A 144179-nucleotide genomic window follows, 5' to 3' on the forward strand; every position below is an offset into this window, starting at 1 on the left:
TGTCTTGAAGTTGCTCTGTAGACCAGGTAGTCCTTGAACTCAGAGGTCCACCTGCCTCTGCCTCGAGTTCATGGATTAAAGGGGTGTACCACCATGTCTGGCAACGTTTCCAGACTTTAAGGGTCTATAGGCCAGACCCTTCGCGACCTTTGTTCTGCATTTCTCCTGTTTCTATTCTCTCTTGGCCTTCAGTCTTTTTCTTATCCTCTGGTTCATCCACAATGGTTACTGTCCATGCAGATCCAGAGTCTTTCTCTTCCTCTTAATTTCAGTTCCCATTTTCATGTCATTCTTTTCATCATCCATGTCACACTGCACTTTCTCCTGGCAATATTTGGGTACCACCACAGTTTAAATTTCTTCAATGACTTTCATTAAAGCATCACCATCAACTCGAAGAATACTTTTAAGTCTGTTGAGCTCCCTTGGCACATTTTTTTTTCTCTTCTCAGCAAGCATATTTATTTCCACTTACTCTGCCACCTTTTACCCATGCTTTGCTTGAGAAACACCACTGCTCACCATGAGTAACACACCAACAAGAAGCACAGACACTTCCCTCCATAAATGTGTTACTTTTATACTATGGAATATTACACACCTATTTTTAAAAATGACATCATGAAATTTGCAGAAAAAGAGATGGAATTAGAGAAAAACACCCTGAATGAGGTAACACAGACCCAGAAAAACTAGCACGGTATACAATCAATTTTAAATGGATATTAGCTCTTAAGTTACTGATAATCATGCTGCAGTCCACCAACCCAGAGAGGCTAATTAGCAAAGAGGACTCTTCCAGGGACAAAGGTATGTCACTGACAAGGGGGAATTAGGATACGTTTGAGGGGAGACTATGGCAGGTAAGGATGGGAACAGGAGTGATCAAGATCTCAAGGAGGAATGGCGGGAAAGTATGAGAGAGACAACTGGAAATGGATGACATTTGGAGCTGATGTAGACATCTAGTGAAATTGAAATTCCCTGGAATCTACAAAGGTGACCCTAAAGACCATTCTTATCAATGGAGGATATAGAGCCTGGACCAGCCATATTCCATAACCAGGCTACTTACAGTGGTAGGATTGTAACATGACCCAGCTATAGTCCTTAGACCTACTGTCCCGACCCGCAGGACAGTCAACAGTGTTCCTGGAGCTACCTAGGAAGGGGGTGAGGTGGGGGGCAAGAAACACAAAGAGGCAGACAGCAAGTCTGAATCCTGATCAAGCTGTCAAACTTTAATTTTCACACAAGGCCTTATAAAGGCAAGCAAGCAGGTTTGGGGAGGGGTGAAGGGGGAAGTCATTGTATTCAGGGAACAATCTCAAGGGGCTGGCATCATATCTCAGGAACAGTTTCTCAGAATTGTCTTTCAGGATGTCAGCGAAGATTTGGCAGTTGCAGTAGGAACTTGGCATCATATTTCTATCATGAGGAGGTGAAGTGGAAAGGAGTTGCTATGGTAACCTAACAACACGTGAGTTTCATTTATTAGAGCCCACTCGGGTGAGCTCTGTATGTACTGACCATCTAGCTTACTCGGCTAATCTTTAAACTAGTACATTTCCTATTAAAGGCAGCCTAGAGAAAGCAAGCTGGAAATGGCTGAGAGGAGGGTGTTTTTGAGGTCTCTGTGAGAATGGCTCCTGGCAACCTACAATGTGTCTGGCCTGAAAGATGTGCTGGGGCAATGGAGAAGAACTTTTGGGAGTGGCCAAATCATGACTGGTTTAACTCGAAGCCCACAACTGGCGACTGGGTAGCCAAGAACCTAGGGTAGGAAAAATAAGTCAATGAAATGATTCCTAGTGCTATTCTGCTATACTCATAGATTGGACCCTAGTTCAATAATCATCAGAGACACTATTCCTAGAAGCTGATAAGAGCCAATGTAAAGACTCAGAGTCATACAGTAGGTAGAGAGAGAGCCCAAATTGGAGTACTCCATTAGATCTCTCAACTTGGAGCTCAAGGAATCTTATGCAAGTTGGGGAGGAAGAATTATAAGAGCCAGAGGAGTCAAGGGCATTAGGATAATACAGCACACAGAATCAACTAAATAGGGATCCTGGGAGTTCGTAGAGACTGAAGCAGCAATCCTGGGGCATTGATCTGTGCTTAGGTCCTCTGCTTTTTATGGTTTTTAGGTTGTGGCTTTGTAGGACTCCTAACAGTGCACAGAGATCTGACTCTTTTGTCTGCTCTTAAGACCCATTTCCTCCTATAGTTCTCCCTTGCCCAGCCTTGGACTGGGAAAAATGGAAGAAGAGGATATGATCTGGCTGTATTGTATTTAAGAATAAATTTTAAAATGTATATATATATGAGTTTTGTATTTTACCTTATTACATATGAATTCAAAAGACCACAATAGTTAAATAAGAAAGGATCTATACTTTATAATGCTCTAAATGTGGCCAAGATTAAGGCCTTTTGCCCACACCAAAAGTGCATTTGAGGAGCTTGGAACAGGAGATAAGTCACTGAGTTGCTGTTGACTATTCTACTGTGATTTTTTTACTTTCCCTCCTTTATTAATTTATGGAAACTTCATACATTGATTATTCACCCATGAACTTTTCTACTCCCTCTTCCTTTGTGTGCCTAATTTGAGGAGATGTTCTGGTGATTTGGCTGGTATGATGTATCTGCCTCTTCTGCAAAGTTTCCTGAGTGTTAGATGAGTGTTAGATAGGAGATGTTGTATTGTTGATATATCAAAACTGATGTTTTATGGCTGGAAAAAAGCTTTCAGGAAATTTGGGGATTTAGAGATTCTCCAGAACTCTGTACATTATATAAATGCAACACTAACATTTGCTTTTGATTTTTCTAATAGAAATGAGCACATTAGAAACACAAAACACAGACAGGCAGTGCTGTCACAGGCCTTTAATCTCAGCACTTGGGAGGCAGAGGCAGGCAGATTTTTGAGTTCCAGGCCAGCCTGATCTACAATGTAAGTTCCAGGGCCAGGGCTATACAGAGAAACCCTGTCTGGAAAACCTCCCTCCAAAAAAATTCCACACATAACACCTCATCCTCTTTGAGCTTAATGTCTCTATATTTTGAGATCTTATTGAACTGCACTATTGTTGATTATTGTTCTCAAATAACTGGTGCTGGCCAAGTAGTCAACATGTGGCATTTCTTATGTCTACTGTGTTCTTAATTAGCCTAGTATTTTCTAAAATAATATTTGCAAGAAGATTCCTAAAGAGACACCCTAATTTCTCAGGTCTCTGTATAGTCCTTGGAGTAAAATTCTGGTCAGAGCCTTGGTATCACACAAGTCAAACCATATGTGGACAAAGAAATGGTCAATGCAGTAAATTATCCATATGTTGGGATATTAAGAAGTGTAATATTAAGCCTTTAGGAACAACATGAGAAAGACAGGGGGAACCATACTGGCTAACCAAATGGAAGGCAAAAATTTGAGAATTCATTTCTGAAAGTCTAGGACGATGAAAGAAAGTGTCCTTGGATGGACATTACAGTCTACTTCTCTCAGTGTTCTCAAGTGCATAGGACACTCTAGCAAACCACCAATGAGAGGTTTCCAGAAAAGGATTGCAGCTTTTGAATGTCAGAAAACAATTGTGTGTTCTCAGACTGGAAGATTATTTGATATTTAAAGCTGTTTCATGTTGGGGACCATTAATTAACGTTTTTCAAGTGTGTCCCCAAAATAAAACAGCTATAAAATAATGAAAGTGAAAGAAGAGGGGGAAACTTGTTTTTTTTCTAGAAAAAATAATCCCTTCTCTCTGAATGATGAAAGCATGGTTTTATCAATCACAGATGGTAAACATTTATATTTGTTTAGATCAAATAGGGATTCAAGCTTTTATTGATCAACAAAACAGCCTACAGTACATCTCTGTGCCTCTGCTTGACATCATTAAGTTAGAATCACATAGATATACAATATTTTAATAGTCTTGGAATCCTACTTTGTATCCTGAGCACACTTAAAATTTCTAATTCTATAGTAGATCCTAGATTCTAATTAATAATTCTTACAAATATGTAAAAAAGGAAAAGCAGTACACACTGTGAAACTAAGTATTCTGGGAGGAACATATGGACCACAGATAAGAAGAAAGCAGTCACCCATCTTTTACATGTAATGTCATTGTAATATTTGTTTAAGTTAGGGTTTGACTGCTGTCAACAGACCCCATGACCAAGGCAAATCTTAAAAAGGACAATATTTAATTGGGGCTGGCTTACAGGTTCAGAGCTTCAATCTCTAATCATCAAATTGGGACCATGTCAACATCTAGGCAGTCATAATACAGGGAGAGATGAGGATTCTACATCTTCATCTGAAGGCTGCTAGTAGAAGACTGGCTTCCATAAAGCTAGGATGATGGTCTTAAAGCCCACACACTCAGTGACACCCATACTCCAACATGGTCACACCTTCTAATAGTGCCACTCCCTGGGCCAAGCATATACAAATCATCACAATATTTAATCACAATAAAGAGAGGACACATTATCATAGAAAACCACTAGCATACTAGATACAGATCCCTATGACCATGTGTAGACAGTACAGTAGCAAGGCCTGACAGTATAATGGAATGTTACAGGGAAGTAGCTCTATGAGGGAATTCTTAGCTACATCCAGGAAACTCACACATCCACCCTCAAAATCAATGAACACTCCAACCTGGCCATCTGGTTTCTATATATAGTGGTGAAATGTTGGGCAGGTCTTGAGGAGACTATAATGATCACTGTCCTTCAAAAACACAGGAAGAAATGCACCTTCAGATCCAATCTCAAAGTGTCTCAACCAGACATTGTCACAGACCCCTACAACCCATTGCTCATGGTCCTTCAAATCCAGCTCCCAGTAATGTTTTCTAGTGATGAAGCTCTCTGATCCCCAGGAAGCACGATAGGATCCTGGTACAGCCAGAAATGGATTTTCATTGCGAGGTCTAGAGGTTGACTTCTGAAATCAAAAACATGTCTTGGCTGGCAGTTGAACAGGCCTAAATTTTGAAAAAAAAGTTTTCACTGTGTTAAGAGACAACATTTTCATTAAAACAAATATTTACATTTGTCAGTTGAGAGAGAGAGGGACCCCTAGAGATTTTCTGGGTTTTAAAAATAGATAGTCTAAGACTGGAAGGGTAGGTATAATCCAGATAAATAAAAGTCAAGAGTTACCCCAAAGAAACAGAATGAGCACATAAGGAAAACTTTTTTTTAAAAATCTGGAGAAGCTGCAGAGGTGGAAGCCACAGCACAGTTCTTTCAGGGGCTTTAGTTACACCAGGCAAACAAGCTGTGTGCAATGCAACGAGGATCCCCTGAAGGCTGTACCCCTGAGTCTCCATGAAAAGTTATTCCTAAGTCATAAGTCATGGTTGCTTTCATCTTATTGTTTGGATTTTCATCCCACTATGCAGATTTGTACCAAAGATAAATCCAAGCATGCATTAGAAGTTATTCCCTAGTAGCAATTTTCTGCATTTAACTAAACCCTGGTTGCTCTCATATTCTTTCCCTGTGATGTTACAATCCATATTTTGATCTCCCAGTGTGATTCAGACTGCCCCATGTCTTTTCAACTTGTTGTTGTTGTTATTATTATTACCATTATTATTATTGGTTTTTTGGATTTTGGATTTTTTCGAGAAAGGGTTTCTCTGTATAGCCCTGGCAGTCCTGGAAATCACTCTATAGACCAGGCTGGCCTTGATCTCAGAAATCTGCCTGCCTCTGCCTCCCAGAGTGCTGGGATTACAGGCATGTGCCACTACCCCCCAGGCTTTGTTTTATTTTTATTGCATGTGATATATGACTTTTTGTGATCATTTCTGTAGTTTTTTGAGATAGGATTTCTTGCAATATACTCTTGACTACCATGGAACTCACTATGTCACTCTATCTGGCCTCAAACACTTTGGCAATCCTCCTGATGCCATGTTTTTAATATTGGGGTTACAAGTGGGTGCCACAATATCTTGCGAAATTTTAATCTATGGAGTATAATACACTTTAAGAATTCAACTGATAGCTGAGCATGGTTTTGCATGTCATTAGTTAATGCATTCCAGAGCCAGAGGCAGGTGGATCTCTGTGAGTCTGAGCCCAGCCTGGTGTATAGAGCTGGTCCCATGATAGCCAGGGATACAAAGAGAAATAATGTCTCCAAAATAAAAAAAGAATAAATTGCTAAAAATTTAATCAAATATACAAATATTTTAATGGCTTAATATATATTAAACTGTCCTGAATTAATCATTCTTTGTGTCTCAACGAACATATGAAACTATATTTTCAACCAGAATCATGTACATCATTAAATTGGTATTCATTAATCTTTGCTTGTAAAATGACTGTCTGCCTAAATATGATGTGGATTAACTAGACATGTATGTTTAGGGAATTAAAATATTCATTGTACAAAGGTTATCTCACAGTTCAAGGGCACCACTGGACATTATATCAGTGCTGATACTCACCTTGGAAGTTGTTGAACTTTGTAGTCAGCCCAGTATTGGGATGGGCACTGAGTTTTGGTTTCATACCCTGTGTCAGCCCCACTAACTCACTCCTGCAAGGAGAAGACATTGATTGGCATGTACTACAGATATCACCCCAGTGATGAGGAAAAATCTTCAGTAGGAGCCAAATATTAAAACCCTTGTCATACAACCTGACAAGTGAAGTTCAATCTCAGGAACCAATGGTGAAGGGAGAGGACAGGCTCCTGAGAGTGCTCCTGTGTCCCACATACATGTGCACTCACATAGGTATTCCTAACAAACCAAATTGATAAAAGGAAACACTTACCTGAACATTTTTTCACACAGAACATTTTCTGGTATTAAAGAAACCCCATGGTCAAGAGACAGGATGGTTTCCTCTTAGATGTTCTTTCTCAAGCCCTTCCTGTTACCAACCTCTTCCCTGTGCTTCCAGGCCCTTTCTTCTACTACCAGGAAAGTACAGCCCATGGGCCTCAATGATTAGGATTTGAAAACAACAAATTTTACCTCAAGCCCATTATATACACTGCTTCATTCATAGGGAAAAAGAAAAGACACTGTCTGGTGAAGGCAAACAGGCTTCATATCCATGAAAACAATCCCAAAGTCATCATCCATAAACAATTAAATATTTTCTATGTAAAGTATATCTGTAAATTGCTAAGAAGGCTTGTCCAGCTTTGAATGATAGTTCATAGCATCCTGGTTTACACTGAGGATTAAACTCACCTTCTGAACAAGTCATCCAAATCCTGCAAACAAAACAAGGGAAGATATCTGAAGAAACAGCCTACAATGTATTTCTATATATACATAAAGATTTATTTTAGAGACTTATTTATTCATTTTATGTATTGAGTATAAGCTTGCTCCTTTCAGACACACCAGAAGAGGGCATCAGATCCCATTACAGACAGTTGTGAGCCACCATGTGGTTGCTGGAAATTGAACTCAGGACTGCTGGAAGAGCAGTCAGTGCTCTTAACTGCTGAGTCATCTCTCTAGACCATAAAGCTTTCCCCCCCCCCCCTTTACTTTCTCTGTTTATAATTTTATTTGTTCCCTTCAACATTCCACATAAAAATTTAAATAAATTCAACAAACACCTACTGGTTTATATTGTTAGTTACTGCAGTCAGCAGTGGAGCAATGGAGACAGAATCAGAATAATATAATAGTTTATTTTGTCTTTAGAAAACTTCCCACTTCCTTATTTGGCAAGAACTGGACAATCTTAGGACCAAGCTTATTAGTACGATACAGATGAGTGATTCCTGGGGAGGTTTCAAAATGTCTGACTCCATTTTTCTGAGGGGAAAAATTAGAATTATTATTATTGGACCAGAGAGGAGTAACAGACTAGACAAAATTTGATTCAACTTGTGATTAAATTCTGATTATGGCAATAAAGACTTTTTTATTTTTTTTTCTTTGCCCAAGAACTTTTCCCTACATATTGCCTGACACCATTCTAGATCTACCATCTACATTCCTACTGAAGACTTCAGCCCAAATTGGTATGTTTTTCAAGGCCAGAGACATTCCTCTTTATTGTTATAGAGAAAGAAATACCATACTGAGGAGTGATCCAAGTCCTTCTGCTCCATAGGCCACTCCTTCACTGCAGGCACTTGAGTAAACAGCTCCTTCATCTGTTGTCTATTCAATAAAATGCACACTACTTCATACCTTCTTTACTAAATATTTTTGTTTGGTATCTGACTTTTACTTTCTTATTATTCAGATTTTACTGCCCCAACCCTTAAATCTTCATGGGAAATATCACTCACTTCTCTTCTTTCGGCTACAAAATGCCTAAAAGTAAAGAATTTATGCTCTCTCCTACTTCAAGGATATCACAGTGGGGAAGAAATCATGGCAGGAGCTCAAGGCAGCTGTTCTCATGACTTCCAAAATCAGGAAGCAAAGAGCAAAGGAAAGCTTGCTCCTCAGCTCCTCTTCCACCTTTTTCTTCATTGGAGCCCTCAACCCATGGGCTGGAGGATCTTACCAACATTTAGTGTGGCTCTTGCCAACTGAATGAATCTAATCAAATAGATTTTCACAAATATATCAGGTCATTTCTATAGCAATCATGCTCCCCTCAAATAGAACACACGGGGAATTCTTTTTTTTAAGATTTATTTTATTTTTTATGTATGTTAGTACACTGTCACTGTCTTCAGACACACCAGAAGAGGGCATTGGATCCCCATTACAGATGGTTGTGGTTCCTGGGAATTGAACTTAGGACTTCTGGAAGAGCAGTCAGTGCTCTTAACTGCTGAGCCATGCCTCCAAGACAGGGGGAATACTTTGCAGACTCTTGTTTATCTCCCCCAAATACAATTCCTGCCTTGAGTTTGTGGGAAGAAATCTTGAGGCATAAATGAAACACTCATGTGTATGTGAGACTTGGTTATCTAACCAACAGGTACACATTTACCATCTCTTAACTTTTACATGTAGAAATAATCTCAGACCCAGCAGTGGTGGTGCATGCCTTTAATCCCAGCACTTGTGAGGCAGGGGTAGAGACATGTGCATTTCAGAGTTCAAGGCCATCCTGGTCAACAGATTGAGTTCCAGGACAGCCAGGGCTACACAGAGAAACCCTGTCTTGAAAAGCCAAATAAGAAAAAAGTAAATAAAAGAAATAAAGATGGAAAGAAAGAAATAAAAGAACAAAGGAAGGAAGGAAACAAAGGCAGAAGAAAGAAAGAAAGAAAGAAAGAAAGAAAGAAAGAAAGAAAGAAAGAAAGAAAGAAAGAAAGAAAGAAACAAAGAAAGAATTTGTTTGATTGAGGAAAATTTTGTCAAAATAATTAAGCTTTGCAGTTAGACACAGATGGAATCAAATGGCTTTAGCTGGTGTTCTGTATATTTCAAACTGCAATACTAATATTATCAAAAATCAGATTAGCAAAAATATTGGTATTTTAATGCTGCCTTCCTTAATTTAGCTAATGGTCTGAAGTTCTCTTTCTTTGTTGGATTTTTGTGTGGTTTTGGTATCAGCATAAGTGTGGTTTTGTAGATGGAGTTGGGTAGTGTTCCTTCTGTTTCTATTTTGTGGAATAGTTTGAAGAGCATTGGTGCTAAGTCTTTTTTGAAGGTCTGATAGAATTCTGCACTGAAACCATCTGGTCTTGTCCTTTTTTTGGTTGGAAAACTTTCTATGACCCCTTCTCTTTTATTAGGGGTTATGGGACTGTTTAGATGACCTATTTGGTCCTGATTTAATTTTGATATGTGGTATCTGTCTAGGAAATTGTCCTTTTCCTCCAGATTCTCCAGTTGTGTTGAGTATAGGCTTTTGTAGTATTGAGTTGGGGTCTCTCAGTGCCTCTTTAATACTTGAATAATACGTTTTATATTTTTTCATTCAAAGCTTGCTATACTTGTTCAAAACACTCTTAATGAGACTTAAACAGAGAACAAAGTCTATTCTGGGTATTTTAGAGACTTCCTTTGTCTTTTGTTTTTGGGGGTCTTTTTTGTTTGTTTGTTTGTTTTTTTGAGACAGGGTTTCTCTGTAGAGTCTTGGCTGCCCTGGAACTTACTTTGTAGACCAGACTGGCTTCAAACTTAGAAATCCTCCTGCCTCTGCCTCCCAAGTGCTAGGATTGAGAAACCTCAACTCAATGTTTGTAGACCCCTAAACAACTAGCCCATCACAGAATAACTTGTTTTTTCTGCTTTCAGCTTGAGAAAGTTAGCCCACCCCGTTCTAGTTCCAACGTTTAAGTATACAATGTGCCAAGGATGTTTGCTCCAGATAATCTCTAACCTTTCCTAGGCATAAACTATTGCCTGACTTCCTCATTCTGTACTTCCCCATTCCATGCATGTTTTGTCCTCCACCCCTTGCCTTTTGAATTGTGTCCCCCATGCTTGTCTTGTGATTTTCACCAATCAATTACCCCTGATTTCAGTTGCACGGGGTTCCACAGTCCTCTACCCAAATGTGGTGTATGGCTGTGGACCCCTGAGCCTTGGAATAAAAGAAATCCTCATGCTATTGCACCAAGACTGTTTCTCAAGAGTGATGTGTGTCACCTTCCCAGGTATGGGGTGCTGGGGCAACACTGCCCAGTGAGACTTCCTTTGTCAATGCAATTAATCTGAGTCTCTTCAACCTATCCTCAGGCAAACTCTTAAAACTGGGGCAAAAAAAGCCCCCCCCCCCAAAACCCAAAACAAAACCAAAATCAATCAGAAAAGCCCTAGGGCAAAAGGCAGGCACATTTTTTTCTTTCCGTAACATCACATGAGTAGCCTCTACCCCTCATTCTACCCCTCATACTGAGATCCTTCTCCCACAGTTCAAAACCCTCAGCACCAATGTCTTCAAATTCCTGTTAGAATGGTTCATTAAACCGAACTTAAAGCACTTCACTGCTTTCCACATCCAAAGTCACCAAATCAACGTTCCTCCAAAAACATGAAAAAGCCTACCACAGTAATACCCTAGTCCCCAGTACCAACTCCTGTATCAGTCAGGATTCTCTAGAGTTCGAGAAATTATGGAATGTCTCTATATATTAAAGAAATTTGTTCTCTACAGTACATCTAACCCAATAATGGGCAGCTGTGACTGGGAAGCCCCACTTCATGAGAAAAAAAATTGTTTGTTTGTTTTTTTTTTTTTACAAGATTTCTCTGTATAGTCCTGGCTGTCCTGGAACTCACTCTGTAGACCAGGCTGGCCTTTAAGTCAGAAATCCACTTGCCTCTGCCTCCCAGAGTGCTGGGATTACAGGCATGGGCAACCACCGCCCAGCTGAAAAATTTATTTTCAATGATAAAAAAGAAATGCCTAGTAAATCAACAGGCTATATTCCCTTGGATATGTCTATGAGGGCCTTTCAGAGAACAAGAGGGAAGAGCCATCCTGTGAGCATCCATCCAATAGATTAGGCACACGGGAATAAAAGAAAACAGTAAGTAAGGGCAGGCATTCTGCTACCCTGCCCTTTGGCTGCTGAGGTGAAGACCTTACTTCTGACACCTAGACAAAGAATCAGCTTGTATCAGGGATAAGCTTTCTAACTGATCACCCAATACAAAGTGGTCAGCCTTTGTGATGGCTGTTCTTGGTAATTATTTGACTACACCTGGAATTAAGAATAACTCAAGTGGCTGGAATTTTTCTTGTGAGGATTTTTTCCCCTCTTGACTGAATCATTTGAGGAGGAAAAAACTACCCAAACCCTGACATTTTGAGCTTTGAAAATCTACCTAAAATCCTAGCCAAAGCTCTGGTAGCCACCTCTATGAAGGACCTGTAAGAAAGGAAGGGAGAGGAAAAATTATGGCATTTTATTTTAACTAAGAAAATATTAAAAAAATAAACATTCCAGGTGTAAAGGAAGCAAAAACCTGACTGAGATGTGGAAGGTTCCTAGTTATTTCACATCTACAACATTAACACACAACTGTCTGGTTAATGTGAACTCAACAGATGGGGAGGTAGGTATCTTTGAAGTCTAATGACACGATACACAGTCAAAAGTAAATAGAGGGAGATTCGTGCATTTTTCCCTCCTTTTAGTAAATGGGGTAGACTTAGAAGAAGTAGCAGTTGAGATTAATATGAACAAAAGAAATTGTAACACATTCCCAAAGAACTGAAAATATATTCATGTTGATATTTGTTAGAATCAGAGATAAATGGCACCACCACCTGTAAAACTATGAAAAGCAAAGTATGAACACATTGCACAATATGTAGTTACAGTAAAACAGTGTTGTAAAATTACTATGTTTCTTAGAAAAATTCTCGCTGTATATTTTAGGCAGGTCTTGAACTAAAAATCTTCCTGCTTCAGCATTCTGATTCCTTGGACTCTGGGTAAAGGTGTGAGGTACCACACCCAGCTAAACAGTGACTCAGGAAATTTCTTGGGAGAGACTTGCTTGTGGAGATTGGCCAATGTGTTAGTTCAACCTTCCATCCATTTAGATAATCCCACTTAGAGAAGCTCACCCATTGGAAGCACTAGCAAAAGCCACCATGGGAGGAAGTGGGAGTGGAAACACAGTCCTAGAGCCCACCAGGTTCATTCTACTTCAGATCAGACACAGAGTGTTTTCAACCTTCATGTCCAGACACTGCTAGACCCCTGTGCTCTGAGGATCTGATCTCAGAACTGAGCTAGTATTGTCTTGCTACCAAGCATTGATGAGCTCAGGGATAATTGCTTGGGTAAGTGCACAATTTACAAGAGAAAATTCCTTCATAGTCCCTATTTTTAGCTAAATACAAACAGGTGTTTGCTTAGAAGTTGTATGTTGTCACTCAGCAAAACTTGACTCAATTTGCATTTGGATTTCTTTCTTGGTATATAATGGTGGTTCAGGTTATAGATAATTTTAAATTTATCATTATGCACATTTGAATTGATCTGATGTATTGTATTGATAGTTTCATGATACCTTTCAATTTTGTATTGAGAGATAGTTTCATTATACTTTTCAATTTTTTTGTGTTGTCTAAATTCTAAAATGTTTCTTTTTCTTTTTTTGTTTTGTTTTGTTTTGTTTTGTTTTGAGTCAGGGTTTTTCTGTGTAGTCCTGTCTGTCCTGGAACTCACTCTGTAGACCAGGTAGGCCTCGAACTCAGGAATCCACCTGCCTCTGCCTCCCAAGTGCTGGGATTACAAGTGTGAGCCACCAAAAATGCCTCTAAAATATTTCAAGAGCATTCTATGCTTAACATGACATAGTTTAAAGACGTAGGAATTTAAATATATATAGAAAAGTATAGAAGTAAAAACTCAATTATCAGCAAAAGAATTTTAATATTTCTTCTCTTGTAAATTATAGGAGGGAAAATTTCACAATATAAATGGGTACTTACGTGTACCATGGTGATGGAATTGGCTATTCCTGCTAGAGTTGGGAATGCTAGATTGGAAGGTTACATGTAGTTAAAGAATAGAAAACTAACCACTCCCTTATTCATAAGAGTACATTCTGGTTAAAATCTGATGCCATTTTTCTTTTGTGTTTAATCTGGGTTATCTCTGTGTTCTTGTTTTGTAGTAAAATGTCTAATGTACAAAAAACAAAACAACAACAATAGCAAAAAAAAATGAAAGGAAAACATGACCATTAATAAATTAAGGAAGGCAGCATTAAAGTCCAAATGTTTTTGCTAATCTAATTGTTGACAATATTAGTATTGGAATTTGTAAAACAAGAACCATCAGCTAAAGCCATTTGATTCCATCTGTGTCCAACTGCAGAAGCTTAATTATTTTGACAAAACTTGCCTCAAACTGAGATTTTCTTTTTCTTTCTTTCTTTCTTTCTTTCTTTCTTTCTTTCTTTCTTTCTTTCTTTCCTTTTCTTTTGTTTTCTTCTCACTTTTCTTTCTTTTCTATTCTTTTTTCTTTTTGGGTTTCTCAAGACACGATTTCTCTGTATATCCTTGGCTGTCCTGGAACTGAATCTGTATACCAGGCTGACCTTGAATTCAAATATCTGCCTGCCTCTGCCTCAAAAGTGCTGCCTGGGAGTTAAAGGATGCACCACCACTGCTGGGATGAGATTATTTCTCCATGTAAATGTGAAAAAAGATGGGAAATACATACCTGTTGGTTAGATAACCAAGTCTCACATAGACATCGGTCCTTCATTTATACCTTAAGATTTCTTCCTGCAAACTCTAGGCTGGAGTTGTGTTTTGGGGAAGTAAACAAATGTCTACAAAGTATTGCCCCTGGGCTAATGGCATGGCTCAGCAGGTGAGAGCACCAACTGCTCTTCCAGAAGTTCTAAGTTCAATTCCCAGCAACCACAACCATCTCTAATGGGGATCCAATGCCCTCTCCTGGTGTGTCTGAAGACAGTGACAGTACACTAACATATAAAAAATAAATAAATCTTAAAAAAAAAGAATTCCCCTTCTGTTCAACTTGAGGGGAGCAGGATTGCTTTAGAAAGAGCTGATAAGCAGGGCTTGGTGGCACATGCCTGTAATCCCAGCACTTGGAACTCAGAGGCATTTCTGAGTTCAAGGCCAGACTGGTCTACAGAGTGAGTTCCAGGTCAGTCAAGGCTACACAGAGAAACCCTGTCTTGGGGGGAAAAAGAAAGAAAGAAATGACCTGATATATTTTTGAAAATGTATTGCATTAGATTAATTCAGTTGGGAAGAACCACACTAAATGTTGGTGAGATCATTCCTCCAGCCCATGGGTTGAGGGCTCCAATGAAGAAAAAGGGGGAAGGGGGAGGTGAGGAGCAAGCTTTCCTTTACTCTTTGCTTCCTGATTTTGGAAGTCAGGAGAGCAGCTGCCTTGAGCTCCTGCAACCATTTCTTCCTCACCATGATATCCTTGAAGTAGAAGACAGCATACTAATTCTTTTAGGCATTTTGTAGTAGAAAGAAGAGAAGTGAGTGATATTTCCCATGAAGATTTAAGGGTTGGGGCAGTGGAATCTGAATAATAAGAAAGTAAAAGTCAGATACCAAACAAAAATATTTAGTAGAGAAGGCATGAAGTAGTGTGTATTTTCTTGGATAGAAAATAAACAAAGGAGCTGTTTACTCACATGCATGCAGTGAAAGGCTAGCTTGTGGAGCAGATGGACTTGGATCACTCCTCCATGTGGTATTTTTTTTTTCTCTATAACATTGGAGAGGAATGACTCTGGCATTTGAAAACTACCAATGTGGGCTGAAGTCTTCAGGATGAATGTAGATGGTAGATCTAGAATGGTGTCACATCAGGCAATATGTAGGGAAAAGTTCTTGGGCCAAGAAAATTAGTCTGTATTTATTGCCATAATCAGAATTTTACCTCAAGTTGAATTATACTTTGTCTAGTCTCTTGCTCCCATCTGGTCCAATAATAATAATTCTACTTTTTCCCCCTCAGAAAAATGGAGTCAGACATTTTGCAAACCCTCCAGGAAACACTCACCTGCTTCATTTGCCAGGGCATCTTTATGGTTCCAGTCTCCTTAAGGTGTGGCCATACCTTCTGCAAGGCCTGTCTCATCCTTGCTTCAGAAGACGTTGGAATCACTGACCTCTGCCCTATATGTAGGCAACCATCTGATGGGACATTCAGAAATAACATCACTATCTGTTACCTGGTATCTGCTATGAGAAAAAAACAGGCTCATGAAGTATTTGCATTCTCGGGATCAAAAGTGCATGATCCACAAGGAAAGAAAGACAACATTCTCTGGTGATAGCAGGGTCGTCTTCTGTCAATTGTCTTCTGACTCCCAGAATCACAGAGGTCAGAGATACTGCATCATTGGACTGCATGTTTGTACGCAAATGGTTAGTGATATTTCTGAAAAAAATGAGAGCTTGAGAGAGGGAGGCTTAGCAGACCATGTGGAGAGGCTTGTCCTGATTCTGAGGAATCCACTGTGCTCCAAATCTTGCCAGATTTTAAACAAAGAATGAATGAGGAATGACGATAAAATATAAACATTCCATGACAGGTGCAGAAGTAAAATACCATTTCTAGTTTCATGATTTATTATGTTCATGTCATTGAAAAGTATAATCATCAAATTTACATCATTAAAAACTGCTTTAAAAACTGACATGAGGCTAAAATCCCAAAAGTACATTGGAATGAGGTGGTTAGAAGCATCTGGGGACCCAGTCAGATGCTAATTATCCAGACAATCATCAATTACAGTCCATCACTTTACTTGAGCACAGGGTGGTTGTGTTTTGTAATTCTATAGTCTGAAATCTAAAGTTCCATAGTTATTAAAATAAAACAGAAACAGCACTGTGATTCTTCTTCTATCCTCTCTAAAGTAATTGTGTTCAGTGCTAGAGTTTGTCATCAAGTAACTCATTATTTATGTAGGGATGATATTTATTTATTTACTTATATGCTTATTTACTTTTATTTATTTATTACAGGTGAAACTTGAAAAGAAAATGGTATCTTTATTGAAGAAGATCCAAGAACAACAAGAGACTAAATGCAGAGAGGAGAACAATCTTTCAGTGGTTGGTGGGTATGAGAGTGATGTGTAAAGTCAAACAGATGCAGATATCTTGCAAAGTTGGTCATTCACAATTTGAAGATCATACATGTGAAGTGATGCTAGGAAATTCTTTTGTTAACCTTAAATTCTTAAAGGCAAAATCCAATTTTGAACACAGAAGGGCCTGGCTATGTGGCAGAAAATTTTGATATTAAATCTTTTTTAAAAAGGGAAAAGTTTGATATTAATAGGCAAATTTCTGAGTGTTTAGCAGAGTATATTAGACTCTATGGCTCCACTTGGAATTTCGGTTACAATGTATGTACAACGTTCCTTTTTTTTTCTTTTTTGGTTTTTGAGACAGGATTTTTCTGTTTAACCCTGGCAGTCCTGGAACTTACTCTGTAAACTAGGCTGCCCTCAAACTCACAAATCTGCCTACTTTTGCCTCTGTTGCTTTTTTGAGTGAATATTGTAACTATCAAAACCTTTTTTCCCCAGATATCTCAGAGTCTCAATTAATAGACGAAAATGGGTGCCAGACGTGGTGGCACAAACCTGTAATCCCAGCACTTGGGAGGCAGAGGCAGGTGGATTTCTGAGTTCGAGGCCAGCCTGGTCTACAGAGTGAGTTTCAGAACATCCAGGACTACATAGAGAAACCCTGTCTCGAAAAACCAAAAAAAAAAAAAAAAAAAAAAAAAAAAGATGAAAATGGTAATAGAAAAAAGGATGGATTTGTTTGCTTCCTCTAATAATAATGAAGAAATGTATAAAATCAAATGATTTACATTTTCTGAAAAGTGGGGAGAGTAAATCAGCGTGTACAGCACCCTGATGGGATCCTGTAGGTGAATTTAAACATAGAAGAACTCAGTGGAGAGGATCAAATACTCTCCAGATGTGATCTAGGATGTCCGTTTTCCTTCAGCACTATGTGGCCCTATGGGGGCGGGGGGAGTGGGAATGGTCAGGACAGAGTATAGCAAACTACATCCACCCCTCGAAGAAGAAGAGAATCAATATATGGAGTGTATGAAAAATCAAAGCAACACTATTTTAGAGGAGTTCAAGAAAAGTGAAGCCATGATGGTCCACAATAGGAGTCAACTAATAGAATTGTATCAGAAGCTGAAGGCGATGTCCCAGAAGCCATATGAGGTGGTGCTGCTGCAGGTAAGCATGGAAGAGGGCTTGAAACAGCTTTATTATCTGAGGCCCACACCTATGACTGTTACATCTGAGATCCCTTTCTATATCCCCTCTACTTATCAGGTTTTAAGAAAAAACTGGAGAGACAATTTTTGCAATAACCTAAAAAGAGCAAGCTTGCTTACATTGTGTCAGTAGATTCCCCATTGAATATCTCATTTTTTGTGTTCATAGCTTACTTCGCTTCTTTGAAACCAAAATAAGTGATTCTTGATACCAAACACTCCATTTTACCTCTACTTGGATGCTAGTTCAGTTTTAAAGTAGTGTACCATAAGTTTGTTCTGTTTGAAAGCTGTGTTTTAGAGATTTCTTTGGGAGGTGGGGGATTTGATATTTGTTCTTCTTTATTGGTGAACAATGGCCTTGGATTCACAGGATTCCTGAGACCTAAACCCAAAATTCTAGAGTTAAAGATATGAGGCACCATGTAGGGCTTAGGCCTCAGTTTTGAATTACCCATAATGAAAGTTTCATATGCTTTGTGTACAAGATCAAAGAAAGTTCTCTTTGCAGACAGTTGTGTGTTACAAAGCAGTGTATAACTCCTACCCATATGCTTGTCAAATAGTCTCACAGCCTGCTTTCATTAAGAATTCATCCCATTTCATTGGCCTTACCCTGGGACATGAAAATACTTTTGCAGGATGAATCAGTGTAGTGATGACTGGAAATTACCTTTATATATAAAACTTTATGGACTGTAGAGATGGTTCAATGGTTAAAAGCACTGACTGCTCTTCCAGCAGTCCTGAGTTCAACTCCCAGCAGCCACATGGTGGCTCACAACCATCTGTAATGGGATCTGATACCCTCTTCTGGTGGCTCTGAAGGGAGTCAGAGTGTACTCATATACATAAATAGAATAAATAAATCTCTAAAAAAACTTTATGTATATATAGATCCACATAGTAGGGTGTTCCTTCAGATATCTAAGCTTCTCTTGTTTTTTTGCAGGATTTGGATGACTTGTTGAGTAGGTGAGTTTAATCCTCAGTGTAAGCCAGGATACCCTGAACTATGGTACAAAGCTGAAAATGCTCTCTTAGCAATGTACAGACACACTTTATATAGAAAATACTTAGTTGTTTATGGATGATGTGTTTGGGATTGTGTTCATGGATATGATGCCTGTTTGGCGTTACCAGACAGTCTTTTCTTTCTCCCTATGACTGAAGCAGTGTATGTAATGGGCTTGAGCTAAAATTTGTCATTTTCAAATCCTAATCATTGAGGCTCATGGGCTGTACTTTCCTGGTAGTAGAAGAAAGGGTCTGGAAGCATGGGAAAGAGGTTGGTAACAGGAAGGGCTTGAGAGAGAGCATCTAAGAGGAAGCCACCCTGTCTCCTGAACATGGGCTTTCTTTAATATAAGAAAATGTTCTGTGTGGGTGCACATGTGTGCAGGACACAGGACCACTCTCAGGAGTCTGTCCTCTCCTTACACCACGGGTTTCTGAGATTGAACTTCAGTTGTCAGGTTATGTGACAAGGGTTTTAATACTTAGCACTGAGTGAATATTTCCCCCTCATCCCTGGGGTGATATCTGTAGCACATGCCTATCAATGTCTTCTCCTTGCAGGAGTGAGTTAGCACAGCTGACACAGGGAATGAAACCAAAACTCAGTGCCCATCCTAATACTGGGCTGACTGCAAGGTTCAACTGCTTCCAAGGTGAGTGTCAGCACTGATATAATGACCAGAGGTGCCCTTCAATAGTGAGATGACCTTTGTACAATGAATATTTTGTTGTTGTTTTTTCGAGACAGGGTTTCTCTTTATAGCCTTGGCTGTCCTGGAACTCACTCTGTAGACCAGGTTGGCCTCGAACTCAGAAATCCGCCTGCCTCTGCCTACCAGAGTGCTGGGATTACAGGTGTGTGCCACCACCGTCCAGCTCCAAAGAATATTTCAATTCCCTAAAAATATATGTCTAGCTAAGCCACATTGTAATCATATTTAGGCAGATGGTTTTTTCACAAACAAAGATTAATGAATACCAATTTAAGGATGTACATGATTCAGGCTGAAAATATAGTATCATTTGTTCCTTGAGACACACAGAATGATTAATTAAGACTGTTTAATATATATAAAGCCATTGAAATATTTGTATGTTTTCTATTAAATATTTTAGCAATTGATTTTTTTTTTATTTTACAGACATTATTTGTCTTTGTATCCCTGGTTATTCTGGGACTAGCTCTGTAAACCATGCTGGGCTGAGACTCACAGAGATCCACCTTCCTCTGGCTCCAGAATGCTTTAATTAAAGACATGTGAAACCATGCTCACCTATCAGTTGAATTTTTAAAGTGTATTATACACCATTGATTAAAAATTCACAAGTTATACTGGCAACAACTTGTAATCCCAGTATTAAAAACATGGCATCAGGAGGATTGCCCAAGAGTTTGAGGCCAGATAGATTGACATAGTGAGTTCCATGCCAATCAAGTGAATATATCAGGAAATCCTATCTCAAAGAATCTACAGAAATGATTACACATGCACACACACACACAAAACCCAAACAGACAAAGTCATATATCACAGGCAATAAAAATAAAACAAGTTGATAAGACATGGGGCAGTCTGAATCACACTTGGAGATCGAAATATGGATTGTAACATCACAGGGAAAGAATATCAGAGCAACCAGGGTTTAATTAAATGCAGACAATTGCTACTAGGGTGCAACTTCTAATGCTTACTTAGATTTATCTTACAAATCTGCATAGTGAGATGAAAATCAAAACCGTAAGATGAAAGCAATCATGACCTAGTACTTAGGAATAACTTTTCATGGAGACTCGGGTACACAGCCTTCAGGGGTCCTTATTGCATTGCATACAGCTTGTTTGCCTTGTGTAACTAAAGCCCCTGACAGAACTGTGCTGTTCTGTGCTGTGGTTTCCACCTCTGCAGCTTCTCCAGATTTTCAAAGCAGTTTTCATTATGTGCTCATTCTGTTTCTTTGGGGACCTTCTTGACTTTGATTTACCTGGGCTATAGCTACCCTTTCAGTGTTAGACTTTCTATTTTTAAAACACAGGAAATCTCTAGGGGCTTCTCTCTCTCACCTGATGAATGTAAATATTTGTTTTAACTAAAATTTCTTTCTTTTTTTGATGTTGGTTCTGTTTTTTGTTTGTTTGTTTGTCTTTCTGGGGTTTTTTGAGACAGGGTTTCTCTCTGTGTGGTCCTGGCTGTCCTTGAACTCACTCTGTAGACCAGGCTGTCCTTGAACTCAGAAATCCACAGCCTCTGCATCCCAAGTGCTAGTAATAAAGGAGTGTGCCATCGCTGCCTGGCTTAACTAAAATTCTGTCTCTTCCTACAGTGAAAATTTTCTTTCAAAATTTAATCATATACAACTGCTACCCAAGCATAGTTTTTGATGTCAGAAGATTCACCTCTAATCCTCGAAGTGAACATCCAGTTCTGGCTGTGCCTGGATCCTGTCATGCTTCCTGGGGAGCAGAGAGCTTTATCAATGGAAAACATCACTGGGAGCTGGATTTGAAGAACTATTTATTGTGATTAAATATTGTGATGGTTTGTATATGCTTGGCCCAGGGAGTGGCACTATTAGAAGGTGTGGCCATGTTGGAATATGTGTGTCACTGTGGTTATGGGCTTTGAGACCCTCATCCTAGCTCACTGGAAGCCAGTCTTCCACTAGCAGCCTTCAGATGAAGATGTAGAATCCTCAGCTCTCCCAGGACAGTGAGGGCTACACAGCAAAAACTCTGTCTCGATAAACCAACAACAACAACAAAAAAGAATCCACAGTTCTGCCTGCACCAGGCCTGCCTAGGTGTTGCCATGCTCCCACTTTGATGATAATGGATTAAACCTCTGAACCTGTAAGCCAGCCCCATTTAAATATTGTCCTTTTTAAGACTTGCCTTGTTCATGAGGTCTGTTGACAGCAGTAAAACCCTAACTAAGACAAATATTACAATGATAATAAATGTAAAAGATTGGTGACTGCTTGCTTTGTATTTGTGGTCCACATGCTCCTCCCAGAACACTTACTTTCACAGTGTTTAGTGCTTTTCATTTGTAAGAATTGCTAATTAGCATCTAGAATCTACTGTAGAATTTGAACTTTTACTTTTTTTTTGTTTTGTTTTATGTTTTTTTGTTCTTTGTTTTTTGTTTTTTGTTTTTTGTTTTTTGTTTTTTTGTTTTTTGTTTTTTTTTTTTTTGAGTTGGTTTTTATTCCAGACAGGGTTTCTCTGGATAGTCCTGGCATTCCTGGAGCTCACTCTGTAGACCAGGCTGGCCTCGAACTCAAAAATCCACCTGCCTCTGCCTCCCAGAGTGCTGGGATTACAGGCATGTGCCACAACCACACAGCTTAGAATTAGCACTTTTAAGTGTGCTCAGTATACAAAGTGGGATTCCAGAACTATTGAAATATTATGTATCTATGTGATTCTAACTTAGTGGTATCAGGCAGTACAGAGATGTACTGTAGGCAGATTTGTTGATGAATAAAAGCTTGAATCCCTATTTGATCTAAACAAATATAATTATTTACCATCTGTGAATGAACCATACTCTCATCATTCAGAGAGAAGGGATTTTTTTTCTATAAAGAAACAAAAGTGCATTTCCGCCTCTTCTTTCATTTCCATTATTTTATAGCTGTTTATGTTGGGGACACACTTGAAAGATGTTCATTGTCCCCAACATAAAACAGCTTTAAATATCGAGTATTCTTCCAGTCTGAGAACACACAATTGTTTTCTGACATTCAAAAGTGATGACTACTTGGCCTGCACCAGGTATCTGAGAAGAGTAATCAACAATCATGCAGTTCAATAAGATCTCAACACATAGAAACATTCAGTTCAAAGGGGATGATGAGGTATTTTGTGTTTCTAATGCATCCATTTCTATTAGAAAAAGAGAAAGAAAATGTTGGGGTTGCATTTAAATCATGTACTGAATTCTTTTTTTTTTTTTTTTGTTTTGTTTTGTTTTATTATTTGAGGCAGGGTTTCTCTGTGTAGCCCTGGCTGTCCTGGAACTCACTCTGTAGACCAGGCTGGCCTTGAACGCAGAAATCCGACTGTCTCTGTGTCCCAAGTGCTGGGATTAAAGGCCTGTGCCACCACCACCTGGCACAGAATTCTTGAGAAACTCTGAATTCCCCAATTTCCTGAAAGATTACATTCCAGTCATAAAACATCACTTTTGATACATCTACAATACAACATCTCATATCTAACACTCAGGAAACTTTGCAGAAGAGGTAGATACATCATAAGTGCCAGAGCACCAGAACATCTGCTTCAAAATAGCTACACCGAGAAAGATGGAGTTGAAGGAGGGTTCATGGGTGATTATACAATATAACAAATTGCCTTAAATTAATAAAAGATCTAAAATACACAGTGGTTAAGAGCACTGCTCTTCCTAAGGTCCTGAGTTCAAATACCAGCAAGCACATGGTGGCTCACAACCATCTGTAATAAGATCTGATGCCCTCTTCTGGTGTGTCTGAAGACAGGGAGTATGTACTTACATATAATAATAAATAAATCTTAAAAAAAAAAAAAAACCAGTAGAACAGTCACAGCAACTCAGTGGCTTATCTCCTTTTCCGAGCTCCTCAAATGCACTTTTGGGTTGGGCAAAAGGCCTTCATCTTGACCACTTTTAATGAAATATAGAATATAGATCCTTTCTTATTTAATTACTGTTGTCATCTTTTGAATTCATATGTAATAAGGTGAAAAACAAAACTCATGTATATATATTTTAAAATTTATTCTTAAATACAATACAGCCTGATCATAGCCTCTCCTTCTTCCATTTTTCCCAGTCCAAGACTGGGCAAGGCAGCTCTGTAGCAGGAAATGGGTCTCAAAAGCAGACAAAAGAGTCAGATCTCTATGCACTGTTAGGAGTCCTACAAAGCCACAAGCTAAAAACCATAACATGCAGAGGACCCAAAGCACAGACCAATGCCCCAGGATTGCTGCTTCAGTCTCTGCTTAGTTGATTCTGTGGGCTGTATTATCCTAGTGTCCTTGACTCCTCTGACTCTTATTATTCTTCCTCCCCTACCCCTTGCCGAGCAGGGGTGGTGCATACCTTTAAGCCCAGCTCTTGGGAGAAAGAGGCAGGCAGATTTCTGAGTTCAAGTCCAGCCTGGTCTACAGAGTGAGTTCAAGGACAGCTGGGGCTACACAGAGAAACACTGTCTCAAAAAATAAAATCTTCCTCCCTCGCAGCCATAGGATTCCTTGAGCTCTGAGGACAAAGACCTAATGGAGTACTCCAATTTGTGTTCCTTCTCCAACTAATATATGGCTATGAGTCTTACACTGACTTTCATCAGCTTCTAGGGAAAGTGTCTCTGATGATTATTGAATTAGGCCCCAATCTATGAGTATAACATAGTACCACTAGAAATTATTTCATTGATTTATTTTTCCTACCCTAGGTCCTTGGCTATCCAGACTCCAGTTCTTGATTATCCAGGTAGTGTCAGGCATAGCTCCCTCTCTTGTTGTGGAGTTTGAATTAGACCACTCACAATTTGACCACTCCCAAAAGTTCTTCTCCATTGCCCCCCACCCCCGGCACATCTTTCAGGTAGGATAGATTGTAGGTCTAAGGACTGTAACTGGGTTCATGTTGCAATCCCACCACTGTAAGTTGCCTGGTTATAGAATATGGCTGGTCCAGGCTCTATATCGTCCATTGCTGAGAATGGTCTTTAGGGTCACCTTTGTACATTTCAGGGATTTTCCATTTCACTAGATTTCTAAATCAGCTTCAAAAGTCAACTATTTCCAGTTGCCTCTCCCATACTCTCTCTCCATTCCTCCTTGAGAACTTGATTCCTTCTGTTCCCATCCCTACCTACCCTAGTCTACCTTCAAATGTATCCTACTTCCTCCTTGTCAATGATATACATTTGGCCCTGGTAGAGCCCTCCTTGTTAATTAGCCTCTCTGAGTTGGTGGACTGCAGCATGATTATCATTTACTTAACAATTAATATCCACTTATAATTGAATGTATACCAGGTTAGTCTTCCTGGGTCTCTGTTACCTCATTCTGGGTGTTTTTCACTAATTCCATCTATTTTCCTGCAAATTTCATGATGCCATTTTAAAAAATAGCTGTGTAATATTCCATAGTATAAAAGTACCAAATTTACAGCTGGAAGTGTCTGTGCTTCCGGTTGGTGTCATAAGCTTGGTGAGCAGTGGTGTTTCTCCAGTAAATCATGGGTAAAATGTTGCGGAGTAAGTTGAAAAGGAAGATCCTTGCTGAGAAAAGAAAGAATAATTCATCAGGGGAGCTCAACAGACTTAAAAGTATTCTCAGAGTTGATGGTGATGCTTTAATGAACCTCATTGAAATAGAAACTATGGTGGTACCCAAACATTGCCAGGAGAAAGTACAATGTGACGTGGATGATGAAAAGGATAACATGAAATGGAAACTGAAATTAAGAGAAACAGAAAGACTCTAGACCAACATGTCCTGTACCCAGGGTAAATGAACCAGAGGGAAAGAAAAAGACTGAAGGCCAAGAGAGAAAAGAAACAGGGGAAAGGCAGAGCAAAGGTTGTGAAGAACATGGCCCTTAAAGAATGGAAAGAGAGCCAGGCATGGTGGTGCACCACTTTAATCGCAGCACTCAAGGCAGAGGCAGGTGGATCTCTGAGTTTGTGGCCAGTCTGGGCTACAGAGCAATTCCAAGATACCCAGAGATCTTTTACACAGAGAAACCCTGACTCAAATAAACAAGCAAACAAACAAAAAACAGAAGCTATTTGTTTTCAGTTTGGACTTAGTTATGTAAATCACAACCAAAATAACTCATTTTTCTTAGAAATGTAAATAAAATATCTTAGGTAATGAAAGAGTGTTATGCTGAGGTTGTGATTGGATACAGCAACCATGATGCTGGGTATCGTGAGCATTAGTGTGGTTATACTTATTTGATTTTACAAATGTCCATTATACTCAGTGCCAAAACATGCTCATATCAACAAAGTTTTGGCAGAAAGCTATTATGCTGTCACATTCAAAAATTGCGTATCAAGGACCTGAGGATGACTCAACCTCTGTTCCTTGTTGGGTGGCTCAAAACTGGCTCCCTGGGATGTGCCATCTTGTGGCCTTCACTGGGACCCATATTTGTATGCACAAGTTAATAACTAAATAACTAAAAAAATAACTAATAACTAAAATAGTCTTAAAAAGGACATCAGTGGATCTTACAAGTAGTACTTATTTGAAGTGTTTATTTTTAATACTTAATAATAAATAATATTTTGCATGGGAATAAAAATACCACATTTAATTTATCCATTCTTAATTTGAGAGAAATTTATTGTTGTTTCCCGTTTGGGGTTATTATGAATAAAGCCACTTTGAACATACCTGAGCAAGTGTTTCTGTGATAGTATAGTGTGCCCTTTGGGTATAGGCCTAATAGAAGTATAGCTGGGACTTGAGAGATCAGTTCCCAGTTTCCTGAGGAACTATATTGATTTCCATAATTCTTGTATAAGTTTTTACAGCTGCAGAGATAGCAGATTGTTCCCCTACTCTCCAGCATAAGCTGTCACTGATGTTATTGATCTTAACCATTGACAGATAAAAGATGGAATCTCAGAGGAGTTTTGATTTTCATTTCCCTGATGACTGAGGATTTTGAACATGTAAGTGTTTCTCAGCCATTTGTAATTCCTCCTTTGAGAATTCTCTGGTTACATGTGTATTCCATTTTATAATTGGACTATTTAGTTTGTTGTAAATAACCCACTTTTTTCCCTATCATTAATTTTACTTGTTTTGTTTGTCTATCAAGCTGTACCATTAATACACATGAATGCAAGAGGACAGGTTGGTTTCTCCTTCACAATGTGGTTCATGGGACTCCACTCAGTCAGGCTTGACAGGAAGGCCCTTTACCAGTTGATGTTTCTTTATTGGAGCAGGTGCAGTTATCCAGTCTGGGCTTCAGTTTGTTTTTAAGATTTTGTTTTTAGGCATGTCTGTGCCCCTGTGCAACGTGTGAGTGCAGGTGCCTATAGAAATCAGAGGTGTTGGTCCCCCCCTTCAAGTTGGAGCCAGAGTACAGATTAGTGTTGAGATTTGAACTCAGGTCCTCAAGAATAATAATACTCTTTCTAAAGCAGAGTCATCTGTCCAGTCCCAGACCTTCAGTTTGTGATAGGCTATTAGGAACACTTTCTCCTCCTGTGCCAAATAGTAAGTAGTAACCTTTTAGTTCAGAAAGTTGACTTCATATTTGAAAGTCTTACACTTAAGTCTTTGATTCCTTTTGGGTTTCTACTACTCAACCTGAGAGGCACGGGTCTGCTTCCTCTAGTAATAACAGAAATAGTCCCAAAGCAGTCTTTCCTTTTGCATTTTTATATTTATGTGTGTGTGCATAAATATATAAAGGTTTTCTCTTTCCTAAGAAAGGGTTTATCTGTGTAGCCCTGGTTGTCCTCAGCTCACAGAGAACTGCCTGCCACCAGCACCCAGCTCAGCTTGTTCCCTTATATTACCCAGGCAGACCTCTTGAGGAGTGATGCCGAGAAGCCATTAATTAAGAAGGATACATTCACCTTCATTCCCAGCAGTCTGGAGTCAGAGGCAGGGCAATCTGTGGTTCAAGGCCAGCCAGGCCTACAAACTTAAGTTCCAGAGAGCTTCATATTGAGACCCTGATTCAAACAAAAGAAAACTATCTAAATATATTTCTCAATCAGAGTGTGCACCTGCATGCCCAAAGAGGCCATCAGATTGTACTATAGATGGCTGTGAGCCTCTTTGTGGTTGCTGGGAATTGATCACATGACTTTTTGCAGAACTGTCAGTGCTATTAACTGCTGAGCCATCTCTGGGATTCTGGGGATGGGGGAATCTCCACTCTCTAAGGGGTGGAGAGTGGTTTTAGGGTGAGGGACTGTGCGAGGCTTGAACCAGGAGTGCCTGGATTAAAGGTGGGTACTGTCAACACCCAGGTTCTTTGAACTGCAGCCATCTCTCGAGCCGCAGACCCACACCCCAGTTTTTTTAAGACTTGAGTCTCTATTGAGCTCTCAGGTAGGTTTCTTAACAAGCTAGATGTCAGGGATGATAACTAGTATAAGCCCTTTATTAACAAAAAGAATTATTCAGTCAGAATCTGTAATTAAAAGGTTTAGTCAAAAATGTCATCCAGTGTGTATTAAAAGGTTTGAGTTATTAAATTTAATGGAAACTAATTTTACTTCCCACTAAAACGATGCCTTGTTTGGACTTGCCTCTTGTTCAGGTCAATAATAAGGATGGCTCAATGGTCAAATGTGCTTACTCATTTCAGGACCCAAGTTCAGGACCCAGCTCCCTCACAGCATCTGAACTTTAGCATGAGATTCAGCACCCCCTTCTGTCCTAAAAGTGCAATTACACACGTAAACATAATACCCCTAATCCCCAACCTATAAAAACTGACCATGTTTCTCTTTCAATGTACAATAAACACATCAAATTATCATCGCAGTTTCTTACTGAAAACCATTGCAATTTGAACCCATCTACTCAGAAACTACAATGTACTTAGCATTCAGCCTTATCTTGCATTCCATTTCTTCCCATCCCATTAATACCAAGATCCCATTGTATCACAAATACATCTGAAACCATACCATGCTTTATTCATGCAGTTCCTTAAGGCTAGCTGTATGTTTCCTAAAGTTCAACTGTTTTGGCCTCCATTTGTTTAATCCTTTAATAGGAAGGATTCTCTGGCTAGCTTGGTGACACCTACCTGTAATCTACAGTTGGGAGGCAGGATTGCCAAAAATTCCTAAGACCAGTTTGGTGTGAAGGAGCTCCAGGTCTAAACAGTGATGCACTCTTCCAAAGTAATCAACCAACATAGAAAACCTTCACTTGTGTTTTCTATTTCTATAAGGTTGCTTTTGATTTTATTCAGCATCCTGTATATATATAGGTTTTTTTGGATTTGGTTTTTTCAAGACAGGTTTTCCCTGTATAGATCTGGCTATCTTAGAACTCACTCTGTAGACCAGGCTGGCCTCAAACTCAGAAATCCACCTGCCTCTGCCTCCCAGAGTGCTGGGATTAAAGGCTTGCACCACCACTGCCCAGCATGAATTTCCTGAGCCTGGTCTACAGAGTGAGTTCCAGGACAGCCAGGGTCACACAGAAAAACTCTGTCTCAAAAAACCCAAAATAAAGAGAAAAAAAAGGGAAATTCATATTTCTTCAAATAAATAAAAAGGAGGCACAACAAATAACATGTGATATAGCAAAACAGAATGTAGGAACAAGGAAAAATAAAAAAAAAACAGTATCAAACAGAATTCTGACATCCTAAAAAATAAGCTACCTGACTAAACATTCAGCTGCACCTAACGTAGAGAATCCACAAAGAACTTTGTATCCACAGGAAAACTCATTTTTCAAATGTAGCAAGTTTTCCCCAATGCTACCAGGAAAACTTAACATATATAGGGGGAAAAAAACAACACAAACTAGATTCCTGCTGCTTAGTGTGAAAAATCATTTTAAGACCTTGACTTTAATAATAAACTAGGTAGAGGGGTGGACTGACATGCTTTTAATCCAAGAGTTGGGGAGGCAGGAGGATCGAGTTCAAGATCAGCCAAGTTCAGAGTTCAGATAGCCAGGGATACTGAGAACTGTCATGAAAAGTGTTACCACAAAGCAACGGCATACCAGAAGAATTTATCCATAACCAGTGACACTACTTTATATAGGTAACAAAAAATTGAAGCCTACCAATTTTATAGTATTCTAAGGGTAGGCATGGTGGCTTTTTCTTTAAACTGAGGCCATCTCTATAGTTGAGTATCAGGACAATTTTGAGATACTGTTGCCAATAAAAAAAATCAAGTTCAACCCTTGTCAATTACCACAAAGGAAAATGGAAGTATGCAGCAGTTAAGAATTTAGAAATTAAAGCCCACTTATTCTTACCGCTTGGGAAGCAGAGACAGGTGGAATAAAGACCAATCAGTCAAAGATCATTAGCTCTGAAAACTCAATAACCATGGAAGTGGAACATGTACCAGGGCACTCTGGTTAATCTTCTGACACATAATGAATTGAAGAAATATTTGCAATTGGATGTTTATTGCAGCACTCCCAAGTATCCACTGTGGGATGCCTAAGGAAATAGCTCACGATCAAGTTTACAGTCACTGAGATGGTGACCTGCTGCTTTAAGTTCATGATTGCATTCACTCTGCTCAGTCTGTACAGCTGTGTCAGCTCACCACAACCTTCACAGAACAGAGCACCCTCAATGGATTGGCAAAACAATCCATTTACATACAGCCCACAAAAAATGTACAAGAATCAACTCTGCAGGCCATACCAGATGCTGTCCTGATCACTAGACAGATTAACAGGGACAGCCAGGGCCATGGAGACCCCATCTTAAACATCCCAGTACTAATACTGTGCATTTTCTTCTTGTCTCTGCCTTTTCTGGATGTTTATCACATCTAGTTTTCATTCTCAAATCTTGTGTCACTGGCCCTAAAAATAAAAAACAAAGAAACACAGGCATTACATAACTGCCAAAATTAAAACAGAACACAACAGACCTTTGTAATGGTCCATCTCAGAAGCCTGATCCATAGTTGTGGTTTTTCAAAAGGAATTCAGGTTCATGATAGGATTATCATAGACTAGACCAACTTCATTAAGTTCAACACAGGGCTGGAAAGATGGCTCAGCGGGGAAGAGAACCAACTGTTCTTCCAAAGGTCCTGAGTTCAAACACCAGCAAGCACATGGTGACTCACAGCCATCCTTACACATATCTGATGATGCCTTCTTCCGGTGCTTCTGAAGACAGCTTCAGTGTGCTTACACATAAAAATAAATAAGTCTTTAAAACAAACCAAAAAAAAAGTTCAGCAGAAAACAAACCAGAGAAGCACTCACATGCACTCCTGCTCTAGGATCTTTACAGGCCACAGACATCCCAATGGGTTGGCATTCCCTGCTGGCAGAAAGAAAGAAGTACAGTGACACACTATTAATATGAACTGCATAGAAAGAGTAAACAAGACCACTTCACTAAAGCACAATGGTCTTCTCTCAGAAGCTGTATTTGTCTTCAGGTCATCAACTTCTGGATATAGTTCATCACTGTTCAGACCAGGTACGTCCCACAACTTTAATTTGTACCCTATGCATTCACTACAGTCATTCCAAATTGAAAAAGCAAGGGTAGTTGGTTGGCTTTAGTTTACCAGCACTATTTCAGAAAACATTTACAGGAAGCTGATGCTAATTCACAATGGTAAAAATGTATGCTGACAAAAATATAAATCTAGGTTTCTTACACACCTTTCAAAAGAGTCAGGTTTTAATCAAGTTACTTTCTGTTACAAATTCTCTTGGATGCTATGGGCTCCCCTCCACCTAAGGAAAAGAAACAAATTCTAAGCAGCACACTCCACTTCCTATTGCTCTAATACTTCAAGTAGAAAACTAAGCTATATTGCCCTTAACTTGGCATCGTTTTGCAGCAGTTTTGACCATATGAGTAATGATGTCGCCATTGTTCAGGTGAGAGGATTTGTGTTTCTCTTGGGTGTCACCAGTACCTTCTGAATAGCACAAGAGGCCTAGCATATTTTTCTGCAAACCCTGCTGTATAAGAACCCACCCACGGTGGGACCAAGGAACCAGAAAGCAAGCAGCCTTCAACCAGGCTGTCCAGTCCCAATCTCCCCAGGACCTAGGCTCCAATCCAGAAATCCCTTTTGCTGCTGCACATTTCCCCTAGGAAGTTTACATGGGTACCCTGCTCCACAGACCCGGAGCCTCTAAATTCACTTTGCATGTCCACATTTTGGTTGGCCCTCCGGGCACTTAAACCACACACCTACAGAAAAGAAGGAATGCTTAGCTTTCTAAGCAGCTCCGATTATACCTTCAGTTGAGGGAAATGGAGGATGCCCCTCCCTCTAGCACCGATTGGACGGAAGAACACATGGGCGTGGCCTTTCCTGGAGCACTGTCTGGAGCTGTTCTCAGTGGTCTTTTCTTCCAGGGCATTCCAGGGCATGGTGAGCACCTGCCAAGTGCCTATCCTGTTCTGTGTGCACTACCACAGGCTCCGCACCACCTGTCTATTCCAAGTCTGGAGACCCACTGAACTTGATGTGGAGTGGGAGTGGCCCCAGAATTCAAAGGAACAACAGCAGTTGGAGGTGAGGTCTCCTCCGACTTCCAGCCTAGTTGGTTGGCACACATGGTTGGCAGCTGGGAGTGGCCTTGACCTCACCCTATCTGTAGCCCAGATGGCAGGGGCACCTCTGAAGGGACCTTGGAGGACAGAACTATGCAGGTGAAACCAAGCAGCCCTGCTCATGTATGCACATGTATGTGGAGGATGAAGGACAGCCTTAAGTGTTGTCCCACGAACACCATTTTTTTTCCTTTGAGAAAGGGTCTTTTATTGATCTGGAGCTCACAAATGAGGCTAGACTGGCTGAGCACAAGGAGATCCTCCAGCTCCCAGCTCTGAAACTATAACCATGTGCCACAACAAACATCTTTTTTTTTTTATGTGGTTCTGGGAGTGAATCGATCTTGGGTACATGGGCTTGCAAAGAAAATGCTTTACTGAGCCATATACACAGTCACATTATTAGGTTTTTTTGTTTTGTCTTGTTTGTTTTTTGGGGTTTTTTTTTTGGTTTGTTGTTATTGTTGTTGTTTTGGGACAGGGTTTCTCTGTGTAGTCCTGACTGTCCTGGAAGTCACTCAATAGACCAGATTGGCCTTGAACTCAGAAATCTGCCTGTCTCTGCCTTCCAAGTGCTAGGATTACAGGCGTGAGCCACCATGCCTGGCTCAGAATTAGGTTTTTAAGGTTACTAGATGAATGTCATTTTCTAAATGATTTTGGTATGTCTTTTTAATCTTTTTTAAAAAAGATTCATTTATTTCATCATAAATAAATAAGTAAATAAATAAACACAATAAAGTACACTGTATCTGTCTTCAGACACACCAGAAGAGGGCACTAGATCGCATTACAAGATGGTTGAGAGCAACTGTGTGGTTGCTGTTAATTGAACTCAGGACCTCTGGAAAAGCAGTCAGTGCTCTTAACTGCTGAGCCATCTCTCTAAACCTGTAGCTTAAATCTTCTGTGTTAACACCCATCACAATAACAAGAGAATTTAGATAAGGAACCGTGGTATGCACTCACTAATAAGTGGATATTAACCTAGAAAACTTGAATACCCAAAATATAATCCACACATCAAATGAGGTACAAGAAGAAAGGAGGAGTGGCCCCTTGTTCTGGAAAGACTCAGTGAAGCAGTATTTGGCAAAACCAGAACGGGGAAGTGGGAAGGGATGGGTGGGAGGACAGGGGAAGAGAAGGGGGCTTACGGGACTTTTGGGGAGTGGGGGGCTAGAAAAGGGGAAATCATTTGAAATGTAAATAAAAAATTATATCGAATAAAAATAATTAAATAAAAAAATAAAAAAAATAAAAACACAAAGGAGGCAAAGAGTTTTCTAGAGCTTCTCCATTTTCATAGGTTTTTTTTCAGTCTATAATAAATAGGACAATAAATTTCTTTCTGATTCAAAAAAAAAATGATCTCATTTCCTATTTCCAGTTAGTAATCAGAGTCAGAATGGTGCTTCAGGAAGGTGACCATATTTTGTGAATAGGCATTACACAGACACCTTAGGCCATGTGTACATTTGTGTGCCTATGACAATATGGCAGGAGCAGAAGGAGGTCCTGAGTTCAAATCCCAGTAACCACATGGTGGCTCACAATCATTAGTAATGAGATCTGATGCCCTCTTTTGGGGTATCTAAAGACAGCTACAGTATATTTGCATATAATAAAAAAATAAATCTTTAACAAAGATGTCTGTTTTTCAGAAAATGCAATATTAAGAACTGTTTCTAAGGGAACAAGCAAACAATTAAATGAACTATATATTGTTATAACTTTTGAAACCACTAGAGCCAAACACTTGTGTGGAAGGAAACAGCAAGCAATTTATGTTATAAGTCAGGGATGTGCAAGCCTCAGCTTACTCCACAACTCCTGCAGACCTTCAAATTCTGTAACACCTGGGTGATTTCACACTATCAGTTCCAGCTGCCGTACCAGGTACAGCCTTAGCTATCTCTGGAACACAACTTCTTTGTACTCTGAGAAAACACTTCCTAGAAGATTTCACCTCAGTGATGCTGGCCTTTTTTTAATCCCCTCTAATTTCGTAGCTCCAGCTAACCAGCATCAATTACCCCAATAGTCCCTTCTATTTCTGACTCTAAAGCCAGGTCTAAGTGACAGAAGCTGCTGAGTTCTGCTGCATGAAGGATATGGGGCATGGCCCCCTTTTTCTATTTCATTATCACTAGCTCTCTGTTTGCCACCTGCTTCACTGCCTAAACTTGTCTGTACTGGAACTTGTTCTGTACATATTTGGGGGGGGGATTTTGTTTTTTTTTGAGACAGGGTTTCTCTGTATAGCTCTGGGTGTCCTGGAACTCACTCTGTAGACCAGGCTGGCCTCGAACTCAGAAATCTGCCTACCTCTGCCTCCCAGAGTGCTGGGATTACAGGCGTGTGTCACCTCCGCCCGGCTTGTTCTGTACATTTATCTCTGAGATCTGCATGGCTCTGTGTCCTTAATGTGGAGATTGAAGGCGTGTATCACCATGCCTGGATCTAAATTTAGCTGGGGGGGGGGATCTTGCTCCAAGATCACCATTCCCTTTATTTAATGTAATAGCCTAGAAATCACGATCAAGCTCCATTTCGCTTCCTAGTGCAACCCCTTTTGTTGTTTTGTTTTTGTTGTTGTCTGTTTCTAGGTTGTTTTTTTTTCTAGACTGAGTTCCTCAGTATATTCCTGGATGTCCTTGTGAATTTGTTGTCTGCAGTGCATCAAACCCAATAATGGGCAGCTGTAAATGGGAAACCTGCTTCATGAGAAAAATTTATTTTCAAGGAAAAAAAAGAAATGCCTAGGAAATCAACAGGCTATTCCCTTGGGTATGTCTATGAGGGCCTTTCAGAGAACAAGAGGGAAGAGCCATCCTGTGAGCATCCATCCAATAGATTAGGCACACAGGAATAAAAGAAAGGAGTGAGTGAGGGCAGGCATTCTGCTTCTCTGCTCTTTGGCTGCTGAGGTGAAGACTTTAGCTCTGACACCTAGACAGAGAATTAGCCTGTATCAGGGATAACCTTTCTAACTGATCACCCAATACAAAGTGATCAGCCCTTGTGATGACTGTTCTTGATAGTAATTTGACTACATCTGGAATTAAGTATAACTCAAGTGGCTAGAATTTTTCTTGTGAGGATTTTTCCCCTCTTGACTAAATCATTTGAGGAGGAAAAAAACTACCCAAACCATGACATTTTGAACTTTGAGAATCTACCTAAAATTCTAGCTGAAGCTCTGGTAACCACGTCTGTGAAGGACCTGTAAGAAAGGAAGAGAGATGAAAAACTATGGAATTTTATTTTAACTAAGAACATATTAAAAAATAAACCATCCAGATGCAAAGCATGCAAAAGCCTGATTGAGATGTGGAAGGTTCCTAGTTATTTCACATCTACAACATTAACACACAACTGTTTGGTTAATGTGAACTCAACAGATTGGGAGCTAGGCATCTTTGAAGTCTACTGTCACTATACGCAGTCAAAGGTAGACAGATGGAGATTCATGCATTTTCCACCTTTTAGAACAGAACGTCGAGTTAGTAAATGGGGTAGACTTGGAAGAGGTAGCAGTTGAGATCAATATGAGCAAAAGAAGTTGTAAAAATCCTCCAAAGAACTAAAAAGATGTTCATGTTGATATTTGTTAGAATGAGAGATTAATGATGTCACCATTGATGAAAATCAAAGTATCAAAGTATAAGCACATTGCATAATATGTAGTTACAGTAAAACAGTGTTGTAAAATTACTAATATTTTTCTTTAGAAAATTTCTCACTGCACATTCTAGGAAAGCCTTTAACTAGAAATCCTCCTGGTTCAGCATTCTAATTCTGTGAACTCTGGGTAAAGGTGTGAGCTACCACACTAAACTATACAGTGATTCAGGAAATCCCTTGGGGGAGATTTGCTTGTGGAGATTGGTCAAGGTGTTAGTTCAATCTTCCAATCCATTTAGATAATCCCACTTAGAGAAGCTCACCCATTGGAAGCATCAGTAAAAGGACCATGGGCGGAAGTGGGAGTGGCCTTTCGAGACTCTAAGCACAGTCCTATGGCCCACCAGATTCATTCTATTTCAGATCAGACCACAGTGTGCTTTCAACCTTCAGGTCCAGACACTGCTAGACCCCTGCGCTCTGAGGATCTGATCTCAGAACTGAGCCAGTATTGTATTGCTACCAAGCATTGCTGAGCACGGGGATAATTGCTTGGGTAAGTGCACAATTTGCAAGAGAAAATTCCTTCATAGTCTCTATTTTTAACTGAATAAAAACAGGTGTTTGCTTAGAAGTTATATTTTGCTATTCAGCAAAACTTGATTCAGTTTGCCTTTGGATTTCTTTCTTGGGATATAATGTGGCTTAAGGTTATAGATAATTTTAAATTTATCATTATGCACATTTTAGTTGATCTGATGTATTATATTGAAAGATAGTTTCATGATACTTTTCAATTTTGTGCTTTGTCTAAATTTTAAATATTTCAAGAGCATTTTATGCTTAACAAATGCCCTGAATAGTTTAAGGACATTGGAATTTAAAGATATCTAGGAAAGTATAGAAATAAAAACTCAATTTTCAGCAAAAGACTTATCTTTGTTCTTCTGTTACAAATTACAGGAGGAGCCGGGCGTTGGTGGTGCAAACTTTTAATCCCAGCACTTGGGAGGCAGAGGCAGGCAGATTTGAGTTCAAGGCAAGCCTGGTCTACAGAGTGAGTTCCTGGATAGCCAGGGCTATACAGAGAAACCCTGTCTCGAAAAAAACCAAATCCAAAAAACCCCCAAAAATAAAATAAAATAAATTACAGGAGGGAAGATCTCACAGTATAAATGGGTACTTAAGTGTACGATCATGGTAGAATTGGCTATTCCTGCTAGTGTTGGGTATGTTAGATTAGAAGGTTACATGTAATTAAAGTAGAGAAAACTAACCACTCTCTTATTCATAAGAGTACATTCTGGTTAAAATCTGGTGCAATTTTTCATTTCTGTATTTCATCTGGGTTATCTTTGTGTTCTTGTTTTGTAGTGAAATGTCTAATGTACAAAAAAAAAAAAAAAACATGCCAAAGGAAAACATAACCATTGACTAAATTAAGGAAGGCAGCATTAAAGTCCCAATGTTTTTGCTAATCCAATTGTTGATAATATTGATAGTGGAATTGGAAATACACCAAACCTCCAGCTAAACCCATTTGATTCCCTGTATGTCCAACTGTAGTAGCTTAATTATTTTGACAAAATTTGTTGCAATCAAACTGAGATTCTTTCTTTCTTTTATTTCTTTCTTCCTTTTCTTTTTCACTTTTCTTTCTTTACTTTTCTTTCTTTTCTTTTATTTTGTTCTTTTTTTTTTTTGAGACAGGATTTCTCTATGTAGATAGCCCTGGGTATCCTGGAACTGAATCTGTAGACAAGGCTGACCTTGAACTCAAATCTGCCTGCCTCTGCCTCCCAAGTGCTGGGATTAAAGGTATGCATCACCACTGCTGGGCCTGAGATTATTTCTATATGTGAAAGTTAAAAGAGATTGGAAATGTGTACCTGTTGGTTAGATAACCAAGCCTCACTTAGAAATGAGGAAGTAAACAAGTATCTACAAAGAATTGCCGTTGGCTGGAGAGATGGCTCAGTAGTTAGGAGCACTGACTGATCTTCCAGAAGTCCTGAGTTCAATTCCCAGCAGCCACAACCATCTTTAATCGGGATCCGAAGCCCTCTTCTGGTGTGTCTGACGACAATGACAGTGTACTAACATATACAAAATATAAATAATCTTAAAAAAGAATTCCCCTTGTGTTCAACCTGAGGGGAGCAGGTTTGCTATAGAAATGACCTGATATATTTTTGAAAATCTATTGGATTAGATTCATTCAATTGGGAAGAACCACACTAAATGTTGGTGAGATCATTCCTCCAGCCCATGGGTTGAGGGCTCCAATGAAGAAAAAGGGGGAAGAGGAGCTGAGGAGCAAGCTTTCCTTTGCTGTTTGCTTCCTGATTTTGGAAGTCATGAGAACAGCTGCCTTGAGCTCCCGCCACCATTTATTCCCCACCTTGATATCCTTGAAGTAGGAGACAGCATAAATTCTTATTTTAGGCATTTTGCAGCAGAAAGAAGTGAGTGATATTTCCCATGAAGAACTAAGGGTTGAGGCAGTAGAATCTAAATAATAAGAAAGTAAGAGTCAGATACCAAACAAAAGTATTTAGTAGAGAAGGCATGAAGTAGTGTGTATTTTCATGGATAGACAACAAATGCAGGAGCTGTTTTACGCACATGCCTGCAGTGAAAGGCCGGCCTATGGAGCAGAAGGACTTGGATTACTCCTCCGTATGGTATTATTTTCTCTACAACATTGGAGAGGAATGTCTCTGGCCTTTAAAAACATACCAATGTGGGCTGAAGCCTTCAGGAGGAATGTAGATGTTAGATCTAGAATGGTGTCACATCAGTCAATATGTAGGGAAAAGTTCTTGGGCAAAAATAATATGTCTGTATTGCCATATTCAGAATTTAATCATAAGTTGAATCACATTTTGTCTAGTCCCTTGCTACTCCTCTCTGATCCAATAATAATAATTCTTCTTTTTTCCCCTCAGAAAAATGGAGTCAGACAATTCACAACCCCCCCAAGAAATACTCACCTGCTTCATTTGCCAGGGCATCTTTATGGATCCAGTCTTCTTAAGGTGTGGCCATACCTTCTGCAAGGCCTGTCTCATCTTTTCTTTGGAAGACGTTGGAATCCCTGACCTCTGCCCTATATGCAGGCAACCATCCCATTGGACATTCATTAATAACAACACTATGAAGATTCTGGTATCCACTGTGAGAGAAAACAGGCTCATGAAGTATTTGATTTCTGAGGAGCACAAGTGCATGACCCACAAGGAGAGAAAGACGACATTCTGTGGTGAGAGCAGGGCCCTCCTCTGCCAATTGTGTTCTGACTCCCAGGATCACAGAGGTCACACACACTGCACTATTGGAGCACGTGCTTGTATGCAAATGGTAAGTAATATTTCTGAAAAAAAAAAGGCTGAGAGCTTGAGAGAAGGAGGCTTAGCAGACCACAGGGAGATGCGTGTCCTGATTCTGAGGAATCCACTGTACTCCAAATCTTGTCACATTTTAAGCAGGGAATGAGGAATGACTATAAAATGTAAACATTCTTTGAGAGGTGCATAAATATAAATATCATTTCTAGGTTCACGATTCATTATATTCACGTCACTGAAAATTATAATCATGGTAAATTTACATCTTTAAAAAGTGAAAATGGCATAAGACTAAAATTCCAAAAGTACATTGGAATGAGCGGCTTAGAACCGGGATCCGGGTTGGATGTTAATTATCCAGACAGTTGTCAATTACAGCCCATCACTTTACTTGAGCTCATGGTGGTTGTATTTTGTAATTCTATGGGCTGAAATCTAAAGTTCCATAGTTAATAAAAATAAAAAGAAACAGCACTGTGATCTTTCTTCTAACCTCTCTAAAGTAATTGTGTTCAGTGCTAGAGTTTGTCTGCCAGGTAACTCATTATTTATGTAAGGATGACATTTATTTATTTATTACAGCTGAAACTTGAAAAGCAAATGGCATCTTTATTGAAGAAGATCCAAGAACAGCAGAAGTTCTAAATGCAGAGAGGAGAACAATCTTTCAGTGGTTGGTGGGTATGAGACTGATGTGTAAAGTGAACCAGAGGCAGATATCTTGCAATTTGAGGATTATACATGGGATGTGATGCTAGGAAATCTTTTTATATTTACCTTAAATTTGTAAAGGCAAAATCCAATTTTGAACACAGAAACACCTAGCCATCTGGTAGAAAAGTTTGACATTAATGGGCGAATTTCTGAGTGTTCAGCAGAGTACACCAGACTCTATGACTCCACTTGGAATTTTGGTTGCTATGTATATGCAAAGTTGCATTTTTTCTTTTCCTTTCTTTTTGTTTTCTTTTTTTGTTTTTTTGAGACAGGCTTTCCCTGTGTAGCTCTGGCAGTCCTGGAACTTAGTCTGTAAACCAGGATGGCCTCAAACTCAGAACTCTGCCTGCCTTTGCCTCCCAAGTGCTGGCATTAAAGGCATGTGCTACCACTGCCTGGCCCAAAGTTGCATTTTTGAGTGAACATATTATTAGTCCAAACCTTTTTTCCAGATATCTCAGAATCTCATTTAACAGAAGAAAATGGTAAGGGAAAAAAGAATGGATTTGTTTGCTTCTTCTAATAATAATGAAGAAATGTATAAAATCAAATGACTTACACTTTCTGAAAAGTGGGGACAGTAAATCAGCATGTGCAGCACCCTGATGGGATCCTGTAGGTGAATTTTAAACATAGAAGAATTCAATGGAAAGGACCAAATACTCTCCAGATGTGATCTAGGATGTCCCTTTTCCTTCAGCACTACGTGGCCCTACGGGGGGAAATGATCAAGAAAGAGTATAGCAGACTGTATCCTCCCGTCCATGAAGAAGTGAATCAATATATAGAGTGTATGAAAAATCAAAGCAATATTATTTTAGAGGAGCTCAGGAAAAGTGAAGCCATGATGGTCCACAAGAGGAGTCAACTAATAGAAATGTATCAGGAGCTGAAGGCCATGTCCCAGAAACCATTTGAGGTGTTGCTGTTGCAGGTAAGCATGGAAGAGTGCTTGAAACAGATTGATTATTTGAGGCCCACACCTATGACTTTTACATCTGAGATCCCTTTCTATATCCCCTGTACTTATTATCAGGTTTTAAGAAAAATCTGGAGAGATAATTTGTGTAATATCCTAAAAAGAGCAAGCTTGTTGACATTGTGTCAGCAGATTCCATATGGAATATCTCATTTATTTGTGTTTGTAGCTTGTGTCTTTGAAACCCCAAATTAAGTGATTCTTGTTACCAAACACACCATTTTACCTCTACTTGGATGCTAGTACAGTTTTAAAGTAGTCTACCATAAGTTTGTTATGTTTGAAAGCTGTGTTTTTGATATTTCTTTGGGAGGTGGGGGATTTGATATATGCTCTTCTTTTGTGGTGTACAATGGCCTCGTATTCACAGGATTCATGAGCCCTAAACCCAAAATTCTAAAACTGCAGATATAAGCCAACATGTAGGGGTTAGGCCACAATTTTGAAGTACCCTTAATGAAAGTATTCTATGCTTTTTGTTCAAGATCAAAGAATGTCCTCTTTGCAGACAGTTGCATCTTACAAAGTAGTATATAATTCCTACCCATATGCTTCCCAAATATTCTCACAGCCTGATTTCATTAAGAATTCATTCCATTGTGCAAGTCCACAATGGACTCTGGGGCATGAAAATACATTTGCAGGGTGAATTGGTGTAGCAATGACTGACAGTTATATAAAGATAATAAAATTTACATATATATTTATATAATGATATAAAACTTAATGTACTGGAGAGTTGACTGAGCAGTTAAGAGCACTTTCTGCTCTTCCAGCAGTCCCGAGTTTAATTCCCAGCAGCCACATGGTGGTTTACAACCATTTGTAATAGGATCCGATGCCCTCTTCTGGTGTGTCTTTAGGGAGCATGAGTGTACTCATATACATAAAATGAATAAATAAATCTCTAAAAAAATCTTTATGTATATATAGATCCACATTCTGGGCTGTTCCTTCAGATATCTAAGCTTCTCTTAATTTGTTTGCAGGATTTGGATGACTTGTTCAGAAGGTGAGTTTAATCCTCAGTGTAAGACAGGATAACCCTGAACTATGTCACAAAGATGAACAAGCTCTCTTAGCAATGTACAAATACACTTTATACAGAAAATACTTAGTTATGGATGATGGGTTTGGGATTGTTTTCATGGATATGAAGCCTGTTTGCCTTCACCAGACAGTGTCTTTTCTTTCTCCCTATGAGTGAAGCAGTGTATGTAATGGGCTTGAGCTAAAATTTGTCATTTTCAAACCCTAATCATTGAGGCCCATGGGCTGTACTTTCCTGGTAGTAGAAGAAAGGGGCTGGAAGCATGGCAAAGAGGTTGATAACAGGAAGGGCTTGAGAGAGAACATCTAAGAGGAAGCCACCCTGTCTCCTGACCATGGGGTTTCTTTAATATAAGAAAATGTTCTGTGTGAAAAATGTTCAGGTAAGTGTTTCCTTTTATTGATTTGATTTGTTAGGAATACCTATGTGAGTGCACATGTGTGCAAGACACAGGAGCACTCTCAGGAGTCTTTCCTCTTCTTACACCATGGGTTTCTGAGATTGAACTTCAGTTGTCAGTTTGTATGACAAAGATTTTAATACATACCTTTGTTTGTATGACAAAGGTTTTCAGCTCTGCCTGAAGATTTCTCCTCATCACTGGGGTGATATCTGTAGCACAGGCTCATCAATGTCTTCTCCTTGCAGGAGTGAGTCAGTGCAGCTGACACAGGGTATGAAACCAAAACTCAGTGCCCAACCCAATACTGGGTTGACTGTAAGGTTCAACTACTTCCAAGGTGAGTGTCAGCACTGATATAATGACCAGAGGTGCCGTTCAGCAGGGAGATAACCTTTGTACAATGAATATTTTAATTCCCTAAAAAGATATGTCTAGTTAAGCCACATTGTAATCATATTTAGGCACACAGTCATTTTACAAAGAAAGATTAATGAATACCAATTTAATGATGTACGTCATTCAGGCTGATAAATATAGTATTTGTCCAATGAGACACACAGAATGATTAATTCAGTACAGTTTAATATATATTAAGCTATCAAAATATTTCTATGTTTTCTATAAAATATTTTAGCAATTGATATTTTTTATTTTGGAGACATTATTTCTCTTTGTTTCCCTGGCTAACCTGGGACTAGCTCTGTAAACTAGGCTGGTCTGGGACTCACAGAGATCCACGTGCCTCTGGCTCCAAAATGCTTTAATTAAAGTCATGTGAAACCATGCTCACCTATCAGTTGAATTTTTTTTAGAGTTTACATATAACATTTATTGCAACATTCACAACGTGTACACAGAAGTTCTCAGAACAAGAAAATATAAAACAGCCCGGGAATCTATCTCATCCTTTAAAAAACATGTTTCTAAAACTAAGTTTAAAAGAATATGGGACTTTCAGGGAGGGGGGAACCAGGAAATGGGAAATCATTTGAAATGTAAATAAAGAATGTATCTAAAAAATGAATATGTTTAAAATACTTCGATAGTAGATTGACAATATAAGAAACATCTGAAAGTGAATTATACTCCATAGATTAAAATTCACAAGATACAGTGGCGACCACTTGTAACCCCAATATGAAAAACATGGCATCAGGAGGATTGCCCAAGAGTTTGAGACTAAATAGATTGACATAGTGAGTTCCATGCCAGTCAATGGTATATAGCAAGAAATCCTATCTCAAAGAAACTACAAAAATGATCATTAAAAAAGAACCCAAACAGACAAAGCCATATATCACAGGCAATAAAAATAAAAAGTAAAATAAGTTGATACAACATGGGGCAGTCTGAATCACACTTGGAGATCAAAATATGGATTGTAACATCACAAGGAAAAATTGTCAGAGGACCATGGTTTAGTTAAATGCAGAAAATTGCTACTAGGGAACAACTTCTAATGCATGCATAGATTTATCTTTGATACAAATCTTCATAGTGGGATTAAAATCAAAACCATAAGATGAAAGCAATCAAGACCTAGTACTTAGGAATAACATTTCATGGAGACTCAGGGGGTGAGCCTTTGGGGAGGGGGGTGGTCCTCATTGCATTGCGCACGGTTGTTTGCCTGGTGTAACTAAAGCCCCTGACAGAACTGTGCTGTTATTTGCTGTGGTTTCCACCTCTGCAGCTTCTAAAGATTTTCAAAAAAGTTTTCATTATGTGCTCATTCTGTTTCTTTGGGAAAACTCTTGACTTTGATTTATCTGGATTATAACTACCCTTCCAGTCTTAGACTTTCTATTTTTAAAACCCAGGAAGTCTCTAAGTATCTGTCTCTCTGTCTCTGTCTGTCTGTCTGTCTGTCTGTCTGTCTGTCTGTCTGTCTCTCTCTCTCTCTCTCTCTCTCTCTCTCTCTCTCCTGACAAATATGAGTATTCGTTTTAACTAAAATGTCTCTTCCCACAGTGAAAATTTTCATTCAAAATTTAATCATATTCAACTGCAACCCAAGCCTACTTTTTGATGTGAGAAGATTCACCTCTAGACCTTACAATGAAAACCCAGTTCTGGCTGTGCCTGGATCCTATCGTGCTTCCTGGGGAGCAGAGAGCTTCACCACTGGAAAACATTACTGGGAGCTGGATTTGAAGGACCATGAGCAATGGGCTGTAGGGGTCTGTAACAATGTCTGGTTGAGAAACTTTGAGATTGGATCTGAAGGTGCATTTCTTCTTGTATGTTTGAAGGACGATGATCAATACAGCCTCCTCACTACTTGCCCAACATTTCATCACCACATAGAGAAACCAACTGGCCAGGTTGGCGTGTTCCTTGATTGTGAGGGTGGATGTGTGAGTTTCCTGGATGTAGCCAAGAGTTCCCTCATATACAGCTACTGTCCTGGAACTTTCCATTGCACTATCAGGCCTTACTACTGTACTGTCTACACATGATCATAGGAAGCTGTATCCAGTATGCTTTTCTATGGCAATGTGTCCTCTCTTTATTGTGATTAAATATTGTGATGGTTTGTATATGCTTAGCCCAGGGAGTGGCACTATTAGAAGGTGTGATCATATTGGAGTATGTGTCTCACTGCGGGTGTGGGCTTTAAGAACCTTATCTCAGCTGCATGAAAGCCAGTCTTCAACTAGCAGCCTTCAGATGAAGACGTAGAATCCTTAGCTCTGCCTGTACCATGCCTGCCTAGATGTTGCCGTGCTCCCATTTTGATGATAATGGACTGAATCTCTGAACCTGTAAGCCAGCCCCAATTAAAAGTTGTCAGTTTTAACATTTGCCTTGGTCATGGTGTTTGTTGACAGCAGTAAAATCCCAACTCAGTCAAATATTACAATGATATTAAATGTAAAACACGGGTGACTGCTTGCTTCTCATCCGTGGTCTATATGTTCCTCCCAGAACACTTATTTTCACAGTGGTTATAGTTTTTTGTCTTTTTGTTTTTACATATTTCTGAGAAATACTAATTAGAATCATGGATCTACTGTAGAACTAGAACTTTTAATTGTGCTCAGGATACAAAGTGGGATTCCAGCACTATTAAAATATTATGTGTCTGTGTTATCCTAATTTAGTTGTGTCTAGCAGAGACACAAAGATATGTTTTAAGCAGATTTGTTGATCAATAAAAGCATGAATCCCTATTTGATCTAAACAAAAATAATTATTTACCATTTGTGATAGAACAAAAACCGAGGCTTTCATTATTCAGAGAGAAGGGATTTTTTTTCCTGGAAAAAATGAAAGTTAGTTTCCCCCTTTTCTTTCAATTCTATTATTTTATAGCTGTTTTATGTTGAGGATACACTTGAAAAAATGTTAGTTAATTGTCCCCAACATAAAACAGCTTTGAATATTCTTCCAGTCTCTAAGAGCACACAAATATTTTCTGATATTCAAGAACTGCAATCCTCTTCTAGAAACCTCTCACTGGTCGTTTTCAAGAGTGTCCTGTGTACCTGAGAACACTGAGAGAAGTAGATTGTAATGTCCATCCAAGGTCACTTTCTTTCACCATCCTAGATTTTCACAAATCAATTCTCAAATTTTTGCCTTCCCTTTGGTTAGCCAGCATGATTCCCTCTGTCTTTCTCATGCTGGTCCTAAAAGAATAATCTAAGTTCCACTTCTTTTTTTTTTTTTTCCTCCAGCAGTGGCAGCTGATGACACTCCTGTCACCTCTGCATCAACCACGCCTTCTCTTCTCTTCAGAGTGTGTTATCTTAGTGAAGAGCAGAGCCACAGGCTCAGGCAAGGCACAGTGCAGAGATATGGTAGGGGTGTTAGGCCAGAGGGTGTGAGTGCACTCTAATTTTTATCTCTTTACAGGAGTGGCAAAGACTCAACTATGATATCTACACCCTGCGGCAGATCCTCTGGGAAGTGAGGAACAGAAGGAGACAAATCTTAGAAGACTTGGGTGAGTCCGAGAGAGCTTGTGAACCAGTGAAACGACTGGTCACATGCTTTTCACTTTTTCTATCATGGTATGGACACTGTCTCAGGCCCACCAGCTGCGGAGTAATGACACGGGGAACTTTTATGAACTCTGAAAGCTCAGCCTTAGCTTAAGCTTGTCCCCAACAGCTCTTTTACATCAATTGGCCCTTTATACTAATGTACGTCTGCACCTTGGCTCCTTACCTCCTGAGTGCCACACTTGCTTTTTCTCCCGACTCAGACTCTTTCCCAGAGTACCTAGCTCTGCCGTGAAATCCCGCCTTTCCGCTCCTGCTTCGCAATAGGCCTTCCAGCTCTTTGTTAAATAAATCGGAAGGTGAAGGAGAAGATGTTTACAAGTTGCTGAGACAGGTGATGCTTCATACACAGTGCACAAGAGATTATCTCAACAATCTTTTTATCAAAAGATTGTCAGCCACTGACTAATTCTTTTTTTTTTAATTTATTGATATATTTATTTACATTTCAAATGATATCCCCTTTTCTGGACCCCCACTCCCCGAAAGTCCCATCAGTCCCCTTCCCTCCCCCTGTTTTCCCACCAAACCCTTCCCACTTCCCTGTTCTGATTTTGCTCTATACTGATTCACTGAGTCTTTTCAGAACAAGGAGCCACTCTTCCTTTCTTCTTGTACCTCATTTGATGTGTGGATTATGTTTTGGGTATTCCAGTTTTCTAGGTTAATATTCACTTATTAGTGAGTGCATACCATGATTCATCTTTTGAGTCTGGGTTACCTCACTTAGTATGATATTCTCCAGCTCCATCCATTTGCCTAGGAATTTCATGAATTCATTGTGTCTAATGGCTGAATAGTACTCCATTGTGTATATATACCACATTTTTTGCATCCACTCTTCTATTGAGGGATACCTGGGTCCTTTCCAACTTCTGGCAATTATAAATAGGGCTGCTATGAACATAGTGGAACATGTATCCTTATTACATGCTGGGGAATCTTTTGTGTATATGCCCAGGAGTGGTATAGCAGGATCTTCTGGAAGTGAGGTGCCCAGTTTTCGGAGGAACTGCCAGACTGATTTCCAGAGTGGTTGTACCAATTTGCAACCCCACCAGCAGCAGAGGAGTGTTCCTCTTTCTCCACATCCTCTCCAACACCTGCTGTCTCCTGAATTTTTAATCTTAGCCATTCTGACTGGTGTAAGGTGAAATCTCAGGGTTGTTTTGATTTGCATTTCCCTAACGAGTAATGAAGTTGAGCATTTTATAAGGTGTTTCTCCGAAGTTCTTCATTTGAGAATTCTTTGTTTAACTCTGTACCCCATTTTATAATAGAGTTGTTTGATTTTCTGGAGTCTAACTTCTTGAGTTCTTTATATATATTGGATATTAACCCTCTATTTGATGTAGGGTTGGTGAAGATCTTTTCCCAATTTGTTGGTTGCCGATTTGTCCTTTTGATGGTGTCCTTTGCCTTACAGAAACTTTGTAATTTTATGAGGTCCCATTTGTCAATTCTTGATCTTAGAGCATATGCTATTGGTGTTCTGTTCAGAAACTTTCTCCCTATACCGATGTTCTCAAGGGTCTTCCCCAGTTTCTTTTCTATTAGCTTCAGAGTGTCTGGTTTTATGTGGAGGTCCATGATCCATTTGGATTTGAGCTTAGTACACGGAGACAAGGATGGATCAATTTGAATTCTTCTGCATGCTGACCTCCATTTGAACCAGCACCATTTGTTGAAAAGGCTATCTTTTTTCCATTGGATGCTTTCAGCCTCTTTGTCGAGGACCAAGTGGCCAGAAGTGTGTGGGTTCATTTCTGGATCTTCAATCCTGTTCCATTGATCCTCCTGCCTGTCACTGTACCAATACCATGCAGTTTTAACACTATTACTCTGTAGTATTGCTTGAGGTCAGGGATACTGATTCCCCCAGGCTTTCTTTTGCTGCTGAGAATAGTTTTAGCTATCCTGGGTTTTTTGTTATTCCAGATGAATTTGATAATTGCTCTTTCTAACTCTGTGAAGAATTGAGTTGGGATTTTGATGGGTATTGCATTGAATCTGTATATTGCTTTTGGCAAAATAGCCATTTTAACTATATTGATCCTGCCAATCCATGAGCATGGGAGGTTTTCCCATTTTTTTGAGGTCTTCTTCCATTTCCTTTTTCAGAGTCTTGAAGTTCTTGTCATACAGATCTTTTACATGTTTGGTAAGAGTCACCTCAAGGTACTTTATACGGTTTGTGGCTATTGTGAAGGGGGTCATTTCCCTAATTTCTTTCTCAGCCTGCTTATCCTTTGAGTATAGGAAGGCCACTGATTTGCTTGAGTTGATTTTATAACCTGCCACTTTGCTGAAGTTGTTTATCAGCTGTAGGAATTCTCTAGTGGAGTTTTTTTGGGTCACTTAGGTAGACTATCATGTCATCTGCAAATAATGATAGTTTGACTTCTTCCTTTCCAATTTGTATCACTTTGACCTTCTTATGTTGTTAAACTGCCCGAGCTATTACTTCAAGTACAATAGTGAAAAGATAAGGAGAAAGGGGCAGCCCTGTCTAGTCCCTGATTTTTGTGGGATTGCTTCAAGTTTCTCTCCATTTAGTTTGATGCTGGCTACCGGTTTGCTGTATATTGCTTTTACTATATTTAGGTATGGGCCTTGAATTCCTGTTCTTTCCAAGACTTTAAGCGTGAAAGGATGCTGAATTTTGTCAAATGCTTTTTCAGCATCCAATGAAATGACCATGTGGTTTTTTTCTTTGAGTTCCTATTGGGTTTCTACTACTCAACCTGAGAGGCAGGGGTCTGCTTCCTCTAGTAATAACAGAAATAGTCCCCAAAGAGTCTTGACTTTTGCATTTTTATATTTATGTGTGTGCACATAAATATATAAAGGTTTTCTCTTTCCTAATAAAGGGTTTATCTGTGTAGCCCTGGTTGTCCTCAGCTCACAGAGAACTGCCTGCCACCAGCATCCAGCTCAGCTTGTTTCCTTATATTACTCAGGAAAAAACCTCCTGAGGAGTGATGCTGAGAAGCCATTAATTAAGAAGGAGACATTCACCTTCATTCCCAGCAGTCTGGAGTCAGAGGCAGGACAATCTGTGGTTCAAGGCCAGCCTGGCCTACAAACTTAAGTTCCAGGACAGCCAGAGAGAGCTTCATATTGAGACCCTGATTCAAACAAAAGAAAACTAACTAAATATATTTCTCAATCAGAGTGTGCACCTGCATGCCAGAAGAGGCCATCAGATTGCATTATAGATGGCTGTGAGCCTCTTTGTGGTTACTGGGAATTGATCACATGACTTTTTGCAGAACTGTCAATGCTATTAACTGCTGAGCCATCTCTGGGATTCTGGGGATGGGGCAATCTCCACTCTCTAAGAGGCAGAGAGTGGTGTTAGGGTGAGGGACTGTACGAGGCTGGAACCAGGAGTGCCTGGATTAAAGGTGTGCACTGTCAATGCCCAGGTTCTTTGAACTGCAGCCATGTCTCCAGCCCCAGACCCCACCCCAGTTTTTTTAAGACTTGAGTCTCTATTGAGCTCTCAGGTAAGTTCCTTAACAAGCTAGAGGTCAGGGATGATAACTAGTATAAGCCGTTTATTAACAAAAAGAATTATTCAGTCAGAATCTGTAATTAAAAGGTTTAGTCAAAAATGTCATCCAGTGTGTATTAATAGGTTTGAGTTAGTAAATTTACTCGAAACTAATTTTACTTCCCACTAATCCGATGCCTTGTGTGAACTTGTCTCTTGTTCAGGTCAATAATAAGGATGGCTCAGTGGTCAAACGTGCTTACTGATTTCAGGACCCAAGTACAGTACCCAACTCCCTCACATCAGCTGAACTCTAGCATGAGATTCAGCACCCCCTTCTGGCCTAAAAGGGCAATTGCACCATTTGTTGAAAAGGCTATCTTTTTTCCATTGGATGTTTTCAGCCTCTTTGTCGAGGATCAAGTGGCCATAGGTGTGTGGGTTCATTTCTGGATCTTCAATCCTGTTCCATTGATCCTCCTGCCTGTCACTGTACCAATACCATGCAGTTTTTAACACTATTGCTCTGTAGTATTGCTTGAGGTCAGGGATACTGATTCCCCCAGATTTTCTTTTGTTGCTGAGAATAGTTTTAGCTATCCTGGGTTTTTTGTTGTTCCAGATGAATTTGATAATTGCTCTTTCTAACTCTGTGAAGAATTGAGTTGGGATTTTGATGGGTATTGCATTGAATCTGTATATTGCTTTTGGTCAGCATGCAGAAGAATGGGAATTGATCCATCCTTGTCTCCTTGTACTAAGCTCAACTCCAAATGGATCAAGGAACTCCACATAAAGCCAGACACTCTGAAGCTAATAGAAAAGAAACTGGGGAAGACCCTTGAGGACATCGGTACAGGGAGAAAGTTTCTGAACAGAACACCAATAGCGTATGCTCTAAGAGCAAGAATTGACAAATGGGACCTCATAAGGTTACAGAGTTTCTGTAAAGCAAAGGACACCATCAAGAGGACAGATTGGCAACCAACAAATTGGGAAAAGATCTTCACCAATCCTACATCAGATAGAGGGCTAATATCCAATATATATAAAGAACTCAAGAAGTTAGACTCCAGAAAACCAAACAACCCTATTAAAAAAATGGGGTACAGAGTTAAACAAAGAATTCTCACCTGAAGAACTTCGGATGGCGGAGAAGCATCTTAAAAAATGCTCAACTTCATTAGTCATTAGGGAAATGCAAATCAAAACAACCCTAAGATTTCATTTTACACCAGTCAGAATGGCTAAGATTAAAAATTCAGGAGACAGCAGGTGTTGGAGAGGGTGTGGAGAAAGAGGAACACTCCTCCACTGCTGGTGGGGTTGCAAATTGGTACAACCACTCTGGAAAGCAGTCTGGCGCTTCCTCCGAAAACTGGGCACCTCACTTCCAGAAGATCCTGCTATACCACTCCTGGGCATATATCCAGAGGATTCCCCACCATGTAATAAGGATACATGCTCTACTATGTTCATAGCAGCCCTATTTATAATTGCCAGATGCTGGAAAGAACCCAGGTATCCCTCAACAGAAGAGTGGATGCAAAAAATGTGGTATATCTACACAATGGAGTACTATTCAGCCATTAGAAACAATGAATTCATGAAATTCTTAGGCAAATGGATGGAGCTAGAGAACATCATACTAAGTGAGATAACCCAGGCTCAAAAGGTGAATCATGGTATGCACTCACTAATAAGTGGTTATTAACCTAGAAAACTGGAATACTCAAAACATTATCCACACATCAAATGAGATACAAGAAGAAAGGAGGAGTGGCCCCTCGTTCTGGAAAGACTCAGTGAAACAGTATTCGGCAAAACCAGAACAGGGAAGTGGGAAGGGGTGGGAGGGAGGACAGGGAAAGAGAAGGGGGCTTACGGGACTTTCGGGGAGTTGGGGGGCTAGAAAAGGGCATATCATGTGAAATGTAAATAAAAAATATATCGAATAAAAAAAAGAAAAAAAAAGGGCAATTGCACACATAAACATAACACCCCTAATCCCCAACCTATAAAAACTGACCATGTCTCTCTTTCAATGCACAATAAACACATCAAATTATCATCACAGTTTCTCACTGACAACCATTGCGATTTGAGCCCATCTACTCAGAAACTACAATGTACTTAGCATTCAGCCTTATCTTGCATTCCATTTCTTCCCATCCCATTAATACCATGATCCCATTGTATCACAAATACATCTGAAACCATACCATGGTTTATTCATGCAGTCCCTTAAGGCTAGCTGTATGTTTCCTGAAGTTCAACTGGTTTGGAGTCCATTTATTTAATCCTTTAATAGGAAGGATTCTCTGGCTAGCTTGGTGACACCTACCTGTAATCTACAGTTGGGAGGCAGGATTGCCATAAAATCCTAAGACCTGCTTGGTCTGAGGGAGCTCCAGGTCTAAACAGTGAGACACTCTTCCAAAGTAATCAACCAACAAGAAAATCTTCACTTGTGTTTTCTATTTCTATAAGGTTGCTTTTGATTTTATTCAGCATCCTGTATATATATATATATATATATATATATATATATATATATATATATATATATATATATATATATGTTTTTTGGATTTGTTTTTTTCAAGACAGGGTTTCCATGTATAGCCCTGGCTGTCCTTGAACTCACTCTGTAGACCAGGCTTCCCTCGAACTCAGAGGTCAGCCTGCCTCTGCCACTCAGAGTGCTGGGATTAAAGGCGTGTGCCACCACTGTCCAGCATGTATTTCCTGATTCTGGTCTACAGAGTGAGTTCCAGGACAGCCAGGGCCACACAGAAAAACCCTGTCTCAAAAAACCCAAAATAAAGAGAAAAAAGGGAAAATCATATCTCTTCATATAAATAAAAAGGAGGCACAATAAATAACATGTGATACAGCAAAACAGAACATAGGAACAAGGAAAAATAAAAAAAAAAGCACAGTATCAAATGGAATTCTGACATCCTAAAAAATAAGCTACCTGACTACAAGAACTTTGTATGCACAGACAACTCATTTTTCAAATGTAGCAAGTTTTCACCAATGCTATTAGGAAAACTTAACATGTATAGGGGAAAAAAACCCAACCCTAGATTCCTCCTGCTTAGTATGAAAAATAATTTTAAGACTTTGATTTTAATGATAAACTAGTTAGAGGGGTGGGCTGACATGCTTTTAATCCAAGAGTTTGGGAGGCAGAAGGATTGAGTTCAAGATCAGCCAAGTTCAGAGTTCAGATAGCCAGGGATACTGAGAACTGTCATGAAAAGTGTTATCACAAAGCAACAGCATACTATAAGAATTTATCCATAACCAGTGACACTACTTTATATAGGTAACAAAAAAATTGAAGTCCGCCAATTCTAAGGGTAGGCATGGTAGCTTTTTCTTTAAAGTGAGGCCATCTCTATAGTTGAGTATCAGGACAATTTTGAGAGAATGTTGCCAAGAAAAAAAAATTAAGTTCAACCCTTGTCAATTAGCACAAAGGAAAATGGAAGTATGCAGCAGTTAAGAATTTAGAAATTAAAGCCCATTTAGTCTTAGCAGTTGGGAAGCAGAGACAGGTGGAATAAAGACCAATTAGTCAAAGAGAAACCCTGTCTCAAAATTAAGAAATGGGTAGGGAGGGCTGGATAAATGTGATCAAGTCACTGTTTGACAATTGTCACAGGGAAACCTCATCATGTGCACAATTGGGCTAGTTAGGACACTGACACTAGTGCACCTAATGCACTTACTCTGAAAACTCAATAACCATGGAAGTGGAACATGTACCAAGGCACTCTGGTTAATCTTCTGACACAAACTGAATTGAAGAAATATTTACAACTGGATGTTTATTGCAGCACTCCCAAGTATCCACTGTGGGATGCCTAAGGAAATAGCTCATGATCAAGTTTACAATCACTGAGATGGTGACCTGCTGCTTTAAGGTCATGATTGTGTTCACTCTGCTCAGTCTGTACAGCTGTGTCAGCTTATCACAACCTTCACAGAACAGAGCACTGTCAATGGATTGGCAAAACAATCCATTTACATACAGCCCACACAAATCATGTACAAGAATCAACTCTGCAGGCCATACCAAATGCTGTCCTGATCACTAGACAGATTAACAGGGAAATCCAGGGCCCTGGAGACCCCATCTCAAATATCCCAGTACTAATACAGTGCATTTTCTTCTTGTCTCTGCCTTTTCTGGATGTTTATCACATCTAGTTTTCATTCTCAAATCTTGTGTCACTGGCCCTAAAAATAAAAAAACAAAGAAACACAGGCATTACATTACTGCCAAAATTAAAACAGAACATAACAGACCTTTGTAATGGTCCATCTCAGAAGCCTGATCCATAGTTGTGGTTTTTCAACAGGAATTCAGGTTCAGGATAGGATTATCATAGACTAGACCAACTTCATTAAGTTCAGAACAGGGCTGGAAAGAAGGCTCAGCAGGGAAGAGCACCAACTGTTCTTTCAAAGGTCCTGAGTTCAAACACCAGCAAGCACATGGTGACTCACAGCCATCCTTACACAGATCTGATGATCCCTTCTTCTGGTGGGGCTGAAGACAGCTTCAGTGTACTTACACATAATAATAAATACATCTTAAAAAAATGTTCAGCAGAAAAAAAAAACAGAGCAGCACTCACATGCACTCCTGTTCTAGGATCTTTACAGACCACAGACATCCCAATGGGTCGGCAATCTCTGCTGGCAGAAAGAAAGAAGTACTGTGACACATTATTAATATGAACTGCATAAAAACAGTAAATAAGACCACTTCACGTAAGCACAAAGGTTTTCTATCAGAAGCTGTATTTATCTTGAGGTCATCAACTTCTGGATATAGTTCATCACTGTTCAGACCAGGTACGTCCCACAACTTTAATTTGTACCCAATGCATTCACTACAGTCATTCCAAATTAAAAAAGGCAAGAGTACTTGGTTGACTTTGGTTTGCCCGAACTATTTCAGAATACACTTAAGGGAAGCTGATTCTATTTCAGAACAGTAAAAATGTATGCTGACAAAATATAAACCTAGGTTACTTACACACCTTTGAAAAGACTCAGGTTTTAATCAAGTTACTTTCTGTTATGAATTCTCTTGGATGCTATGGGCTCCCCTCCATCTAATGAAAAGAAACAAATTCTAAGCATCACACACCACTTCCTATTGCTCTAATACTTCAATTAGAAAACTAAGCTATATTGCCCTTTCCTTGGCATCATTTTGCAACTGTTTTGACCATGGGAGGAATGATGTCGCCATTGTTCAGGTGAGAGGACTCATGTGCATATAATCGGGTTTCTCTTGGGTGTCACCAGTACCTTCTGAACAGCACAAAAGGCCTAGCATATTTTTCTGCAAACCCTGCTGTGTAAGAACCCACCCAAGGTGGGACCAAGGAACCAGAAAGCAAGCAGCCTTCAACCAGGCTGTACAGTCCCAATCTCCACAGGGCCTAGGCTCCAATCCAGAAATCCCTTTTGCTGCTGCACATTTTCCCTAGGAAGTTTACATGGGTACCTTGCTCCACAGACCCGGAGCCTCTAAATTCACTCTGCATGCCCACATTTCGGGTGGTCATCCAAGCACTTAAACTACACACCTACAGAAAAGAAGGAATGCTCAGCTTTCCAAACAGCTCCCATTATACCTTCAGTTGAGGGAAATGGAGGATGCCCCTCCCTCTAGCACTGATTGGACAGAAGAACACATGGAGCAATGCCTGGAGGTGTGCTCAGTGGTCTTTTCCTCCAGGGCATTCTTGGGCATGGTGAGCGACTGCCACATGCCTGTCCTGTTCTGTGTGCACTACCACAGGTTCCACACCACCTGTCTATTCCGAGTCTGGCGACCCACTAAGCTTGATGTGGAGTGGGAGTGGCGCCAGAATTCAAAGGAACAACAGCAGTTGGGGGTGAGGTCTCCTCCAACTTCCAGCCTAGTTGGTTAGCACAAATTGTTGTCAGCTGGAAGTGGCCTTGACCTCACCCTAACTCTAGCCCAGATGGCAGGGGCACCTCTGAAGGGACCTTGGAGGACAGAACTATGCAGGTGAAACTAAGCAGCCCTGCTCATGTATGCACAAGTATGTGGAGGATGAAGGACAGCCTTAAGTGTTGTCCCACGAACGCCTTTTTTTTCCTTTGAGAAAGGGTCTGTTACTGATCTGGAGCTCACAAATGAGGCTAGCCTGGCTGAGCACAAGTCTAGGAGATCCTCCTGTCTCCAGCTACCAGCTCTGAAACTATAACCATGTGCCACAGCGAACAACTTTTTTATGTGGTTCTGGGAGTGAATCCATCTCGGGTCCCTGGGCTTGCAAAGCAAATGCTTTACTGAGCCATATCCACAGCCACAGTATTAGGCTTTTAAGGCTACTAGATAAATGTCATCTTCAAAATGATTTTTGTACATCTTTTTAATTTCATTTTTTTTGGTATTTTTTTGGATTTGGTTCTTTGGAGACAGGGTTTCTCTGTATAGCCCTGACTGTCCTGGAACTCTGTAGACCAGGCTGGCCTCAAACTCAGAAATCTGTCTGCCTCTCCCTCCCAGAGTGCTGGGATTACAAGTGTGCACCACCACTGCCTAGATTTTTAATCTTTTTTAAAAAGGCTTATTTATTTCATCATAAATAAATAAGTAAATAAACACAATAAAGTAAACTGTAGATGTCTTCAGACACACCAGAAGAGGACACTAGATCCCATTACAGAGGGTTGTGAGCCACTCTGTGGTTGCTGGAAATTGAATTCAGGACCTCTGGAAAAGCAGTCAGTGCTCTTAACTGCTGAGCCATCTCTCAAGCCCTGTCGTTTAAATCTTCTGTGTTAGCTTTCATCACAATAACAAGAGAATTTAGATCAGTGGTTTTCAACTTGTGAGTTGAGATCCCATTGACAAACCTATATCTGCAAAAATATTTACATTATGACTTACAACTAGCAAAATTATGAATTAGCAGTGAAAATAATTTGATGGTTGGAGGATCACCACAACATGAGGAACTGCATTAAAAGTCTGCAGAATTAGGAAGGGTGAGAACCACTGATTTAGGTAATCAACCTTTGTAAAGAGAAAAGAATCATTTTTGGTCATGGTTTGAAATCTCTAGTGCATAACTGGTTACTGCATTCTGCCGGGCCTATGGTAAGGCTGGGGATTATGTTGGAAATGTGCAACAGAGTAAAAGTATTCATCTCAGGGCTAGGAAATGAAATAGAAGATAAAGAAACCAGAGCCCCGGAAGTCTCTAAAAGTACACCTCCACTGACCTGAAGGCCTGGTCAGCTGCTTCTTAAAGTTTCTACCATGGGCTGGCAAATGTTCATTGTCAACTTGGTAGGACATAGAATGATATAAATATGGGATATAGATATGGGTGTATATGTGAGAGATATAGGTGTAACTGCGTGGATGTTTCCAGAGAAGTTGAACAGGTAGAGACGATCATGGTGAACATAGATGGCATCAACCCCTGAGGAGAGGGGGACTCAGACAGACTAAAAACTGAAAAAAAGGGGAAAGCTAATTGGGTAGCAGTGTTCATTCCTGACTGTGAAGGACATGTGACCAAGTGCTTCACACTCCTGCTGCCAGTCTTGGAGCCATTTTTTCCATCACCCTTTTTCCTAATTGGTAGATTATATTCTCAAAGCAGGAGCTAAAATAAATGCTTCCTTAAGTTGTTTCCCTTGGGTACTTTGTCATAGAAATGGAAAAATACAGCCATCTTTCAGTATTGCCAACAGGAGACCAACCCTCTCACACATAGAGTTTTGCAAGACACTGAATATCCAAATTACTGCATCTTGCTTTAAAAATGAAAAGGATGAATGAAGATCTGAGTTAACTAATAGCATCTCAATTTTTTTTTTATTTTTGGTTTTTTGAGTCAGGGTTTCTCTGTGTAGTCCTGGCTGTCCTGGAACTCACTCTGTAGGACAGGCTGGCCTCGAACTCAGAAATCTGCCTGCCTCTGCCTCCCAAGTGCTGGGATTAAAGGTGTGTGCCACCACTGCCGGGAATAATATCTCAAAATTACTGAGACTCCAGCCTCATAACCATGTCATCAGAGCATGTTGTTAGTGACATCATGGTAAGCACTGATGGTGAACAGTGGGAACAGGAAAGAGGCAAAGTGGACCCTGGCAGGGAAGAGAATGTCAGGCCCAGTGCCTCACAGAAAATTGAGATCAAGCACAAGAGGGTGAAGTGGTTTTTCTTTTGTACCATGCATGTGCAGTGCTTGTGGAGGCCAGAAGAGGATGTCAGAATCCCTGCAACTGGAGTAACGGGTGGTTGTGAGCTCCTCGGTGGGGGATGGAAACTGAATACAAGTCCTGTAGAAGAGCAGGTAGCTGCTTTTTTTTTTAATAAGGTTTTTTTAAAAGATTTATTTATTGTTATATGTAAGTACACTGTAGCTGTCTTCAGACACACCAGGAGAGGGTGTCAGATCTCATCATAGATAGTTGTGAGCCACCCTGTGGTTGCTGCGATTTGAACTCAGGACCTTGGGAAGAGTAGTCAGTGCTTGTAACTTCTGAGCCATCTCACCAGGCCCAGTTAGTTGCTTTTAACAGCTGAGCCACCTTCCCTTTTGTTAAATTTTAGAGGCAACATTTGGCTACATTTGCCCAGTAATGGATCAGAATTGTTAACTGGACTCCAAGAGAAAGGTCTGGACCATAGAAAGGCTAGTGGACTGACTGGTTAAGGACTTTAAGGGCTATTACAATTGCAGTGGCCTGGGATTAGTGCCACAGTATGTGCAGATGTCTTGTAGTAGCTGACCTTGGAAAACATAGTACTTATAAGAAGTGGTTACATAATAAATGTGTAAGATCAATGGCACAATTGCAGCTTTCAGAAAAACCACAGGAAAATATATACACCAAGCTAAGTATAATACACACAATTCATTCACTTCAAAGCAGAAAAATAATCTTAAATATGCAAGAATACTATTGTGTCACTAGAGTGATCCCATACTTCCCACCCCCTCTGGTCTGAACTACCTAGTAAAAGTGAGGCTTCATAAAAAGGCACGCAGCTGCCAATCCTATGAGAATTAAAAACAAAAACAAAAAGAGTAAATTTATGAACTCAAAAAAAAGTCTCATCTTTGTGGATATTGATCCATGAGTCTCAAGCTCAGGAGTGGGGTTAGGGCTTGAGTGCCACTGGCATAAGAAAGTAACTTGAAGCATGAAACGAGTGAGGTCACCAGGAAATCATATAGAGAACAGGAGAAGGTGCAGCCCAGGGGCCCCGGAACACTGGAGACTGGAAAGTTCCAGTGGAGGATGAAAAGCTCACCAAGGAAACACCTAGAGGGGAAAATTGGAGAATGTGGTATCCCAGAATTGAAGTGTTTCAGTGAGAAATCAGCCAACTGGACTGAATGCTTCTAAGACTCTGAGTTTGATAGTGGAAGCAACCATTGGGGTTGGCCATTGTTGGCATCCCATTGTAGCAGAGCAGCGATGGCTGTTCATCTGAAGGTGTGAAGGCAGATGTGGATTAGCAGGTAGTGAGGAGTGTAAGGAAAGGAGTGTTTTCAGATAGAAGTGGGTGGTATTAGACATAGACATTGTGTGGCCTTAGGATGCAGGAAAATGGTAGAATTCCAGGAGCCAAATCTTTGAAAAGACAAGAGCTCCTTCACAGAATAGAAGTGAAGTCTTTGATCAGAATATGAGCATGGCATCTGCTAAAACAGAAGAGGAGGCGGGTGTTGACAGAGGAAGTCATATGCAGCCTGCCCACCATCACATGACTATGAAACTGTGTGCTTTGTTGTAGATTAGACCATTTTCTTTTTTTTTTCATGGAGTCACGACACCTGCACAGCCTGTGCTTGGAATACCACTGTCTTTGGCAATAGTTGTTTTTTCCCTCCCCAGAGTTTATGAGAACTTCTCTATTTGGCTACAAGAATGTTCATCTGCTAGAGACCCACAGCCAAACAATTGGAGGTGGGGTCTGGGAGGGTGTCCCTGAGGAAGAAGAAGAAGAAGGATTTTAGAAGGAATAGGGGTTAAGGACATCAGGACAACATGGTCCACAGAATCAACTAAGCAGGGCTCCTAGGAGCTCACAGGAATTGGAGTGGCCATCAGGTAGCCTGCATAGGTCTCCACAAGACCCTCTACATACATATTGTGTAGCTTGGTGTTCTTGTGGCATTCCTCCCAGTGGGAGTTGGGGGAGGTGTCTCTGACCCTTGTGCCTGCTCTTGGGACCCTTTTCCTCCTATGAGGTTGCCTGACCCAGTCTTCATATGAGGGATTGTGCCTAGCCTTATTTATGGTGTTATGTTGTATTTGGTTATTTCTGGGCCTACTCTTTTATGAAGGGAAAATGGAGGGGGCCATCTAGGAGGAATGGAGGGATGGGGATGTAATGTATGAGAGAGGAATAAAGACAAAAGAATGTATATCCTCTAGTGTCTGAACACTGCCTCCATCCCTAGTCAAGTGAAAAGAGCTCCCATGGCCACAACCATGGGACCACCACTCTGAGGCCACTGTAAGGCAAGACAAGCTGGCCACGCAGGAAAATACTCACTGTTTAACTAATCTTATCTTTTAAAAAAAGATTTATTTATTATTATATGTAAGTTCACTTGTAGCTGTCTTCAGACACACCAGAAAAGGGAGTCAGATCTCATTACAGATGGCTGTGAGCCACCATGTGGTTGCTGGGATTTGAACTCCGGACCTTTGGAAGAATAGTCAGGGCTCTTAACACCGCTCAGACATCTCTCCAGCCCATCTTTATCTCTTTATGTGGGGAAAGTAGTGAGCCACGAGAGCCACTGCTTTCTTGGTAACCTTGACATCTATAATTCTTAGAGTGGACTGCATAATGAGACTGCTACCCCTGGTGTTACTCAATTAACAGTTTAGCGCAAAACCAGAATTATCCCAGCATAGAAGACACACAGTCTTATCAGTCTACGAATTTCAGGGTGGTACCTCCTTGTCCAAGGACAAAATTCTTGTCCTTAGAAGTATCAATAATTAAGAAAGAAGATCCTGGGTTACTAAGCCAGTTTAGATAGTGTGGATAATGTGTGTTCTGTGTGGGTATTCTTTTGGCCACATTAGTCAATATTGCCCCAAACATGGCCATTTTTATAAGCACCAAAGGTCATAAAATATGGAACAACACAGGCTCTGCTAATGGAGCCTGTCAGACTAAGATTGACACCAGGTGTGATGCACTTGGAAGTCTGAGACAAGAGGATTGCAAATGCTGAGCGTGGTAGCACACTGCTTTAATCCTAGTACTCAGAAGGCTGAGACGACGGGAGGATCTCAGCCTGGTCTCCATATGGTGTTCCAGGAGAGCCAGGACTACATAGAGACCCCGTCCCAAAACAAAACAAACAAAAGAGGATTACAAATTCAAGGTTAGCTAGCTACACATGATGAAGGTCTGTCAGGGTTTGAATATGGAACCTCTCTACACAGGTTTATGTGTTGAGGTACTGGCTCGCTGCTATTGGTGCTATTGAGGTGAAAATCTTAACCTTAGTGATGAGTTATCCCATTTAAAGCTGAATGGACTTTCAAGAGGTGGAATCTAAGTAGGAAGAAAGTCACTAGCAGTGAACCTTTGCAGGCTAGATCCCGTGCCTATAGTTTCTGTTTCTCTCTGTTTCCTAGCTGCCCTGAGGTGAGCAGTCTCTTTTACCACATGTTACACTATCTGGGTACTGTTCAGTTTAGGCCCAAGGCAATTAAGCCAGAGACCATGGATCAGAAACTCTGGACTCAGAATCTATGAGCCCAAATAAATCTTTCCTTCTCTTTAAGTTTACCTTCTCAGTTATAAAGCCACCAAAACATTTACTCAAAGGAATTTGAATTAATAGCAAGAGAATACATCACAATGTCTGTACATAATACATTAGTACATAAATGATCTGAGATGGCTACCAGATATACCATCTTTTGGTATACCAGATATACCAAAGGAAAATCTGCCTGCTATTGGGTGTTTTTGAAAACTAGAGCACCAAACCATTGTGACCTTAAAGATCTATATGACCTTAAATCCAATGCTGTCACTTAGCATATGGGACTCACTCATTGTATTAATAAAACAATCTTAGCAAATCTTCACTACTACATACAATTCTGCTTCCAAGATATAGTCTGACTAGGGCCTAAGAAATTAATCAATTTTATTAACAAATAGTTATCTTGATGAAGGGGGCTAACAACCTACCAGGGGCACTTTCTTTCTTTCTTTCTTTCTTTCTTTCTTTCTTTCTTTCTTTCTTTCTTTCTTTCTTTCTTTCTTTCTTTCTTTCTTTCTTTCTTTTATTTATTTTGACTTCATGGCACTCAAACTTCAAAGATATTTTAGCTGATGTTTTGGCTTGGTTTCCAGACAGATCTTCAGACCTCAAGTGTAATGGAGTTTAAGGCTCTATCTTACCTAAGTGAGCTGGCTAGTTTTATGGCAACTTGATAGAAGCTCTCTGGGATGAGGGAACCTTGATTTAGAAGCATTATTCTCGAGACTAGGCTGTAGGCCAGATTGTTGGGGATTTTCTTAATTGATGATTGATGAGGGATGTCCCAGCCCATTGTGGGTGTAGACACCCCTGTGCTAATTATTCTGGGTTCTATAAAAAAAGCAAGGTAAGCATTTTTCAGTAAGTAAATAAGTAAGCAGCAATCTTCCGTGGCCTCTGGATCACCTTCTGCTTCAGGATCCTGCCGAGTTCCTTCCTTGACTTTCATCAATGATAACAGTGATGTGGAAGCACAAGGCAGATAAACCCTTCCCTCTCCACATTGTGTTTGCTACCATGTTCCATCACAGCAGCAACAGCCCTAACTGAAACACTAAGGATGACCAACTTCTGATTGAAACCAGTCTTGTGCATTCTGTCCTATGGGCCAAAAGTTCTATAACAACAGTGTGTGTATGGGCTAGTTTCAATAGCAACTGTCTGGTAAATATTTGTAGATATGGGTCTCATATATGAGCTAGTCATGCAGCTGATGATTAATACTAATAGACTATGGAATGAAAAGTGTAGCAACAGCTTGGAAACGGAAAGTGTATCCATTTGTCCTTCACGTTGCAGACCCAGGACAAAGGACCATAGAAAAGGAAGCATAAAATGAACTTATACACTGAGCTAGCAAGGGCTCAGGATTGTTCAGTTCTATGTAATGTATGATGTAAAAATATACTCCATGCACAAAAACTGGTCAAACTGAGGGCATAGAAAAATGCAGACTGGGGAGGGGGAGCAGCTGGAGACATGACTCAGAGGTTAAGAGCACTGGCTGCTCTTCCAGAGGTCCTAAGTTCAATTTCCAGCAACCACATGGTGGCTCACAACCATTTGTAATAGGATCTGATGCCTTCCTCTGGTGTGTCCCAGAAGAACCACAATGTACTCACATAAATAAAATAAATTGAGAGAGAGAGAGAGAGAGAGAGAGAGAGAGAGAGAGAGAGAGAGAGAGAGAGAGAGAGAGAGAGGCCAATCTGAGGGAAGCATTTTGTCATTTAAGGTCTCTATTCCCAGATGATTTTAGCTTCTGTCAAGCTGACTAAAAAACTAGGGTTAGTTAGACAACCTCTGAGAACCAGCCAAGCCCCAGGATCTGTGTGGAAGGCCTGGCTGGAAGAATGTTTGGTTGTCGGTTTTCACTGGAGTCGAGAGAGTAAACATCCTTAGGGGTTGCTGACTGGTGTCCAGAAGGGAGTGCATGAGACTTGACAGCATCCCTTGGCTACCCAAGATACATCTCTGTCGTCCTCTGTCAAGCAGCCACACCTTACTTTACAAGCAGGTGTGGCTGATGAAACTGTACTAACTCTTCCTCAGTAGCCTAATGGTTCCTGGCTGGGTCTTAAAGTCTGCAGTGGTCAGAGAGATCGTTGATGTTCTGGTGATGCCTCTAGTTCTGTTAAAATGCTTCACCCATGGTGGATTAAAGCCTGGTGGGTAGACCAGGCACCTACTAGGCTGCCATATACAGTCTCACTCAGGTAGGACACTCTGGCTTTGGCCCCAGCTCCTGGGGCATGGGTGCTGAAGACGGAGGGTTCACATCCCATCAAATGCCAGAGCCTCTAGGTTTTCATGCTGTCAGAGGTCTGTGAGTGACAGTGGGTGTGTTTTGTTTACCAGGCTTGGTCTCCATGGCTCAGTCCTGCATAGAATTTTGCAGGCATGGTGTTACTTAATCCTTTCCATGGCCCTGTGAAGTAGCTCGGAATAAACAATTTGTTGGTCACATATATGAGGCTTTGAAAAGTGAAATTACACACATAATTGACTCCTCCTCTCTGTGGACTCTTCCTCTCCTCTTTCCCACCAAGTCTGGACTTCTGACAGGGTCCCCAGGTGTATCCAGGATGTAATCTGCATCCTGGGCCATGAGACTCCATCATCCTGCGTGACCTCCCTTGTCAGGTCACAGGGCCCTGGCAACCTGAGCTGGCCATGGGCATCCATTTGATTGTTGAGGTTTGGTATATTGCTATGTATTATAATGCAAATTCTATACTTGAAGGTTTAGGCCTAGGAGTGACATCTCATGTTTATAGCTTTCTTTGTGTAAACTTGGTTCTTGATTTAAAGATATTGGTTAAATAAAATTGGCTGCAGCCAATTACAGGAGGGATTAGAGGTAGGTGAGTTTGGAGTGACTTGGTTGGAGCAGGGAGAGATGAGGGGAAAAAGAGGAGGAACAAGGGAGGAGGAGGAAGCCCCCATGAGGGGAGAGGAACCGTGAGCACATGGACAGGAGAAACCGCAAATATTTGGGATACACTTCTGGGGAGGTAGCCAGGCTAGCAGTTAGAAGAGTAGATTGACAGTGACCCCCTCCCCACCCCCAGTAATTGTCAAAGCCAAATAACCATAGTCTGAGTCTTATTTATTTGTAAACTAGTCAGGGTTAAGCTTAAGTTTCTCATACTCCACCTATAAACAGCAACTCCAGCAGTGGCTCTTTACTTTTCTCAGCTCTTTCAGAGTCTGGTAGATGTCCTGGACTACACTAGTTCGCTAATACTAAGTACTGAAAATAAGCTTTCTCCGCCGTAATTTGTAGTGCTGAGGAACATCTTTAGCTAAAACAGTCAGAGCCTATTATCTTATTTTTAAGGTGTGGCAAAGCTTTCATTCAAAAATCCTAAAAGTCAATGGCTAGTTACGTGTGACCCTCCTTTCCTTCTACATGAAGCCAAGTGTCCATTATCTTCCCCTTGAAAACGAGTTGCTGCCGAATGGTGGTGGCACACACCTGTAATCCCAGCACCCTGGGAGGCAGAGGCAGGCAGATTTCTGAGTTCGAGGCTAGCCTGGTCTACAGAGTGAGCTCCAGGAAAGCCAGAGCTATACAGAGAAACCCTGTCTCCAAAAAAAAAAACAAATCCAAAAAACCAAAAAAAAAAAAAAAGAAAAGAAAAGAAAGAAAAGAAAAGAAAAGAAAAGAAAAGAAAAGAAAAGAAAAGAAAACAAGTGGCTGCTGGATGGTGTATGCCTTTAAACCCAGGACTCAGATGGCCAAGGAAGGCAGACCTCTGTGAGTTCAAGGATCTTGGTCTACAGACTGAGTTCTAGGACAGCCATGTCTTAAAAAAACAAAAAAAAAAAAACAGAAAACAAAACAAAAAACAAAACCCCTAAAACAAAACAAAACAAAACAAAAATAAATGATCAAACAAAAACACCACCAAAAAAACCAACCAACCAAAAAGCAAAAAAGAAAGAAACAAAACAAGTTGCTACTCCTGCTTTTTTATTCCCCAAGCTGAATTGGCTTTGGTGTTGGTGATGTCTTTGGCAGGGTGTGTGTGTGTGTGTGTGTGTGTGTTGGAAATCAAACCCAGGCCTTCATAACATGTACCTTAGGGTTAACAGTCTTCTTGAAGCAGCCCCACACCCCATATTCATGGGCTTCAGTTTTTTCTTCATTCTAGGTTGGTTTCTACTTTGTATTTTCATGGAAATTGTGTTTATCCAATTAACTTCTTGGTTGGATTCCTATTCCCTCTTACCTAACTCGACTTTCCTAGAACAGTTCTTAAGTCTGTTAAACTTCAGAGAAAAATTGCCTAAGCATCTACAAAATTTGAGAAATGCTCTTTTCTTCTCAGAAGGTAGGTATCAATTACAAAGAGTAATTCCATCCTGGATACAGCTTAGAGATATTGTATTTTGCAAAGGCAGCTGATTTCAAAAAGCAAGGAATAATATGGGCCAAGACAAAAGAAATAATGAAAGCCAAAACAGACATCTGGAAAGCAAGAGTGTGGCCTGGTGGGATGGAGTCCAGGAGGAAGAATGGACAAAGAGTGGGAGGACCACACTGAACTATGACTAAACACTTGCTGCCCAAGGAATGGTAGAGACTTGGGTGTTTGTGAAAGTGGATGAAAGCAAACCTAAGTCGGAATAATGACCTTTTGACCTTCCTATGTATTATTAGGAACTTATAACTGAAAGATTATTTCAAGTTTTATTTTTTCAAACGGCTCTTTTAATTTTTTTTAGTGCCTTTTAAATTAAACTATAATTAAACCACGTTTCCCTTCCCTTTCCTCCCTTAGCCCAACACAGGTTCCTTCCTTATAACTTCTCCATGTCTGACACCTCAATCTCAAATTGAGTGACTTTTTTCTTTGATTATTATTGTTACACATGTGCATGCACATACACACTCACACAGATTCAGACACACATACACACACTTATATAAATGCACAACATGTAGATGGCAATCTGTTGTTTTTTGTTGTATATATGTGGCTACAGGACTGACCACATTGTACTGGATAACCAATCAGGGCCTCAGTCCTGGGATGGACTAATCATCTCTCTTGGCTGTCATTAGTTGTCTGTGACATATTTCCCTGCTTTGGTATGAGCAGTTCTGTGAAGAGACACCATGACCAAGGCAACTCTTGTAAAGAAAGCATGTGATTGGGGTCTTGCTTACAGTCCATGATCATCAGGCCAGCATCTGTAGTGGAGAGCAGTGACTGAAAGCTTTAAATCCTGATCCACAGGCAGCAGGCTGAGAGGAAGCAGAGGGGAGGGGAAAGGAGAGGAAGGGAGGAGAGGGGAGAATAGGGGAGAATAGGGGAGAAGAAGAGGGAGCAAGACTGGGCTGGGGCCTGGCTAGGCCTTTGGAAAGGTTGTCTCCTCCCCCCCTTCCCCCCCACAACTAAGCTGGCTGGCAAGTCACCCAACACTTCCGATAGCTACCTCCGGCCTTTGTTCTGTGAACAATAGGCTCCGCACCTCGGCTATTGACACCGCCCCCAAGCCGGTGTTTACCTGAGTCGCCAGCCCGAAGGCAGACGACCCGCTGAGACCTGGAGCCAGAGAATTCACAGGACCGCCTCTGAAGCCACAGACTTGTGGGGGGTTAGTCGATCCCCCAAAAGACTATTTAACCTGTCTTAAAATTATTAAAACCAGTCTTGACCGGAATCCCCGCCTTGACTCAAATCTCTTGTCGTCTCCCCTGTCCCTGTAACCTCAAAATTCTCTCAACAAGTAACCCGGTTTACATGTGGCTGCTGGCAGCTACATAATTGGCGCCTGAACGTGGGAAAACCTGGTACGGGAGAATTTCCTGAGGTAACCCTATCCAGCGAAGCTTCGCAAGAAAGGTGAAAAGGAATGGTATCTGCACGGTAAGCAACATAGAGGTCAAAACTAGCGCTAGTGAAAAATTGTGTCTATCGTTGTGAGTGCAGAAGGGATACGGTTTTTCAAGCAAACTGTGTTAGCCCGGCACAGTGGCTGCTTGGGTTGAAAAGATAGGGAAAATGGGACAAGAAAGTTCGTGTGAAAATTGCGCACGCAACATTCAAGAGTTGCTTCAGGCGAAAGGGATAGGGTTTGATGAAGAAAGATTGGAGGATTTCTTGGACCAGATATATTCCTGTTGTCCTTGGTTCCAAGAAAAACGAACGTTAAATGAGAGAACTTGGCTGAGAATTGGTAACTCGCTAAAGGCAGCCAAGGCAGACAATATCACTCTCTGCCTCTGGACTCTGATTAAAGACATCATAGACGAAGGAGATTTGGAAGAATTAGGTGTTATTCAAGAAAGTGAGGATTTTCAAGTAAAAGGCCTTGTAGAGAGGATCCCTGTAATAGAAGATTCTCCACAACCTAAGTCTCGTAAACACAGAGACAGTTCGGATGAGCCTATTGTAAGAAAAAAAATAGCTCATCCCGAGAAAGGAGCGACCGAAGTTCATGGAGAAAATTGGCCCCCCGTAGCGCCATCTGCTCTGCCTGTGACTTTGATGTCAGAGGGAGATCCAGAAGGACATGCAATTACAAAAGTTAGAGTTTGAAATTAAATTGCAGAAATTGACTAATGAATTACAGGAGCTAAAAAGGGTCTCTAATACTAGAGAGAACAATAACTCGGACACCCGCCAGTCCCCATTAGAAAGAGTTATAAACCAGGCCCGCGGGGAGGGGCAGGATACGTCAGAAATCTTTGCTTTTCCAGTCCTTGAGATAGAAGACCAGGACAATGTGATTAGACAATATCAGACCTTGGAATTTAAGGTGATAAAAGAATTAAAGCTAGTCGTAGCTCAGTACGGCCCGACAGCTCCCTTTACACAGGCGTTATTGGATACTGTGATAGAGTCGAATCTAACTCCACAGGATTGGAAAACGCTGTGCAAAGCTACATTGTCGGGGGGAGATTTCTTGCTTTGGAGTTCTGAATGGCGTGAGGCTAGCTAAAGAACCGCCGCCACTAACACTCAAGCAGGCCATCCAGAATGGATTGCGGAGATGTTACTGGGGGAAGGCCTATATGAAGGAAATAATAACCAGATTGGGTTTCCCATCGAAGTGTATGCGCAGATTGCGGTGGCCTCCCACCGTGCTTGGAATCTGTTATCAGCTAAGGGAGATCTTAGTGGAAATCTAACAGCTGTGAAACAGGCTCCCGACGAACTCTTTCAAGATTTCGTAGACCGATTGCTAAAAACGGCTAATAGAATTTTTGGAAATTCTCAGGTAGAGAATCCGCTGGTTACTCAACTAGCCTATGAGAATGCTAATGCGGCCTGCCGGGAGGCCATTAGACCCCAGAGGGGAAAGACAGACCTAGCTGGTTACATCCGTCTTTGTTCTGAAATCGGTCCCTCCTATAATCAGGGTTTAGCTATGGCGGCAGCGCTGCAGGGAACCACGATCCAGGAGATTCTTTCACAGAGACGAGGGAATAGAAGGTGTTTTAAATGTGGTAGTCTGAGTCATTTTAAAAGTGATTGTCCTGATAATAAGCCTAGTATAAACGGGCAATCAGGTGGTCCACCAGGAACATGCCATAAGTGTAGAAAAGGAAATCATTGGGTAAAGGGATGCAGGTCAAAAAATAATTTCCAAGGTAGACCCGTGTCGGGAAACGAGGGGAGGGGCCAGCCCCAGGCCCCGTTGCATCTAAGACAGACTGTCTGTGGGGCACAGCTGCTGCCGAGCCAAGGAAATCCATCTTTGACCTCGCCAGAGCTACACCAGGAAGTGCAGGACTGGACCTCTGTTGCGTGTGCCAGGCCGTACTAGCGCCAGAGATGGGTGTTCCGGTTTTACCCACGGGAGTCTTCGGACCATTACCCGAAGGCACTTGGGGATTGCTGTTAGGACGAAGCAGTTCTACTGTAAAGGGACTGCAGATTTATCCAGGAGTCATAGACAGTGACAATGAGGGAGAAATTAAAATTATGGCTACTTCCCTTCATGGTGTCATAACTATACCGGCTAATCAAAGAATTGCTCAGCTAGTTTTGGTTCCTTTACATCCACTGCCTTCCAAATTCATTAAAGATAAAAGAGGGGAGGAGGGCTTTGGCTCCTCTGGAGTGTTTTGGGTTCAGTCTATTACAAATAAAAGACCTAACCTTAAATTGACTATTGAAGGAAAGAGTTTTGAAGGATTAATAGATACGGGAGCTGATGTTACAATTATTAAGGGACAGGACTGGCCGAGTAATTGGCCATTGACAGAGACCCTAACGCATCTGCAGGGTATTGGTTACGCAAACAACCCCAAACAGAGCGTGAGACTTTTAACTTGGAAAGATGCAGAGGAAAATTCAGGACAAATTCGGCCTTTTGTGATGCAGAACTTGCCGACTACCCTCTGGGGTAGAGACCTTCTATCTCAGATGAATTTAATTTTGTGTAATCCTAATGAAATCGCCTCTAAGCAAAAGACAGTGTCGGAGGAATCCGTACCTGCTCAGGGGCTTGGAAATGAAGGACAAGGCACTAGAAAGTTTAAAAACCCCCAGGGAAACCCTAACTCTAGAAGTCTGGGGCATTTTCGGTAATGGCCACTATCTTGCCTGCACCCCACGCCGATAAAATTCAATGGCTTAGTGACAATCCTGTGTGGGTTGTTCAGTGGCCTTTATCTAAGGAGAAATTGGAGGCCGCCTCTCTGCTGGTGCAGGAACAGTTAGAGGCAGGACATTTAATAGAGTCATTGTCTCCATGGAACACGCCAATATTCGTAATTAAAAAGAAGTCCGGCAAATGGAGATTGTTACAGGATTTAAGAAAGGTAAATGAAACAATGTTGCCCATGGGAACCTTACAAGCGGGTCTTCCATCCCCCGTGGCTATCCCAAAAGGGTTTCATAAAATAGTCATAGATTTAAAAGATTGTTTCTTTACCATTCCTTTGCACCCTGAAGATTGCAAAAGGTTCGCTTTCAGTGTTCCTTCTATTAACTTTACAGAGCCTATGCACAGGTATGAGTGGACAGTGCTTCCCCAGGGTATGGCTAACAGCCCGGCCTTATGCCAGAAATTCGTAGCACAGGCCATTCAACCTGTGAGACAGAAATGGCCAGATATTTACTTTATCCATTTCACAGATGATTTTCTAATTGCAGGAAAAAATCCTCAGACCTTGCTTTTATGTTTTAGAGATTTGCAGCAAGCCTTGGTCACTAAAGGGCTGCAGATAGCTCCAGAAAAGGTTCAGATCCAGGAGCCATATAATTATCTGGGTTTTAAACTTACAGACCAGTCAATTTTTTCCCAGAAGATAATTATCCGCAGGGACAATTTGAAAACTTTAAATGATTTTCAGAAGTTATTGGGTGACATTAATTGGCTTCGGCCGTATTTAAAACTTACAACAGGAGAATTGCAACCTTTATTTGATATTCTTAAAGGGGATGCTGATCCGACATCTCCTAGAGTATTAACTTCAGAAGGACTTTTGGCTTTACAGACAGTGGAGAAAGCTATTGAAAATCAATTTGTTACCTATATAGATTATTCCTTACCTCTGCATCTGCTAATTTTTAATACGACTCATTTGCCTACAGGTTTATTATGGCAAAAGGCTCCTCTGATGTGGATTCATTTGAGGGTGTCTTCTAGGCATAATATTTTGCCATATTTTGAGGCAGTGGCCCAAGTAATTATGCTTGGTAGAAAGCAGGCGCTGACTTATTTTGGTAAGGAGCCGGACTTTATTATATAACCTTACAGTGTAAATCAGGATGAATGGCTAAAACAGCATAGCACAGATTGGCTGCTAGCGCAGATTGGTTTTAAAGGGTGTATAGACAATCATTATCCTCAAGACAAGTTAATAAAGTTTTTAAATATGCATGAGGTTGTATTTCCTAAAATGACATCTCTACGGCCGTTACAGAATGCACTCCTAGTTTTCACAGATGGTTCGTCAAAAGGAAAAGCCGGATATCGTGTTAACAATCAGCAGGTGGTCGTAGAAACGCCTGGGTTATCCGCTCAGTTATCAGAGCTTACAGCAGTGCTGTGTGTTTTTCAAACTGTAAATAGTACGTTTAATCTCTTTACTGACAGTGCTTATGTTGCATTTTCTATACCGCAATTAGAAACCTGTGGCACGTTTAATTTTAATACGCCAGCTGGATCCTTGTTTTCACAATTGCAAGGTATCATTCTTGCTAGAAAAAATCCTTTTTATATAGGACACATCAGATCTCACTCGGGTCTCCCTGGACCTCTGGCTCAGGGTAATGAGTGCATTGACAAGGCGCTAATTGGCCAAGCCTTGGCACTTACACCCATAGAATTGGCAAAACGTGATCATGATAAATTTCATCTTTCGAGTCATACGTTGAGACTCCGCCATAAGATCACAAAAGAGCAAGCTAGAATGATCGTAAAGCAATGCCCTAATTGCTCACTCTAGCACCAGTGCCCCATTTAGGGGTTAACCCACGTGGCCTTGTGCCCAATCAAATTTGGCAAATGGATGTAACTCACTATGCAGAATTTGGGAAATTAAAATTTATACATGTTTGCATTGATACGTGCTCAGGACTGATTTTTGCTTCCCTGCATACGGGAGAAGCCTCTAGAAATGTAATTGATCATTGTTTACAAGCCTTTAATACCATGGGGGTACCTAAGGTCATTAAGACAGACAATGGACCAGCCTACACTGGTAAGAACTTTATCTCATTCTGTAAGGAATTTAATATAAAACTTAAAACTGGAATTCCTTATAATCCAATGGGACAAGGAATCGTGGAGCGTGCCCATCGCACACTTAAAAATTGGCTTATTAAAACTAAGAAGGGAAATTTATATCCTCCTCGGTCTCCAAAATCACATCTTGCCTTTGTTTTATTCGTTTTAAATTTTCTCCAAACGGATGCTAAAGGTCAGTCCTCTGCAGACAGACACTGGCATCCAGCTACTTCCAATTCCTACGCCATGGTTAAGTGGCGGGATCCTTTAAATAATTCATGGAAAGGCCCAGACCCCGTTTTAATATGGGGAAGAGGTGCGGTTTGCATTTTCTCACAGGAGGAAGATGGAGCGCGTTGGTTGCCAGAGAGATTGGTAAGACAAGTGGATTCCACCCCCAAAACTGTTGGTAAGTATAAATAATTCAAAGGCTGTTTTCAAGCCACCTCCCAGTTACTTGGGGAGGTATAGTTCCTTTGTGTTCTTGCAAATTAAGTTGCAAGCCAGGCCTCTTGCCTGAGGCCACTGAATTTCACTTAAACAAAAACCTGTTTGAGCTCCCAAGACTAACCAGACAGGTGTTCTCTTAATCTCCTTTTATGTTTCAAGCAGATAACACTCAGAAGACGAAATTCCTTCAGCGATGGCCCTAGGTTGAGGATGGGTAGCCTTTACTGCCAGCCAGCGCTTAGCCGCAGAGAATTTACTCTGCCAGTGGAATTCCTCGGAGATGAGGCTGCATGGTACTCGGAATCATGCGTGTTTGTTATTACAACAAACATGGGCATCAGCTGAGGTGTGAGGCGAGGCACTGCAAGGGAAAGGGAAAAAATTCCTGGCTCCGAGTTTCCCTGAAAAGCACACCCAGCTGCATGAGGGTTTGACATCGAAAGACTGTCCTGGAAAAAAAAGGCGGTCTAACCCCCCCCCCCCCCCCTGAAAAAGATGTCCGTAACGCTTAAGGGGGCTAGGGTCTCTGCTTTCACTCACTGATAAATGCCCGTCATCCATTGGATGAACTTAATTATTTCCACTGAGTTGTTTAAAATTAATAATTAAGGGGGAATTGTCTCCCCCCCCCCCCCCCCCGCAACTAAACTGGCTGGCAAGTCACCCAACTCTTCCGATAGCTACCTCCGGCCTTTGTTCTGTGAACAATATGCTCCGCACCTCGGCTATTGACACCGCCCCCAAGCCAGTGTTTACCTGAGTCGCCAGCCCGAAGGCAGACGACCCGCTGAGACCTGGAGCCAGAGAATTCACAGGACCGCCTCTGAAGCCACAGACTGGTAGGGGGTTGGTCGATTCCCCAAAAGACTATTTAACCTGTCTTAAAATTATTAAAACCAGTCTTGACCGGAATCCCCACCTTGACTCAAATCTCTTGTCGTCTCCCCTGTCCCTGTAACCTCAAAATTCTCTCAACAGGTAACCCGGTTTACATGTGGCTGCTGGCAGCTATAAGAGGTCAAAGCCCACCCCTAGTGACATGCCTCCTATGACAAGGCCACACCTCCTAACCCTTCCTTTATAGTTCATTAATTTGGGGACCAAACATGATCTTATAGGGGTCAGTCTCCTTCAAACCATCTTAATGTCTACTGGTATTGCCATTGTTCCAGTCTTGTTTATGCATTCATTTCTAGGAGAGGCAGTCTTACAGCAGAATTCCTGGTATTCTGATTCCTAGAACCTGAAAGATGTTTGAGTGTCAAATCTCAGCTCTAGGAAAGCTGATGCAGGAGGATTGAGTTCAAGGCCACCTCGGCTGCACAGTGAAGCTCTACTTAAACAAACCAATCAACCAATTACCTTAATCTCATTTCATTTTATCCATATTCATCTGAGGAAGAAGTTATAAGCAGATTTGTGCTTTTCTAACCTAGAAAAATTCTGAGGGATAACATTGTGATCTTGCTTTCACAATTCTGCAACGTACCAGGATCTGGATTCTGAAATCAAACTTGTAGCGATGAATGATTTATAGTCCTGAAGCTATTTGTGAAGCTGAACCAAATGTGGCAAAGACCGAATCTCTCTCTTTCAACATAAAGTGGTGAAATTTCCACTATTTCAAAATTTTGCTTTAGTTATAGCCCTAGTGTAACTAATTTTATCCCCTCCCCCCATTGCTCTGTGTTTTCTCGTTTGTACTTACCGGCTCAGCATTTCCCCATCTTTCTTCTCTCCTTCCTACCTCTTTGAGCAGAGCAAACATAGATTTATTAAGTAAAAGCGAGGAATAGGAAGGTCTCCAATGGAAACCCACCTCATATTTATATCATAAGGGACATTTTTACAATGGTCGTTCCTGACAAACTTCCATCGTAGGCAGTCTTCAGAAAGTCAGCACAGTCAGCAATGTGTGCTGGCTCCCACTTGTAATCTCAGTCCTGGGGTGAGGTTGGGGAGTGGAACAGGGCATTCAGAGAGCTCGTTCAAGGGCATCTGCGTGGTGAATTCCAGATTCCAGATCAACCCCAAATGCTTTGCAAGATCACATCTCAAAAAAAAAAAAAAAAAAGTTCAAAGTATTGATCAAAACAACAAAACCTGTGTAGTAATTTACTTCATGTACAATCTTTAGTGTGTTTTTGGCCTCATTTAAGAAGAGAAGTGTTGGCAAGCTCAATAATAATGAATCAGGAAGTGGGCTCACTTAGGAGCAGAGTGACAACACTTATGTGACCAGAGCTGTGCGTCTATGTACTAGACAGCCTGGGGCACTGACCATACAACAAACTTCTTTAGTATAATCTTAATCTTATTGCACGGGTAGTAGAGATAATTTCCAGGTTTAATTTTGGTTTTGGATACTCTTTTGCTATTATTTTAAATTGTGCTTTCTGTTGACATACAAAGAAATGTCTTTCACTGTGATTTTGTTTTTATGTTTTTGTTTTGTTTTCTTTTGCATCTCCCACTGTCCTTCCTCACACTGCTGCGGCCTTTCTTCTTTCATTGGACTTTCTATTTCCCAAATGGTCTACAATTCTGGGGCTAGGGAAATATCTTAGCAGATCAAAGTGCTTGTCAGGCGGAGGTTTTGGATCTGTCTCTGAACTCTTGCAAAAAATTCATATATCCCCTGCACTCCTGCTGAGATCTTGGAAGTGATGACAGGAAAGAGGCTAGCTAGCCTGGAGCTAGCCACATCAGAAACAAGACACGTTACCTTAACAAGGTGGAAGGCAAAAATAAAATCCAAAAATCACCCTCTGGTCTCCATAGATGTACCACAGAACATGTATGTCTGCACATGCATGAGTGTGCACCCACCCGCCGAACCCCCCCCAAATAAAGTCTCCCATTCAGCTTTCATGTCATATGTTCTCCATTCTCTTTAGATTCACTCCCTTCCCTTTGTTAAAACTTCTTCCCCTATCACAGTTGACTTTGTATTCATATCAAAGTTTTCATATATATTTTACATATATATGAAAAATTGTAAAGTTATTTTTAAAGATTATTTCATTTTTATTTATATAAATGAGTGTTTTTCCTGTTTTTATGTCTATACAGCACACATATGCCAGTGTCTGTGGAGGTCAGAAGAGGGTGTTGGATGCCCCTTGAACTGGGATTACAAACTGTTATAAACCACCACATACGTGATTGGAATTGAGGGTTCCTTTGGAAGAGGATTCAGCGTTCATAACTGCACCCATCTCTCTAACCCCAGAGACGTTTCCATGTGTCTTCAGGTAGCAGCATTGTGCATTCATGCAGGGCACCTCCATCCAAGCGATGCTTGATTTAAAAGTGATGGATTTGGGTGTGGGGCAGACAAGGGGTAGGCCTGTGATGGTTAATCTGTACTGTCATTTCAAATGGATTTTGAGTCTTCTGGTAGATACACTTCAGGACATGTCTGAAAGGGTTTTCACACTGAGGTTTGAAGACAGGAGATGACTGTGTATGGCAACTCTTTATGGTCAGAGGATCCACACTGAGTAAGATGGTGTAAAGAGAAAGCCAGAAAAGCATTGGCTTTTCTTTTTTTTTTAATAGAAATATTATATTAAAAGCAAAGTGAATTTTTTTATTATTCGATATAATTTATTTACATTTCAAATGATTTCCTCTTTTCTAGCCCCCCCACTCCCCGAAAGTCCCGCAAGCCCCCTTCTCTTCCCCTGTCCTCCCACCCACCCCTTCCCACTTCCCCGTTCTGGTTTTGCTGAATACTGTTTCAATGAGTCTTTCCAGAACCAGGGGCCACTCCTCCTTTCTTCTTGTACCTCATTTGATGTGTGGATTATGTTTTGGGTATTCCAGTTTTCTAGGTTAATATCCACTTATTAGTGAGTGCATACCATGATTCACCTTTTGAGTCTGGGTTACCTCACTTAGTATGATATTCTCTAGCTCCATCCATTTGCCTAAGAATTTCATGAATTCATTGTTTCTAATGGCTGAATAGTACTCCATTGTGTAGACATACCACATTTTTTGCATCCACTCTTCTGTTGAGGGATACCTGGGTTCTTTCCAGCATCTGGCAATTACAAATAGGGCTGCTATGAACATAGTAGAACATGTATCCTTATTACATGGTGGGGAGTCTTCTGGGTATATGCCGAGGAGTGGTATAGCAGGATCTTCTGGAAGTGAGGTGCCCAGTTTTCGGAGGAACCGCCAGACTGATTTCCAGAGTGGTTGTATCAATTTGCAACCCCACCAGCAGTGGAGGAGTGTTCCTCTTTCTCCACACCCTCTCCAACACCTGCTGTCTCCTGAATTTTTAATCTTAGCCATTCTGACTGGTGTAAAATGAAATCTTAGGGTTGTTTTGATTTGCATTTCCCTAATGACTAATGAAGTTGAGCATTTTTTAAGATGCTTCTCCGCCATCCGAAGTTCTTCAGGTGAGAATTCTTTGTTTAACTCTGTACCCCATTTTTTAATAGGGTTGTTTGGTTTTCTGGAGTCTAACTTCTTGAGTTCTTTATATATATTGGATATTAGCCCTCTATCTGATGTAGGATTGGTGAAGATCTTTTCCCAATTTGTTGGTTGCCGATTTGTCCTCTTGATGGTGTCCTTTGCCTTACAGAAACTTTGTAATTTTATGAGGTCCCATTTGTCAATTCTTGCTCTTAGAGCATACACTATTGGTGTTCTGTTCAGAAACTTTCTCCCTGTACCGATGTCCTCAAGGGTCTTCCCCAGTTTCTTTTCTATTAACTTCAGAGTATCTGGCTTTATGTGGAGGTCCTTGATCCCTTTGGAATTGAGCTTAGTACAAGGAGACAAGGATGGATCAATTCGCATTCTTCTGCATGCTGACCTCCGGTTGAACCAGCACCATTTGTTGAAAAGGCTATCTTTTTTCCATTGGATGTTTTCAGCCTCTTTGTCGAGGATCAAGTGGCCATAGGTGTGTGGGTTCATTTCTGGATCTTCAATCCTGTTCCATTGATCCTCCTGCCTGTCACTGTACCAATACCATGCAGTTTTTAACACTATTGCTCTGTAGTATTGCTTGAGGTCAGGGATACTGATTCCCCCAGATTTTCTTTTGTTGCTGAGAATAGTTTTAGCTCTCCTGGGTTTTTTGTTGTTCCAGATGAATTTGATAATTGCTCTTTCTAACTCTGTGAAGAATTGAGTTGGGATTTTGATGGTATTGCATTGAATCTGTATAGTGCTTTAGGCAAAATGGCCATTTTAACTATATTGATTCTACCGATCCATGAGCATGGGAGGTTTTCCCATTTTTTGAGGTCTTCTTCCATTTCCTTCTTCAGAGTCTTGAAGTTCTTGTCATACAGATCTTTCACATGTTTGGTAAGAGTCACCCCAAGATACTTTATACTGTTTGTGGCTATTGTGAAGGGGGTCATTTCCCTAATTTCTTTCTCAGCCTGCTTATCCTTTGAGTATAGGAAGGCCACTGATTTGCTTGAGTTGATTTTATAACCTAAACATAGTAAAAGCAATATACAGCAAACCGGTAGCCAGCATCAAACTAAATGGAGAGAAACTTGAAGCAATCCCACTGAAATCAGGGACCAGACAAGGCTGCCCCCTTTCTCCTTATCTTTTCAATATTGTACTTGAGGTACTATCTCGGGCAATTCGACAACATAAGGAGGTCAAAGGGATACAAATTGGAAAGGAAGAAGTCAAACTATCATTATTTGCAGACGACATGATCGTCTACCTAAGTGACCCAAAGAACTCCACTAGCATTGGCTTTTCTTTTTCTATACTTTCTGATCTGCACAGATGTTAGCAAGAAGTCTCATACGCCGACTGGAATATTCAAAATTGCTCATCTCTATGTTTTGCTATTACAAATGGGCTGTGTCATCAAATTATCAGTCAAAGTAAGCCTCCTTTCTCTTTAAAAAATGGGGGTGGAGGGGAACCAGACACAGGTAACCAAAAGAAAAGGTGAATAAAAAAAAAAACCACAAACAAACAACATAATGAAAGCTTTAAAAAGCCAATACAGTAAAAATAACATTAAAACTACAGTTAAAAAAAATGAACAAAGGGAATGTACAGGAAGGGGGAGAAGCGACAGGCAGTGGTGGTGCACTCCTTTAATCCCAGCACTTGGGAGGCAGAAGCAGGCAGATTTCTGAGTTCGAGGCCAGCCTGGAGTGAGTTCCAGTACAGCCAGGGCAACACAGAGAAACCCTGTCTTGAAAAATGAGAGAGAGAGAGAGAGAGAGAGAGAGAGAGAGAGAGAGAGAGAGAGAGAGAGAGAGAGAGAGAGAGAGAAGAGCAGTATGGAAAGCCATCTCAGCAGAACATAGGAAGTCAGCTTGGATCCACAATTTGACTTGGAGTTGTTCGTTGAGACGCTCCCAGACACACCCCTTCCCTTAGAACCCCTTCCCATGCAGAGGCTGGTCCCTGGTATGCCACGACTGGACATTTCTGTTTTTCATATATTCCTTGTTTATGTTCAGTTTCAAAAAAGTGTTTTTTCCTTCCAGTTATCTTTTCTGAAGTCATTTCAATATATACAACCTATTCTTCTTTTACCTAGATGCAAATTTCTTTATCTTTTATTATTATTATTATTATTTTTGAGACTAGGTTTCTCTGTGTAGCCTGGGTATCCTGGAATTTGCTCTATAAACCAGGTTGGCATTAAATTCAGAGATCAGCCTATCCCTGTTTTCTGAGTGCTATGTATTACTACCAAGTGGCTTTATTTTAAAACTTTAGACAAGTTCATCTCATTAATTTAATGTGTGTAATTGTTTTGCATGTATGCATATTTGTGTACAATATGAGTGTTTTGCCTGCAGACGTCAGAAGATGACCTTGGGTCCCCTGGGACTGGAGTTGAGGATGGCTGGTTGTGCCATGTGCATTATGACAACTGAGCCCCAGGTCTTTGGTGAGGGAAGCCAGTGTTCTTAACCACTAAGCCTGCTCTCTTGCCTCAGTTACTAATTGTTTAACATATGTGTAATTGACATAATACTTCAGAGTGTAACTCACTGACCTTTGAAACTCAAACACCTCCTCCAGTGAGACCATCAGGGTAGAAACACAGAGAAGCACACACAGCTCAGGGGACTTCCTTGGTGGAAGGTTTCTTGTCCTGGGAATCTGTCTGTATTCAGAGTAGGAAAGGAGCATCTTTACTACCCATTTAAGTGGTGATCAAGCTGTATTCACTCAGATGTTGTTAGAGCTATCAGCATAATTAAGGAGGAACCTATTAGTGTGAATTATTCATACTATCCGTTAATGCTAGCAAGCCCTCTGGGACTTTGACCCTTTCTTTACTTAAAAGTTCTGATACAGATTGGTTTACTAATGCAGGACATTTCATCTTTGTGAAGTGATTTGAGATCAGATGTTTTCACATGCTACTGAAAACTATATGGAGACAAATATGTACAATGAGTTTGTCACAAGAGGGCACCCCTGCCTCATTCTCTAAAGTGAATTCCAGAGGAATGATCATAGAAATGCAGTTTGGACCCACAGAATGAACTTGGAGTTCTTTTTTGTTTTGTTTTGTTTTGTTTTGTTTGTTTTTGTTTTTTGTATTTGGTTTTTTTGAGACAGGGTTTCTCTGTATATCCCCCAGCTGTCCTGGAACTCACTCTGTAGACCAAGCTGGCCTTGAACTCAGAAATCTGCCTGCCTTTGCATCCCCAAGGGCTGGGAATACAGGCGTGTACCACCAATGCTCGGCTGAACTTGGAGTTCAATAGACAATTATCTGACAGCAGGGGAGTTCTGTTCATGAAAATTTATTAGTATCATAAGAGGATATTCATTTATTAGTTTTTTCGGAATAGGATTTCTCTGTGCAGCTCTGAGTGGTCCTAGAACTCACTGTGTATATCAGGCTGGCCTTGAACTCAGAGGTCTGCTAGTCATGCCTGGCTATAAAAGGACTTTTAAAATATTATACAAAATTCAAATTATTATTTTTTATGCCATTAATTCGAGAGCTTCTTTAACTTACAGTTCAGTTACCTGCAGAGCATGGTGGTACACACCTTTAATCCAACATTCAGGAGGCAGAGGTTGGCAGATCTCTGTGAGGTAAAACCTGTTTGATGCATACAGTGAGTTCTAGGATAGACAGGGCTATGTAGAGAGACCCTGTCTCAAGCAAACAGATAAAAATAAAACTTAATTGGCTTTTTATTAACATCATATTCAAGGCTACAGTCATCTCACGCTCCACTTGAGCTGTATCTTGGTTTCCAAGATCCTTTCCATGGCTCCCTCTACAGCCCAACCTGCAAATGGCATCTGGTTTCCTTCAAGCCAAATGATAAAAGAAGAGGAAGAAAGAATGCACAAATATGAGCCAAAGGTACAGTTTCTTTATAAGACAGTCCTCAAAATGACACTTCATTACTTTATTTGTTAGGAGTAAGTTACTAAGAACGAGGCCTTGTGGTGCAGTAGGGAGGGGGTGGGAGACATCAGAGTCAAACAAAATCTAAATAAATTTAAACAGTCCCTGACCAGAGTTGATGATACATTACACATTATTAAGATGAATACCAGTACTTGGGAGGTTGAAGACAAGCAGATCCCTGTGTGAGGCCCTTATTTCTTTCGCTCTATGAACAGAAACATTTTCATTGAGATTATAGTGAATATTTAGTTTATGTTGAAAAATTCATCTTAGTAATGTGTAATGTATCATCAACTCTGGTCAGGGACTGTTTAAATTTATTTAGATTTTTTTTTACTCCTATGTCTCCCACCCCTCCCTACTGCACTCCCCCCCCCACCTTTTGAGGCAGGGGTTTTTCTGTTTATTTCTGGGTGCCCTGGCATTCACTCTGTTCACCAGGCTGGCCTCAAACACCTGTTTCTGCCTCTGGAGTGTCAGAATTAAAGGCATGTGCCACCACATTGTTTGTATTTGTTTATTTTTGAAGATTTAAAAAATGATTTCAATTTTAGTAAGTAATTTGTTTTCATTTGAAATTCCAATTATTCCAAAAATTTTTAAAAAATTTTTAGCATTATTGGCAACGTGCAACATAACTTTTGCCTCTTGCCAATCCACAGAGTTTTTGGTGGTCTTCTCCTATTACAATGGAGGTCCAAATTGGTTGGTTCTATTTCAAAATGAACTTGAAAATTAATGTGTGCTGTAACCAGAATGCTCAATTTGACGATACACTGGTGATGTAAATGGTTCACAGGCTTTGGGAAACAGGTAGCATTCAGCTTACAGCGGTGCTCTGTACAGCCAGAAGAGAGCCCCAGACCTTAGTGTGCTCTGAGACCTTAGCATAACAGACTCCTGGACAGAAATACTATTCAGGCTGTAAAACTCAGCATGTAGACAGCACCATCTGTCAAGCATATAACAAAAGCCTAATCCGTCAAAGTCCATAGTTACACCAGAAAGTATCTAAATGTACTAACCTTTCCTTTTGGCTTCTGTGGTTCTGCCTTCTAGCTAATTGTTCTTATCTGAAGTTTATCAGTCAGGACCTGATTTTGTGGGGTTTCTCTGGGATCCTGAACACCAAAGGTAGTTGCAGTCTGGATAATAAGGATTTTTATTAGCTTAAACTCATGTCTGAGTAGTCTTCTCTGGTGACTACCCTGCAACAGATATCACATCGATTTTCTATGGCTCCATGTCTCCCACAGAGATAGATATTTGGTCTGATTCTAGTATGAGCACACTGGAGCTCCTTCTCAGGTTCTATACTACTTTGGGACACTTGGTGGTTCACATGAGAGAAAGGTGAAGGAATTTCACCACGCGGTTATTACATAGGCATCTGTTCTGAACCCTGAAGTCCATTATTCCTGATAATTCCTGATAATGGATCTGGGGGAAAATGTCCTTTTCTTCTTACCATAGTTTCCCAGAGACTCATGGGTAATGTAGTCCCTAACGTACAAGGCCCTCCCCCACAGGTTCACATAAACAGCTTTGACATTTGGCTGTTGGGCATCTCTGTCCTGAGATCTCTTGGCAACTTCTGCATAGAAAGTCGCATCCTGGCTCTATGCTGACGCCTTTGCCCAGACTAAGAGTTTCGTGCAAGGTTTCTGAAGGCGGGTGGGAAAAACGAAAAGAGGAGAGTGGTCGTGGAATCTTTGGAAGCGGGACCTTGCCCTCTACCTCAGTGGAATCAGAAACAGGTGGGTCTTTTAGGAGGGACTGAGTCGCAGTTCAGACTGCAGGCAGGCTGCAGCGGCTCAAGGGAAGGAAGGTGACTATAAGATCCATCGTTCCCAGTTGAAACAGTCGGCCTGAACAGGGCTTTGATGGTCGCTTTATCCGAAGACTGCCCTAGGAGTTTTTGGATCTGTGATCCCAACTGTCCAAACGGGCCATTACAAGCTCTGCCAAGGAGGTGAGAGTCCAAGATGGTGACTTGGGGGTGAGGGCGGTTCGTGTCTGTGGATTGTCAGGACCGGGAAGCCTCCAATGTGAGCTCACACTCCAGCTCTTACTAGTGAAGAATCTTGTTACCTGCTTAGCATCCGATTTTGGGGGGGGGAGTTGGGGTGGAGAAAGTCCATAAATCTGAGACCGAACTACAAAACTGGGAATTTTCACTAGCATGACCCAGAAATCCCAAACATCGAGCCTGGGAATATTGTTAAGTTGATACCACAATGCTGGAGCCTGTGGGGGAGGGCTGTGACCCACACATCTGTAAGAAAGAGGGTGTTTGTTATCCTAATGAATTGGCCTGAAATTCCTAGAGAAATTCTCACGTAGTGACTGTACCCTTATGTGTATTGGGAATTGTATTTGTCAATTTTTTCTGTCTCTTTATTAAATGATGTTTTTGGCACTTAAGGTTTGAACACTTAGAACAGTGGTTCTCATCCTGTGGGTTCTCAACCTGAAAGGGTTGGGGGAGGGTCAGTACTGTCAAATGACCCTTTCACAGGGTTCGAATATCAGATAGATATCCTGCATATCAGAAGTTACATTAGGATTCATAATTTAGCAACATTACTAATGAAACAGCAACGAAAATAGTTTTATGGTTGAGGGTCACCACAGCATGAGGAACTGTATTAGAGTTGCAGCAGTAGGAAGGTTGAAAACCACTGTCTTAGGTTTTGTTTAGTTTTCGAAACTGTCTGGTTACCAGAGATAAGAGGTTATCGCAGAAGATCCTTGTATTGTTCTAGGAACATTTTCCTGGAATAAAGTAGGGAGGTTTCATGTTCTGAAGAGGGTGTGCAACAGTAGGAATTCCATCCCACTCACGTGGAGGAAGACCATTAATTAAGAGACCAGGAGGCATTGGGTCCTGCTAGGGAATTGACACCTGGTCCAAGCCTTAGACTAATTCACTGAATTCCATAGAACCGCAGGGCCTGGTGATACAGGCCCCTTTGATTAAACCTGTGCTGTGATTAACCGGATCTGCTGACATTTTCATGACAGAGATTGCATTATTGCACACTACCTACCGATGCATTATCATATGCTAAAACAGTACAGGGGCCAATCTGGATGATTGGGTTCCTTTCCCATTACTTTAGTGCTGACTCTGTGTTGGTGGCCAGCACAGGGAAGGTCTGCTGGGCTCTGAATGAATGCATTTGCCCTTTAGAATGCTTTATTGAGTGTACTGCAATAGAACAACAAGTGGGGAAGCACTAGTGGGCCCCGTACCTCAAACTCCAGTGGTTCAATACAATCTTCCGGGCTCCTCCAAGGGCTTGGGTCACTTCTCCATCTCTGCCCTTTGTAGCACACATCTTGTCTTCTAGGCTCCAGCTATCTGTACTCCACTGCTGCTGCTGTTCTTGGTCATCACATGGCACTGGCAACTCCAATGTAACTCTGTCTTCCGCTATAGCTAGGCTTCACCAATAGCCTCTCCTAGGCTCTCTTCATGGTGCCAAGCCTCAACTCCTATGCATGACCCCTTTCAGTTCTGGGCCATCAATTGCAACTGAGGTTGCACCTTCACCAATGGCCTTCTGCAGCCTCTCACAGTGCCAAGCCTCAGCTGCTCTTCAGGACCCCTTCATGCCTTCAAAACCAGTACCACCTGGGTGACTCTTACACAGTACCAAGTACAGCCACAGCACAAAATACAACTGTGGCTCTCTCTGGAACACACTCTCTGTGCTCTCAGAAAAGATTTCACTTCAGTGATGTTGGTCTCTTCTTAATCACTGATAATTTCTTAGCTCCAGCCAGTACACTTAATTAACCCATTTATTCTATTCTATGAGAGCCTCATGGCTGGTTACCTCTTCTCAGTGTTGTGTGTCTGTCTCTTCAGAGTCTGGGTCATATCTCATCCCTGCCAGATTCTATCTCAGAGTTCTGTCTCCCTACTGGAACTCCCACCTATTTTCTGCCTCAGCTCATTGACCAGACAGCTTTTTTTTATTGAGAGGTGGTGCGTCCATACAGTACACAGAGCTTCTCTCTGCAGTGTATAGGACTATTGCTCTGGTGTGTGGTTGTTTGTGTGGCTGAGGCAGGATTTTGAAAGAGAGTTGCACTATGCCAGATTAAGCAAAGGTTATTCTTTCAAAGGCTTCTGAGGGAAGGGGAATTCATGTAGGAAGCAGGTTTGGTAAACATTCATCCTAATTTGCATAACTGAGGTACAAGAGTGGGGCATATATGACTTAATGACAAGGGTCACTCTTTCTTTTTTTTTTCATTTTTTTTTTAAATTGAATATCGTCTTCATTTACATTGCCAATGGTAAAACCTTTCTTGATATCCCCCTCCTCTAAGAACCCCAAACCATCCCCCTCTTCCTTCCCCCTGCCTCTACATATATGCCTCTCCACCCAACACACTCTCTCTTCCTCCCCACTTTGTTTCCCTTCATTCAGGCCTCTGTTAAGGGTCACTCTTCCTTTGGGAAAGAGTGTAGATGTTTTATCTGGGTTTTTCCCAGCCCCTATGCTCCCAGAAATAAGACTCAGACTCAAAATACCTTGGCCATATAGCTAGGGTCAACTCTGACTAGATCATAATTTAGATAACCCAATTTTTTAACATACATTCTGCCACCTGGCTGGTTACCTGTGCTCAGGTACCATGCATCCATCTCCTCACATCTTCTCAGGCCAATCTTATCATCTGTCTCTATCCCAGAATTCCTTCTGCCTCCTCGGTGTCCAACTTCCTATTTTCTGCCTAAGCCATAGACCGTAAACTTTTCTTTCTTTCTTTCTTTTTTTCTTTCTTTCTTTTTTCCAAAACAGGGTTTCTCTGTGCAGTCCTGGCTTTCCTGGAACTCACTCTGTGGACCAGGCTGGTCTCGAACTCAGAAATCCGCCTGCCTCTGCCTCCCAGAGTGCTGGGATTACAGGCGTGCGCCACCACCGCCCGACTGACTGTAAGCTTTTTAATTGACAGGCGATACATCCATACAATACACAAGATATTCTCTCTACAATTCCCCCTTTTAGTCCAATAAGAGGATCTTTTCCTTTAAAATATAAACTGAATACAATTATAACAATTATGAGACAATTTTGGAAACTGTTTGGTAGGATTTGCTTTCATAATGTTCAGTCCACAGTATTTGGCAATTAAGGAAAAAAAAATTTTCATCCTAGGAATTATCTGTCCTATCTTGGTGTATTCAGAGTTTTGTGCCTAACTCAAATTTTATCCTAATTTGCATTACCAACCAAAAACATCCTTTTAGACCTACATCTTCTTAAATCCTAAATATCTCAAGCTTAAATGTGAGACTCTGTAGTTTTCACCCCATCAGAGACCTGAGAAGGAATAAAAATTTAACTGAGTATACAGGAAGGGCAAGGACATAGCTTCCCCAAAATTAGAGAAATGACAGAGACAGTTGGATGCCTGAACACTCCCCAGTAATGTTTCTATAACTTTGGAGCATCCATCTTCAGCCTTTGGCCCAGAGAATCTAACAGACTTATGTGAAGCAGAAATTATGAAGGACTTGGCTTACTCGGTCTTGGTAGAGCTTGACAGTTGGCTTTTCTGTGTCCCTTTGTCCTTTCTGGACAGCATTTGCCTGTAGTTGAAGTGTGGGCATTTTCTTTGCCCAGTGGGTAGCTTGACACAATTGAGTGACCTCCACATGGAGCTTATAGACGCTCATCATCATACGTGACGTCAAATGGGGGACTTTCAGGAGCTGACTTGCCTTATAGTCCAGAGATCTTTTAATAATGCAATAATTTTATATGGCATATGCTGTAGATCTCTGAGGTTTTTGAAGACCAGCTATCCACTTATAATATATCTGAATTGTCTAACATTGTTTATTCTTAGCTATTTACTATCTGAAAATACCTTGAAAACACTTTATTGTATTAACAAGACTAGTATTTAATATGACCATGAGTCTGACTATCGTAACCATCCCTAAAAGTTTGTAACTTGCAGTTTTTAATCATCCCTAACAGTTTGTAATAGCAGTCCTTTCAAAAGGACTAGAACTTTTGCACTGCATCTTTAAGAATTATATAAGTACAATACCTCAAATAAACATTAAGAACATATATACAATGTGGGTATCAAAGTATCCTTAAATTTATATCAGAATAAAATAACCCATGCCAATGTATCAAAAATAAACTTATTTTTGTATCAATATACACAATCCTGTACCAATGTCAGATTATGACTATAAATGTTGTTTGGCTTAAGAGTAGATTCAATAATCTACCCTTATATATCTAACAACAATAACTACTATTACTACTACCCCCACCGCAACCTTCTCCTCCTCCTCCTCCTCCTCCTCCTCCTCCTCCTCCTCCTCCTCCTCCTCCTCCTCCTCCTTCTTCTTTTCTTTTTAAGACAGGGTTTTTCTGTATAGCCCTGGCTGTCCTGGAACTCACTCTGTAGACCAGGCTGTCCTAGAACTCAGAAATCCACCTGCCTCTGCCTCCCAAGTGCTGAGATTAAAGGCATATGCCACCACTGCCCGGCTATACCTAACTTCTTATAATGCTTCTCTACCCCCCCTTTTTTTCAACCCCCTTTCCCTTACCCAAGAAAGAAAGAAAGTGAAAAGGAAAGGAAAAAGAAATCCCTGAATCTAACCTTCCTATTTTGTTCCCTCCCTATCCAAGACCACAATTATTTGTAACCATCCCCCTTTAAAAGACAACAAACCTCTGACAGCTATTGAATGATGAAAGTTCCTTTACCCCACTTTTGGGAATGGGGTGAAGTTTGCTTATAATTGTTTCCAGTTGATTTTAGATATAGATTTTGTTTTGGGGGCCTGAGACAATTTAAAAAAGTGGTTAGTCTTAAAGAAGCTAGCTGTAGCAGTTGTTGTCCAGTCTCTGTATGCTGAGAAAGTGCAGGCTTAAATGAAGTCCCAGGTGGAATCGTCTGAAAGGCTGGACCAAGTGAGATAGCTGTTATGAAGCTGTCCCAGATGCAAGTCTTTAGAGGAAACCAGCTTCTATGTAGTTGAGGTAGGATCAGGCAGGGAGGTGGAATAGCAAGTCTCAGCATCTCAGCATCCTTGAGGGTGAATCTTGTCAGGACTGTGTTCTGGGTTGTTTTTTTTCTGTGAACATAAAACTTTTAGAGATAATATATATTTCCATATTAATATAATATGTGGAATGTCCAACATGCACAGATCAGTTAAAGATGATTTTTTATTTCTTGTTTGAGCAGGTTTATGAGCTAGTTTGATCATATATCCAAACTGCAATATAAATCTTCATTCATGCTATATGAAAGGATAGAATGATAGATCTTGAAGACTCTGTAGTCAGTAAGATCCATTGGTATGACTAGGTGAAGTTCTTGTTAGAGACATTTTTTTGTCTTCCCAGTGTCAAGGCTGATCCATGTAGAGGGATCAGGAAATCATGTTACAGATTCTGTTTGGTCTTTTTGATTTCCTTTTTCCTATCTGTAGTCAAGATCTTCATGGTGTCTTCCTCTATCAAATCTGATTATTTTATCGGTTTGGATGAAATCCATAATTTTTCTTTTCCTGTATGAACATATGCAAAGTTCCTTCCCCAGAGTAACACATTTCATGCTCTCTATTTTGAAGTTAATATATCTTTGAAATAAACAGGCTGATATAATTCAGTTTTTTTATATAATCTGGTGGCTTCCACGGCTATTGTTTTTTGTTTATTAGCATTTAAGAAATTTTAAGCTAATAAAGCATTTTGTAATCTATCTTTGGGTTCTTTGATAGTCCTGTTTATTAAGCATTTCTTTTAAAGTACAGTTGGAACTTTCAATGACTATTTGTTCTGTAGGATTGTTGGTATACCTGTAATATGCTTTATTTATTAATATGTAAAATTTTAAAATTTTTACTAGTGACATACGCTGGAGCATTGTCAGTTTTAATTTGTATAGGTATTCCCATAATTGTCATAACTTCTAATAAACACATAATGGCAGAATCAGTCCACTTGTTGAATAAACAAGAAGTCAATTTGGAATCATCCTGAATAAGTTCAGCAGTTTCTATATGGAAAAAAACACTTTATGCATATTTAGAGTTAGTTACTATATTAAGAGATTCTTGAAAAATCTAATTATGCCATAAGTATTTCATATGATCCTGATTTTATCCTGATTCATAAGGATTTTTAACCACCTTACTTATATCTTCTGACTTATATCCTGCCTTTCCTGATTTATTTGCATCAGCGTAAAATGTAAGTGCTCCAGAAATTGGAATTCTTTTTATTATACAAGGGAAAATCCAATTAGTTCTTTTTACAAATTGAAGCCACTTGCCTTTTGGGTATTTGTTGTTAATTTCTTCTAAAAATTACTTCAGACTCTTTGCCAAAGTTCATCTTGTGCCCATTGTGAGGCAATCTCAGCATTGGTAAAAGGTGCCACAATCTCAGGTGGATCCATTCCAGAGAGTTGACAAAGTCACACTTTTCCCTTTAGAATCAATTCAGAAACCTTTTCTGTATAGGTTTTTAATTTTTTTACTCTGTTTGTGTTAAAAATATCTATTCTAAGGTTAAAATCTTCCCTTTGCGTAAGAATTCCTGTGGGAGAATGAGTAGAAGGGACAATAGCTGGGATGCAGGTGATCTTTGGGTAATGATCTAGCTGTGTATTCTATAGTTTCTTCTGTGTCAAAACCAACTCTTTTTCATCCTCAGCTGATAATTTCTTGGGCTATTTAAGTCTTTATCACCATGTAAGGTATGAAATAACATACTTTATGAGTTTCTGAATGCAAATAGACCAGACTTTTTCAATGTAACTCTTACCTAATATTTTTTTATAATTGTTTCATAATTGTTACTGCTGTGTGTTGTTTATTATTATAAGAAAAGAGTCTTCTATTAGACAAAAGGGGGAAATGTAGACTTACACTGTGTAAAGTTTCCCTTCAAATGCAAATTTCTTTGCCCTTGTTTCAATCATGACACAGCATAAAAATGCTTATACTAAGGATGTCCTGTATTAAGTTTCTGTAAACAATTCTTACCATTTATTCTCTGCCCGACAATAAATGATGATCACCCAATGGCTGGACAGAATAGAGAATAGTGAGACATCAGCTATTAAGGTGCAGATTTAAAGAAATACTTATTTTTCTGAGTGATTATTGAGAAATAGTATGAAGTAAAGAAATACAGCCACTGTATTAATTCACAGATGATATTTACATTAAAGATAATTCATTTATGCAAGAGAATGGGAATTACATAGCACAACGCATACATCAGGACATTAGTCAGGCTCCTTCCAACTCCTAGGAGGTAGCGTGAGGCATGGGTATGTTTATGTTCACCTGCAGTCCTATTTGATTAAGGCCTGGTTACCTGAGTAGTCTGGGTTCTCTTACACCACCAGTAAAAGTTTTAATTTTAATATTATGAGGTAGTACATTAATCAATAACATCAGGTTTTTTTTTTTACTTTCTTATACTATATAAATAAGGTATATTATAATGAAAAATACACATGAGAGCCTTCTACCCCTTAAGAGAAGCTAGTCTTCATGTTCCTTTTTACAAGCTTAGAGTAAATTGATTGAGGAGAAATGTGCTGTTACAGGAGTTGGTGTCATTTGAGGATGTCACTGTGAAGTTCACCTGGGAGAAGTGGCAAAATCTCAACAATGCTCAGAAGATGCTGTACAGGAGTGTGATGCTGGAGATGTATAGTAGCCGGCTGTCACTGGGTAAGTCTCAGAGCAAGCACCTTCCCTGCATTTGTAAGGTTGAGGGCTAAGGTTCAAGGCCTTGTATGATTATTCACTGCTCTCTAGTGAAAGGTCCACATTTGCACTTTTGTTGCCTAGATCTTAAAACCTGGTTTTCTCTTTCTTATTATCAGAATTTTTCCAAGTCCTACATTATTTCCTATTAACAGGGCAATGCATCCCTAAACCTGAGTTGATCTTCAAATTGGAACAGGGAGAGGGGCCAAGGACAGCAGAAGAACCTGCAAACAAGAGTCTGCCAGGTTGGTTGTTGGTCCATGTGAAGTGGGAGACTGTATATAACAAAGGTTGGCCATATCATCAGTTTATCCCCCAGTTCTGTATCTGAGGGCTGAAACATGTTTGTTATATAGTCTGCAAGGAGAGTTCTCTTGCATATGTTCGTGCACTTCAATTTAATGAAATATTTTAGACCCTCCCCCAGCCCCCCATCTCTCTTAACTTCTGTAATTTGATGTTTTTTTCTGGTACTTTTTCTTTTTCATAGCTTCACTTGCCTCTTGCACTCCAGGCTCATGGGGATTTTGTTTTCAGACATATTTCATGTGCTTGTTTTTGTTTTAGCACAGTCTAATGAGGCAGATTTCAAGTGCTAGTTCTTATATATATTTTATATAAAATAAAAATGTAAAAATAGCTAGGCGGTAGTGGCACACACCTTTAATCCCAGTACTCAGGAGGCAGAGGCAGGTGGATTTCTGAGTTCGAGTCCAGCGTGGTGTACAAAGTGAGTTCCAGGACAGCCAGCGCTACACAGAGAAACCCTGTCTCAAAAAACAAAACAAACAAAAAAAATATAAAATTAATGTCCTTACTTCATGGAATTAATTTCAACAAAGACAAATAAGTTTATTTGTACTGAGGAATCACAAACAAGTATATGTAATGTTGAACCAGAGTATAGTGAGTAACAGATGGTGTTTAAAGTCATAGAGTATTTCACTTATGAAGTTGATGAGATAATACAGAAACAGATTTAGAAGTTAGGCTGTGAGCTATGATGTAAGAAATCATAAGAAGAACCCATAGGATGGGGCATTTCCAGTTGAGAAAGAATCAAGAGCTTTTTTGTTGCAAAGAGAAGTGAGACTAGTTTTTTCTCTTTTCTTTCTTTATTTCTCTTTCTTTCATTCTTTTTTCTTTCTTTTCTTCTTTTCTTTCTTTCTTTCTTTCTTTCTTTCTTTTTTTTTTTTTTTTTGGAGGCAGGGTTTCTTTGTATAGCCTTGGCTATCCTAGAATTCACTCTGTAGATCAGGCTGGCATTGAACTCAGAAATTCACCTGCTTCTGCTTCCCAGTTTTTTTTTCCTTTTAAAATTTTATTTATTTATTATATGTAAGTACACTGTAACTGTCTTCAGACAGCCTAGAAGAGGGCATCGGATCTCATTACAGATAGTTGTGAGCCACCTTGTGGTTTCTGGGATTTGCACTCAGGACCTTCAGAAAAGCAGTCAGTGCTCGTAAGTACTGAGCTATCTCTCCAGCCCAAAAGATAAGTTTTCAAGTTGAAGAACTCAAGCTTCTTCTTTTTTTCTTTCTTTCTTTCTTTCTTTCTTTCTTTCTTTCTTTCTTTCTTTCTTTCTTTCTTTTTTTTTTGGATGAGGGTTGAAATTTCAATGTAGCACTTGTTTAATTTTTCTTCTATCATTCTAAAGCAACAAAGATAATGAGGAATTGTAGAAGCCAATTTTTATGAAACTTAGAGAAGTCAAGTCTCTGAAACGTGCCAACATCCTTTAGAATTGATGAATAACTAGATGCTGGTGCATGCATCACCACTTTGGAGGCAAATGTTAGGGCTCATCATTATCACAAGTAGCCACATATTTTAGAGAAGATGTACAGCATACATGTTTTTCCAGAATGGTAAACAGGAGTTTCCTTGTATTTATTTTGGTTCAGAAAAGAGCAGGACATGTTGTTCAATTGAGCCCTCAAACTGGAATGTTTTGGGTGGAAGTAGAAAGGAAGAAATTTCAGGTTTGAAATATTCACAGTCTGTTGTCATTTGTAATAACTCTAAGCATACAAGATGCAAATTCGTGGCCATAATGGAAGCTTCAGGCTAGGAAGTAGCCTATCAGAGTTTGCTCAGAATCTGCAAAGAGGATGTCCTAGAAATTATTGCCTCTTTTAGACCAGAATAAAGAAAATGACAGAAAGAAAAGGTCATCACTATCATATATTAAAGTATATATGTGACCAGAACCTGTAAAAAATGTAACCATTCTCTGAGTAGAAAACTATACCCAGCAATTGATGGATATTTTAACAAAATACTTCTTCAAAAAAATAAAATGAAACAATACTTTACTAATACATTAATACTAGGAAACTTACCAGTGTATTTCAGTATGTTAAATTAGAGGAGTAAGCTAAAGTTTATAAGCTAATACTTACTCTGATTTTAATAACAGTATGTACTAGTAGGCTAGAAATTGTTTTTTTCATAAACATGAAAATTCCATTAGAAATTCTTAAAAATAATTTATAGAAATTTCTTTTGTTTGTTTGTTTGTTTGTTTGTATTTTTAGTCTTCTGCAGTGTGGGTGGCATAATTGAGACTAACCAGAAGAGTCGAGAAAGACATTTGTGGCAAGTTACCTCCAACGGCCAAAATAAAGCAACTGAGGAAGCAGAGGGATTAGAAAACACTTTTTATTTATACTCCATGAATATTTCAAGTTTTGTTGTAAGTAATAGAAACTGTTCAGGAGTGAAGCCTGAGGAGTTGAGTGGATATCTGAATACACATCTCTCTTTGGAGCCTCATGGATTGTGTGCTGGAGAGCAATATAATGGCTGTTATGTAGCAGGGAAATCCATCAGATGTCCTGTGCAGTTGGGTCAGTATTCCAAGATTCTAACTAGACAGCAGGAATTTGAATATATCGGAGAAGGGAAAGATACAAAGGATGGAAAATTATTGAAAAAAGTTACTCCATCTAAGAGACTTCAAATGGGACTGACTTCTTGCAAGCATAATGAGTGTGAGCAAGTTTCTGTTCAGTCAGATGCCATGACTAAGATAGGGAAGGCAACTTTCAGTAAGAAGTGTAACCTCACTAAACACCAAGCAACAAACTCAGTGAGAAAATCTTGTAAATACCTTGAAAGTAGGAAAACCTTTACTAGTGAATTAGACCTTATAGTATATCAGAGGACACATAACCAGAAAGAAAGACCATGTATGTATCCAGTGTGAGAAACCTTTTAGCACTAAATCTTCCCTTACTATTCATCAGAGAATTCACACAGGAGAAAAGCCCTATGGATGTAGTGAATGTGATAAAACCTTCAGACAAAAGTCAGCTCTCATTGTACATGAGAGAACTCACACTGGAGAGAAACACTTTGAATGTTGTGAGTGTGGTAAAGCCTTCCAACATAAGTGGTACCAGAGAACTCATACTGGGGAGAAACCATATGAGTATAAAGAATGTGGAAGAGCCTTTCTAAAGAAGTCATACCTCAGAATGCACCAGGGAACTCACAAGAGTGATAAACCATATGAGTATGAGAAATGTGGGAAAACCTTCCATAACAGGTTATACTTCAACGTGCATCATAGAACTCACAATGGCGAGAAGCCCTATATGTGCAGTGAGTGTGGAAAAGCCTTTTACCAGAAGTCAGACCTCAGAAGGCATCAGAGGATCCACAACAGTGAGAAATTACATGAATGTAAAGAATGTGGAAAAGCCTTTCAAAATAAGTCATACCTCAAAACTCACCAGAAGGTTCACACAGGTGAGAAACCATATGAGTGTAAAGAGTGTGGGAAAGCATTTCAAAACAAGTCATATCTCAACAAGCACCAGATAATTCAAACAGGTGAAAAGCCCTATGAATATAATAAATGTGGGAAAACGTTTCAGTGGAAGTTAGTCCTCCGTAAGCATCACAGAATCCACACAGGTGAAAAGCCCTATGAATGCATTCAGTGTGGAAAAATGTTTGGCTACAAATCATCCCTCATTGTACATGAGTTGATTCATTCTGGGGAGAAACCTTATGGATGTAATGTGTGTAGAAAAACCTTTTCACAGAAATCAAACCTAAGCAGGCATCAGAGAACTCACCGACATGGGAAGCTATGTTAGGAATGGATATGGATGTGGTCCATGTTCTGCCTCTCATGTGGAGGTGCACAGCAGCCAGTACACTGGCTTGTAGAAGACAAGGTGAAGTCAAGGACAGGGATTTGCAGTCTGGGTTCCTCTTGGGGTGTCAGACACTGTTGCTTGTCAGGCTGGAAGAGTGAAAATAGTACAGGAGAGGAAGGAACTTAGTCTGGTTTGGAGCTAGTGATAGAGGGACAGAAGGAGAGAGGTCTTCTTCAGGAGTTTTAGTGTTATGTCTCCTTTTAGGTGAAGACCTTCCCTGAGGTGATCATTAACGAAGAAGCTCTCTGAGATGATCTTAGCTTGTTTGTATTGCTTTGTTGGGGGTAGATGTGAGCACATAGGTTTTATTCTGGGTGAAGAAAGGATTATGTAATGTTTGGGAACAATGTAAGAATATCCAGGAAGGGAAGGTCATTGGCTGAAAGTTAAGGTTATTGAGATACCTCATTAGTATGGATAGGCGGTCCAGATGCTATGCTACATGGCAAGCACTAATCCCTAACATTATTGATGATACTCTTATGTTTGCAGACAGGAGCAAGTTGTCCTCTGAGAGGTTCCACTGAGCAACTGACTCAGACAGAGACAGACACCCATAGTCAAACAGTGGATGGAGCTTGGGGACTCTTATAGAAGAAGAGGAGGGATGATTATGGGGCAGAAGGGGATAGGAACTCCACAGGAAGACTAACAGAGTCAACTAACCTGTATCCTTGTGGTCCTCAGAGTCTGAACCATCAACCAAAGAACATACACAGGCTGGACCTAGGCCTCCCCGCCATATGTAGCAGATGAGCAGCTTGGTCTTCATGTGGGTCCTGAATACCTGGAGCAGGGGCTATCCCAAACCTGTTGCCTATACTCGGGATATGTTCTCCTAACTGGACTGCCTTGTCTGGCCTCAGTGGGAAGGGAAGTGCCTAGCTGTGCAGAGACTTGAAGTGCCAGGGTTTGGGGAGGTATACCCAGGGGTCTCCCACCCACTCCCAGAGGAGAACAGGATGAGGTGATGGAGGAAGGATTGTAGGAGGAGGTGACCTGGAGGGGGGTGGTGAGTGAGATGTAAAGTGTATAAGCTAAAAATATTAAAAACCAACACCAACAAAAGAAACCAATCATTAACACACATCACAAAATGTATACAAAGAAATAATACTGGGTAGCAGAATAATTACATGTGCTCCAGAGACTATTTTCTTATCTCTGGAAATAGGTTGCAACTTTCAGCTTTTGGTTGTGGCCATCACAAATTAAATGCTCTCTGCTGGGAGACTCTGAACGCAAGTGGTGAGTAGTACTAGACTCCGCAGCCTGAAAGATAGCAGGTAGTGGTTTTCAGTTTCTTTGTTATGTCATGACCCTAAGGACATCTTTGTAAAATTTGGTAGGAGAAAGTTACTGTAAGTTAACAATTGTTTGGGTTTTGTTTGTTTGTTTGTTTGTTTTGTTTTTTTGTTTTTTTGTTTTGTTTTTTACAGGTTTCTCTGTATAGCCCTGGCTGTCCTGAAGCTCACTCTGTACACCAGGCTGGGCTCGAACTCAGAAATACACCTGCCTTTGCCTCCCAGAGTGCTGGGATTACAGATGTGCACCATCACTGCCCAGCTAAGAATTGTTTGATGAAAACAGGTCTTTAACCTTTATCTCTGTGCCATGTATCTGGTCTGTTAGTGAGAAATAAATGTGTAATGTTTAGTCTTCCCAAATGTGATCTGTTTTCATTATATTACCAAGAGGTCATTATTGGTAATTCATTTTATGAATACAGAGAATCTTTCAGATTTGAGTGATTAGCCCTTTATCAGCACATTCCTACAGAAGAGAAGCCTCCCTTGATTCCCCAGTTAATTGTAGAAAAATCAAATGTGGGAAAAACCACAAGGAATCATTTTGGGGAATGCTTTTTATCATGTGAATGTATCTCATTGAAAAAAATAGATGTTAAATGTTTTTATAGTATTTCCAGTTTTATACAAAATTATAATATATAGAGACATACCAACTCATGCATTATATATATATAGATACAGGCAATGTTAAATATAACTTTAACAACAAATATTTGAGTATTTATTAGACATAAACCCATGGGCTGATAGTAGTCTGTGAGGATCTGTGATGGCATTTTCTTTTTTAGGTTGAAAATCCAAGATCAAGTAGTTTCATCATTTTAGCTTCTTCTGTGGGTCTTCTTGGCTGTTTTACAACACATTAGAGGGTCATAAGTGGACCAAGCTAAGTGCAGAAAGACAAAAACATGCTCTATGCTGCATTAAAAATAATACAAGGGCTGGAGAGATGGCTTAGTGCTTAAGAGCACTGACTGCTCTTCCAGAGGTCCTGAGTTCCACAGCAACCACATGGTAGCTCACAATCATCTGTAATGAGATTGGATGCCCTCTTCTGGTGTGTCTAAAGACAGCTATAGTGTACTCATTTAAAATACATAAATTTTAAAAAAATACAAAATTTTGGGAGTAACCCCAAGATTAGCAGTACTCTCTTTTGTGGCATTTTCTTTTGTTCTTCTTACAACCTTGGTTTCCCCACCATGATATAGTAATTCACTCACTTTCAACTTTTACCACACAATTGGCGAAGTTTAACTTAGCCTATGAACCTTTTGAAAGGAATTTTCACAATAAACATATGATATACTCCATAGACACAAAAAAGCAAAACAAGAAGGAAGGCCCAAGCAAAGATGCTTGAATTCCATTTAGAAGGGGAAGATAAAATAGTCATAGGAGGCAGAGGGACAGGAGAACTGGCTGAGAGAGGGGACAGTGAAGGAAATGGTTCAGGATCAGGTATGGGAGAGACAAGAGAGAGAGATTCAGGATCTTGAATAGAAATCTGCAGCTGGCTAGGATGGGGGTGGGAGCATCTCTAGGACATGCCAGAGACCTGGGATGGGGGAGGCTCTCAGGAATCACTGTGGGTAACCTTAGCTGAGATTCATAGCATTGGGAATATATAGGAGAGAGACTGAAGAGGCTGCCTCCTGTACCAAAATAAGACCTCCAGTAGAGGGATAAGGACACCAATTCACCTACATACTTTTGACCCAAAGTTTGGCCTAAAAAAAGAGGGCCAAAGATGGAGCAGAAATTGAGGGCATGGTCTACCAGTAACCAGCCCAACTTGAGACCCATCCTATGGGCAAACACTACCAATTACACTCTATTATGCCTACAGACAGGAGCCTAGCATAACTGTCCTCTGAGAGGCTCCACACAGTAGCTGACTTAAAGAGATGCAGGGACACAGAGCCAAACATTGGACAGAGCTTGGGGACTCTTATTGAAGAGTTGTGGGAGGGGAAGGATGGAAGGCCCTGACTGGGATAGGAACTCCACAGGAAAACCAAGAGTCATCTAACCTGGACCATTGAGGTGCTCTCAGAAATGAGCCACCAAGCAAAGGGCTTACACAGGCTGGACAGAGGCCCCCAGCATATATGCAGCTCAGTCTCCATTTGGGGCCTCCAACAACTGGAGCTGGGGCTGTTCCTAAATCTCTAGCCTGTCTGTGGAATCCATTTCTCCAACTGGGTGCTTTGCCTGGCCTCAGAAAGAGAAAGAGTGAGAGAGAGAGAGACAGAGAGAGAGAGAGAGAGAGAGAGAGAGAGAGAGAGAGAGAGAGAGAGAGAGAGAGAGAGAGATGGGGGGGAGGGGGAGGGAGAGGGAGAGGGAGAGGGACTCTCTGAGAGGAGGATCAGGACTAGGGACCATGATAGGGATGTAAAGTGAATACATTAATTAATGGAAAAAGTACTTGCAGGCAAATACAATGAACTATAAAGTTAAATTGAGGTAATCCAGACACAGAAAGGCACACATAGCATTTTTTTCCATTTGGAGGTGGATTTTAGCTGCTAATTTATAAGTGGTTATAAGCCCCTTGTAAACATGAGGTATAATCTGTATGAACTCAGCAGTTACATATAGAGTAAGGGGACAGATACTTAGTCACTTCAAGGAAAAGGAACTTGTAATAGGTAGTTATAGATGAATGCATGATAGGGCTTGAATGAGAAGATCAAGTAGAGAAGGGACAGGAGGACAGGGAAAACTGAGAATATCGGGAGAGACAGCTAAAATTAAGGGCTATTTGAATCATAGCATGGGAACCTAATACAGGAAAAGCTTCCTTTTGTATATACATATATGAAGTGATCTAAATGAATGGACTCCTAAATAATGGGGAGGCAGCCTCAACTGGACATCTCTTGTCACCAGCTGAAGCTTCCAGCACTGAGAATGGCTTTCTTCTAATTCAGTTGTTGTCCAAGGGGGTTCTATAGGAACCCCTAAACAACTCAGGATATTGTCAAAAATGTACATTTTCTTCTCCCTTTTGCTCTTACCAAAACTGAATCCAATGCCCAGAGTTCAATATCTGATTCTATATAATATAAAGACAAAAGGGTATTACCAGGTCAGTCAGCTTAGCAGGCTGAATTATTGGCGCACACTCAGTTGTGGGTGTCATCTGTGGACCCATTACACCTAGGTAAAGAAAGCAACTGATCTAGAACAATGAAGACCTGATCTTCAAAAATTCATCTAGACCATCCTCTCTGAGAAGCCATCTAGAAATGACAGTGGCCAGCTGTTCGAATTAATTCACAAATCTCTTCCAAGTAATGAGCCAGAGTTGTACATTTCCATGAAAGCACATTCTTCTTTTCTTTCTTTTCCTTCCTTCCTTCCTGTATGTTTCTTTGTGTCTTTGTTTCTTTGATTCTTTGTTTCCTTTCTTCCTTTCTATCTCTCCTTTCTTTTACTTCCTTTCTAACCTCTCTCTCTCTCTCTCTCTCTCTCTCTCTCTCTCTCTCTCTCTCTCTCTTGAGATAGGGTTTCTCTGTGTAGCCCTGGCTGATCTTTAATTCACTTTGTCAACCAGGCTGTACTACAACTGAGAGCTCTACATGCCTCTGCCTTCCAATTTCTCTAAAGCTGCTTTATTTTCATTACATGGTTGTCACTATGTGCATTTAAAACCTTAGGAGGGGTGTTTTACTTAAGATTTTGGTAATAAAAACAAATATTGGTTGAGCATTGTAGTACACACCTTTTATCCCAGGACTTTGGAGCCAGAGGCAAGTAAATGTGTTAATTTAAGCCCACTTTACATAACTGATTCCTGGACAGCAGGAGCTACATAAAAGAGAGACTGTTTTCAAAAACAAACAAACAAACCCTAAAAAAAAAAAAAAAAAAAAAAAAAAAAAAAAAAAAAAAAAAAAAAAAACACAGAACACAACAAGCAACCAATCAAACACCATATGAAACTACTTAAAGATAAATAAAACCAAAATTTTACATGTGCTTTTATAAACTATAATTTTCCCTAGGTTTTGTGTTTCATACTTAAATAATATTGACATCCAGTGGCATTTAATGTGAAAATTTCTTTCAAAGGCCCGTGTACTAAGTAAAACTTGGCCCATTGTGTGCTAGTGTTCATTTAAACATTTTTTCCCAAACACAAACAAATACACATTCTCTGCACCTCATGGAACCTGCTCTAAAATTGACCACATTCTTGGACACAAAGTCAGTTTCAACAGATACAGGAAAATTGAAATAACTCAGTGTATGCTATGAGGCCATCACAGAATAAAGCTTCATATCAACAACAAAAGTAACAACAGAAATCTCACAAACACATGGAAACTGTACAATTTACTACTGCATGAAGACAGAAGTAAAGAAATTAAATACTCCATAGAATTGACTAGAAATGAATATACATCATACCCAAGATTATGGGACTTGATAAAGGGGGAAGTTCTAAAGGGCAAGGTCACAGCACCAAGTGTCCACAAAAAAAAAAAAAAAAACAACTAGAGAGAAGCCCAGTGGTGTAGTCTCACACCTTTAATTCCATCACTTGGGAGGCAGGTGGGTCTCTGAGCTCAAGGGCAAGCCTGGTCTGCAGATCCAATTCCAGGACAGTCAAGGCTATACAGAGAATAGGCTATATAGTAGCAACTTAATAGCACACCTAAAAGCTCTAGAATGAAAAGAAGAAATCACACTTAAAAGGTAGTACATGGTATGAAATAAACTGAAGACTGAAATCAATAAAATAGAAACAAAGGGAGCAATTCTTTAGTTCTTTGAGAAAATCAGTGAGATTGCAAACTCTTATTCAGATTAGCTGACAGACACAGAGAAAACACCCAAATTATCAAAATCAAAATGAAAAAGGGTGGTAAGGTGGTGGGGAAATCTTTAGGAAGTGCCAGAGATTTGGGATGGGGAGGGCTCCCAGGAGTCAATGCAGGTGACCTTGGCCTAGATGTCTATCAGTGGGGTCATTAAACCAGAAGAGGCCACCTCGAGGAGCCATGCAGGATCCTCAGTAGAGGGATGAGGACAACAACAACACACACACACACACACACACACACACACACACACACACACACGCCACCCAACCCCACCACATACACAAAACTTTTGACCCAACAGTTTGTCCTATCTAAAAAAAATGCAGGGACAAAGGTGGATCAGAGACTGAAGGAATGGCCAACCAACAACCTGCTCAACTTGAAACCCATCCCATAGACAAGCAACATTTACTGACACTATTAATGATACACTATTATGCTTGCAGATAGAAGCCTAGCATAACTGTCCTCTGAGATGCTATACCCAGCAGCTGACTGAAACATATAGATACAGAGAGGAGAAAAAATGGAAGGAGGTTGGGAATCTTATGGAATAGCTAGCTGAAGGACTAAAGGCACTAAATAGGATAGGAACTTCACAGAGACCAACAGAGACAACAAACCTGGACCCCTGGAAGTTCTCATAAACTGAGACACCAATCAAAGAGCATACACAGACTGCTTTGAGGCCCTGTCACATGGGTAACAGATGTGTAGCACAGTCTCCATGTGGGTCCCCTAACAACTGGAGATGGGAGGGTTGGTTGTCCCTGAAGACTGTCAGTAGAATCTGGTCCCTAACAGGACTGCCTTTTCTGGCTGCAGTAGGAGAGGATTCATCTAACCCTGCAGAGATTTGATATTCCAGTATTGGGGAATACCCAGGATGGTCTCACCATCTCAGAGGAGAAGGGGAAGGAGGATGGGATAGGGTGGGACTTTGTGTAGGGGACTGGGAGGAGGGGCAGTGTTTGAAATGTAGATTTAAAAAAATGTATGATTTTAGGAGAATGCAATTTTAAGAATTGTCTCACGGGGAACAAACAAACAAATAAGCAAACTATATTTTGTTAGAACCTTTGAAAGCACTAGAGCCAGAAACACTTGCTAGGAAGGAAACAGCAAAACACTTCATGTTACAGTTCTGGGATGTGTAAGCCTGACATTTCTACTGAGGTTCTCAAATCGTGAAGAAGTCTTCAGAATGGTCAATATATGTACTCTCGGTGGGCATGTACCTAGCTTTGTTTATGGAAGACTTGTTTTCTTTCATTTCCTTTTAAAATATTTTCTTCACTTTACATCCAAATCAATTCCCCCTCCTTCCAGTCTCCCTCAAACATTCCCTCCTTCCATACCCCTTCAGCTTATCTTCTAAGAGGTGGAGGCCTTCCCTTGGCTATCTCCTGCCCTGGCACATCAAGTCACTACAGGGCTAGGCACATCCTCACCCAATGAAGCCAGAGAAGGCAGACCAGTTAGAGGAACAGAATCCTCAGTTAGGTAACAGATTCAGGGACAGGCCCTGCTACAGGTGTTTGGGGACCCACATTAAGACCAAGCTGAACATTTACAATATACGTGGGCAGGGGGTGGGGTGGGGGCTTGGTAGAGCCCATGTATGTTATTTGGTTGATGGTTCAGTCTCTGGGAACCCCCAAGGGTCCAGGTTACTTGACACTGTTAGTCTTTGAAATCTCTATCTCTTCCAGTTCCGTATTTCCTTCCCCCAACTTTTCCTTGCTCATTTCTTAGAAGGCCCACCCTAACATCACATCTCCTCCAGCCTCCCTCCCAAATTCTTGTCATCCTTCCTAAATTATTTATATATTCAAATCCAGTGAGTTTAATCAGTATAGTGCCCATATATCGATGTGGGGTGAACTACTGAGACAAAAAGAGGATCCTGCTTTAAGATCAGTCTTAAATGGGACTTTCTGGGCTTCAGTCACTTATTAATCCTTTGTTCCCTCACCTCCATGGTTCTGACAACCACAGGACTGGACGTTCTTCTAAGCCTGACAATAATTCTTGTGATGCACTGGACCTAGCTTTAAGAGTGCTCACTTTTGGGACTCCAGCTCCACCCTCATGACATCACTTGGGGTATGTTTGGTGTTAGTAACAGAAAACATAACTAATGATGGTTTTAACATGGGGGACATTACTCATATACTTGATTAATAAGACCAGAATTGGGCTGTTGAGGTGGTTCAGTGGTTAAGAGCACCGACTGCTCTTCCAAAGGTCCTGAGTTCAAATCCCAGCATCCACATGATGGCTCATAATGATTTGTAATGGGATCTGACACCTTCTTCTGGAGTGTTTGAGGACAGCCACAGTATACTTACATATAATAAAATAAATAAATCTTTGTCGGGCGGTGGTTGCACAAACCTTTAATCCCAGCACTTGGGAGGCAGGGGCAGGTGGATTTCTGCATTTAAGGCCAGCCTGGTCTACAGAGTGAGTTCTAGGACAGCCAGGGCTACACAGAGAAACCCTGTCTCAAAAAACAAACAAACAACAACAACAACAAAAAAAACACCCAGAATTGATGTAGTAGTTGTCACACATTGTGTCCTTCAAAAAGATATAATTAAGCTGGATGTGAAGACAACACAGAGAGACAACAGAAGGCTTATTTCTATGATTTTGAGGCCTGAGACATCTATATACGAGGTGAGTTTCAGCCCAGCCAAGGCTACATGGTGAGACCCTATCTTAAAAAAAAATACAAAACAAAAAGCAAAACAAACAAACTAAAACAAAAAACCATATGCTTAGTGCCTTGGTTAGGGTTTCCATTGCTGTGAAGAGACACCATGACTTAAGACAACTCTTATAGGTACAACATTTAATTGGGGCTGGATTACAAGTTAAAGGTTCAGTCCATTATCAAGCAGATAGCTTCCAGGCAGACATATCTCTGGAGGAGCTGAGGGTTCTACACATCTTCATCCAAAGGAAGCCAAGAGCACACTGGCTCCCACATGGCTAGAAGGAGGGTCTCAAAGCCCAACCCAACAGGGACACACTTCCTCCAATAAGGCCACATCTATTCTAACAAAACAGCAGATCCCAATAGTGCTACCCCCTGGGTTAGTCATATTCAAACCATCACATAGGCTTGTTCAAACACATGAGTCTATAGAGCCCATACCAAGCCATAGTATAATGCAAAATACATTTAATCCTACTTCAAAAGTCTCCAGTCTGTAACAGTTGTGACAATGTGAAAAAGTTCAGTCTCTTCTGAGATTTATGCAGTCTCTTAACTATATAATCCCATATAAAGTTAAAAATACTGGGCCAAAGCAAGACAGAAAACCAGCTGAACACCCTCAAAACTTCACATCTCCATGTTTCATATCAAAGCACTCTTCACATCTCCAATTCCTTTCATCGTTGTTGACTGCTCTTGGCAGATCTGATAATCAGCAGCAACAAACTTCATTGTCTTGAGCTGGTTCTACTCTGTGTTAACCACTTTCCTTGGCAGGTACCTCAAGGTTCTGACATCTTGGATACATCTTGGTGTATCCAAGGCAACTTCACAGATTCTTGTTTCAATGTCTGAGATCTACACATGATCTTCGGGGCTCCTCCAAAGGGCTTGGGTCCCATCTCCAGCTCTGCCCTATGTAGCACTGTAGGTTGACTCCACTCCACTCCATTGCTGCTGCTGTCCTTGGTGGGGTCATCCCATGGTACTGGTATCTCCAATAGGATGGGTCTTCCACCACAATTAGGCTTCACCAATAGCCTCTCAGAGGCTCCCTTCATGGAGCCCAGCCTCAACTTCTTTGCATTATCCCTTCAATCCTGGGCCATCAATTGCTACTGAGCCTGCACCGCCACCAATGGCCTTTTCTGGCCTCTAACAGTACCAAGCCTCAGCTTCTCTCCACAACTCCTTCATACCTTCAAATTCTGTAATACCTGGGTTATTGCACACTACCAAGTCCAGCTGCAGTACCAGGTACAGCCTTGGCTATCTCTGGAACACAACTTCTTTCTGCTCTCAGAAAACACTTTCCAGAAGATTTCACCACAGTGATGCTGGTCTTTTCTTAATTACTGCTAATTTCTTAACTCCAGCTAACCAACATCTATTATCCCAGTAGTCCCTTCTATATCTGACTCTAAAGCCAGGTCTAAGGGGCAGAAGCTGCCGAGTTCTTCTGCTTGCAGGAGATGGGGCATGGCCCCCTTGTTCTATTTCATTATCACGAGCTTTCTGTTTTCTACCTTCTTCCCTGCCTAAACTTCCCTGTACTGGAAATTGCACTGTAGATTGATCTCTGAGAACTATGTGGCTCTGTCTTCTTAATGTGGGGATTAAAGGCATATATCACCATGCCTGGATCTAAACTTAGTGGGGAGGGATCTTGCCCCAAGATCACCCTTGAATATCACAATGTAATACCCTTGAACTCACAATCAAGCTCCATTTCACCACACCACCCCCTTTTTTCTTTGAGACAGAGTTTCTCTGTACAGCTTTGGTTATCTTAGAACTCACTCTGTAAACCAGGCTGGCCTCTAACTCAGAAATGTACCTACCTCTGCCTCCCAAGTGCTGGGATTAAAGGTGTGCACCACCACTGGCCAGCTGGTGCCCCTTTAAAACTTGAATAATTCATTTTATATTTTTCCTTTCTATGCTTGCTGTGCTTGTTCAAAATGTTCTTCATGAGACTTAACCAGGGAACAAAGTCTATGCTGGGTATTTTTGATACTTCCTTTGTCAAAGCAATTAATATGAATCTCTTCAACCTACCCTCAGGCAGATTCTTAAGACTAGGGCAAAAGGCAGCCACACTTATTCGCTAAATATCACAAGAGCAGCTTCTAGGCCTCATACTGAAATCCTTCTCCCAGAGTTCAAATCAACCTCAGCAGCAATGTCTTCCATATTCCTACTAGAATGGTTCACTAAGCCCAACTTAAAGCACTTCACTGCTTTCCACATCCAAAATCACCAGGTCAACATTTCTCCAAATAAAAAATTGAAAAAGCCTATCGCAATAATGCCCTACTCCCCAGTACCAACTTCTGTATTGGTCAAGGTTCTCTAGAGTCAGAGAAATAATGGATTGTGTCTATATATTAAAGGAATTTATTGTCTGCAGCTCATCTAACCCAACAATGCAGAGCTGTTAATGTTAAACCCCACTTTATGAGAAAATTTTTTCTTTTTTTTAATATTTTTATTTTCTATATTCTTTGTTTACATTCCAAATGATTTCTCCTTTCCCAGATCCTCCTCCCCATATGTCCCATAATCCTTCGTCTCTCCATCCATTCTCCAATCACCCCCCTCCTTTTTCTCTATCCTTATATTCCCCTCCAATGCTAGATCAGTCTTTTCCAGGATCAGGACCCTCTCCATACTTCTTCATGGGAGTCATTTGTTATGCGATTTGTGCCGTGGGTATTCAGAGCTTCTGGGCTAATTAATATCCACTTATCAAAGATTGCATTCCATGTGTACTCTTTTGTGATTGGGTTACTTCACTTAGGATGATATTTTCCTGATCAAACCATTTGCCTAAAAATTTTGTGAATTCATTGTTTCTAATTTCTGAGCAATGTTCCATTGTGTAAATATACCACATTTTCTGTATCCATTCCTCCTTTGAGGGGCATCTGGGTTCTTTCCAGCTTCTGGCTACTACAAATAGGGCTGCTATGAACATAATGGAGCATGTGTCTTTATTGCATGCCAGGGAATCCTTTGGGTATATGCCCAGGAGAGGTATAGCAGGGTCTTCCGGAAGTGTCATGTCCAGTTTTCTGAGGAACCACCAGACTGATTTCCAAAGTGGTTGTACCATCTTACAGCCCCACCAGCAGTGGAGGAGTGTTCCTCTTTCTCCACATCCTTACCAACACCTGCTGTCTCCTGAGTTTTTGACCTTAGCCATTCTGACTGGTGTAAGGTGAAATCTCAGGGTTGTTTTGATTTGCATTTCCCTAATGACTAATGAAGTTGAGCACTTCCTAAGGTGCCTCTCAGCCATCTGAATTTCTACAGGTGAAAATTCTTTATTTAGATCTGTACCCCATTTTTAATAGTGTTATTTGGTTCCCTGGGGTCTAACTTCTTGAGTTCTTTGTATATATTGGATATTATCCCTCTATCAGATGTAGGGTTGGTGAATATCCTTTCCCACTTTGATGGTTGCCATTTTATTCTTTTAACAGCGTCCTTTGCCTTACAGAAACGTTGTAATTTTATGAGGTCCCATTTGTCAATTCTTGATCTTAGAGCATAAGCTATTGTTGATCTGTTCAGGAACTTTTCCCCTGTGCCCGTGTCCTCAATGGTCTTCCCCAGTTTTTTTTCTATTAGGTTCAGTGTGTCTGGTTTTACATGGAGGTCCTTGATCCACTTGGAGTGAAGTTTAGTACTTGGAGATAAGAATGGATCAATTCACATTCTTCTGTATGCTGACATCCTATTGAACCAGCACCATTTGTTGAAAAGGCTATCTTTTTTCCAGTGGATGTTTTTGGCACCTTTGTCGAAAATCAAGTAACCATTAGGTGTGTGGATTCATTTCTGGATCTTCAATTCTATTCCACTGGTCTACTTCTCTGTCACTGTGCCACCACCATGCAGTTTTTAACACTATTGCTTTGTAGTATTGCTTGAAGTCAGGGAAACTGATTCCCCCAGAATTTCTTTTGTTGTGAATATAGTTTTAGCTATCCTGGGTTTTTTGTTATTCTAAATGAATTTGAGAATTGCTTTTTCTAACTCTGTGAAGAATTGAGTTGGGATTTTGATGGGGATTGCATTGAATCTGTAGATCGCTTTTGGCAAGATGGCCATTTTAACTATATTAATCCTGTCGATCCATGAGCATGGCAGATTTTTCTATTTTCTGAAGTCGTTGATTTCCTTCTTCAGAGACCTGAAGTTCTTGTCGTATAGATCTTTCACTTGTTTGGTTAGAGTCACACCAAGATACTTTATATTGTTTGTGGCTATTGTGAAGGGTGTCATTTCCCTAACTTCTTTCTCAACCTGCTTATCCTTTGAGTATAGGAAGGCAACTGATTTGCTTGAGTTGATTTTATAACCAGCCACTTTGTTGAAGTCGTTTATCAACTGTAGGAGTTCTCTGGTGGAGATTATCGGGTCACTTAAGTAGACTATCATGTCATCTGTTCAATATAAGGAAATGCATCAATGCTATCTGTCGCGTCCACCCTCGCCGGCAAGGAATGACGCAACACAGGAAGATCTTCTTCAAGCAGTTTACTCAGGACCCTTGTACTTCTTCTCCTTCTGACCCCAAGAGAATCAGCCCAGCCCTTAAATACTAATAGCCAGCCAATCAGGCTTAGCCATGTGGGCATTGCTGATAGGTTGTATCCACGTGGAAGGCGCAACTCAACAGGCTCCACCCAAATAAGGACTTGTTAACAGTTAACGACAGTTAACGACAGTTAACGACAGTTAATGGGCAAGCAGCTCCCTACAGTTCCTCCTTTTTCTTTTTAAACACGCATTCAGGCGAGAGTAGAGGTTTGACCTCTGATATACCATTTGCCCATCGGGTGGACTCATGGACCTTGTTTCGACGCCCCTCTGAGCCATCAGCCCAGTGGATTTCATCAAACCCATCCGGTACCTTTTGCTCAGAGACGGGTTCTGGGGTACCAACCCGTGTGCAGTCAAACATGCTCCCCTCAAGGGCTCTCCAATCATGGGCCCCTGAGTGCAGTGCTTAGCCTCGCATCCTGAGCGTGGAAAGCATCTTATTAGGCCTTCATAGCTGCCAGCCAGGCCTAGGAGGACTGTCCAGCTTCAATGGCTGTGAATGCCTGTACCATCATTGCAACCTGTCTTTGTTGGATACACCTCATCCTGCAGATGCACCACAGGCAAACAATTGAAAGTACTATCAAAAGAATGGCAAGGGCATAGTTTTCATTTACACTCCCTCCTCTTTAAAGGTGAATAAGGTATATCAAGAGACTTGTTAGAACTAAAAGACAAGGAAACAGCTTAGTATCATGGCGTATCGGCATGGGTCTCGGGAACACCGACAAGATCGCCCATCTTGGCTCCATCTATACCAGCATCAATGTCTTGCCGAGAATCAGTAACAGCAGGAGGATCTTCATTTTTATTGCAGCGTCTGGTCAGCCGCTCAGGCACCCACAGTGGATCTTGTTGAGTCTGAGGAAACACACAAACAGAACCTCTCTCCCACGCCAACACTGGATCAGGGCCATGCCATAATCCAGTAAGCACATCCTTCCATTTAACATAACCCTTCAAGGTATTATTAGGGCATTGGTGCCAATCAGCTGCAGCCAAACCATCATTATCCAGATTCAAAAAATTTAAAGTAAATAATGCCAATGAATTTCACCTGTGCCTGTGCGTCCTCTTTCCAGACATTGTTTTTTAAGATGGCCCAGCTTTCCACACCTGAAGCAAGCCCCTGACTGTGGCTTCCTATTCTGTGTTAATTGCACCACAGCCGCAGCAAGACCTGCATTAGTCAGCAGCCCTCGTAACTCTCTGCACGCTTTCATCCATTCCTCTTGTAAGATTTCTAAAGCAGTTTGTCCATCCTTTATGGCCTTACAGCATTTTTTATCTTCTAAACAGCCCCTAACAAGCTTCCAAATAGGTTTTACTCCTCCTTTGAGTGTGCCCTGATCCCAGGCTAAGTCCAGATCCTTCCCTAACCTATCCCAGCAGGTGACTGTTAGGCTGCCATAAACAGCGAACCAGGGTGCCACGGTATTACATTCATTAAGAAATCTCTCTAAGGTCGATTTCTTGATCTTTAAATTCTTTGATAAAAGCAGCTCCTGAAGAGCCAGAAAAATTGGATGAGACTGTGAGGTCCCCATTTTCAAAATTAAGGCTCTAAGTCCTTTTACAAAAAGAAAGCAGAAAAAAATGTAGGACACTGTTATCAGAGCAGGGTCCATAAATTGTAACTCTTTACTTTTCACTAGGTTGCTAATCTGCGAACTTAAACCTCCACGGACTTTACTTTCACTTTCGGTTTGCCTTCCGCAAACTTTTCCCTCCCTCTTTGTTTACAGAAAGGAACAAGCTGTCCGTTTTTAACGGTCCCTTTTGTCCCACCTTGCCTGGGAACTTTATTGTCTCTCACCGAGAACTTTATTGTCCCATTTAACCGGGAACTTACCATCGCGCTACCCTGACTGCGAGAAGTTCTGATCTTCAAACCCCACGAACGAGGAGAGTTTCTTGTCCTGGGTTTCGGCACCAGTTGTTGCGTCCATCCTCGCCGGCAAGGAATGATGCAACACAGGAAGATCTTCTTCAAGCAGTTTACTCAGGACCCTTGTACTTCTTCTCCTTCTTCTCCTTCTGACCCCGAGAGAATCAGCCCAGCCCTTAAATACTAATAGCCAGCCAATCAGGCTTAGCCATGTGGGCATTGCTGATAGGTTGTATCCATGTGGAAGGCGCAAGACTCAACAGGCTCCACCCAAATAAGGACTTGTTAATAGTTAACGACAGTTAACGACAGTTAACGACAGTTAACGGGCAAGCAGCTCCCTACAGCTATCCACTACATAAACAAACTCAAAGAAAAAAACCATATGATCATCTCATTAGATGCAGAAAAAGCACTTGACAAAATTCATCATCCTTTCATGCTAAAAGTCTCAGAAAGAACAGGAATTCAAAGCCCATACCTAAACATCATTAAAGCAATATACACCAAACCGGTATCAAACATCAAACTAAATGGAGAGAAACTTGAAGCAATCCCACTAAAATCAGGGACTAGACAAGGATGTCCTCTCTCTCCATATCTTTTCAATATAGTACTTGATGTTCTAACTAGAGCAATTAGACAACATAAGGATGTCAAGGGGATACAAATTGGAATGGAAGAAGTCAAATTATCACTATTTGCAGATGACAAGAAAATTTTATTTTCAATCATAAAAAAATAAGGCTCCTGCCAGAGGCCTCAGGACTGGATCCTCTGCTCTGCAGGGTGGGACTCACCAGTGCAAGCTGCCTCCTCCCAGCTAGCCTCTGGGTGCACAGCTGGCCTCCTGCACTGCCTGGAGATGGGGTACTGTGCAGAAAGACTTTTTATATCTACCATTTAGTATGTACAATTTTCCATGAAATAGTCAATTTTAACATGTTTGTCTATATATTTCTTGAATTTTACCAGAAATATTTTCTGGTAAATCTTCAATTTTATCTGAAAATGTTTATAATTCCAACTTCAATCAACTTAGAATTATCTTCATGCCTATCATTTTATCTGTATAATTTTCATGATAATCTTTAATTTTAACACGTTTTTCTATATATTTCTTCAATTTTATCAGAAATATTTTCCATGTAAATCTTCAAGTTTATCAGAAATGTTTACAATTCCACTTCCAAACACCTCTTCTCTCATGACAACATAAACTCCCAGCTGTAAAAGAAGAGATCTGAGAACCTGCATAGGAGATTCTTGAATGGTGTGTGTGTGTGTGTGTGTGTGTGAGAGAGAGAGAGAGAGAGAGAGAGAGAGAGAGAGAGAGAGAGATATTCTTATATACCCCTATTAAGTAGAGTTTACCTACTATATATATGCTAATATCTCTGTGACTCCCAGATAATTCACACAATATGTTAGTTAGGAGTTAGATTTTTGAGTAGCAAATATTCTGTGTCTTTCTCATGTTGGGCTATACAATGGGAACATAGTGTAAAACTATAGAGCTTGTGAGGGTCTTTGCCATAGGCTCATTTATGGCCTCTGGGCTAGAAGACATTTGTCTTCATGTAAGTCGTACATAGTGCAGCAGAAACTTTTCTGAGCCCCTCCTAGAGTCAACCAGGAGAAACATAGTATCTGACATGTTTTAGCTAGACTCAAATCAGGCCAAGTTAGAAAGAAGAGTCATTGAAAAGAAGGACTAAATTACATACAGTAAGACAGCACTAAGCAAGCAGACTTATAACAAAACAGAAATGGAACAGCCAGTGTTCAATACAGTTGATTGCACAGAACTTTTAAATACTTGTAATTAATGAAGGCATAAACAATTTTAGAAGATAAGAAATGAACTAAAAAAATCTGTCACATATTAAAATTTTCAGACTTCTTATAAGTTAATAAAGCCATTGAAAACTGGGCAAAAAATATAAACAGGCAATTCTAAGAATTAATAAATATGAATATATGCTCAACATGAAGAGAAACTGTACTAGTAACCAAGGGGAAATGAATTAACACAAACTATCTAAGTACATGTATGTAGTGTAACAAAGTGGAGAAATGTGATAGATTACTAGGACTCATGTTTATCTCCTTGCACCAGGGGAATGCTGGGCACTCTTACCATGTTTATAGCAGGTTTATAGTTTAGTAAAACCACCATGGAAGAGAAAACTCCAGTAATTTCAAAATGGATATACACCATGAGCAAATAACTCTACAAATATCCACTCTAGAAAACATGCCTACACTCAGGGAAAGGTCAGGAAGTAACTCAAATAAATATACTACAGCTGGAAGAGACAAGCTCTTCAACAGCATGTACATACAACAAAACAGAGTCAGAACTCTTTTAATTTGTATTTATGGTGTTAGAGGTTGAATTAGAGATCTTGCTCACACAATACAGGGACTCCACAATTGATGTACTTCTTCGGGCCATAAAATATTATTTAAAATGTTATTTTAAGTGCCCTGGGTTGATAAAAGCAGTTATAGCATAAATATATGTGTTATCTGAGTAGGGGAGATGAAAGAGTCCTTCATGTGCCCAGAGGTGGCTTTCTGCTCACTTACTATGTAGTTGAAGATGGCCTTGAAGTTTTGGTCCTCTTATCTTCCTTTTTATGTTCTAGAACAAGCACTTCCATATATAGCCCAGATACCAATTTGTAAAGTATTTCCCAGAAAGACTAACCTAAGGGTACAATGCACTGATCGAACATATATGCTCAGACCACATTAGGCTCTAGATTTGATCCCTAGTAACAAAGGACTGTGAGGGAGTCTGGTTAGCCACACTTGATAGCGTTCTAAGAAAATGGAAAAAGTTGGCGTTTAAGTAATGAATGTAAAATGGTTGACTATTACAACGTGATAAAGTACATATGACAATATTTAATACCAGCTCTTTCTGTAGTATTTCTCGATTGTCATAAAAATAACCCTAGAAAAGGCAGGCATATGGGGATCCACACTGCTGATACTGAAGATATTGTTTAAAAAAATGATACTGTTCTCAAGCCCAGACCTCACAGCTAGAATTAAAGTTGGAGAAACAAATGTTCTCTGACTATAAAAAAAAGGGGGAACAGGCTAGAGAAATAGGTCAGAAGTTAAGAGCACTGATTGCTCTTCCAGGGGTCCTAAGTTAAAATCTCAGCAACCACATGCTGGCTCACAACAATCTGTAATAGAGTCTGATACCCTTTTCTGGTGTATCTGAAGTCAGCTACTGTGTGCTCACATACATAAAATAAATGTATAAATCTTAATTTTAAAATCTTTAAGAAAACATTTCCAGTAGGAGCCACTGGAAATGACCCAGGGGATTTTTGCTTTGTTTAATTTTAATTAAGAGCATCTCAAAATAAGGCATACAAACAGACTGGAATCCTTTGATTGTTATTTTGTTGTTTTAATTAATAAGGAAACTTTACATTCCTATTCTTCATTTTATATATATAAATAATATATATGTCATCACACATACCCAGCCTCCATTCTGCCATATCCATTCTCCTGTGTTATTCATTATGAATTCTGCCACAAAACTGGAAACTTGTTTGTAAGCACCTATATCCAGGGACATCTGTTATTGTGGAAGTTTTTTGAGGAGAACACCCCCAAAGGCAAATATACTTAAAATCCTTCCCCAGTTAATGATGCCATCTTCAAATTCTTTTTCCATCACTTGGTTGAATATTATTCTGGCAGTATCTATGGATTCCACGTGAAAGTTATCCAAGAATGGCTTCAGCTTCTTTTCAACGTCCTTCTGAATGGAGAAAGCAACTCTGTAGCACTCTGGATGTTTTGCTTGGAACCGATTCAAAGGCAGGTGCCTGCAGGACATACTGAAGATAGTTCTCAGCCAGGGAGTGGATATACATGAACTCATAGGCTGTCATCTTCCCTGGCAGAGCTAACTGAAGCTGTCCACCTAGAGGCCGAGGAGGACTGCAAAGATATGACCTGTCAGGGGAGGACAGAGAAATATATCAGTATAATCCAAATAAATCCTTTCCTCTCCTCGACAACCTGATTTTTGGTCATAGACTTTTGTCACAATATAAATGTTAACTAAGATACACATCATAACTTATAACAGAGATTAAGAGAGTTTTGAAGAAGAGAGAGAGAGGTTAGGTTTTAGATGATAACATTTCCTATAGTGTAAACTTTAAAAATATTGTGGCTTTACATATTATATTTTGTAGAGTTTCCAAATAATTATATTTTTAGGCTAGATGAAAGAGAAAAAGAAAAATCCCACATACATGGTACCATTAAAAAAGGATGATTATGTATCAATAAAGTGCAAAAGTTCTAGGGCAGCAATGTGGATAGGAAGCAAGTAGTTGACCAAGAAACATGTCTGAAGACATGGAAAATATCACCCACTATGACTACTTATTCTTGCCTAAGTTGATATGTAGAAATTTGTATAAAATAGACCCTACATCAATACACTCTGAGCAGGTCCATTATAATATGTAGAAACTGAAAACAATATGTTTATTATATCAGTCTATAATTGCACACTAAAAAAATAATGTATCAGGACTGTGTTGTATACTAGATAGGTAGGTAGGTAGGTAGGTAAATAGGTAGATAGATAGATAGATAGATAGATAGATAGATAGATAGATAGATAGATGATAGATACAGAGGTAGAGAGATAGAGAGACAGAGAGATATCTATACCACCACCACCAACACATAAAAACTTACAAATAGATTTCAGTCCAGAAAAAAAACTATAATATATTATACATAGTCCAAGGTTTTACTGTGTGAAATAATTAGAATAGGTTGGATACTTCCTGAACAAACTATGATGGTCCGAGACTGAGGCCACACAATAGTTCTGAAGCTCTGAGTTGTGTCCACTGTGAATTAAGTGGGACACGCTGATTGAAGAGATAGAGGTGATGGAGGAAGAATTGCCAATGTTTCCATATTTTAGAAGTCCTTTTGCCTAGGGTCTGGAATTTCTCGTAGCATACTTGCCTGGGGTCAATGTCAGCAGCACAAATACAGAATGAAAACAACTGTGGCCTGGCCAAGCCTTTCTTTGTGGTTATTTTATCCAGAGGCTTTTATTAAAGAAGCATGAGAGCCCAACCAAGACTGAAGGAACTGCTTGTGACCACCATGAGAACAAGAACAATTTGTGCTGCCTCAATAATGAATTAATATTTTTTGCTATCAAGCTTTTATTAATGTATAAATCCTTGTGTATTTCTTTGCACTTGTAAATATACTCCTATGTTCAGTTATCTATGCCTATAGTAAGCCACTCTCGCAATACTCAAGGTTTAAAATATTGTGTGTGTGTGTGTGTGTGTGTGTGTTTCTCATGGCCCTGATATTTTGACAGGATTCAATAGTGCTAACTGCTATTTGTTTCTTCATGTCTAGGATTTGGCTGAAGGGACTCTAAACAGTTTGGTCTCTTTTGTATTCTGAACAAGAGGAGGCAACAGAAGTAGAACACAAAAGAACAGAAAGAACTCCAAGACTGAACTGCATCCTGTATCCAGAGTGATGCAAACTTCAGCACAAGGTAAGTAACTTTCTTTCTTTTTTAAAAAATTAGGAGTCGGTGGCGGCAGTGCAGCAGTGGCTGGTCCAGCCGAAGGGCCATTAGCAGTGGAACCAAGGCGACACAGGGCCCATGACCACTGACCATCGCTGGCCAGCCAGGCTGCAAGCACCTGCGGAATTACGGTGCCTTTCACCGCACAGAAGCCACATCAGAACTCTGCCTCCCACCAGTCACGAGAGACTCGCCTCCATCTTGGTTTCGGACTCCAGAGAGATCGAACAGACTGAGGTACACAAACATAACCCGAGGCCAACATCTCGGGGGTCTAAGCCCGATGGGCGTTTGCCTGCACCCAGGCCCTGGGATGTTCGGGGGGCCATCAGGGTGCCAACCCAGCCAGGAGGTTTTTTTGCCTGTGCCAGTGTACGCTGCCATTTTGCCTACAGGTTGCCAGAGAGCTCTAGCAGGCAAAGCGTGTAACAGGCATAGTCTGAGGCTAACAAGGCGGTGGTCTAGGCCCCAACAGGCCCTGGACTGACCCCAAGAACTGGGCAGCTTGATGGGCCATCTGTGTGTCAACCCGCCTAGGAGGTTGTTAGCCCAGAAGACTCTCCCAGCACTTTCAGGGATCGCAAGTGCACACCCGCCAACCTGGCCACCTGACAGACCCAATTAATAGTCATAGCCCGAGGGGACCTTTGCTCAGACCTTGGCCTCCCAGGCTTTTACCTGGACCCAGGGCCTGAGCAGCCAGTCTAGCCTTGTGTGCACCAATCCTGTTGGGAGATCAGCTGCCCAGCAGAGTGATCAGCAGGCAGAAAATGTTCTGGCAGCATACACCATCAGCACTCCCTGAAGGTGCAAACAGGCTCCATCTGGTTCACAGAAACAATCTGGGGCAAAGCACACTAGAGCTGCAAGGGCACCCAAGAGGAAGACAGCACATCAGCAATCAGCTACAGGGGAAACCCAGCCATATAGTGTTGCAGTAATAGCCCCAGAGCCCCTCAGGAGGCCCAAACACCAGCCAGGGACAAGACCAACTAACTCCAGAGAACAAGATGGCAAAGGGCAAACGCAGGAACACTACTAACAGAAATCTAGGCAATATGGCAGCATCTGAACCAAACTCTCCAACATCAGCAAGTCCTGGTTATGCCAACACACTAGAGAAACAAGATTTGGATTTAAAAATCACTGATCATGATGCTGCTAGAAGAACACAAAAAGGACATAAACGAACCTCTTAAAGAAATACAGGGGAACATGAATAAGCTAGAAACCCATATAATGGAAACAGAAAAATCACTTAAAGAAATGCAGGAGATAGAAGCCAATAAAGAAGAAATAAAAAAAAAAAAAAGAAATGCAGGAGAACTTGAGTCAACAGGCAGACGTCATGAAAGAGGAAACACAAAAATCTCTTAAAAAATTACAGGAAAACACAAACAAACAAATGATGGAGCTGAGTAAAACTATCCTGGATCTAAAAACAGAAGTAGAAACAACTAAGAAATCACAAATAGAGACAACTTTGGAGATAGAAAACCTTGAGAAGAAATCAGGGGCCATAGATGCAAATATAAACAATAGAATACAAGAGATGGAAGAAAGAATTTCAGAAGCCGAAGATACCATAGAAACCATTGACTCAACAGTCAAAGAAAATGCAAAATGCTAAAAGCTTGTATCCCAGAACATCCAGGAAATCCAGGATACAATGAGAAGACCAAACCTAAGGATTATAGGTATAGATGAGAGTGAAGATTTACAACTGAAGGGCCAGCAAATATCTTTAACAAAATTATAGAAGAAAACTTTCCCAACTTAAAGAGAGAGATGCCTGTGAATATACAAGGAGCCTACAGAACTCCAAAAAGACTGGATCTGAGCAGAAATACCTCTCGCCACATAATAATTAAAACCCCAAATGCACTAAACAAAGAAAGAATATTAAAGGCAGTAAGAGAAAAAGGCCAAGTACCATATAAAGGAAGACCTATCAGAATCACACCAGACTTCTCACCAGAGACCATGAAAGCTAGAAGATCCTGAGCAGATCTCATGCAGACTCTAAGAGAACACAAATGTCAGCCAAGACTACTATACCCAGCAAAACTCTCAATCACAATAGATGGAGAAAACAAGACATGCCATGACAAAACCAAATTTACACAATATCTTTCCACAAACCCAGCTCTACAAAGAATAATAGGAGGAAAACTCCAATACAAGGAGGGAAACTACACCCTGGAAAAAGTAAGATAGTAACCTTCCTTCATCAAACCCAAAAGAAGATAATCACTCAAATATAAAAATAACATCAAAAATGACAGGAAGTAATAATCTCTATTCCTTAATATCTCTTAACATCAATGGACTCAATTCCCCAATAAAAAGACATAGAATAACAGACTGGATAAGGAAACAGGACCCTACGTTTTGCTGCATACAAGAAACACACCTAAATGTCAAAGACAAAAACTACCTTAGAGTAAAAGGCTGGAAGACAATTTTACAAGCCAATGGTCTCCGGAAACGAGCTGGCATATCCATTCTAATATCAGATAAAATTGACTTTCAACCTAAGGTCATCAAAAGAGACACTGAGGGACACTTCTTGCTGGTCAAAGGAAAAATCCACCAAGAAGAACTTTCAATTCTGAACATCTATGCTCCAAATACAAGGGCACCCTCATTCGTAAAAGAAATTTTACTAAAGCTCAAAGCACACATTGCACCTAACACAATAATTGTGGGGGACTTCAACACTCCACTCTCTTCAATGGACCGATCAGGAAAACAGAAACTAAACAGGGACATAGTAAAAGTAATTGAAGCTTTGGACCAATTGGATTTGACTGATATTTATAGAACATTTCACCCCAAAGCAAAAGAATATAACTTTTTCTCAGCACCTCATGGTACCTTCTCCAAAATCGACCATATAATTGTTCACAAGAAAGACCTCAACAAATACAAGAAGATCGAACTAATCCCATGCCTCTTATCAGATCACTATGGTGTAAGAGTGGTTTTCAATAGCAACAAAAACAACAGAATGCCCACATATACATGGAGGCTGAAGAATACTCTACTCAATGAAACCTTGGTCAAAGAAGAAATAAAGAAAGAAATCAGAGACTTTTTAGAATTTAATGAAAATGAAGGCACAAAATATCCAAATCTTTGGGACACAATGAAAGCAGTGCTAAGAGGAAAACTCATAGCCCTGAGTGCCTCCAAAAAGAAAATGGAGAGAGCATATACTAGCAGCTTAATGACACACCTGAAAGCCCTGGAACAAAAAGAAGCTATTTTACCCAGGAGGAGTAGAAGACAGGAAATCATCAAACTCAGGGGTGAAATCAATCAAGTGGAAACAAAGAGAATCATACAAAGATTCAACGAGTCCAGGAGCTGGTTCTTTGAGAAAATCAACAAGATAGATAAACCCTTAGCCAGACTGACCAAAGGGCACAGAGAAAGTATCCAAATTAACAAAATTAGAAATGAAAAGGGAGATATTACAACAGAAACTGAGGAAATCCAAAAAATCATCAGATCCTACTACAAAAGCCTATACTCAACACAACTGGAGAATCTGGAGGAAATGGACAATTTTCTAGACAGATACCAAGTACCAAAATTAAATCAGGACCAAATAGATCATCTAAACAGTCCCATAACCCCTAAAGAAATAGAAGGAATCATAGAAAGCCTTCCAACCAAAAAAAGCACAGGACCAGATGGTTTCAGTGCAGAATTCTATCAGACCTTCAAAGAAGACCTAACACCAGTACTCTTCAAACTATTCCACAAAATAGAAACAGAAGGAACCCTACCCAATTCCTTCTACGAAGTCACAATTATGCTGATACCAAAACCACACAAAGATTCAACAAAGAAAGAAAACTTCAGACCAATCTCCCTTATGAACATCGATGCAAAAATACTCAATAAAATTCTTGCCAACCGAATCCAAGAACACATCAAAATGATCATCCATCATGATCAAGTAGGCTTTATCCCAGGGATGCAGGGTTGTTCCAATATACGGAAATCCATCAATGCAATCCACTACATAAACAAACTCAAAGAAAAAAAACCACATGGTCATTTCATTGGATGCTAAAAAAAGCATTTGACAAAATTCAGCATCCTTTCATGCTTCAAGTCTTGGAAAGAACAGGAATTCAAGGCCAATACATAACATAGTAAAAGCAATATACAGCAAACCGGTAGCCAGCATCAAACTAAATGGAGAGAAACTTGAAGCAATCCCACTAAAATCAGGGACTAGAGAGGGCTGCCCCCTTTCTCCTTATCTTTTCAACATTGTACTTGAGGTACTAGCTCGGGCAATTCGACAACATAAGGAGGTCAAAGGGATACAAATTGGAAAGGAAGAAGTCAAACTATCATTATTTTCAGATGACATGTTAGTCTACCTAAGTGACCCAAAAATCTCCACTAGAGAACTCCTACAGCTGATAAACAACTTCAGCAAAGTGGCAGGTTATAAAATCAACTCAAGCAAATCAGTGTCCTTCCTATACTCAAAGGGTAAGCAGGCTGAGAAAGAAATTAGGGAAATACCCCCTTCACAATAGCCACAAACAGTATAAAGTATCTTGGGGTGACTCTTACCAAACATGTGAAAGATCTGTATGACAAGAACTTCAAGACCCTGAAGAAGGAAATGGAAGAAGACCTCAAAAAATGGGAAAACCTCCCATGCTCATGGATCGGCAGGATCAATATAGTTAAAATGGCCATTTTGCCAAAAGCAATATACAGATTCAATGCAAAAGCCATCAAAATCCCAACTCAATTCTTCACAGAGTTAGAAAGAGAAATTCTCAAATACATCTGGAATAACAAAAAAACCAGGATAGCTAAAACTATTCTCAGCAACAAAAGAAATTCTGGGGGAATCAGTATCCCTTACCTCAAGCAATACTACAGAGCAATAGTGTTAAAAACTGCATGGTATTGGTACAGTGACAGGCAGGCAGATCAATGGAATAGGATTGAAGATCCAGAAATGAATCCACACACCTATGAGCACTTGAACCTCGACAAAGGGGCTGAAAACATCCAATGGAAAAAAGATAGCCTTTTCAACAAATGGTGTTGGTTCAATTGGAGGTCAGCATGCAGAAGAATGCGAATTGATCCATCCTTGTCTCCTTGTACTAAGCTCAAATCCAAATGGATCAAGGACCTCTACATAAAGCCAGATACTCTGAAGCTAATAGAAAAGAAACTCGGGAAGACCCTTGAGGACATCGGTACAGGGAGAAAGTTTCTGAGCAGAACACCAATAGCATATGCTCTAAGATCAATAATTGACAAATGGGACCTCATAAAATTTCAAAGTTTCTGTAAGGCAAAGGACACCATCAAAACGACAAATCGGCAACCAAAAAATTGGGAAAAGATCTTCACAAATCCTACATCAGATAGAGGGCTAATATCCAATATATATAAAGAACTCAAGAAGTTAGACTCCAGAAAACCAAACAACCCTATTAAAAAATGGGGTACAGAATTAAACAAAGAATTCTCACCTGAAGAACTTCGGATGGCGGAGAAACATCTTAAAAAGTGCCCAACTTCATTAGTCATTAGGGAAATGCAAATCAAAACAACCCTGAGATTTCACCTTATACCAGTCAGAATGGCTAAGATTAAAAATTCAGGAGACAGCAGGTTTTGGAGAGGGTGTGGAGAAAGAGGAACACTCCTCCACTGCTGGTGGGGTTGCACAACCACTCTGGAATTCAGTCTGTCGGTTCCTCTGAAAACTGGGCACCTCACTTCCAGAAGATCCTGCTATACCACTCCTCGGCATATACCCAGAGGATTCCCCACCATGTAATAAGGATACATGCTCTACTATGTTCATAGCAGCCCTATTTATAATTGCCAGATGCTGGAAAGAGCCCACGTATCCCTCAACAGAAGAGTGGATGCAAAAAATGTGGTATATCTACACAATGGAGTACTATTCAGCCATTAGAAACAATGAATTCATGAAATTCTTAGGCAAATGGATGGAGCTAGAGAACATCATACTAAATGAGGTAACCCTGACTCAAAAGGTGAATCATGGTATGCATTAACTAATAAGTGGATATTAACCTAGAAAACTGGAATACCCAAAACATAATCCGCACATCAAATGAGGTACAAGAAGAAAGGAGGAGTGGCCCCTTGTTCTGGAAAGACTCAGTGAAACACTATTTGGCAAAACCAGAACATGGAAGTGGGAAGGGGTTGGTGGGAGGACAGGGGGAGAGAAGGGGGCTTGCGGGACTTTCAGGGAGGGGGGGGGCTAGAAAAGGGGAAATGATTTGAAATGTAAATAAAAAATATATCGAATAAAAAAAAATTCAGGAGACAGCAGGTGTTGGCGAGGATGTGGAGAAAGAGGAACACTCCTCCACTGCTGGTGGGGTTGCAAATTGGTACAACCACTCTGGAAATCAGTCTGGCGGTTCCTCCGAAAACTGGGCACCTCACTTCCAGAAGATCCTGCTATACCACTCCTGGGCATATACCCAAACGATTCCCCAGCATTTAATAAGGATACATGTTCTACTATGTTTATAGCAGCCCTATTTATAATTGCCAGAAGTTGGAAAGAATCCAGGTATCCCTCAACAGAAGAGTGGATGCAAAAAATGTGGTATATATACACAATGGAGTACTATTCAGCCATTAGAAACAATGAATTCATGAAATTCTTAGGCAAATGGATGGAGCTAGAGAACATCATACTAAGTGAGGTAACCCAGACTCAAAAGATGAATCATGGTATGCACTCACTAATAAGTGGATATTAACCTAGAAAACTGGAATACCCAAAACATAATCTACACATCAAATGAGGTACAAGAAGAATGGAGGAGTGGCCCCTCGTTCTGGAAAGACTCAGTGAAGCCATATAGAACAAAATCAGAAGGGGGAAGTGGGAAGGGTTGGGTGGGAAAACAGGGGGAGGAAAGGGGACTGATGGGACTTTCGGGGAGTGGGGGTCCAGAAAAGGGGAAATCATTTGAAATGTAAATAAATATATCAATAAATTAAAAAAAATTAGATATATTCATTATTTACATTTCAAATGATTTCCCCTTTCCTGGTTCCCCCTTTCCCAAAAGTCCCATAAGCCTTCTTCCCTCCCCCTGTTCTCCAATCAATCCCTCCCACTTCTCTGTCCTGGTATTCCCCTACATTGCTGCATCATGACTTTCTAGGACCTGGGGCCTCTCCTTCCTTCTTCTTGGGCATCGTTTGATATGTGCATTGTGTTTTGGGTATTTGGAGATTCTGGACTAATATCCACTTATCAGTGAGGGCATACCATGTGTGGTCTTTTGTGATTGGGTTACCTGACTCAGGATGATATTTTCCAGTTTCACTCATTTGCCTAAGAATTTCATGAAGTCATTGTTTTTAATAGCTGAGTAGCATTCCATAGTGTAACTATACCACATTTTTTGTATCCACTCCTCCACTGAGGGACATCTGGATTCTTTCTAGCTTCTGGCTATTATAAATAAGGTTGCTATGAACATAGTGGAGCATGTGTCCTTATTACATGCTGAGGAATCCTCTGGGTATATGCCCTGGAGGGGTATAATGGGGTCTTCTGGTAGATCATGCCCAGTTTTCTGAGAAACCGCCAGACTGATTTCCCGAGTGGTTGTACCAGGTTGCAATCCCACCAGCAGTGGAGGATTGTTCCTCTTTGTCCACATGTTCGCAAGCACCTGCTGTCTCCTGAGTTTTTGATCTTAGCCATTCTGACTGGTGGGAGGCAAAATCTCAGGGTTGTTTAGACTTGCATTTCCCTAAAGATTAATGATGTTGAGCATTTCTTAAGGTGCTTCTCAGCCATTCGATATTCCTCAGGTGAAAATTCTTGGTTTAGCTCTGTACCCCATATTTAAAGTAGCGTTATTTGGCTCTCTGGAGTTATTGAGTTCTTTGTATATATTGTATATTAGACCTCTTTCAGATATAGTGTTGTTAAAGATCTTCTCCCAATTTGTTGGTTGCTGTTTTGTCCTATTGACAGCGTCCTTTCCCTTACAGAAACTTTGTAATTTTATGAGGTCCCATTTGTCAATTCTTCATCTTAGAGCATAAGCTATATTGGTGTTCTGTTGAGGAAAATTTCCCCTGTGCCCATGTGTTCAAGGCTCTTCCCCCAGTTTCTTTTCTTTAGTTTCAATGTATCTGGTTTTATGTGGAGGTCCTAAATCCACTTGGACTTGTGCTTTATACAGGGAGATAAGAATGGGTCAATATGCATCCTTCTACATGTTGACTGCCAGTTGACCACTTGTTAAAAATGCAGTCTTTTTTCCACTGAATGCTGTTAGATTCTTTGTCAAAGATCAAGTGACCAAAGGTGTGAGGGTTCATTTCTGGGTCTTCAATTCTATTCCATTGCTCTACCTGCCTCTCCCTGTACTAATACCATGTAGAGATTTTTATCACTATTGCTCTGTAGCTATATTTGGATTTAAAATCACAGCTCATGATGCTGATAGAGGGCTTCAAAAAGGACATAACTAACTCACTTAATGGAATATAGGAGATCACAAGTAACAGGGAGAAGCCCTTAAAAAGTACAGGAAAGCACAGCAAAATAGGTGAAGGAACTGAAAAAAACCATCCAGGATCTAAAAATGGAGATAGAAACAATAAAGAAATCACACAGGGAAACAACTCTGGACATAGACAACCTAGAAAAGAGGTCAGGAGTCATGGATATAAGTATTAACAACAGAATACAAGAGATAGAAGAGAGAATCTCAGATGCAGAAGATACCACGAACAACACTGAAACAACAGTCAGAGAATATGAAAAGTGCAAAAAGCACCTAACAGAACATCCAGGAAATCCAGGACAAAATAAGAAGACCAAACCTAAGGATTATAGGTATAGAAGAGAGTGAAGATTTCCAACTTAAAGTGCCAGTAAATGTTTTCAACAAAATTATAGAAGAAAACTTTCCTAACCTAAAGAAAGAGATGCTCGTGAACATAAAAGAAGCCTACAGAACTCCAAATAGTTTGGACCAGAAAAGACATTCCTCCTGTCACATAATAATTAAAACACCAAATGTGCTATAAAAAAGGAAAGAATATTAAAAGCAGTATGGGAAAATGTCAAGTAACATATAAAGGAAGACTTATCAGAATTACACCAGACTTCTGGCCAGAGACTATGAAAGTCAGAAGATTGTGGGCAGGTATCATATAGGCCCTAAGGGAACACAAATGCCAACCCAGGCTACTATACCCAGCAAAACTCTCAATTACCATAGATGGAGATACCAAGGTATTCCACAATAAATAATTTGCACAATATCTTTCCACAAATCCAGCCCTCCAAAGGATAATGAATGGAAAACATCAACAAAAGGAGGGAAACTACACACTAGAAAAACCAAGAAATTAATCATATTTTAACAAAATAAAAAGAGAGACACACAAACATAACTCCACTTCTAATAACAAAAGTAATAGGAAGCAACAATCACTTCTCCTTAATTTCTCTAAATATCAATGGACTCAACTTTCCAATAAAAAAGACATAGACTAACAGACTGGATACATAAGCAGGACCCAACACTTTGCTGCATGCAGGAAACCCACTTCAGGCACAAAGACAGATACTACCTCAGTCAATGTCTGTTGAAGAGGATAGTAGCATAAGCTAACCTCCTGTCAGCTGTATCCTGGAAAATCCAGGTATGCCACAAAACCTGCACAATTATGTGTTTATAAGTAGCCAGGCCATATATGGTGGATATGACCCTATGAGAATCTCTGTTCAATATTTGTATATGAGTTGTTCTCAGGATCTATGGGATGGAAGCTCGGTCTCCAGTACGGCAGTATTGAGAGCCTATGGCAAGTAGTTAAAACATGAGAGATTCTACCTCCGAAATGGATTAATACTATAGAAAAGGAGTAGGCATGATATGGCAGGAGTAAGTTAACTCCTGTTGGATTGTGTAATTAGAAGTGGACATACCTGTCCTGGACTTGTACGCCTTTTCCACATGCTTGGTACCTTTTCTGATTTTCTGTGAATGTGTTAGAAGAGCACTCTTCCTAGGATATTAGCCAGCACAATGCTATGTAGACATTCTAGCTATTAGAATCATGAGTGAAATAACATTTTTCTTTCTATATTGTCCCAACATAAAGTATACTAAGAAATAAAACAGAAATAATCAGTCTTCTCCATCTTGGAAGTACCAGAATAATGATCAAGAGCTGTTAGTGCCTGTGTTTCTGTCTGTGAAGCTGGTAAAACTGAATAAAGTCTGGGCTAGGGAGAGGGCTCCATGGTTAAGAGCATTTGCTCTTCTTACAGAAGACCCTAGTTTAGTTCCCAGTATCAGTGTGGTGCCTTATAGGAATCCCTAAAAATCAGTTCCAGAGATCTGGCACCCCCCTTTTTTGCCTCCACAGGCATATGGAACACACATAGTACACATACATATATACAGCAAAACCATTCATATGCAGAAAACAAAAATAATAAATAAGTATTCAAAATTAAATGAAGTCCATCTGCATAAAGGAGAAGAGATTGCTGGCGAGATTCCTAGAGGTCTACTTGTCCTAGATTCAGTGCTCCATCTCATATTTAGGTGACGAAACATCTCAGAGTGCTTCCAGTACATTCTTTTGTCATTGCTGAGTAACCAGATCAAATCAAATACAAAAGATTCAAATTCAGTGCTATTGGAGGAATAAGCTTTGCCTCTACTGAGAAAAATCTTGAGAGATAGAACAACCGTGAAAAAAACACTGCTCACTGTAGAACATCAAGATGAGAGATGCAATGTGCTGGGCAAGTAAGTTGACAGTGTTTTCTCCATCCAAGCCCCCTACTCTCTTCTATTGGTGGATAGAACTGAACTGCACCTGGAATTGGAATTCTGTATGGCTGTGTAGGAGTTTCCTTAGAATTCCCTTCTTATTCCTATGCTCACAACAAAAGACAACAAATCCTTACTTTTTTATCCTCTCTACTGAGATATTTTGATTAGCAAAATAGTTTAGCACTCATCTCATGTTTAAAAAAGAATGAATTCCCCCTTGATTTATACCGTCCTGTAACTTCACCACATTCTAATACTTGTCCCAAGAATTTTCTTTTTTTCTTTTCTTTTCTTTACCTTTTTTTGTTTTGTTTTTTTGAGACAGGGTGAGATGGAGAGTAAATCTCACAAAATAGAGTTTGCCTCTGGCTAGATTAAGGACCTTAGATATTTGCTTTTTCCTGCCATGATATTCCAACGAAAATTCCAATTTTTAGGGAACCATTATTTTAGTGATCTGATAAGCAAAGGGAAAGAAATAAGTTGTTTTATTTAGAATATTTCTGCTCTTGCCATTACAGTTACACATAAAGCCATTGGGAGACATTTATCTATCTAGCGAAGGATAACATCCAAAGGAAATCCCCTTCCTTTGTCATATCAGGCACCAATCCAAGTTGTAGGTAGATTTAACAGCCATATATCTCCAGCATTAGAAAATATTGGGGGGGGGGGTGTTCAGAACCATGTCTTCCCACTTCGCATTTCTCATGCCACTTTAGGTATCACATATTTTTAAGGAGTGGGGGTTGAGCATAAAGCAGAAGTCCTAAACACTCAGCCAAGCCTCCCACTGAGGGGAAATTTTGTTCCTTATAACTGAGTTTCACTTGCAGATCGTAGTTTAGATGGGAAGAATTAATGCTGAGTGGTAAATTCTATCATTTTGTTGTGACTATTTTAATCTGCCACACTTGGAACCTATGGAGGAAGGAAAAAGTGTAAGGGTTGAAGGCAATGGTTCCAAGTGCATAAAGCATCTACTTCTATAATTATCATGGCATGTATGCAATGCTATGAAGAGATACTTGTGTTCCTCCCTTTGGTACTGGACAGCTTAGACAGTGGATGCCAAGAATCTCAAGGAACAAGCTAGGACCCTTGGGCAAACCAGGAGGACTAATTTTCTGGCATGAGACTTAAACCCTATCTTATCACTTTTCAGCAAAGACTGAAGCTCAGAAGGAGCACACAACCTGACCAGCACTGCCCAGCTATCGATATATCTTGACTCCGTTTAAACTAAACCTCGCAGGATTCTGAGGATGGTCTCTGTGGAGGAGTCAACAGACCTTTTTTCCTCTTCCCAATGTACCACCACATACAGCATCAACTGGCCTCATAGGGTCTCATCTGGCAATGCAGAAGACAATTCAGGGGAACCTTCATTGAAAGCAGGCCAGTAGAGCTGAAGCTGAAAAAAAAGGAATTTACTAATATTTCTTTCTGCTTTTTACTATTAATTGTGTTGAGGTTTGGTCTGTTACTATATATTGTAGTGATAAATACTGGTTCTCATTTTGGAGTATGGCAAGTTGTATCTGAAGTTTACTGACAGGGAAGTATAAATTAAAATTTTTCGTGTCTTTTTTGGTGGGGAGGAAGTAAAAGATCAAAGGAGGTGTAGAAATATCCAATTAATTTTTACTACAACAGTCATGTCTTTAATTGAACTATTGAAGGCAGGTTAACAAAAAAGACTGGTTGGGGCTATCTTTGCTACTTTTCTATTTTTGTGATAGAACACCAAGTCCAAGACAACTTGTAAAAGAAAATATTTAACTTTGAGGATGAAGTTTCAGAGAGTTAGAATCTATGGTCATCATGGCAGGGAGCAAAGCAGCAAACAGGAAAAATAGGACTGGAGCAGTAGCGGAAAGCTCACATTTTGGTGTGTGTGTGTGTGTGTGTGTGTGTTTGTGAGAGAGAGAGAGAGAGAGAGAGAGAGAGAGAGAGAGAGAGAGAGAGAGAGAGAGAGGTCCTTTGTGAAGTAGGCCTTTAGACAGGGTTTTTTAGAATACTATCAACAGATGAGAGAACACATTAAGTTTGTAGCTGATGATTTTTAGAAAACACTGGCATTTATAATAACCCACACTGTAGTCCTGAACTTGTATGAACAGACTTGCCTAAGTAGCAGATGTTGGGTGTCATGTTATAGATTATGAGTTCACTATGCAAGTTCTGTGACTTATTGCTGACCTGTATCTAGTTATATTCAGGCCTGAGTGCTGAATGCCAGTATACCTTGAGAGTTTACTCAAGATTAGACGTGTACAAATTAGAGAGATATAATACTATTGGAATTTCGTATAATGAGGAACTGTTGCGACACAATGAGGTATGATATTACTAGACATTAAGTGTTTTTGCTTCAAATAAACTGGTTAATAGTTCTCAAAATATTTTGTTTAAATATTTATAACTCTTGTATTACTAGAATTATGTTTTAGTATATGTAATTAATATATAATATATAATAAGTACATAATAACATGTAAACATTGTTTATACATTAATTTATAAATAATTTAATATATTATTTATATATAAATTATTATAAGTTATTAATTATTATAAGTTAATTAATTTATAAATAATTTATATAATTTATGAAGAATAATACATAAATATATAATTATTATATATTATATATTTTAGTCTACAAAGTATTTTGAATTTAGGATTTAATGTGTGTGTTTGTACATATACATGTTTCTATGTATGTGTTTATGTATGTTTGTATTTCCTTCCTCAAGATTTTGCTTCATAGACATCTCTATATGTAAATACTGTTACACTGTTTTATAAATACAATGAGAAATTACTAAGATTCTGTGTATTTAAAGTATTGATCTTAGAAACTTGGAGAGGCTTCACAGTAGTGGGAATAAATTATGTTATAAATCTCACAATATAATGTGTGTCTATTTTCATTTTTCACAAACATTTCCTGTCATTTTCTTACTAGGTATACTTTATTCACTAAATTGTAGGTGGGTCTTTGCCATATATGTGAAATGTTACAGTTTGGGTTGTTCCATATTGAACAATTGAAATATACACTTTCTCATTTATTCTGAATTTTATGTATCACAAATAGGTAATATTGTGAACCACATCTCTTTGGAGTTAGGTATCATCCAATACAGTGATTATTTTGTTCTGAGTGAGTGATCACTATTTCAACAAATAAAGTATAGAATCAGGTTAATTGGACTGGTGAATTAACTAGAGAGTAACTATTTACAGTAACCAATGAACATAAAGTGTTCATATGTGGTGAACAGAAAGAAAGGTATGCAAAGGTTCTTCTGTGCATGTAGAAACACAGTGCTGAAAAGATGTATTAGTTCTTACTGCTGTTTTCATGTGTGATGTGGTTTATTTATCCTGATACTCTTTCAGAGAGCAATAGCTGTCCTGATGAACTGGCCAAAACCTACATGTAAAGAAGTTCATATTTGTGAAAAGCTAATTAACCAAGATGATATGTTTTCAGTGCACATGTGTGGATGTTTCAAGTCTGTAGAAGTCCTACACTTCTTGTCAGCTCACAGCTACTTAGGGCTGGGACCCTCATCCTCACACCTGTCCTAAATCCAACTACAAATGGGCATACCTTTAATTAATACCTGATGGGAATACAAATGTAACCCTCAAAAGCACCTTGTGAACCACACACACTGGGAGAGCGACACATTAATATTCAGAATGTCTACCCAGTTTTTAGAGGCTCAATTACCCTTGGAGCAACTCTCACCTAGCGTTGAGTTAAAGGGCTTGAATGGCTGGCAGGATCCAGATACTCTTCTTACCCATTACTGCTCTTCTTAATCTGGATGCCACAACACACAGGAGTACAAACATGCAGGGTAAAGAGAGACCAGAAGGAGAAACAGGGCACATGGTACTTATTATTGTTTTCTAGGAGTCAATAAATTATTGAATGCCAAAGGATGAATGGATCAGCATAGTTACACCATGTCCCTTATACTAAATTCACTTCCCCAGTAAAATGTATGTGTTAAAAAGCTAAAATTCTATGTTCTTTATGATGAATGCAGAACCACAATGTATCAATTGGTAGAGGTTGGAATATGCTTGTGAGATATGATGGAGAGATTTTTCAGTTTTTCTGGGCTTCAGTGTGCTTAACGGAAATGACGATCATATTTGGTTTAATCATGAAATTTATTTTAACGAAGAGAGTGAGATGTCTTGATGGTATAGGTAGTTGTCATTGGATTTGATATTCTGATTCTAATCCCAGAACCCCATTTTCCCTAATGGAAGGGGTAAACTAGATACCATCAGAGCCTTCTGATGTGCTCCCTCCCAAACTTAATGCATGCATAAAGTTTTTGAAACATGCATGTAGTAATTATGTATTGAAGCATATTCTTATGTTGCTTTATATTCCCATCCTATCGAAAGCAAAAGAAAAAAGAAAAAAAAAAAGCTTTTTAGTTTTCTAATCTTTGCCTATCCTTACCATCAGGGAAGACAGCCCAGTAGTAGCCTAAGTCTAATTCCATGTACAGACTCAGTACCCTTTTATCCATCAAAGATGCTTGTGTAAATACGTTGTGCCATGAGCTGACAGTTACTTTCTGTCCCTCTAGTTCTACCTGTGCATAAAACTGCCACACCCTCCTCAAGTGTTGAAGAAAAACACCCAAAATCCTTGTCGAAGGTAAGAAGCCCTTTTCTTTATGTAAGAAAAAAGTCACTTTAATGATTCCCTCATGTTTTTATGGCTATCACACTTGAAAAAATAAAGTCGATATGGTATATCATGAGCAAGCATTAAATAGTTTATTTAGGAAGAGAAGGAAATGGAAATATATCAGATTGGTGATTTAATAGAACTATGTCAGGTAGTGACTTTGAGTCCCTTTGTGGCAGGCTGTCTTCTGGACAATAGTGTTCTGCTTTAGATACCAATATGTAAATCTTAGTCAGAATGTGACAGGCGTATTGTTCACATAGACTTGAATGTTTATGTAAGAGTTCACTCCATTTATGATGTCTAGAGCCTGCAGTTTAGGTTGAATTTGATTATGCTTCCCAAAGATGGATGTGGGGGAAGCATCATATGTCCTAGCATGGCACGTTAAGGTTCCAAGAACTTAAGATATAAGTGTGCATGCAAGTGATTGGAGTGCTTCACAAAAGGGGGCAGTATCACCAGATGTTAACTTCACCATACTGTAATGAGGCTCAGCTAACCTTCAGTAGAAGCCAATGCATAGGGTTGCCTGATGTGGCATTTAGTCAGCAAATGTGGGAACCACACTAGTTTTTGTCACAAAGTAGACATCTGAAGGTATTCTGTGTCAGAATCTCATAATATACTTATACAGAACATTTCACCTGATTATCTATTAGTCAGTAAGTGTCAGTGGATTAGTAAGAGACTAGATTAGCTCACCAGTCTTTGGTGCAATTATGTCCTGCCAAGAGGTGAACCAAAATGTTGTACAAACAGAATTCAGCATAATCTAAGTCTCTTAAATGTTTTCTTTCCTCTATGTTGCAGGTAGAATCTAGAAAAGGCTGGAACAATATTTATTCTACAGTCTCTGAAGATGTGTTAACTGTGTTAATACTAGTTGTCTTTTGTCTGGTTGCAAATCAGCATGTATTGATTGAAAATTGGATTTTTATTCAAAAAAAGTGATGCCTCAAGTGAGAAATGGTTGCCATGTGTCTATAGCTGCTACATCCAGCTGTGACCTCTTTAATTTGGTGTTTTGTGCACTAGGCTGCATCTTATCTACACAGATACCCAATTTACTCAACCCAATTTCCAGGGAAAAGGTTTTGAAAAAATTAGGATATACAATTTACTTATGTGTTTAAAGTTTGCCACAGTCATATGTGGTGGGTTGATATGTATTTTCTAGATAGATGAATTTACCACGATTAATAGTTAGTGATGGAGATTTTTACATATGCAGAACAACAACTAGATTTAATGCCATTGAAGGCATAAAAAACCCAGGGAAGATTTTCCAGATCTTCAACATCTGCCTGCAATAACTCAAAGCTACAGGAATCCTAAACACTGTCATGGCTACCACAGTGCTCATAAGGTCTGGGAAGTGTAATTCTTCACCTGCCTGCAGACATTAACAAGTATAAAAACAAAGTCCATGTTTTGGTGCAGATTACTGATTCTATCCTGACCACTACATTGAAATTGGTTAGATGTATATGAACTGGGTTCATATACATTATATGTTCTGGACTTGGTTGGTTCAATCTACTAAAACATGGTGAAAAGCTTTAAAGAGTTGACAATATTAGCATGAAAACAAAGAACAAAACAACCAAGGCAGAGTTTTCACTAAGAACTCCAGTCACCACCTAGATGCTGTTTCATTTTTTTTAAGAATATAGCATTTTTGGTTTTGGTTTTGGTTTGGTTTTGATTTTTCTTTTTGGGACATGATTTCACTGTATATCTATGACTCTACTGATACTCTATCTATCCATTCATCTATCTATCTATCTATCTATTATCTATCTATCTATCTATCTATCTATCTATCTATCTATCTATCTGACCATCCACCCACCCACCCATGCATCCATCCACCCATGCATCCATTCACCTATCCATCCATCCATCTATCTATCTATCTATCTATCTATCTATCTATCTATCTTTATGACGTGGAGCTCACATAGTTCCATCTGCCTCTGACTGTAGTGTACTGTTACAAAGGGAGTCCACTATCACATCCATGGAGAACACATAAAAAAGTGAGGTACATTCCAGGCTCCAGGAAGCTTTCCTCTCAGTAGTGTCAGTCTCCACATTTTAAGTATGAATACTGAGGAGATGTTTTCAGCAGTGAACCTCATGGCTCAATATTATTCCTTCATGTGTTTTCTGCATAGTTTATCTATAGTGTTAGCATATTGCCATCTTGTGGTTTGATTAAGGGAAACAAGTGGGAGAATATGGACTAGAGCTTCAGTCAATTTTACTCATTACATGCTTAGCATGTCCAGAACCCAAAGTTTGTATCCTTGTTCTGGCATAAAATGTGACCAGGATGGCTCAATCCTATTATTGCATATTCTAGAGAAGTGAAGGAAGGAGAAACCTAAGTTCAAGGTCATTCTTTTCTGTAGAGTGAATTACATGCTAGACTAGAATAGAGAACTTTCCTCAAAACAATTTTTAAAAATATAGTGAGAAGTTAGGATTGGTGAGGGAGGCATGACCAGGTATGGTGCACTCTCACTGCCCTGGACTCAGAACCCACATCTAAGCAGGAACTAAGAAAGGCCATGCAGATAGTCAATGAGGATGTTACCTACAAAATGATGTAAACACACACTGCTTATTATATTACCAGTGCATCAGGCTGCTGTTCTTGTCAGTTCATGATGAGGACATGTCCAGATTTGGCTGGTTGAAAGGAAGTTTCTATTCAGCCCAACCATAATGTGACACTTAGGTTTTGAGTAACCTTCAAACTGAGCATTTTTAGAAAATTTCTCTAAGTGGTCTTCTGATCATCAAATCACTCACTGAGAGTCACCAGTCAGGTTGAAGTCCTGAGAGGAATACACATATTTCTTCTACTAAGCTAGGGCCATTCTACAGCTTCTTAAGAGGGAAAATAAATATATTCTCCATTGCCCATGTGTTAACTGAAACCTCATGCTTCCTAGATTCATTCACATGTAGGTGATTCTTCTTTCATTTAAGAGACACTACAAAGCAATTCTATGTGTTTTTCCTTGAAGCCTAATTCTATGTGCTTTTCCTTGAGGGATAGGTGTGTGTGTGTGTGTGTGTGTGTGTGTGTGTATGTGTGTGTTAACAGAAAACTCATTCTTCCTAGATTCATTCACATGTAGGTGATTCTTCTGTCATTTAAGAGACACTACAAAGCAATTCTATGTGTTTTTTATTGAAGCCTAATTCTATGTGCTTTTCCTTGAGGGCTAGGTGTGTGCATGTGTGTATGTATGTGTGTATGTATGTGTATGTGTGTGTGTGTGTGTGTCTGTGTGTGTATGTGTGTCATTGTATATTCATATGTTTTGAACTAAGACTCATAGATATCAAATATATACCATTGTTGTGAACACCATTCAGAACTAAGAGTGGATAAATTTCAGTTTTTATGTGCTCTAAGAGAGATATTCTTTTTCCATATCTCTTCATTGACATGAAGTTATGCCTTACCTATAATGCATGCTTCTCCGCACAGTGTACTTAGTGATCTTTCAAAAGCACCACTGTAACTGTGATGATGTTTCCAAGGAATGTTCATGGGAAGGAATGTACAAATGTAGAACCATTACTGGTTTTCTTTTGTTTTGTTTTTCTGTTTGATTTTGTTGTTTGTTTGGGCCATGAAGCTGAGATAACTTGCTCTGTTGTTAATGCATTCCAAGTATTTAAAGTCTTGAGAAAAATCCATCAGAAGAAGGCTGTTGTAACGAGGGATGCTGAAGAACCTGAAGCCCAAGCTTCCACATCTAAAGAAAAACCACAAAGTAAAATAAAAGGTACTGAGTAAATAGAATAATTTTATTAAATTATGTCCAGTTGTTGTAGATCATAAGGTATGATACAAGGAAAACAAAGATGAGCAGCTTAGAAGCATTTTCTTCTGTAGAAAATAATAATTTGCATGCTTCATTATGTTAAATTTAACCACAGAATTTAAAAATGGATATAAGACTCACTGTTCTCATTGAGTAGTAAGAAAGAGAGGAAAAGTGAGCTCAGTCCTGTCTGCATCACTGTCACTTCACCTCCTGCAGGCAGGACCAGGTGAGCCACCCTCTCTATCAGGTAATAGAGAGGGTGGCTCACCTGTTCCCAGACACCTGCAATGTGGATGGATTGAATGACAATTGTCTCAACAGTGACCCTGTGATTATCAAAAGTGTCGAGAATGAAGACAGATTTGAAATTTGATCCCAGCATTTCTGTTCTGACCCCTTGTTAGTTGGTCCCTGGAGTGGTGTGTTACATATTGGGAAAGAGCAGTAGAAACAAGAAATGGCAGGAGAGGCAGGTTTCTGTGAGTTACTCTTTTCCTTCTTTCACCACCAGCAGTGCTGGAGTGTCCCTCTTCCCCCACATCCTCACCAGCACATGCTGACCTTTCAGTTTATCTTTATAAGGTAGAATCTCAGAATTGTTGTGATTTTCATTTCCCTTATGACTAAGGACATTGGACATTTCTTTAGGTTCTTCAGGGTCGTTCAAGATTCCTCTGTTGAAAATTCTCTGCTTAGCTCTGTATCCCATTTTAATGTTTTTAAAGATTTATTTTGATTTATTTTATGTATATGAGTACATTGTCTTCATGCACACCAGAAGAGAATATCAGATCCCATTACAGATGGTTGTAAGCTACTATGTAGTTGCTGGGAATTGAACTCAGGACCTGTGGAAGAGCAGCCAGTGCTCTTAACTGCTGAGTTACCTCTCTAGCCCTGTATCCCATTTTTAAATTGGGTTATGTGGATTGTCAGTGTTGAGCTTCTTGAGTTCTTTATATATTGTACATATCAGCCCTCTGGTAGATGGTAGGAGTAGTGAAGCTTTTTTTTTCCCAATCTGTAGGCTGCCAATTTGTTCTGTTGACAGTGCCTTTTGCCTTATAGATGCTTTTCAGTTTCATGAGGTCCCATTATTAATTCTTGACCATATTGACTGAGCCACTGTTCTGGACGTTGTCCTTAGTACTGAGGAGTTAAAGGGTTTTCACCACTTTAGTTCTATTAGATTAAGTGTGTTTGGTTTTATGTTGAGGTGTATGATCCATTTGGACTTCAGTTTTGTACAGAGTGATAAATATGGATTTATTTACATTCTTCTATATGTGAATATCCAGTTAGACCAGCACCATTTGTTGAAGATGCTCTCCCTGTTCCATTGTATGGTTTTGCTCTGTTTGTCATAAATAAAGTGTCCATAGGTAGATGGGCTTATTTCTGGGTCTGTGAATAGATTCCACTGATCAACCTGTCAGTTTCTATACCAATACCTTTCAGTTTTTATTACTATTGCCTTGCAGTATAGCTTGAAGTCAGGGAAAGGGATACCTCCAGACATTTTTTTTTTTTTTTTGGATTTGGTTTTTTCGAGACAGGGTTTCTCTGTATAGCCCTAGCTGTCCTGGAGCTCACTCTATAGACCAGGCTGGCCTCGAACTCAGAAATCCACCTGCCTCTGCCTCCCAGAATTATGGGATTGCAGGCATGCACCACCTCCACCCAGCTACCTACAGACATTCTTTTATTCAGGATCATTTTAGCTAACTTGGGTTTTTTGTTTTACAGTATTCAATTGAGAACTGTTCCTTCAAGTTCTATGAGTAATTGTGTTGAAATTTTGATGGGAATTGCATTGAATCTGTAGATTGTTTTTGGTAAGATTGTCATTTCCACTATGTTAATCCTACCAATTCATGATCAAGGGAGGACTTTACACCTTCTGATAATTTCCTCAACTTCTTTCTTCAGAGACTTGGAGTTTTTATATATCTTAAATTATTTCCTAAAACCCTCAGAAGTTACTTTAGCTTTCACATCCTCTGGCTTTTTTATACATTAGACCATTTTCTTAAACCCTCAGAATTGCCTAGACTTTAACCTTCTCCTTTCCATCTACTTATTTTCTTATATCTACTTTTTCCTTTTCTTAACGAGAGACCTAGTAGATCTAGGAAAATCCCCGCTTAGTTTTTACATGTGAAGTGGACTCATAAGGTGGTTGAAGCTGTGGGAGAAGAGCGGGTTGCCTGATGCTGCCAAGCTGGCAAATTTACAGTTTAGCCTAGTCATCAATGCTATTGGAGATCTGAGAAGGATGAATTATAGCAGGTAGTATAATCCAATGCCCTATGTATCAATTAAAATGGCTGAGAGTTACCCACTGTATAGATGGCCCCCCCAATTGGGATCATGAGGTGTCCATAGCTAAGTTGAGTGTATCCCAGGGCAGCATTAGTCTTCAATTTGCAGGCCTTGCTTATCTGATAGGTTGTAGAGGATGAACACTGGGGGCTGATCTTACTTTCTATTTGGTATCCTGCTTGCCCATAGCTTAGGCTGGGCCCTATCACCATGCAAGGCACTGGGGTGGTCTTTCCCCATGGTTAGCATTACCACAATACAGGTAGAGTTTTGTTGTTGTTGTTGTTGTTGCTGTGTCCATTATCTTCTTGGAGACCTTGGAGGTCATTGCTAGGATCTGAGAATCTCTGTAATATAAATTTAAACTCTGTACTCCATTTTTAATAGGGTTATTTGGCTCTCTGGAGCCTATTTTAAATGGCTGAGAAGCATCTTAAGAAATGTTCAACATCATTAGTCATCAGTGAAATGCAAATCAAAACAACCCTGAGATTTCACCTCACACCAGTCAGAATGGCAAAGATTAAAAACTCAGGAGACAGAGGTGTTGGTGAGAATGTGGAGAAAGAGAAACACTCCTCCACTGCTGGTGGGATTGCACGCTGGTACAAACACTCTGGAAATCAATCTGGAGGTTCCTCAGAAGGCTGGACATAACACTTCCATAGGACCCTGCTATACCACTCCTGGGCATATACCCAGAGGATTCCCTGACATGCAATAAGGACACATACTCCACTATGTTCATAGAAGCCTTATTTATAATAGCCAGAACCTGGAAAGAACCCAGATGTCCTTCAATGGTTGGAGTGGATATAGAAAATGTGGTATATTTACACAATGGAATACTACTCAGCAATTAAAACCAATGAATTCATTAAATTCTTAGGCAAATTGTTGGAACTGGAAAATATCATGCTAAGTGAGGTAACCCATTCACAAAAGAACACACGTCAAATGCAGTCACTGAGAACTGGATATTAGCCCTGAATACCCAAGACCCAATTCACATATCAAATGATGCCCAAGAAGAAGGAAGGAGAGGGCCCTGAACCTGGAAAGGCTTGATGCAGCAATTTGAGGATTACCAGGACAGAGAAGTGGGAGGGGATTGATTGGGGAATGGGCTGAGGGAAGAGGGCTTATGGGACTTATGGGGAGGGGTAACTGGGAAGGGGGAAATCATTTGGAATGTAAACAGAGAATATAAATTATTTTTTTTAAAATTAAACATCTTAAATGCCATATTAATCTCTGACAGGCTTGAGAGCTGGTATCTACCAAACATATATAGGTTAAATAATGCTTGTGTTTAGTTATTTGCTTTATATTATGCTCTAAAGATATAAAACAGGAGGCTAAATATGTTTATTTCTCTATATAAGTATATAGCATGATTACAAATGTAGTTGTGATTATCTAAAGGAATTTCATCATTTATGAGGCAACTATTAACTTGTATTTTTAAAATTATTCTTAACAATTCACAATAAAAAATGACTTTCTAAACTGAGAATCTTTTAGTACCAATATAAGACTTTTAAATGTAGAGACTGGGACGTTTCTTGATCTTTACATGGTATACTGTCATAGAACATAATAGATCTTTTCATGGCACAGTCACAAATAGCTACAGCTTAACAATGCTAGTAAAAAACAAGGAGGTTATACATGCATCTTTAAATAAGTCTCTGTTAACCTGAATAGACCTTAGGTCAGGAGAGACATATGCTAAGTCAGATTCTCATTTTTTTTTAAATTGTTATAATTCTTTAATATGGATTTTTTCATGTTTTGTGATCCTAATCATAAAACAAATTTGCAGGTAATCCTATCTTACCCCTATAAGAAAAGGCCTTTAACCTCCAAAGCATCGAGAATCTGTTCCAGTTTTTTGTCAGACTGCTTAAGGCCATTGTCTTATTGCATAGTAAGACAGGAATTTTTTGGTTTCTGGTATGTAGCTATTGCTTCAATTTTTAGTCTTGTATTTATCTACTTATCAAGATTACATATTGATAAAGACATTGTAATCAATTATCTGATAAATTTTAGCCTTATACACTTAAGCATTTTTAAAAGCTGGTTTGAAAATAACCAGGTTTTAATTTTTTTAAAACTCCAAAACATTTTTAAAAGAAGTTTAAAATTTTTCAGTTGTTTGCATTTGCAATATGAAAATAAAATACCTTTTTAAAAGTGGGAAATACCAAACATAATCACAATGTTTAGAAGATAACACCAAGTTTTAACAGTGTAAATAATTTAGTGTCTTTTAAATCAATACCAAATGAACTACTTTGATGTTATAATGTTTTGCTTGCCAGCAAGGTATGTTCTTGTATACAGGTGCATGGAGGTGCAGATTTAATACCTCTTAAAAAATTATTTTAAATCCTATCTTTTATAAATCTGGATTTTAAGACAGGAATTGTGCAAAAATCTTAAAGTATCTCAGGAGACCTTTTTCCTTGGTCAGCTCATGCCCTGTTTTGTTGGCTAGAGCAGCTCCAACCCTGAATTTTAAGTTTTTGTTACAGATGCTACACACTCTTAACCATACCAAAAAACTTCTAAGCCAATAATCTATAACCAAGACATACAGTTCACAGCAAAGACATACATTGAAGACCAGTCAGAATCAAATATGCAGTGGCTGTGCTGGGCTCCTGGCCAAGGGGGGCAGTGCTCCCAGAGCTGTGCCACATTTTCAGTTTTTGTTTATCAATTCAGCCATTTTTTTTTCCTGGAAATCCTCGAACAAGTTAAAATTAAATCAAGGGGTGAATGTCTGGCAGATGAAGCTTTGCCAGTTTCTCCAAATATGAAACAGAGAGCAACAATCAAGTGGCTACATCAAAGTACAGACACAGACAAACTGCCACATGAAGCACAATCAGAACTGGGGATGAGATGGAAGAGATTCTAGATGTCCCCACAATGGGGCTCGGACAAACCACCAACAGGACCCAGAACTAGAATCATGTGGTCCTCCAACAGGCACCAGAGAGGAAATAGGATGTCTCCTGACCTCCTCTGATACTAGTCGCAATACTGTGTCTAGTTTCTTCTTTCTTGGGTCCCAGATAGCCACCTTCTAGAGGTATAGGACTCCAAAAATGAAGTCCCCAAATGTGAATGATTACAAACCAAGGACCTGGGTAGTGTGATTGGATTCTTGGCAATGCACCAAATGCAATGCAGTCTGTATAGATTCAATATAATTCAAACACCAAGTCAATGCACATGACAAATATGATTTGCAATCAAGCTGCTACTGATCAATCAGGGACACAGAACAGACATGGGAGCTAAACTGTGACCTTGAGCCAAAATATTAGAGTATTAAAACTTCCAAACCAATCTGCTACTGATCAGTCAGGGACACAGAACAGACTTGGGAGCTAAACTGTGACCTTGAGCCAAAATATTAGAGTATTAAAGCTTCCAAACCAGAAGCATCTGTGTCTTGTTATCATTACATTTTCCCTCCAATGAGGATTTAAGGATAAAGGCTTACATTTTTCCACCAATAAGGATTTAAGGACAAAGGCTTTCCTTTATGAGGTTGACCTATGCAAACTGATACAGAATGTAGGTTTTTCAGTCACACCAATCAAATCCACTTGTTATTCTGTAGTTAGAAACAGCCATTATGTTCTGGAGAACAAAGGATGAATAATGGGAGCTGTGGTTAAGAAAAATCATTATGTTCTGAAACAACATGACAGGAATTTGGGCAAGTTTCTTTTGTTTGTTTCCTACAATTTCTCTCCAAATCCTTTATTTTTCTCAGAATACTTCCCAGAAAACTGTCCAGCTTTATCCCAACCATCTCATTTACTACATTTAATTACATATACTAAGTCCATGCACTTTTATCTGCATCAACTAAAGTCGAGTGTAAGTATTGAGCAGTACCACCATCTGACAGTTATTCTCTCTGTTCCTGTAGTGCTACCTAAACATGCGGACAGTGCAAGTTCAGAAGAAGATGAGGAAAAGTCACCACTGAGGAGGGTTAAGGTAAGAGGGGCTTTCATTTCTCTAAGGTAGAAAGGTTATCTCAGTGATTCACTTATGTTTCAGTAGGTATCACATTTGAGTCATGACATAGTCAGATATATCATAGGTATTATTAGAGAATTTACTTAGGAAGCAGATGGAATGAAAAAAAACTGTACTAACTTGGTCTCAATTCAATACAACACAATGTGGTGCAACATTATGTCCGGATTTATGAAACTAATCCCTTTCAAGTGGGTTTCTCCAGTTTACACTAGTCTTCATGTTTCAAAAACCAACCAACTGAACACTCAACATCCACATGCTAGACACAGTAAGCTTCTAATGCACCAAACGTTGAGTCATAAACTCAAATTAGTTCTAAAACATGGGCACTAGAAATAGAATATGTATTAGTGAAAACTGAAAGTTTTCATATGTGGTGTAGATCTTGGGACCCTCTAGAGGCCAGACAGGTTTGTTTGATCTACATATGAATCAGAAAACATATGAAAGATACTAGTTTTTGTCACAAGTACAGAGCCCCAAATAATTTGTTGCAAACTCAAATAATATATCCATTAATATAGTCATCAATCAACTGCAATTTTTCATTCTTGCTGCAACTATAGTACATAAATGGATCAATCAAAACCATTTGGATATATTACCCTGCATGATTATGGAATATAAAGTATTTTCCCCTCTCAATTGCAGGTGGCTTCTAAAAAAGACAGACAGAGTAAGTATTGTGGAATTACTAAGATAAGAATTGTTTTAAACACTCTGTGTTTTGTCTGATGCAACACTGTGATCTAAAACTTATGGATATATCTGTGGTCATTGAGTTCACCAGAGTACAATCCCTACGGAAAAGTTACAGTTTTTCGGATCTGCCTGTAAGATATCAAATCTATTAGGATCTCAAATACTATCAAGACTGCTAGAGTGGGTAGAGGTCCTAGATTGTGTCATTTTCCAGGCAGTAGACAGTCAGTTTTGAAAGGCATAGAAGTACACATACTTATTTTCAGGAGGCAGGACCTAAAAATGAATCTCAGTACAGGGGAACAGGAATGTAGAATGGATATGTCCCAACTGGGTTTCCCATGGTTCATTGTATGAAGCCTACAGAAAGGATGAAGGGGGTGGACACTATTAGCATGGACAAAGGGCAACACAATTTAGGCACATGGTCAAGTAAGAATTCTAGTCACAACTTAGATATTAGTTAGTGCTTTCTCATTATTTAGGGAATTTAGTGAATTTTAGGAATTTTGTTTTACTTTTGAGACGTGTGTGTGTGTGTGTGTGTGTGTGTGTTTGTGTATATGTCTGTGTGTGTGTATGTCTGTGTGTGTCTGTGTGTGTGTGTGTGTGTGTGTGTGTGTGTGTAACTTCTTTCTGGCGCAGATCTCACATCGCTCCACCTGCCTGAGCCTATTAATCATTAAGGGAGTACACTGCAACACCCAAAGTGAATATATCTTTAAATGTCAGAACTCTATGCTCCAGGAATTTTTATCTCTGAGTGGTGGTCAGTGTCCAAATTCTGAGTGTTAATATAGAGTAGATACATATTTTCATCAGTGAACCACATAACTTATTATTTCAAGAGTTTTCTGCATAGCTCAACTACAGTTTCAATACATTGGTAATCTGTAGTTTGATTAAGGGAAGCTATTATATTCATATGGACTGGAGCTTCAGCCCAGTTGTCTCAGTACATGTTTAGCATTTCCAGGACCAAAAACTTGTATCCTAGATCTGCATAAAATGTGCCCAGGATGGCTCAATCCTATTAATGCTTATCCTAGAGAAGTAAAGGAAGGAGAAATCTAAGTTCAAGGTCATTCTTTTCTGTAGAGTGAATTACATGCTAGACTAGAATAGAGACCATTCCTGAAAACAATTTTTAAAAATATAGCGAGAAGGGAGGACTGGTGAGGGAGGCATGACCAGGTATGGTGCACACTCAGTACCCTGGAGTCAGTACCCATATCTAAGCAGGAACTCAGAAAGGCCATGCAGATAGTCAATGAGGATGTTACCTACAAAGTGATGTGAACACACACTGCTCATTATATTACCAGTGCACCAGCTGCTGTTCATGATGAGGACATGTCCAGGTTTGGCTGGTTGAAAGAAGTTTCTATTCAGCCCAACCATAATGTGACACTTAGGTTTTGAGTAACATTCAAACTGAGCATTTTTAGAAAATATCTCAATGTGGTCTTCTGATCAGTGAATAACTCACTGAGAGTTACCAGTCAGGTTGAAGTTCTGATAGTAAGACTACATATTTCTACTAATGAGGGCCTTCCTACAGCTTCTTTGGTAAACAGTAAGAATAAATACATTCTCTGTTGCCCATGTGTAACCAACTGAAACCTCATTTTACCTAGATTCATTCATATGTAGATGACTATTCCACCCTTTAACATATACCACACAACATTATCCACTTACATATCCACA

The 144179-nt window shown here is 40.0% G+C and overlaps 1 protein-coding gene, 2 non-coding genes and 4 pseudogenes across 3 annotated transcripts; 3 read left to right on the top strand and 4 right to left on the bottom strand.

The window, feature by feature from the left end:
* The window catches only part of LOC127689665 (protein LLP homolog), a 2667-nt pseudogene extending 2173 nt beyond the window's left edge, over positions 1–494 (bottom strand).
* Positions 495–24957: 24463 nt separating this feature from the next.
* Positions 24958–34703, top strand: LOC127689666 (protein LLP homolog; annotated as a pseudogene).
* On the bottom strand, positions 30352–30423 carry LOC127690323 (small nucleolar RNA SNORD50). The gene has a single exon (XR_007979050.1). It is a non-coding gene; the product is annotated as a small nucleolar RNA SNORD50 (small nucleolar RNA).
* A 3871-nt stretch (positions 34704–38574) lies between the features above and the next one.
* On the top strand, positions 38575–44578 carry LOC127690228 (tripartite motif-containing protein 43C-like). The gene is given in 7 exon segments (XM_052189768.1): positions 38575–38982; positions 39552–39606; positions 39609–39646; positions 40387–40620; positions 41655–41677; positions 42365–42456; positions 44091–44578. Coding segments are annotated over 7 exon segments (1338 nt in total).
* A 9378-nt stretch (positions 44579–53956) lies between these two features.
* LOC127690287 (small nucleolar RNA SNORD50) lies at positions 53957–54028 on the bottom strand. Its single transcript, XR_007979016.1, has one exon. It is a non-coding gene; the product is annotated as a small nucleolar RNA SNORD50 (small nucleolar RNA).
* Positions 54029–55402: 1374 nt separating this feature from the next.
* LOC127689667 (zinc finger protein 717-like) lies at positions 55403–94883 on the top strand (annotated as a pseudogene).
* An 18942-nt stretch (positions 94884–113825) lies between these two features.
* Positions 113826–114247, bottom strand: LOC127689613 (bcl-2-related protein A1-like; annotated as a pseudogene).
* Between the last annotated feature and the right edge of the window lie 29932 nt (positions 114248–144179).

Source organism: Apodemus sylvaticus, chromosome 7 (assembly GCF_947179515.1).
Source record: "Apodemus sylvaticus chromosome 7, mApoSyl1.1, whole genome shotgun sequence".
Classification (NCBI taxonomy): Eukaryota; Metazoa; Chordata; class Mammalia; order Rodentia; family Muridae; genus Apodemus; species Apodemus sylvaticus.